Here is a 144,179-nt window from a genome sequence, read left to right on the forward strand (position 1 = left end):
GTGCTAGCAATCAGCGAGACTCCGTGGGCACAGGACCCTCCGAGCCAGGTGCGGGACACAATCTCCTAGTGTGCCGTTTTCCAGGCCCGTTGGAAAAGCACAGTATTGGGGTGGGACTGACCCGATATTCCAGGTGCCGTCTGTTTCCCCTTTCTTTGACTAGGAAAGGGAACTCCCTGACCCCTTGCGCTTCCCGAGTGAGGTATTGCCTCGCCCTGCTTCGACTCGCGCACAGTGCGCTTCACCGACTGTCCTGCACCCACTGTTAGGCACTCCCTAGTGAGATGAAACCGGTACCTCAAGCAGAAATGCAGAAATCATCCGTCTTCTGTGTCGCTGGGGCTGGGAGCTGGAGACCGGAGCTGTTCCTATTCGGCCATCTTGGCTCCACCCCCTCTTGGCCAATTTTTTAACGAGATTGTTTTCCTCTTGTAAGTTTGTTTAAGTTTCTTATAGATGCTGGATATTAGACCTTTGTCAGACACACAGTTTGCAAAATTTTTCTCCCATTCTGTAGGTTGTCCGTATACTCTGTTGATGGTTTCTTCGGCTATGCAGAAGCTCTTTAGTTTAATTTGATCACATTTTTCAATTTTTGCTTTTGTTGCAATTGCTTTCAATGTCTTCATCATGAAATCTTTACCCATTCCTATGTCCAGGATGATATGGTCTAAGTTATCTTCCAGGATATTTACAGTTTTTGGTTTTACATTTAAGTCATATGACTAGTTAGTTATCCCAGCACCATTTATTGAATAAGGAGTCTTTTCCCCATTTTTTTTATTAATTTGAACTTTATTGGCTTTATACATTTCTTATGAAATCGTCAGACTCATATAACATTGTGTTGTTTTTCTTTTTCCTCTGTGAATATTGCTTTTTTCTAAACTTTATTTTAAGTTCAAGGTTAGGTGTGCAGGATATGCAGGTTTGTTACATAGGTAAACTTGTAATGGGGGTTTATTACACAGATTATTTTATCACCTTAGGTATTAAGCCTAGTATCCATTAGTTATTTTCCCTGATCCTCCTTCTCCTGCCACCTTCTACCCTCCAATAGGCAACAATGTGTGTTTTTCTCCTCTGTGTGTCATGTGTTCTCATCATTTAGTTACACTTATAAGTGAGACCATGCCATATTTGGTTTTCTGTTCCTGCATTAGTTTGATAAGGATAATAGCCTCCAGCTCCATCCGTGTTCCCACAGAAGGCATGATCTCATTCCTTTTTATGGATGCACAGTATTCCATGGTGTATATGTACCACATTTTATTTATCCAGTCTGTCGTTGATGGTTTTTGCTATTGTGAAGGTCTTTGCTATTGTGAATAGTGCTGCAATGAACATACACATGCATGTGTCTTTATAACAGAATGATTTCTATTTCTATGGGTATATACCGAGTAATGGGATTGCTGGGTCAAATGGTATTTATATCTTTAGGTTTTTAAGGAATTGCCACCCTGTCTTCCACAATGGTTAAACTGATTTACACTCACACCAAAAGTGTAAAAGTGTTCCTTTTTCTCCATAACTTCACCAGCATCTGTTATTTTTTGACTTCTTAATAATGGCCTTTTAAATGTTGTGAGATGATATCTCACTGTGGTTTTGATTTGCATTTCTCTAATAATCAGTGATGTTGAGCTATTTTTCATATGTTTGTTGTCCACGTAAATGTCTTCTTTTGAAGTGTCTGTTCATGTCCTTTGCTCACTTTTTAATGGGTTTTCTTTCTTGTAAATTTGTTTAAGTTTCTTATAGATGCTGGATATTAGACCTTTACCAGATGCATAATTTACAAAAATTTTCTCCCATTCTGTAGGTTTTCTGTTTATTCTGTTGATAGTTTATTTTGCTATGCAGGAGATATTTAGTTTAATTAGGTCTCATTAGTCAATTTTTGTATTTGTTGCTATTGCTTTTGGTGCCTTCTTCATGAAATCTTTGCCTGTGCCTGTGCCCTGAATGTTATCGCCTAGGTTGTTTTCCAAGGTTTTTATAGATTTGGTTTTTACATTTAAGTATTTACTCTATCTTGAGTTAATTTTTTGTATATGGTGTAAAGAAGGGGCCCAGTTTTAATTTTCTTCATATGGCTAGCCAGTTATTGAATAGGGAATCCTTTCCAGATTGCTTGTTTTCATCAGGTTTGTCAAAGATCAGATAGTTGTAGGTGTGCAGTTTTATTTCTGAGTTCACTGTTCTGTTCCACTAGTCTATGTGCCTGTTCTTATACCAGTACCATGCTATTTTGGTTACTGTATCCCTGTAGTATAAAGTCAGGTAGTGTGATGCCTCCTGCTTTGTTTTTTTGTTTTATTGTTTTATTGTTTTCTTAGAATTGTCTTGGCTATTCAGGCTCGTTTTTGGTTCCATACGAATTTTAAAATAGTTTTCTCTAATTCTGTGAAGAATGTCAATTATAGTTTAATGGGAATAGTAGATTCTTCATGATATTGATTCTTCCTATCCATGAACATGGAATATTTTTCCATTTGTTCATGTCATCTCAGATTTATTTGAACAGTGGTTTGTGATTCTCCTTGTAGAAATCTTTCCCCTGCCTTATTAGCTGTATTCCTAGGTATTTTATTCTTTTTGTGGCAATTGTGAATGGAATTTCACTCATGATTTGGCTCTTGCCTTGACTGTTTTTGGTGTATAGGAATGCTAGTGATTTTTGCACATTGATTTTGGATCCTGTGACTTTGCTGAAGTTGTTTACCAGCTTAAGAAGCTTTGGGGCTGAGATAATGGAGTTTTCTAGATATAGGATCATGTCATCGACAATGAGAGATACTTTGACTTCCTCTCTTCCTATTTGAATGCCCTTTATTTCTTTCTCTTGCCTAATTGCCCTGGCCAGATATTCCAATGCTATGTTGAATAGGAGTGGTGAGAGAGGGCATCCTTGTTTTATGCCAGTTTTCAAGGGGAATGCTTCCAGCTTTTGTCAATTCAGCATGATGTTTGCTATAGATTTGTCATAGATGGCTCTCATTATTTTGAGGTATGTTCCTTCAATACCTAGTTTATTGGGGGTTTTTTACATGAAGGAATGTTGGATTTTATCAAAAGTCTTTTCTGCATCTATTGCGATAATCATGTGGTTGTTTGTCTTTAGTTCTGTTTATGTGATTAATCACACTTATTGATTTGCATATGTTGAACCAATCTAAGGCCTACTTGATTGTGGTGGATAAGCTTTTTGATGTGCTGCTGGATTTGGTTTTCAAGTATTTTGTTGAGGATTTTTGCATCAATGTATATCAAGAATATTGGCCTGAAGTTTTCTTTTTTGTTGTATCTCTGCCAGATTTTGATATCAGGATGATGCTGGCCTCATAGAATGAGTTAAAGAGGAGTCCCTTTGTTTCAATTTTTTGGAATAGTTTCAGGAGGCCCATTGCTGCTTTTTGCCAGCTTTTTCAGAGGTCAGATGGTCATAGGTGTGCTGCCTTTTTTCTGGGCTCTATATTCTGTTCCATTGGTCTATGTGACTGTTTTTATACCAGTAACATGCTGAAGGAGTTTTCTGGCTGAGACTATGGGGTTTTCTAGATTTAGAATCATGTCGTCTCCAAACAGATATTTAGACTTTCTCTCTTGCCATTTGGAGCCCTTTTCTTCTTTCTCTTGCCTGACGGGTCTGGCCAGGACTTCCAATGATATGTTGAATAGGAGTGGTAAGAGAGAGCATTCTTGTCTTGTGCCAATATTCAAAAGGAATGCTTCCAGCTTTTGACCATTCAATATGATGTTGGCTGTGGATTTGTCATAGATGGCTCTTATTATTTTGAAGTATGTTCCTTGCACACTTAGTTTATTGAGTTTTTAACATGAAGGGGTGTTGAATTTTACTGAAAGCCTCTTCTGCCTCTATTGAGATGAGCATGTGGCTTTTGTCTTTAGTTTTGTTTATGTGATTAATCACATTTATTGATTTGCATACATTGAACCAACCTTGCATCCCATGATGAAATAGCTTTTTGATGTGCCGCTGGATTTCATTTGCAAGTGTTTTTGTTTTTTATTTTTTGAGGATTTTTGCGTAGATACTCATCAAGGATATTATTGGCCTGAGGTTGTCTTTTTTTGTTGTGTCTGTGCCTGGTTTGGGTGTCAGGATGATGCTTCATAGGATGAGTTGGGGAGGAGTCCCTCCTACTTAATTTTTGGAATAGTTTCAGTAGGAATGGTACCAGTTCTTCTTTGCACATCTGGTAGAATTCAGCTGTGAATTCATCTGGTGGTGGGCTTTTTTGGTTAGTAGGCTATTTATTACTGATCCAATTTTGGACCTTATTATTGGTCTGTTCAGGAATATTGTCTATTCCTGGTTCTGTCTTGGGAGGGTGTATGTGTCCAGGAATTTATTCTTTTCTAGGTTTTCTAGTTTGTGTACATAGTGGTGTTTTTAGTAGTTTCTGATATCTATTTTTATTTCTCTGAGGTCAGTGGTAACATCCCCATCATCATTTCTGAGTGTATTTATTTGGATCTTCTCTCTTTTCTTCATCAATCTAGCTAGTGGCCAGTCTGTCATAACTTTTTCAAAAAACCAACTCCCCAACTCCTGTATTTATTGATCTTTTGAATGGTCTTTCATGTCTCTATTTCCTTCAATTCAGTTCTGATTTTGGTTATTTCTTGTTTTCTACGGAATTTGGGGTTGATTTGTTTTTCCTTCTTTGGTTCTTTCAGTTGTGATGTTTGATTATTAATTTAAGATTTTTCTGCCTTTTTGATGTGGACACCTAGTGCTATGAAATTCCCTTTTAACACTGCTTAGCTGTGTCCCAGAGACACTGGTATGTTGTATCTTTGTTCTCATTTGTTTCAAAGAACTTCTTGATTTCTGCTTTAATTTAATTATTTACCCCAAACTGATTCAGGATCATGTTGTTTAATTTCCATGTAATTGCATGGCATTGAGCAATCTGCTTAGTCTTAACTTCTATTTTCATTGCACTGTTGTCCAAGCGTGTGTTTGGGATGGTTTTGGTTCTTTTTCATTTGCAGAAGATTGTTTTATGACCAATTATGTGGTCAGTTTTAGAGTATGAATCATTTGGTGATGAAAAGAATGTATATTCTATTGTTTTGGGGTAGAAAGTTCTGTAGAGGTCATTAAGGTCCATTTGGTCCAATGTTGAGTTCAGGTCCTTAATATCTTTAATTTTCTGCCTCAATGATCTATCTAATACTCTCAGTGGAGTGGTGAAGTCTCCCACTATTATTATGTGGGAATCTACAGCTCTTTGTACATCTCTAAGAACTTCCCTTATGAATCTGGTTGCTCCTGTGTTGGGTGCATATATATTTAGGGTATTTAGGTCTTCTTGTTGAATTGAATTATTTACTATTATGTAAGGCACTTCTTTGTCTTTTTTTTTTTAGTTATTTACATTTTAATGTAATTTTACAATCCTGGATCCCAAAAAGTCTTGGCTTGAATTTGCTTTTCTTTTTGTTTAATATAATTTAAGTTTTATGGTACATGTGCACAACGTGCACGTTTTTTACATATGTATACATGTGCCATGTTGGTGTGCTGCACCCATTAACTCGTCATTTAACATTAGGTATATCTCCTAATGCTATCCCTCCCCCCTCCCACCACCCCACAACAGGCCCCAGTGTGTGATGTTCCCCTTCCTGTATCCATGTGTTCTCATTTTTCAATTCCCACCTATAAGTGAGAACATGTGGTGTTTGGTTTTTTGTCCTTGCGATAGCTTGCTGAGAATGATGGTTTCCAGCTTCACCATGTCTCTACAAATGATATGAACTCATCCTTTTATATGGCTGCATAGTATTCCATGGTGTATATGTGCCACATTTTCTTAATCCAGTCTATCATTGTTGGACATTTGGCTTGGTTCCAAGTCTTTCCTGTTGTGAGTAGTACCACAATAAACATGCGAGTGCATGTGTCTTTATAGCAGCATGTTTTGTAATCCTTTGGGTTTCTACCCAGTAATGGGATGGCTGGGTCAAATGGTATTTCTAGTTGGAGATCCCTGAGGAATCACTACACTGACTTCCACAATGGTTGAACTAGTTTAAAGTCCCACCAACAGTGTATAAGTGTTTCTATTTCGCCACATCCCTTCCAGCACCTGCTGTTTCCTGACATTTTAATGATGGCCATTCTAACTGGTGTGAGATGGTATCTGATTGTGGTTTTGATTTGCATTTCTCTGATGGCCAGTGATGATGAGCATTTTTTCATGTGTCTTTTGGCTGCATAAATGTCTTTTTTTGAGAAGTTTCTGTTCATATCCTTTGCCTACTTGTTGATGGGGTTGTTTGTTTTTTTCTTCTAGATTTGTTTGAGTTCCTTGTAGATTCTGAATATTAGCCCTTGGTCAGATGAGTAGATTGTAAAAATTTTCTCTCATTCCATAGGTTGCCTGTTCACTCTGATGGTAGTTTCTTTTGCTGTGCAGAAGCTTTTTAGTTTAATGAGCTCCCATTTGTCAATTTTGTCTTTGGTTGCCATTGCTTTTGGTGTTTGAGACATGAAGTCCTTGCACATGCCTATGTCCTGAATGATATTGCTCAGGTTTTCTTCTAGGGTTTTTATGGCTTTAGGTCTGACATTTAAGTCTTTATTCACTCTTGAATTAATTTTTGTATGAGTTGTAAGGAAGGGATCCAGTTTCAGCTTTCTACATATGGCTAGCCAGTTTTCCCAGCACCAATTATTAAATAGGGATTCCTTTCCCCATTGCTTGTTTTTGTCAGTTTTGTAAAACATCAGATAGTTATAGATGTACGGCATTATTTCTGAGGGCTCTGTTCTGTTCCATTGGTCTATATCTCTGTTTTATTACCAGTACCATGCTGTTTTGTTTACTGTAGCCTTGTGATATAGTTTGAAGTCAGGTAGTGTGATGCCTCCAGCTTTGTTCTATTGGCTTAGGATTGACTTGGCAATGCGGGCTCTTTTTTGATTCCATATGAACTTTAAAGTAGTTTTTTCGAATTCTGTGAAGAAAGTCATTGGTAGCTTGATGGGGATGGCATTGAATCTATAAATTACCTTGGGCAGTATAGGATTTTCACGATGTTGATTCTTCCTACCCATGAGCATGGAATGTTCTTCCATTTGTTTGTGTCCTCTTTTATTTCATTGAGCAGTGGTTTGTAGTTCTCCTTGAAGAGGTCCTTCACGTCTCTTGTAAGTTGGATTCCTAAGTATTTTCTTCTCTTTGAAGCAATTGTGAATGGGAGTTCACTCATGATTTGGCTCTCTGTTTGTCTGTTATTGGTGTATAAGAATGGTTGTGATTTTTGCACATTGATTTTGTATCCTGAGACTGCTGAAGTTGCCTATCAGCTTAAGGAGATTTTGAGCTGAGATGATGGGGTTTTCTAAATATACAATCATGTCATCTGCAAATAGGGACAATTTGATTTCTCCTTTTCCTAATTGAATACCCTTTATTTCCTTCTCCTGCCTAATTGCCCTGGCCAGAACTTCCAACACTACGTTGAATAGGGGTGGCGAGAGAGGGCATCCCTGTCTTGTGCCAGTTTTCTAAGGGAATGCTTCCAGTTTTTGCCCATTCAGCATGATATTGGCTGTGGGTTTGCCATAGATAGCTCTTATTATTTTCAGATATGTCCCATCAATACCTAAATTATTGAGTTTTTAGCACGAAGCGTTGTTGAATTTTGTCTGAGGCCTTTCCTGCATCTATAGAGATAATCATGTGGTTTTTGTCTTTGATTCTGTTTATATGCTGGATTATGTTTCTTGATTTGCATATGTAGAATCAGCCTTGCATCCCAGGGATGAAGCCCACTTGATCATGGTGGATAAGCTTTTTCATATGCTGCTGGATTCAGTTTGCCAGTATTTTATTGAGGATTTTTGCATCGATGTTCATCAGGGATATTGGTCTAAAATTCTCTTTTTTTGTTATGTCTCTGCCAGACTTTGGTATCAGGATGCTGCTGGCCTTATAAAATGAGTTAGGAAGGATTCCCTCTTTTTCTATCGATTGGAATAGTTTCAGAAAGAATGGTACCAGCTCCTCCTTGTACCTCTAGTAGAATTCGGCTGTGAATCCATCTGGTCCTGGACTTTTTTGGTTGCTAAGCTATTAATTATTGCCTCCATTTCAGAGCTTGTTATTGGTCTATTCAGAGATTCAACTTCTTCCTGATTTAGTCTTGGGAGGGTGTATGTGTCCAGGAATTTATGCATTTCTTCTAGATTTTCTAGTTTATTTACGTAGTGGTGTTTATAGTATTCTCTGATGGTAGTTAGTATTTCTGTGGGATGGGTGGTGATATCCCCTTTATCATTTTTATTGCATGTATTTGATTCTTCTCTCTTTTCTTCTTTGTTAGTCTTGCTAGCGGTCTACCAATTTTGTTGATCTTTTCAAAAACCAGCTCCTGGATTCGTTAATGTTTTGGAGGGATTTTGTTCCCCTATTTCCTTCAGTTCTGCTCTGATCTTAGTTATTTCTTGCCTTCTGCTAGCTTTCGAGTGTGTTTGCTCTTGCTTCTCTAGTTCTTTTAATTGTGATGTTAGGGTGTCAATTTTAGATGTTTCCTGCTTTCTCTTGTGGGCATTTAGTGCTATAAATTTCCCTCTACACACTGCTTTGAATGTGTCCCAGAGATTCTGGTATGTTGTGTCTTTGTTCTCGTTGGTTTCAAAGAACATCTTTATTTCTGCCTTCATTTCATTATGTATCCAGTAGTCGTTCAGGAGGAGGTTGTTCAGTTTCCATGTAGTTGAGCGGTTTTGAGTGAGTTTCTTAATCCTGAGTTCTAGCTTGATTGCACTGTGGTCTGAGAGACAGTTTGTTATAATTTCTGTTCTTTTACATTTGCTGAGGAGTGCTTTACTTCCAAGTATGTGGTCAATTTTGAAGTAGGTGTGGTGTGGTGCTGAAAAAAATGTATATTCTCTTGATTTGGGATGGAGAGTTCTGTAGATGTCTATTAGGTCCACTTTGTGCAGAGCTGAGTTCAATTCCTGGATATCCTTGTTAACTTTCTGTCTCGATCTGTCTAATGTTGACAGTGGGGTGTTAAAGTCTCCCATTATTATTGTGTGGGAATCTAAGTCTCTTTGTAGGTCTCTAAGGACTTGCTTTATGAATCTGGGTGCTCCTGTATTGGGTGCATATATATTTAGGATAGTTAGTTTTCTTGTTGAATTGATCCCTTTAGCATTATGTAATGGCCTTCTTTGTCTCTTTTAATCTTTGTTGGTTTAAAGTCTGTTTTATCAGAGACCAGGATTGCAACCCTGCCTTTTTTTGTTTTCCATTTGCTTGGTAGATCTTCCTCCATCTCTTTATTTTGAGCCTATGTGTGTCTCTGCATGTGAGATGAGTTTCCTGAATACAGCACACTGATGGGTGTTGACTCTTTATCCAATTTGCCAGTCTGTGTCTTTTAATTGGAGCATTTAGCCCATTTACATTTAAGTTTAATATTGTTATGTGTGTATTTGATCCTTTCATTTTGATGTTAGCTGGTTATTTTGCTCGTTAGTTGATGCAGTTTCTTCCTAGCCTTGATGGTCTTTACAATTTGGTTTTTACAGTGGCTGGTACCGGTTGTTCCTTTCCATGTTTAGTGCTTCCTTCAGGACCTCTTTTAGGGCAGGCCTGGTGGTGACAAAATCTCTCAGCATTTGCTTGTCTGTAAAGTATTTTATTTCTCTTTCACTCATGAAGCTTAGTTTGGCTGGATGTGAAATTCTAGTTTAAAATTCTTTTCTTTAAGAACGTTGAATATTGCCCCCCACTCTCTCCTGGCTTATAGAATTTCTGCTGAGAGATCAGCTGTTAGTCTGATGGGCTTCCCTTTGTGGGTAACCCGACCTTTCTCTCTGGCTGCCCTTTACATTTTTTCCTTCATTTCAACTTTGGTGAATCTGACAATTATGTGTCTTGGAGTTGCTCTTCTTGAGGAGTATCTTTGTGGTGTTCTCTGTATTTCCTGAATTTTAATATTGGCCTGCCTGGCCAGATTGGTGAAGTTCTCCTGGATAATATCCTGTAGAGTGTTTTCCAACTTGGTTCCATTCTCCTCATCACTTTCAGGTACACTAATCAGACGTAGGTTTGGTCTTTTCACATATTCCCTATTTCTTGGAGGCTTTGTTCATTTCTTTTTATCCTTTGTTCTCTAAACTTCTCTTCTCACTTCATTTCATTCGATCTTCCATCACTGATACCCTTTCTTCCCATTGATAGAATCGGCTACTGAGGCTAGTGCATTCATCACGTAGTTCTTGTGCCATGATTTTCATCTCCATCAGGTCCTTTAAGGACTTCTCTGCATTTGTTATTCTAGTTAGCCATTTGTCTAATTTTTTTTCAAGGTTTTTAACTTCTTTGCCATGGGTTCAAACTTCCTCCTTTAGCTCAGAGTAGTTTGATCTTCTGGAGACTTCTTCTCTCATCTCCTCAAAGTCATTCTCCATCCAGCTTTTTTCCATTACTGGTGAGGAGCTGCATTCCTTTGGAGGAGGAGAGGCACTCTGATTTTTAGAGTTTTGTTTTTCTGCTCTGTTTTTTCCCCATCTTTGTGGTTTTACCTTTGGTCTTTGATGATGATGACATACATATGGGGTTTTGGTGTGGATGTCCTTTCTGTTTGTTAATTTTCCTTCTAACAGACAGGACCCTCAGCTGTGGGTCTGTTGGAGTTTGCTGGAGGTCCACTCCAGACCCTGTTTTCCTGGATATCAGCAGCGGAGGCTGCAGAACAGCAGATATTGATGAGCAGTAAATGTTGCTGCCTGTCATTCCTCTGTAAGCTTTGTCTCCGTGGAGTACCCAGCCGTGTGAGGTGTCAGACTGCCCCTACTTGGGGGTGCTTCCCAGTTAGGCTACTTGGAGGTCAGGGACCCACTTGAAGAGGCAGTCTGTCCCTTCTCAGATCTCCAGCTGGATGCTGGGAGAACCACTACTCTCTTCAAAGCTATCAGACAGGGACATTTCAGTCTGCAGGAATTTCTGCTGCCTTTTGTTCAGCTATGCCCTGCCCCCAGAGGTGGAGTCTACAGAGGCAGGCAGCCCTCCTTGAGCTACGGTGGGCTCTACCCAGTTCGAGCTTCCCAGCCACTTTGTTTACATACTCAAGCCTTGGCAATGGTGGGCACCGCTCCGCCAGCCTTGCTGCCTCCTTGCAGTTTGATCTCATACTGCTGTGCTAGCAATGAGCGAGGCTCTATGGGCGTGGGACACTCTGAGGCAGGCATGGGATACAATCTCCTGGTGTACCGTTTGCTAAGACCGTTGGAAAAGCACAGTATTAGGGTGGGAGTGACCCAATTTTCCAGGTGCCATCTGTCACCCCTTTCTTTGACTAGGAAAGGGAATGACCTGACCCCTTGCACTTCCTGAGTCAGGCGATGCCTCAACCTGCTTCGGCTCATGCTCAGTGCACTGCACCCACTGTCCTGCATGCTCTGTCTGACACCCCCCAGTGAGATGAACCCAGTACCTCAGGTGGAAATGCAGAAATCACCTGTCTTCTGAGTCACTCATGCTGGGAGCTGTAGACTGGAGCTGTTCCTATTCGGCCATCTTGGCTCCACTCCCCAAATTTGCTTTTCTTTGTAACTAACAATTTTTTTTTCCACCTTAAATTCTATATTTTCTTCATCTAACTTGATACCACAATCCATTCCAGTTTGGATAATTGAAACATCATCTTTATGGTTTTCAATGAGGTTAATGATCCCTTCCAAATTACATGTCCATTATGGGTTAATTTAAATTTTTTTTCTAACTGTCCCTTTTGGACTCTGCAGCAATCCACAGGAACTTTTTTATTCCCTTCTGTTATAAAGAAGGTAGCTAGTATAGATGCTTCACCTACTGGGTGCTCTTCCACAGCACAGGGTAATCTGCTGCTCACTTCCTCTTTCAAATCTCCAACAACATGGTAAATTATTTTGTGAAGTTTAATTTTTACTCCTTTTTTGCAGTTGACTGTTGGATAACATTGCCTGTATTCACATTAAAGCCATATATAACACCATCAAATCTTTCAGCAAGGTTAATATCATTTGCACTTATATCACCCACTCCAAAATGTACTAATTCTAATTCACACTCCTGTGATGCATCATAGGTATCTATAATGTTCAAAATGGCCTAAACAGATCATCAACATCACTTTTAATAATCACTAGAAAGTACATTTGAATCTCTTTCTATTTTCTCTCTTGGCTTTAAGGATGTTTGTTCTTTTCTTTCTAAGTACTTTAGAAATGATCTGTCCTTCCACTGCACATTGCCATACTTCTCATGGGCTTTCTGATGTGCTTCTTGGTGTTCCTTTGACTTTTCTTCTACTATTTTCAGATCCTCTTGACTTTTCTCCTGTTCTTGTTCATACTTCCTCCAGTCAAAATTTCATGTGCCCTTAGCTCAGATTCTACTTCAAGAATTTCATCTCCTGCAGAAGGAAGGTCTCTCCAGCTTATAATTCCCTCTGCCATGCTGGGATAGGGCTCATCAATTGTTTTTCCATTTTCATCAAACATTAAGTGTACTTTTGCCCAACTTTTTCCAGCAAGCAGAACAGAGTCTTCTCTTAAAGTTCTTCTTTCAATTATAGCTGTAGTAACAGGACCTCTTCCTTTGTGACTCTATTACTGTTCCTTACACTGGACCAGTGGACTCTGCTTTCAATTCTAACATTTCTGCAGTTGTTCTTCTGCCAAAGCCATCAGATTATCACCCGCAAGTGAAGAGAAGGCAGTGTTTGAACATCACCTCCATGATCTTCACACACCACATCAGAAGCCAGTAGCTCTTTTTTTCACTTTCTCAGGATCAGCCTCAGCTTTGTCCCATCTATTTATGGCAAGGACAATAGGAAATTGAGCATCTTTGGCATGCTGAGTAGATTCTACACCCCATTATCTGCAGCTACAAACAAGATGACAATGTCAGTGACTTGAGCCCCTCTGCTCTCATTGCTGAGAAAGTAGCATGTCCTGGAGTATCAAGAAAAGTTATCTTTTCCCCAGAAGGCAGAGACAAAGAAAGGCACCAATGTGCTGAGTGGTGCCTCCAGCTTCCATTGTTGCCACTTGAATTTTTCTCTTTTGTTTTCTTTTCTTTTTTGTTTCTTTTTATTATACTTTTAGTTCTAGGGTACATGTATACAACGTGCAGGTTTGTTACAAATGTATACATGTGCCGTGTTGGTTTGCTGCACCCATTAACTCCTCATTTAAATTAGGTATTTCTCCTAATGCTATCCCTCCCCTATCCCTCCACCCCATGACAGGCCCTAGTGTGTGATGTTCCCTGCCCTGTGTCCAAGTGTTCTCATTGTTCAATTCCCACCTATGAGTGAGAACATGCGGTGTTTGGTTTTCTGTCCTTACAGTGGTTTGCTCAGAATTATGGTTTCCAGCCTCATCCATGTCCCTACAAAGGACATGAACTCATCCATTTTATGGCTGCATAGTATTCCATGGCGTATATGTGCCACATTTTCTCAATCAAGTCTATCATTGATGGACATTTGTGTTGGTTCCAAGTCTTAGCTATTGTGAATAGTGCTGCAATAAACATACATGTGCATGTCTTTATAGTTGCATGATTTATAACCTTTTGGGTAATAACCAGTAATGGGGTGGCTGGCTCGAATGGTATTTCTAGTTTTAGATCCTTGAGGAATTGCTACACTGTCTTCCACAATCGTTGAACTAGTTTACACTCCCACAAACAGTGTGAAAGCATTCCTATTTCTCTGCATCCTCTCCAGCACCTGTTGTTTCCTAACTTTTTAATGATTGCCATTCTAAATGGTGTGAGATGGTGTCTCATTGTGGTATTGATTTGCATTTCTCTATGACCAGTGATGATGAGCATTTTTTGAAGTGTCTGTTGGCTGCATAAATGTCTTCTTTTGAAAAGTGTCTGTTCATATCCTTTGCCCACTTTTTGATGGGCTTGTTTGATTTTTTTCTTGTAAATTTGTTTAAGTTCTTTGTAGATTCTGGATATTAGCCCTTTGTCAGATGGGTAGATTGCAAAAATTTTCTCCCACTCTGTAGGTTGCTTGTTCACTCTGATGGTAGTTTCTTTTGATGTGCAGAAGCTCTTTAGTTTAATTAGATCCCATTTGTCTATTTTGGGTTTTGTTGCCATTGCTTTTGGTGGTTTAGTCATGAAGTCCTTGCCCATGCCTATGTCCTGAATGGTATTGCCTAGGTTTTCTTCTAGGGCTTTTATGGCTTTAGGTCTAATATATAAGTCTTTAATCCATCTTGAATTAATTTTTGTATAGATGTAAGGAAGGGATCCAGTTTCAGCTTTCTACATATGGCTAGCTAGTTTTCCCAGCACCATTTACTAAATAGGGAATCCTTTCCCCATTTCTTGTTTTTGTCAAGTTTGTCAAAGATCAGATGGTTGTAGATGTGTGGTGTTATTTCTGAGGCCTCTGTTCTTTTCCCTTGGTCTATATCTCCATTTTGGTACCAGTACCATGCTGTTTTGGTTACCGTAGCCCTGTAGCATAGTTTGAAGTCAGGTAGCATGATGCCTCCAGCTTTGTTCTATTGGCTTAGGGTTGACTTCACAATGTGAGTCTTTTTTGGTTTCATATGAACTTTAAAGTTTTTTTTCCAATTCTGTGAAGAAAGTCATTGGTAGCTTGATGGGGATGGCATTGAATCTATAAATTACCTTGGGCAGTATGGCCATTTTCATGATATTGATTCGTCCTATCCATGAGCATGGAATGTTCTTGCATTTGTTTGTATCCTCTTTTATTTCATTGAGCAGTGATTTGTAGTTCTCCTTGAAGAGGTCCTTCATATCCCTTGTAAGTTGGATTCCTAGGTATTTTATTCTCTTTGTAGCAATTGTGAATGGGAGTTCACTCATGATTTGGCTCCCTGTTTGTCTGTTATTAGTGTATAAGAACGGTTGTGATTTTTGCACATTAATTTTGTATCCTGAGACTTTGCTGAAGTTGCTTATCCGCTTAAGGAGATTTTAGGCTGAGACAAATGGGTTTTCTAGATATACAATCATGTCATCTGCAAACAGGGACAATTTGACTTCCTCTTTTCCTAATTGAATACCCTTTATTTCTTTCTCTTGCCTGATTGCCCTGGCCAGAACTTCCAACACTATGTTGAATAGGAGTAGTGAGAGAGGGCATCCCTGTCTTGTGCCAGTTTTCAAAGGGAATGCTTCCAGTTTTTGCCCATTCAGTATGATACTGGCTGTGGGTTTGTCATAAATAGCTCTTTTTATTTTGACAGACACTTCCCACCAATACCTAGTTTATTGAGAGTTTTTAGTATGAAGGGCTGTTGAATTTTGTCAAAGGCCTTTTCTGCATCTATTGAGATAATCACGTGGTTTTTGTCTTTGGTTCTATGTATGTGATGGATTATGTTTATTGATTTGTGTATGTTGAACCAGCCTTTCATCTTAGGGATGAAGCCAACTTGATCTTGCTGGATAAGCTTTTTGATGTGCTGCTGGATTTGGTTTGCCAGTATTTTATTGAGGATTTTTGCATCAATGTTCATCAGGCTTATTGGTCTAAAATTCTCTTTTTTTGGGGGGTGTCTGCCAGGCTTTGGCCTCATAAAATGAATTAGGGAGGATTCCCTCTTTTTCTATTGATTGGAAGTTACTGGTTCCTTGTTTTGTTCATTTGAGAAGAACACGGTTTCCTGTTTGCTATTGTTTTTTGTGGATGTATGTCTGTGTCTTTGCATTGAAGGATTGGTTGTGTATTCCTGTGTTCCTTGTCTGACTTGTTTAGGTTTTTACTGGATATATTTGCTTAGAGGTTCTTTATTGCAAGGTCATTGCCTCCTTTTCAGTTCTAGATGGCACCTTAATCCCAGGTTCACCTCAGCTCTAATAAACAGAGTGCTGCCCTTTGCTAAAGGGAGAAGTCCAAAAGGGGATGTCCCAGCAATGTAGGAAGGCTAGTTAGGGGATCATGCCCAGGGGACATGTGGGACAAACTTCCGACAGTGTTGTGCTGCTGAATAGCCAATCTGATTTGGCATCTCCTTTGGCTGAGTGACACAGCAGAGTTTCCAGGGCTGGGCATGGTAGACATTGCTAAGCTCCTTTTGAAAAGTCTGCCCACCAATACTTCACCAGGGCTTGAATCATTTTATCAACTCTATGGTAAGTAAAAGAATGAAAAGCTCAGAAGAATGGCAACTTTAGGGATTCAGAAAGTACTAAACAGCTATCTGGGTGCCCCCAGAATCTCTCAAGGATTTCACATCCTATATTAATCCAATCTTTTTTTTTCTGTTTCTAAGACATATTTTTACCATTCTTGTAGGTTCTGAGTTTTTCTTTATGTCCTTTGGATGGATTTCACTCAAGGTGCATGGTTTATTAGTTGAGACAGTTTTGAAGCTTTTTTTTGTTTTTTGTTTGTTTGTTTTTTTGATGGCAGCTTTAGCATGAAAATAAGCCATGGAATTTCCCGATATTCAGGGTCTCTTTTATAAGTAGGAGTTTTAATTTTTATGATAGCTACTTATGATGGCAGCAATAATGCAGAGATTAGCAACCTGAGACCCATTTTTATAGGCATATCATTTGACGTTAAGGATCCCTTCTGTTTCTACAACATACTAAAATCACGGACTACTGCAAATGCATACCTGACATCAGTCTAGATATTTACAGTCTTATCTTTTGCTCTTTTACAATCTCAAGTGAGGACAAATAATTCTGCAGATTAGGCTGAATTAAATTGGGGAGATCTCCTTTTTATCGTAGTTCATGTTGGATTGTAACAGCATGCCCAGCTTAGTATTTTCCTTCAAAATTTTTGGCATAGGAGCCACCAGCATAGAGCAACAGTTCTGGATTGGTGAATAGAATTTCTTGTAAATCCAATCTCAGAGTCCAATTTTGAGAAATCAGTTTCACACAATTATAAGTCTCTCTTTCGTTGGGTAAAGGTAAGATGGTAGCAGAGTTTAAAGAAAGAATTGCAGCAAAGAATATGCAGATTTGAAGGTGATAGGAGCAGAATCACATAAAATGTTATCCTGCTGGCTGAGAATGCTGGGTACATTCAGGATTTAGCAAGCTTTCTACAGCATGTGAAAGGTGTAGGCATAAGTTACTGCTTTGAACAAGTTCTGAGAAAGATTGTATGATTTGGCACCTGCAACTACTGCCTTTAAACAATTTGGATATTCTGTAGCAACCAGACATAACTGTACACTACACTAGTCTATACCTGTAATCCCAGCTACCCAGGAGGCTGAGGCAGGAAAATCACTTGAACTCGGGAGGCGGAGGTTGCAGTGAGCCGAGATCACACCACTGCACTCCAGCCTGGGCAACAGAGTGAGACTTCATCTCAAAAAAGAAAAAAAGAAAAAGAAAAGAAAGCAAATTAAAAGGGTCAATCACAATTTTAATGGATCTGATGTGTTTGATCTTTCCCACATCTGTAGAGTAGAAGCCCATAGAGTATCAGGAATTTCAGAAAGACATATATCTATACATTTATGGAACTTAATAGTTTCCTTAGGATAGTCAATTTGGGCCTGGAAAACCCACAATGTTTTATTGTCTGATAAATCTTAGATTTCTAGGGTCATTTCTCCAGAGGATAATTTTATTGAGCCACCTATTTAGGAAAACAGATCTTCATCTAGGAGATTCAGAGGAGCAATATCACATAAAAGGAAGGCATGATTCTCAGAAAAAGGGCCAAGGGTGACCGTTGAGAATTCTGTTAAAGGAACCCTTTGAACTTGATTTGAAACTCCTGCCATTGAGATAACTTTTATTATCCTGAGAAAGTTCTTGATACATCGTGGTAGACTCTAAAGTAGAAAGAGTTGTTCTGGTGTCACAGTACAAATTTCTTCATTTAAGTTTGGTTTCTCCTCATTGATTTAAAGGAGTTATTGGAAGTAGCTTACTGGGCAATTCCTTGGAACCCTATCAACATTAACAGTTGTTAAAACGATGTGGGGGTTGTTCCAATTTCCCCTTATTTAGCAATGGGCAGTCTTTTTGCCAATGCCCCTTCTGCTTCCAGTAACCCTAAGCATCTTTATCAATGAAGGCAAAATTGGGAATAAGATTTTTTAAAGATAGGCCAAATTCCCTACAACCGTTGTAATTGTATATTGGTTTGTTTACCTGTTGGCTTCTTTTTTTTTATCTAATATCCCTTCAACATTCTCTACTAGATGTTGCAGTTCTGTGAGAATTACCTCTCATTTCAGTTTAGATTTCTTCAGTAAGTCACTTATTTCTGTGTGCAATTCAGGAACAAAATGGGCTGGTATAGCCACTTTATCATCCTGGCCTTTAAAGCCAGTATTATGTGAAAACTGTCTACATATGGGCATGATAGTCTGCAGCAGATTCATTTTTTTATAAGGTTAGATTATGGTCCAGCCTATTCTCATTGGAAGTGCTTCAGGAATAGCGTCTAACAGTTGTTGGCCCATTTTTCTGTCCTCCTGCATTTCTTATTTAAAAGCATGCTTAGCAGGATCCTCAGTATATCCAGATGGATTATCCCAATGGGGTTTTTCTAGCCATTTTCAGTTACCTCCTGTGCATACTATCACGTGGACAAATTGGCACAAATTAAAATCATGGATTATAGACCCCCTAAAAAATTTTTAAATTCTTCTATAAATTTGGTTGTTTTTTTTTAATATCACAAAATCTTTTATAATGGCTGAGTTCTCTGTAAGACCAAGGTTTAAATTCAGCTGTTACAGGTACTCCTGGCTCATTTGAGTGTCTAATTTTTTAAAGGAAGCTGGTGTGAAGAGGTTTAGGTGGAAAAGCCAAAACATTAAAGGGGTTAGTAGGTTCAGAAAAGTCAATTACTGGAAGATAAAATGAACCAGAGGGATTCACAGAAGGGTCTATAGAGTCAGGCTGAGTTTTAGCTTTTAAATTAGTATTTGCACACTGGTAGAGATTATTTTGGAGAGGTTATTGTGAGTCATTCTGTCTATTAAAAGCCTCTGCCTACCAGTCCAAGACTGCATTCCATTGTCTTTGAGAGGTTCTCGGTCATTTCTTTTCTTTTCTTTTCTTTTTTTTTTTGAGACAGAGTCTCGCTGTGTCGCCCAGGCTGGAGTGCAGTGGCGCAGTCTCAGCTCACTGCAAGCTCCGCCTCCCGGGTTCACGCCATTCTCCTGCCTCAGCCACCCGAGTAGCTGGAATTATAGGCGCCTGCCACCAGGCCCGGCTAATTTTTTTTTTGTATTTTTAGTAGAGACTGGGTTTCACCGTGTTAGCCAGGATGGTCTTGATCTCCTGACCTCGTGATCCACCCGCCTCAGCCTCCCAAAGTGCTGGGATTACAAGCGTGAGCCACCAAGCCCGGCCAAGGGTCTTTTCTTTTCAAGAATGCTTTCAGAGTGAACTATTTTATCTAAGTTGAAGGTTACCCAAAGCAGCTATTGCAGCCTCACATTGTCCTTTATAAAGTTCACCAATTTTTCACACACACACAAAAAGACACAAGATCCTGATCCATAGCTGTTATAAATATAGGAAGCAGGGGGTTCAGACAGATGTAGGGAAGGGATTATGGACCAGGTGGAAAGTATCTTTGCCTTGGATTTCCCCAAATGAATGTATATATAGGGAACCTTGTACTTGTACTGCTGTCTAGAAACCCAGTGGAATGGCAGATTGTCTCCTGTTACAGACACAGGGAATAATGGGTTTTCTCCTCTTGCAAATGTAAGGATGACTTATCAAGAAACTTTCACACAGCACAGGTATGCACAAAAAAGTTGAAGAGCTTGAAATGCAGAGAGTACATCTTGGATCTGAGAGTACCCTTGAGCTCTGTGTTCAGCAAGAAAGCAGTGAGTGCCATGGGCTCTGTGGTACTGGCATCAGGTTACTCACCTGTCTTGGAGCTTATCAACGATCTACTTTACATTTCATATTTGATACCGGAAACTGCTAAAAATAAAATCAGATCAAGTAAAACAGGAATATAGGGGTTTGTTGTGCCTACAGCATCAGGTTACTCACCTGCCTTGGAGCTTATCAAGGATCTAGTTTACATCTCATATTTGACACCAGAAACTGTTAAAAATAAAATCAGATCAAGTAAAACAGGAATATAGGAGTTTATTGTGCCTACCAAAGAACATTTCAAAAACCAGGAGATTTCAAACTGAACATGTTAAGAAGCTCATCTCACAAGTGTTACAGCACAGCTTATAAAGCGTCAGTGAGAAAGACATGGAACTTCTATTGTAATTGGCTACTATAAATTTGTATCCCTTTTAGGCGCATAGAGCTGTAGAAGCTTATTTTTCTGTAGCTGATTGACTCAACTTTATCATACTGACATGGGAGAAAGGCTTATGGTTTGTTTATGGTTAGAGCTTGCATTTCAGAGAGATCAACATAGCTTACATTTTGTTATGGCTACGGTTGGTTGTTCTGAGAGTATATCCACACTGTGGCCTTCGTTTTCAATTTTTTTTAACATCCCTTAACAATGAGATGCCATGCAGAGAGAGAAAGAGGGAGGCCAAGGAGCAATGAGGTGCCAGATTTGTGAGGGACCCTTCTTGGAGCTTTCAGGCAAGGCAAGCCTCCAGCTGAGTACCACACAGTGATCCAGTTCATGCCACTTGGAGCAGAAAAACTGCCCAGCTAAGCTCTGCCCAAACTTCTGACCCATTTAACTGTGAAGTGTAATAAAATTGCCATTGTTGTAAGCCACTAAGTTTTGGGGTAGCTTATGTCACCACAATAAATAATCCAAACATTCTCTTCTAAACTTAGATTGTCTATAGGATTAATGTGACAATTAATAACTTACAGCCTTGTGACTTGACCTCCACTGTTGGCTTAAATTTCAATTTAAATATTTTATTTTTATTCAGTTTGTCATGTGAGTATATCTTCTGTCCCAGTGAGATTACAATTCTTTTTTAGTACCTACAAATAGTCTTATATATAGTATTTTTGGTGAACTCTGCTTTTATTCTTTAGCAAATTAGTATAGGAAAAACTCACCTTTTTTTAACCGAAATTTGTGTTGTATTTGTATAATGTTATAAACATCTTTATTTGTTTTTCCTTTTAGTATATGAGCCATCATTGAATGAAAGTGAGTGACAAGGTGCTGGGAAAATGTGGAAATGAGAGTGGGAATGTGGATATAGGTTATCGCTTATTAAAAATAATATTTGATTAAAAATCGCTAGAGAAAAACATATGTCAGCCACTGAGTGGTATACAAAGTAATAAAACAAAAGTGAGAATTTACAAATGATCCACTAGTAGAAAATAAACAATAAAAAAAACAAAAATACAAACACAAGTCCTGGGATGGTATAGCCAAAATTCTGTGATGACGCCCAAGATTACTGACTTATATAATATATATCATATATTATAATATATATCATAACTTATATAATTCATTCCCCTTGAGCATGGAAAGGCCTGTGAATATATTGGGGTAGTCACTCCTTGATTAGATAAGACTGCATTTTAGCCAACTGGATGGAGAAATTCCTAGTAAGAGAGATGCAGTCATGCTTGTCTGGAAGAAGTAAATGGCCACATTGTGAAATGCCTATGAAAAGGGGTAACCTTCTAAAACTGAGCACCTTAGTCCTACAATCCCAAAGAACTGAATTCTGCCAACAACTGATGAACTTAGAAGAGGCCCCCAGAGTCTCAGATGAGATCACATCCTGAGCTAACACCTTGATTGCCCTCTGTTGAGACTCGAGCATAACACCCAGTACCTGTGCCTGAATTCTTTACTCATAAAATCTGTCAGATCATAAATTTCTGTTGTCTTTCTTTTTCTTTTTTTTTTAATTATACTTTAAGTTTTAGGGTACATGTGCACACGTGCAGGTTAATTCCATATGTATACATGTGCCTGCCATATTGGTGTGCTGCACCCATCAACTCGTCATTTAACATTAGGTGTATCTCCTAATGTTATCCCTCCCCCCTGCCCCCACCCCACAACAGGCCCCAGTGTGTGATGTTCCCCTTCCTGTGTCCACGTGTTCTCATTATTCAATTCCCACCTATGAGTGAGAACATGTGGTGTTTGGTTTTTTTCTCCTTGCGATGGTTTGCTGAAAATGATCGTTTCCAGCTTCATCCATGTCCCTACAAAGGACATAAACTCATCATTTTTTATGGCTGCGTTATGGTGTATATGTGCCACATTTTCCTAATCCAGTCTATCATTGTTGGACATTTGCCTTGGTTCCAAGTCTTTGCTATTGTGAATAGTGCCACAATAAACATAGGTGTGCATGTGTCTTTATAGCAGCATGATTTATGATCCTTTGGGTATATACCCAGTAATGGGAAGGCTGGGTCAAATGGTATTTCTAGTTCTAGATCCCTGAGGAATCACCACACTGACTTCCACCATGGTTGAACTAGTTTACAGTCCCACCGACTGTGTAAAAGTGTTCCTATTTCTCCACATCCTCTCCAGCACCTATTGTTTCCTGACTTTTTAATGATCGCCATTCCAACGGGTAAGAGATGGTATCTGATTGTGGTTTTGATTTGCATTTCTCTGATGGCCAGTGATGATGAGCATTTTCTCATGTGTCTTTTAGCTGCATAAATGTCTTCTTTTCTGAAGTGTCTGTTCATATCCTTTGCCCACTTTTTGATGGGGCTGTTTGCTTTTTTCTTCTAGATTTGTTTGAGTTCCTTGTAGATTCTGGATATTAGCCCTTTGTCAGATGAGTAGATTGCAAAAATTTTTTCCCATTCTGTAGGTTGCCTGTTCATGCTGATGGTAGTTTCTGTTGCTGTACAGAAGATCTTTAGTTTAATGAGCTCCCATTTGTCAATTTTGGCTGTTGTTGCCATTGCTTTTGGTGTTTTAGACATGAAGTTCTTGCACATGCCTATATCCTCTATGGTATTGCCTAGGTTTTCTTCTAGGATTTTTATGGTTTTAGTCTAACATTTAAGTCTTTAATCCATCTTGAATTAATTTTTGTATAAGGTATAAGGAAGGGATCCAGTTTCAGCTTTCTACATATGGCTAGCCAGTTTTACCAGCACCATTTATGAAATAGGGAATCCTTCCCCATTGCTTGTTTTTGTCAGGTTTGTCAAAGATCACGTGGTTGTAGATATGTGGCATTATTTCTGAGGACACTGTTCTGTTCCGTTGGTCTATACCTCTGTTTTTGTACCAGTACCATGCTGTTTTGGTTACTGTAGCCTTGTAGCATAGTTTGAAGTCAGGTAGCGTGATGCCTCCAGCTTTGTCCTTTTGGCTTAGGATGGCTTGGCTATGTGGGCTCTTTCTTGATTCCATATGAACTTTAAAGTAGTTCTTTCCAATTCTGTGAAGAAAGTCATTGGTAGCTTGATGGGGATGGCATTGAATCTATAAATTACCTTGGGCAGTATGGCCATTTTCACGATATTGATTCTTCCTACCCATGAGCATGGAATGTTCTTGCGTTTGTTTGTATCCTCTTTGATTTCATTGAGCAGTGATTTGTAGTTCTCCTTGAAGAGGTCCTTCACATCCCTTGTAAGTTGGATTCCTAGGTATTTTATTCTCTTTGAAGCAATTGTGAATGGGAGTTCACTCATGATTTGGCTCCCTGTTTGTCTGTTATTGGTGTATAAGAATGCTTGTGATTTTTGTACATTGATTTTGTATCCTGAGACTTTGCTGAAGTTGCTTATCAGCTTAAGGAGATTTTGGGCTGAGACAATGGGGTTTTCTAGATATACAATTATGTCATCTGCAAACAGGGACAATTTGACTTCCTCTTTTTCTGATTGAATACCCTTTATTTCCTTCTCCTGCCTGATTGCCCTGGCCAGAACTTCTAACACTATGTTGAATAGGAGTGGTGAGAGAGGGCATCCCTGTCTTTTGCCAGTTTTCAAAGGGAATGCTTCCAGTTTTTGCCCATTCAGTATAATATTGGCTGTGGGTTTGTCATAGATAGCTCTTATTATTTTGAGATACATCCCATCAATACCTAATTTATTGAGAGTTTTTAGCATGAAGTGTTGTTGAATTTTGTCAAAGGCCTTTTCTACATCTATTGAGATAATCATATGGTTTTTGTCATTGATTCTATTTATATGCTGGATTACATTTACTGATTTGCATAGGTAGAACCAGCCTTGCATCCCAGGGATGAAGCCCACTTGATCATAGTGGATAAGCTTTTTGATGTGCTGCTGGATTTGGTTGGCCAGTATTTTATTGAGGATTTTTGCATCAATGTTCATCAGGAATAGTGGTCTAAAATTCTCTTTTTTTGTTGTGTCTCTGCCAGGCTTTGGTATCAGGATGATGCTGGCCTCATGAAATGAGTTAGGGAGAATTCCCTCTTTTTCTATTGGTTGGAATAGTTTCAGAAGGAATGGTACCAGTTCCTCCTTGTACCTCTGGTAGAATTTGGCTGTGAATCTATCTGGTCCTGGACTTTTTTGGTTTGTAGGCTATTAATTATTGCCTCAATTTCAGAGCCTGTTATTGGTCTATTCAGGGATTCAACTTCTTCCTGGTTTAGTCTTGGGAGGGTGTATGTGTCCAGGAATTTATCCATTTCTTCTAGATTTTCTAGTTTATTTGCGTAGACATGTTTATACTATTCTCTGATGGTAGTTAGTATTTCTGTGGGATCAGTGGTGATATGCCCTTTGTCATTTTTTATTGCATCTATTTGATTCTTCTCTCTTTTCTTCTTTATTAGTCTTGCTAACGGTCTCTCAATTTTGTTGATCTTTTCAAAAAACCAGCTCCTAGATTCATTGATTTTTTGAAGGGTTTTTCGTGTCTTTATTTCCTTCGGTTCTGCTCTGATCTTAGTTATTTCTAGCCTTCTGCTAGCTTTTGAATGTGTTTGCTCTTGCTTCTCTAGTTCTTTTAATTGTGATGTTAGGGTGTCAATTTTAGATGTTTCCTGCTTTCTCTTGTGGGCATTTAGTGCTATAAATTTCCCTCTACACACTGCTTTGAATGTGTCCCAGAGATTCTGGTATGTTGTGTCTTTGTTCTCGTTGGTTTCAAAAAAACATCTTTATTTCTGCCTTCATTTCATTATGTACCCAGTAGTCATTCAGGAGCAGGTTGTTCAGTTTTCATGTAGTTGAGCAGTTTTGAGTGAGTTTCTTAACCCTGAGTTCTAGCTTGATTGCACTGTGGTCTGAGAGAGAGTTTGTTATAATTTCTATTCTTTTCCATTTGCTGAGGAGAGCTTTACTTCCAACTATGTGGTCAATTCTGGAAGAAGTGTGATGTGGTGCTAAGAAGAATGTATATTCTGTTGATTTGGGGTGGAGAGTTCTGTAGGTGTCTATTAGGTCCACTTTGTGCAGAGCTGAGTTCAATTCCTGGGTATCCTTGTTAACTTTCTCTCTCCTTGATCTGTCTAATGTTGACAGTGGGGTGTTAAAGTCTCCCATTATTATTGTGTGGGAGTGTAAGTCTCTTTGCAGGTCTCTGAGGACTTGCTTTATGAATCTGGGTGCTCCTGTATTGGGTGCATATATATTTAGGATAGTTAGATCTTCTTGTTGAATCCATCCCTTTTCCGTGATGTAATGGCCTTCTTTGTCTCTTTTGATCTTTGTTGGTTTAAAGTCTGTTTTATCAGAGACTAGGATTGCAACCTCTGCCTTTTTTTGTTTTCCATTTGCTTGGCAGATCTTCCTCCATGCCTTTATTTTGAGCCTATGTGTGTCTCTGCACATGAGATGGGTCTCCTGAATACAGCACACTGATGGGTCTTGGCTCTTTATCCAATTTGCTAGTCTGTGTCTTTTAATTGGAGCATTTAACCCATTACATTTAAGGCTAATATCATTATGTGTGAATTTGATCCTGTTGTTATGATGTTAGCTGGTTAATTTGCCTGTTAGTTGGTGCAGTTTCTTCCTAGCCTCGATGGTCTTTACAATTTGGCATGTTTTTGCAGTGGCTGGTACTGATTGTTCCTTTCCATGTTTAGTGCTTCCTTCAGGAGGTCTTTTAGGGCAGGCCTGGTGGTGACAAAATCTCTCAGCATTTGCTTGTCTGTAAAGGATTTTATTTCTCCTTCACTTAGGAAGCTTAGTTTGGCTGGATATGAAATCCTGGGTTGAAAATTCTTTTCTTTAAGAATGTTGAATATTGGCCCCCACTCTCTTCTGGCTTGTAGAGTTTCTGCCAAGACATCAGTTGTTAGTCTGAGAGGCTTCCCTTTGTGGGTAACCCAACCTTTCTCTTTGGCTGCCCTTAACATTTTTTACTTCATTTCAACTTTGGTGAATTTGACAATTATTTGTCTTGGAGTTGCTCTTCTTGAGGAGTATCTTTGTGGCATTCTCTGTATTTCCTGAATTTGAATGTTGGCCTGCCTTGCTAGGTTGGGGAAGTTCTCCTGGATAGTATCCTGAAGAGTGTTTTCCAACTTGATTCCATTCTCCCCATCACTTTCAGGTACACCAATCAGACAAAGATTTTTTCTTTTCACATAGTCCCATATTTCTTGGAGGTTTTGTTTGCTTCTTTTTACTCTTTTTTCTCTAAACTTCTCTTCTCACTTCATTTCATTCATTAAATCTTCAATCACTGATACCCTTTCTTCCAGTTAATCGAATCAGCTACTGAAGCTTGTGCATTCATCACATAGTTCTCGTGCCATGGTTTTCAGCTCCATCAGGTCATTTAAGGACTTCTCTACACTGGTTATTCTAGTTAGCCATTCATCTAATCTTTTTCAAGGTTTTTAGCTTCTTTGCATTGGGTTCGAACTTCTTCCTTTAACTCAGAGAAGTTTGATCATCTGAAGCCTTCTTCTCTCAACTCATCAAAATCATTCTCCGTTCAGCTTTGTTCCGTTGCTGGAGAGGAGCTGCATTCCTTTGGAGGGGGAGAGGTGCTCTGATTTTTAGAATTTTCAGCTTTTCTGCTCTGTTTTTTCCCCATCTTTGTGGTTTTATCTACCTTTGGTCTTTGATGATGGTGTCGTACAGATGGGGTTTTGTTGTGGATGCCCTTTCTGTTTGTTAATTTTCCTTCTAACAGTCAGGACTCTCAGCTGCAGGTCTGTTGGAATTTGCTGGAGGTCCACTCCAGACCCTGTTTTCCTGGGTATCAGCAGTGGAGACTGCAGAACAGCGAATATTGCTGAACAGCAAATGTTGTTGCCTGATCATTCCTCTAGAAGCTTTGTCTCAGATGGGTACCCAGCCCTGTGAGATGTCAGTCTGCCCCTACTGGGGTGCCTCCCAGTTAGGCTTCTTGGGGGTCAGGGACCCACTTGAGGAGGCAGTCTGTCCATTCTCAGATCTCAAACTCCATGCTGGGAGAACCACTACTCTCTTCAAAGCTGTCAGACAAGGACATTTAAGTCTGCAGAGGTTTCTGCTGCCTTTTGTTTGGCTATGCCCTGCCCCCAGAGGTGGAGTCTACAGATGCAGGCAGGCCTCCTTGAGCTGAGGTGGGCTCCACCCAGTTTGAGCTTCCCAGCCACTTTATTTGCTTACTCAAGCCTCAGCAATGGCGGGTGCCCCTCCCCCAGCCTCACTGCCACCTTGCAGTGTGATCTCAGACTGCTGTGCTATCAATGAGTGAGGCATCATGGGTGTGGGACCCTCCAAACTAGGCCCAGGATATAATCTCCTGGTGTGCCATTTGCTAAAACTGTTGGAAAAGTGTAGTATTGGGGTGGAAGTGACCTGATGGTGTGCCATTTGCTAAGACTGTTGGAAAAGTGTAGTATTGGGGTGGAAGTGACCTGATTTTCCAGGTGCCTTCTGTCACCCCCTCCCTTGGCTAGGAAAGGGAATTCCCTAACCCCTTGTGCTTCCTGCATGAGGCAATGCCTCACCCTACTTCAGTTCACACTCGATGGGCTGCACCCACTGTCCTGCCCCCACTGTCCAATGAGCCCCAGCGAGATGAACCCAGTACCTCAGGTGGAAATGCAGAAATCACCTGTCTTCTGCGTTGCTCATGCGGGGGCTATAAACTAGCACTGTTCCTATTTGGCCATCTTGGAACCACCTCCCATATATCCCCATTCTAATTTTCACAGCCCTACTCTCTCTCAGTAAATACATTTCCTTTCACATAAGAGAACTACAGAGTATTCAAATTCAACTCTCTATAATGCAAAAACTCCAAGGTTAAATATTTTAGTTTGATTTTTAGTTACATTAAGTTTTGAAGCTGCATATGACAAAGTATTATTTTGCATTAGATAGAAACTTTTGTTTTTCTAACACTGACTTCAGCCAAGATTTCAGAACTTTACATGATCATTCTCTTTCTTTAGGTTCTCCAGCACAGTTGGAAATAAGCAGACAATCTCACAGTCCTTGAATTCTCAAGCTTAGCAATTTCCACCCTTAGCAGCACTTGACATCTAAGGCTTTCCCATCAATGACACTTCATTCTAAATGATATTTGAATTAGTTGCCTGGTCATTCCGTGCTTTCAAATGCCATTAGCTGTATCATCCCAGCCTTTCTCTTTGATGAAGAAATTCCACTATGCCCCTGGAATAATCCCACTTTTTAATTTTTTGGATGTCCTTTTTCTTTGACTACCTACATATTACCATATCACTTGTGACTGTTAATAGCAAAGAAGAGAATCCATTCTGGCAAGTTTAGCCAGACAAGAAAACAAATCATCATATGGGCTAGAGAAAAAAACAATTTTGTGCAGCCAAGATCAACATTGTAAAACTACACTTAAAAAAACAAACAAACAAAAAACTGACCTAAAGAGTATATTGCCACTGTAGCCATTGCCTCCACCAAGTATAAGATACCAGGAATCCAAAAATATTAAAATTATCGGCCAGGTGCATTGGCTCATGCTTGTAATCCCAACACTTTGGGAGGCTGAGGTGGGAGGATCACGAGGTCAAGAGATCGATACCATCCTGGACAACATGGTGAAACCCCATCTCTACTGAAAATACAAAAATTAGCTGGGCATGGTGGCACATGCCTGTAGTCCCAGCTACTCGGGAGGCTGAGGCAGAATTGGTTGAACCTGGCAGGTGGAAGTTGTAAGTGAGCCGAGATCATGCCACTGCACTCCAGCCTGGCAACAGAGTGAGAATCCGTCTCAAAAAAAAATAAAAATAAAAATAAAAAAATTATCCTACAGCAAGCACCAATGCCTTTTTGTATCAGGAAGTGAACCTTGAAATCACTGCAAGTCACAAAAATCAGAGGCCTTTATTATCACCTATATTAGCAAAACTGGAAAATCCTCAGAGCCCATTTTCTCTTCATGTTAACTGATGAATCAAGGTGTTAAATGGGTGCTTGTGTGACTGTCAGAGGCTAGCTTACATAGTTTTGTTATATTTGGGTGGGAAGACAACATAATTCAGTTAATTTCCCAAATATAAAAATAGGACAAATGCACATAATAGCACATGTATTTCTTTTTTAATGAACTAACTGTTCAGGTCATTGATTGTCTATTTAGTGTTCCATAGTAGCATTTCCCAATTTGCCTTTTGTCTTGTGACATTGTTTATTACCAAAAATTATTTTGGTTTTCAGATTAACCAGTCTTAAAAAAAAAATCTTATGCTTTTGTTTAAAAAGTATAAAAAATAAAGATATCTTATGTTTTCTTCTAGTATTTTTTGCTTTGTCTTCTTATGTTTGAATCTTTGATGCATTTGCAAACTTAATCTAATAATTATGACTCACTTTCCTTTCAAATTTAACCATCCTTTATTTCAGAATTTCACGTTGCTTCCACATTTTTGTCAATAAAGTAATCGTCATTTAAATAAATTACTCATGTGTTGTTTTTAAATATTCTGTACTGTTTCTCTTATTTCAAACTGCCTTGAAGAAGTGAGAATGTCTAATTAAAGCTATGTGGAAGGGTGGCTAACCAAACACACAAACAGAAAAGGAAAATTAAGTAATCTGAATATTTAGCTTGATGGAAGTAAAGATTTCATAGCTGAACTGAATCTCATGAGATCCAGTTTGTGTTTGCATTTTAGAAATGAAGCAATTTATAGAAGGTGAAATCAGAGACATAAAAGTCCTTATACGTGAAATTTTATCTCAACCTTTACAAGAGGGAGTGGGGAAGGGATAAGGAAGGACATTTTTCATAATAATGATGTGAAAGTCTTAATTTTTATTCAAGTGTTTGAATTCATGCAGTTTTATCTCCAAATAGAGTCAATATATTATTTTACATGGCATTTTAACTGTTTTGTTTAAATATTTAAAGGAATAAATTGTAAAAGTAATATAAAACTTGGCCAGGTGTGGTGGCTCACACCTGTAATCCCAGCACTTTGGGAGGCTGACGCAGGCAGGTCACCTGAGGTCAGGAGTTTGAGACCAGCCTGGCCAATGTGGTGAAACCCTGTCTCTACTAAAAATACAAAAATTAGCTGGGTGTGGCAGTGCATGACTGTAGTCCCAGCTACTAGGTAGGTTGAGACATGAGAATCATTTGAACCTGGGAGGTGGAGGTTTCAGTGAGCCAAGATTGCACCACTGCACACCAGCCCAGGTGACAGATTAAGACTCTGACTCAAAAAAAAAAAAAAAGCTACATAAGAGTAACTAGTCTCTATGATATAGTTTGGCTGTGCCCCCACCCAAATCTCATCTTGAATTGTAGCTCCCATAATTCTCACGTCATGGGAGGGACCCAGTGGGAGGTAATTAAATCATGGGGGTGGGTCTTGCCCATGCTGTTCTCATGATAGTGAATAAGTCTCATGAAATCTGATGGTTTTATAAAAGGAAATTCCACAGCACACACTCTCTTGCCTACTGCCATGTAAGACATCCCTTTACTCTTTCTTCATTTTCTGCCATGATTCTGAGGCCTCTCCAGCTATGTGGAACTGTGAGTCCATTAAAATTCTTTCCTTTATAAATCACCCAGTCTTAGGGATCTTTATTAGAAGCATGAGAACAGACTAATACAATAAATTGGTACTAGTAGAGTGGAATGCTGCTGTAAAGATCCAAAAAAAAATGTGGAAGTGACTTTGGAACTGGGTAACAGGAAAAGGTTGGAACAGTTTGGAGGGCTCAGAAGAAGACAGGAAAACATGGCAAAGTTTGGAACTTCCTAGAGACTTGCAGGACACAGAAGACAGGAAAATGCAGGAAAGTTTGGAATTTCCTAGAGATTTGTTGAATGGCTTTGATCAAAATGCTAATAGTGATATGAACAATAACATCCAGGCTAAGGTGGTCTCAGATGGAGATGAGGAATTTATTAGGAACTGGAGTACAGGTGACTCTTGCTGTACTTTAGCAAAGAGACTGGCAACATTTTGCCCCTTCCCTAGATATTTGTGGACCTTTGAACTTAAAAAAGATGATTTAGGGTATCTGGCAGAAGAAATTTCTAAGCAGCCAAGCATTCAAGAGGTGACTTGGATGTTATTAAAAGCATTCAGCTTTATGTATTCACAAAGATATGGTTTGGAATTGAAACATGTTTAAAAGGGAAGCAGAACATAAAAGTTTGGAAAATTTGCAGCCTGATGATGCAGTAGAAAAACACACAAACAAACAAACAAAAAAAACATTTTCTGAGGAGAATTTCAAGCCAGCTGCAAAAACTTGCATAAGTAAAGGGAAGCCAAATGTTAATCACCAAGACAATGGAGAAAATGTCTCCAGAGCATGTCAGAGACCATTCCAGCAGCCCCTCCCATCACAGGACTGGAGGCCAAGGAAGAAAAAATGGTTTCGTGGGCTGGGCCAAGTGACCCCTGCTCTATGCAGCCTAGGAACTTGGTGTCCTGCATCCCAGCTGCTCCACCTATGTCTAAAACAGGCCAAGGTACAGCTTGGGCTATGGCTTCAGAGGGTGCAAGCCCTAAGCCTTGGTGGCTTCCAGGTGGTGTTGAGCCTGCAGGTGCACAGAGTCAAGAACTGAGGTTTGGTAACCTCTGCCTAGATTCCAGAGGATGTATGGGAACACCTGCGTTTACAGGCAGAAGTTTGTGGCAGGTAGGAGCCCTCATGGAGAACCTCTGCTAGGGCAGTGTGGAAGGAAAATGTGGGGTTGAAGCCCCCAGAGAGTCCCTGCTGGGGCATTGCGTGGTGGAGCTGTGAGAAGAAGGCCAGCATCCTCCAGAACCCAGAATGGTAGATCCACCAACAACTTGCACCATGTTTCTAGAAAATCCACAGACACTCAACACCAGCCTGTGAAAGCAGCCAGGAGTGGGGTTATACCTTGCAAAGCCACAGGGGCAGAGCTACCCAAGACCCTGGGAACCCACCTCTTGCATCAGTGTGACCTGGATGTAAGACATGGAGTCAAAGGAGATCATTTCAGAGCTTTAAGATTTGACTGCCCTGCTGGAATTTTGTCTTGCATGGGGCCTGTAGCCTCTTCATTTTGGCCAATTTCTCCCATTTGAAATGGGTGTATTTACCCAATGCCTACACCCCCATTGTATCTAGGAAGTAACTAACTCCCTTTGGATTTTACAGGCCCATAGATGGAAGGGACTTGCTTTATCTCAGACGAGACTTTGAACTGTGGACTTTCGAGTTAATGCCGAAATGAGTTAAAACTGTGGGGGACTGTTGGGAAGACATGATTTGTTTTGAAATGTGAGGGCATAAGATTTGGGAGGGGCCAAGGGTGGAATGATGTGGTTTGGCTGTGTCCCCACCCAAATCTCATTTTGAATTGTAGCTCTCATAATTTTCACGTGTCGTGGAAGGGATCCCCTGGGAGGTAACTGAATCTTGGGGGCGAGTCTTTCCCATGCAGTTCTTGTGATAGTAAATGTCTCATGAAGCCTGATGGTTTTATAAAGGGGAGTTCCCTGCACATGCTGTCTTGCCTGCCTCCATGTAAGCCTTCTCTTTGCTCTTCCTTCATATTCCAGCATGATTGTGATGCCTCCAGCCATGTGGAACTGTGAGTCCATTAAACTTCTTTCCTTTATAAATTACCCAGTCTCGGGTGTGTCTCTTAGCAGCCTGAGAACAGACTAACACACTCTAAAATTAGATATTTATCCATTGATAGTACTACTAATATCCTCATTTCCGTTTCATTAACTGTTGCAGAGAAAACATACTTTAGTTTTACCAGCGTGGTAGGTGCTCTATATGTCTTCTTGAAGATGTGGCAAAATAAAGAAATAAATAGCAACATTGTTCTAGGTTCTGATATAAAGCAGCTTTGTTTTTATTCCGGACAATTAATGGTTGCTAAACAAAGTGGTTAAGTAATAAACCTAGGCATTGTTATTTATGGAAACTGATAACCAAAAGAGAAAGGCAGATAGATTAGCTTCCCTAAATGAAGAAAACTAGCAAAAGTAAAGAGGTCATGAAAAAGAAAAACAGAAAAACTTCTGCCTGGAGATGAGACAGCTTTGCATATTCACACTGATAAGAGGATGTTTGGAGGCAGCAGTTTTGAGACTCAGCACTATCACTTACTCTTTTTGTGAAACCGAGAATAATCACTTAACCATTAACAATTTACAGGAGTTTCTTTTCCTGTAAAGTAAGTAAATAATACGGTCTGCCAGTGTTGTACAGTTTAAAACAAAAGTTTTGGCAGTGCTACAAACTATAAAATAAAATATGTGAATGTTTGCTGTAATGATTGTTGTTGGTGTTGTTACCATTGTTATATATTATATGAAAGTAATATTTTTTTCCTTGAGCAACATGTGCAAAATGAATCCATTTGGAGCTGCGTCTTTTTGTAAAATGCAGCTCAGGAAAGACATTAGCAAGTCACTCTAATGGGTTAATGAGCAGATTTTAATGGCAAAACTCACAAGGTATGTGTTCACAGAAAAGAAAAGCATGCATTTCCCAATGCCTCACTTGATTGCACAAAGAGGCATGGAAGGTCAAGGTGCTCTATTAGACACACAGTGTGGGATCAGCATTCAAAGACCCCATCCCACTGTTGATAGAGAGGAACATTTTTCACAGGAGAATCAAAGACGGCTTACCAACAGGCAGTCTGGATTTCAGCCACCAGCCACATTTTGGGGTGGTAGAGAAAACTACCCAGGTTGTGACCTTGGTATCCATGGAAAGCTAGATTTAGGCACAGCTGCCTTATTGGAAAGGGGAAGAAAGAAGAGTGAAATTCAGTGCTAGAATGAGGAAAATTGTGTGAAGTTCAAATTACAAACAGTGGAGTCCCTACCTTCATTTTATGCTGTTGGACAAATGTCCCTCTCCCACCCTCGGAGAAAACTGGAGAGGGTAAAACCAAGGGCCTTTAGTCTTAGAACTTCAGACTTGATGATATGGGTACCCAAGACTGGATACATAATTTGTGGAACCCAGTGCAAAATTAAAATGTGAGTCCATCATTCAAAAATTACTAACAATTTCAAGATGGCAGTAGCAGATAATTAAATTAAGCATGAGGCCCTTCCAAGCACAGGGCCGTGTGACATCATGGGGAGGTTGACCGTATAGGAAATGTACTGAAAATAAAAAGACTAGTGTCTACACACACAATGAATGCTGAGTACTGAAGCCTTTATTAAATGACCATTACCTTTACTCTTGAGAGAGGACGTTGAAGGAATATTTTCAAGTGCATATGAGTAGCCCAAGGGTCCTCAAAAGCATGTTACTTAAGATAACCTTCAAGTGAAGTTCAAAGTCAAAAAATCACACGCACTTGCTCAGAATGATTAAAATAGACTTTTAATCTCCTTAATCTTAAACAAAACAAACAGCTAAAGATTGCCAAACACCCCAAATAATTATTTAATATGGAAAGAGAAACCAAAACAGAAGAGACATGATTTGTTAGTAATAAATATACAGAGAGAAGAAATTTTACAAGAAAGTATTATAAAAATCCTGAGAGTAAAAGATTACATTGCAACTATGGAAAGAACTATGACGAGGACATCCAGGGGAAAAAAAGGAGATCATAGGATAAATGAAATAGACATTTCAGAAAATAAAGTTGAGGAAATCTCACCGAAATTAGAACAGAAAGGCAAAGAGGTGGCTATGAGAACAGAAAAAAAGGCAGTATCAATGAGTTAGTCCAGGAGGCCCGACATCCAAATAACAGAAATTCTAGAAAGATAAAGAAAATAGAGGGACAAAAATCAACAACGAATAACTCAAAAATTCACTAAACTGAAGGCAATTCAAAGTGAAGGCTTCTGCAAGGTTCTCAGCAAAATGGATAAAAATTGACCCATGGCAAAGCACATCACTGTGAAATTTCAGAACTCTGTGGAGAAGGAGAAGTCACACAGGTTTTGTAGAAGGGGCGAAGGAATATGGAATGGTCAGAAATTAAAATGGCTTCAACTTCCTTAATGGAAAAGAAACACCTCCAACATTCTGAAAGAAAATGTTTCCAACCTAGGCCCTATTGAAATGTCAGTTAAATATGAGGATAGAATAAAAACATATTAAAATACAACCTGTCTCAAAAAAAAATTCCCATGCATCTTTTTTCTCAGCAAGCTCCTGAGGAATGTATTCCCCAAACCTGAGAGAGCAAATCAAATTAAAGAGAAGGATATGGGAATAGGAATCATCTTATGTTGAAGAGCGATGCCAGGATGATAAATAGGCTCCAGAAAATAGAGCACATTCAGCTCACATTGGAGCCATGTGACTTGCTGAGGGCTCCCCTGTGCATGCCTCTGCCTTTGTCCCTTGGACCTGACCTCATGATTAACTAGGACAAAACAAGGCAAAACATCGGATAAGAGGATGGGGCCAGAAGCAACAGATCCAAGCCAGAAGAGAAGCAGAGGGAATTCAAAGCATAACAGAAAAGGAAAGTCCTAGAATGACAGCTCCATTTCTGGCCTAGAATGCAATCAGTCCAGACCCTCAGAAAGGGGCTTTCCAAGAGACTGTTTCCAAGAAAATAATTGAAATATCTGTTAAGCTGATGTGATTGACCTTATTGAAAAGTGTACTCAAAGGCTATTGAATGATTGGGGGTGTGCAGAGGAAATAGCAATAGAAGCACACAAAAAGAAAAAGCATGAAGATAAATAAAAAGGGGGAACAAAAATATTCATAATACACTAAAATTATCAGCTGTGAAAAATAGTTCCATAGGCCAAATACTGTAAACATTGAATATTGACTTAACAATACAGCATAAGGTCAAGTGGGATATATTTTAAAATACAAGGAAATAATTCAACATTAGGAAATATATTCATGCAATTTGCTATTTTATATTAATAGAGAAAATGTATAATTATCTCTATATATGCTGGAAATATATTTGATAAAAATTTAACATCCATTTTTTATTAAGGTTACAACAAAAACTCTTCAGTAAGCTAAAAATAAAAGGAAAGTTCTGTCATATTATTACTGTATCGACCAACAACAAAAACATATTTAAGGGTAAAATACAATAGAAATTCCAATGAAAGTAAGAAACAAAATGAATCATACCGTTACTATTCAATATATTTTAAAGGGTATGAAATATTTTTGTTAATTTTTTTTTCTCTGCTCAACATGTAAGCCTTGATCCTATGATTTGGAAAATTTCCCACAAATAGAAGAACTCTGAATTGTGGAAAAACACACTTTTCCCAATTTCCCTTGCCACTTTGGCATGTGCATATGACCTGGGCTTAGCCAGTCAGATATTCAAACACAACCTTAAATTGGAAATAGTGCAATGAAGCAAGGACAGGCGAGAAGCCACTATGGCTTCCCAAGGAACAAAAAGGCAGTATTGTGGTGCTGGGAATGCTAGCTGTTCAATAGCAATAGCAGTAATATGCTCACCAGATGGATTCATTTTGCATTTGGTTCTGACTGCTTAGTGTACTTGTTTTCCAAATGTGGTTCGATAGTTTTCCTTTGAACTACTTTTTATGTTTTGTCAAAGTTAACCAGAGTCTGACTTATCCTCTTGTTTAAAATCAAGTACTATGATCATTACATGGAAGTCCTGAAAAGTAAGAACTTAAATAAGATATTAGAGAGAAACAAAAGTCTTCATTAATTGCAACTTGTGTGATTTCCTACATAGAAAAGCCTGGAATATCAGTAGAAAAACTATTGGAATAAATGAAATAATTTAAGAAAGTGGCCAGTTATAAGATAAATTTACATCTTTTTTAATTTACAGAAATAAATGACAAATACTTATTTTAAAATTCCTCTAACAAAGACAAAATAAGGGTATACTTATGAATGTGTTTAACTAAACTTGTGAAGGAAAAGTTAAAAATTTTCTAAGAGCCAGGACATCATTAGGAGATATACCTAACGCTAAATGACGAGTTAATGGGTGCAGGAAATCAACATGGCACATGGATACATATGTAACAAACCTGCACATTGTGCACATGTACCCTAAAACCTAAAGTATAATAAAAAAAAAAGTAAAAATTAAAAAAAAAAAAAATTTTTTCTAAGAGCCAATAAAATGGAAAGATATTACAAGATGGAAAGTATTCAACACTACAAAGATGCCAGATCTCCCCAAGTAAATCTTTAAATTTAATACAATTTCTATTTAAATTCCAAAAGAATTTTATTATAAAAATTGATTTTAAAATATCTGTAAAATGTAAACCAAGACAATAACCAGGGAATTTTTAATAACATTGAAGGAGAATTTGTCCTACTAGATATCATAATATACTACATAGTTATAATAACTTCAACAGTGTGATATAAATACAGGAAAAGGCAAATAGTCTAATGAAATAGAATAGAGAGAAAAAGAAGGCATATATACACGTAAGAATTTGGCACATAGCAAATATGATATTTCAAAACAGTTAAAAAGAGATTACCCAATAAGTGGCTGTTTATTTAAAAATCTATCTAGTTTGATAAATAAATTTAGATGTTTGTCTTACACATTTATCAGACAATAAATTCTAATTCATTAAAGTTCAAAGGATAAAACCATTAACATTGTTCAAACGCTATAGAAGAATTTTTGGGATAGAAAAGCCTTCATAGGCATAAAATTTAAGAATAAAGAGGCCTGGCACAGTGGTTCACGCCTGTAATCCCAGCACTTTGGGAGGCTGAGGCAGGCGGATCACCTGAGGTCAGGAGTTCAAGAACAGTCTGGCCAACATGGTGAAACTCTGTCTCTACTAAAAATACAAAAATATCTGGGCGTGTTGGCAGGCACCTATAATCCCAGCTGCTTGGGAGGCTGAGGCAGGAGAATTGCTTGAACCCAGGAGGCAGAGGTTGCAGCGAGTGGAGATCGCACCATTGCACTCTAGCCTGGGTGACAGAGTGAGACTCCAACTCTAAATAAATAAATAAATACAGAAAAAGACTAAACTTTTTCATCACACAAAATTTAAAAGAAAGTTTATACATGATGAAAGATGCCACAAAGTAACAACAAAATGCAGATTAGGAGAAAATATGTGCAATGTATCACTTATAAGGGGTTAATCAGCACAAAATATAAAATACCCACTTGAAAAAAAAATGTGGGATGGGGTGCAGTTGGAACAATACATAAATGAATTAAGGTTAGTCTTAAAAATTTGGATAATTAAGTAGTCTATTGCAATTTCATAGCTCTCTTTGCTAGGTTCCAACCACCACAAATCTAATTTTATAACTACCATAATGAGCTCCCTTGTGAACCAGAAATAAAAGGACAAATAGACCCATCAGCAAAATCACTGGCACGAAGACACCCAAAAAGTGACCCGTAAGTTCATTTGGATGATCGGAACCATAGAAGAGCCAGGTACACAGCAAATGCTGTGGGACTCAGTATCTTCCAGATCTTTGAGGGGATGAATTATATTTTCCATCTGTTTGTGGCTCGGCAGGACTCCGTGGCCAAGAAAAAAGAGTTCTATTGTCCTGGTGATGCTTTGAAAAGCATTTTGGAAATGCTGAATCCTTTCCTGGAGAAACAAGTCAACAGCATAAGTTTGGGGTAGGCCAGGGGAACGGTAATGAGGGTGAATGAGGTGGCCTCAAAAGTTCTGAGAGAATCTGGAGAAGGTTGTCACAATGAGGGAGTCAAGAAACATAGTCAAACGAAAACACCTGCAGCAACATCTAGACCATGTCACCGAGCTCTCTGCCATTGAGGGATCCTCTCCAGGACATCAATCAACTGGGCTGAGATAGCTCCATTACTGGCAGGACCTAGTGCAAAATGTAAACAGGGCCCCTTATTCAAAAAGCACCAAGAAAGTTCCACTAAATGTACTAAGCTATCAAGCTGTTACCTTTCTCCCACGGTCTCCATGTTGTTTTGTCATGTCTCTTTTATTTGCTATTTAATGTCATTCTAAGTAAAGAAAAATATTTTGATTATTACAAAGAATTTTACCATTCATCTTTGTATTGTGTAATACCAGATTTAGATGCTAATGTAAGAGCATTTAATTTATATGTATAATTACTGAAATTATACAATTTATATTTAATAGTTCATACATGCATGTGTATTTTGCTCTTACCAAATAAGAAGAAATTTTGCACCAAAGCAGTTCAATGGTTTTTATTTTACTTCTCGATACATGCACATTCTACCAACACTCTCTACCTTTTGCTACAGGCAAGTAAGGAAAGACTGAAAGGAAAAGGAACTATGGCTGTGCTATTTTTCCCTTTCCTTCTGTGTCATCATTTTTTATGTAAGTGCTTGGCCAATATAAGAACATAACTTAAGAAAGGGTGTGATAGGCTTCTTTAGTTATTCACATGTCACGAAAGGCCACTGCTTTCTTTCTGCATTTGAAGCAAGGTTGTGTTCAAAGGAATGCACTAGCTCTAAAAGCTGTCAATGTCCTGTTTCATCACCCTCCTCTTACTCAGTCCCATGTATAAAATGCTTACCTTTCATTTACTTTAAGTCTCACTGAATTCCCAAGCCTAGTGGTCCACTGAAATTCTGTGCATATGGCACATTGCAAAGGCAATCTGCAAGTGGAGTGTCAAGGAAGCACAGTGTACATGCGCCCTGAATGTATCTCCTCTGCTCATGTGCATGTTCCATTATCCCATTAAACTCTGCTTAGAAAGCACAGTTCAAAGAAAAATTTGTTAAGAATGTTCAGATAATAACAGCAGAGTTAAACCAGACTCAGCATCTTTCTGAGCATAGGGCTCTGTGTAAGTGCACTGGTCAAATGCTCATCAGGCCCACTCTGATTTGCAGGATGAAGTCTGAAGACTGAAGTTTCTCCACACCCTGCATGTCAAAGTGCCTTGTACCACTTCACATATCAAGGCTGCAGCCCGGGTCCGAGAGAGCATGGCTTCTTTGTCACAGCAGCTTTTCCATATCTTAGAAGGCCTGGAGGAGCAGAGTGGTGACCACCTTCTTGATGTCGAAATCTCTCACCTCCACTCACCACCAGGCTGGTTCTCAAGCCACACTTGAGGATAACATTCATTCCTGCCTTAGTTCTGTCTTTAGAGGGGCTTCTTGTACCCACCTTGTTCTGTTCTCATAAATTAGTCCTTCCTTCTATTCCTAAGACTTCCCTAAACAATACAAAGTTTTTAATAAGAAAAAAACAAGAAAAGGAAAAGGAAAGGATAAAAACAGTAATCTCCTGGAAGAAAAATTAATATGGTTAATAAATAAAAAATAAATAAATGGATGGATAAATAAACGATAAGTGATGTGTATCACCTGTGATAAGGGATATATAAATTAAGCATCATTTGTCACTGATTTGTTAAGTGTTAAGAAGATTGACAATAAGCCGGCCTTTAAATTAATGCATAATTTATGATATTTTGATTCCTACACTGAAGACATGAATGTTTTTTCCTGTACTATAAAGGCATTCATTTTAGAATAACAAACTTTAAACCAAAAGTCCAAGCTTTTTAGTTAGAGTCTGGAAATATAATTCAGGGAACATTCCCGTGGTCAAATTAAAATACATCTTATTACCCCCCCCAAAAAAAGAATGCAAATTCAATCCCCTGGTATGTTTCCAAACTCTCACACAATGCCATGCTGTTGAAGCATTCACAGCTGATACTTTGCAAAATTAAAATTGTGTATTTCATGAGTGAAGCTCTTCTGTTTTTGTTGCTTTCAGTTTTGTTTTGTTTTTGCTCTTAAGCATAAGCATGACTGGAAAACACCAGTTACCATCTCAAGGAGTTTTCCAGGTACAGAAGTAGCAAAAGGGGATCAACCATTAAAGTCAAGTTGATATTTATTGGCTATAATTTTTTAAAAGACATATCTTACCACACTGAAGGCATGTTTTACTATAGTGAAAGCACTATCTAAAATATATATAACAAACTAACCAAAAATAACAAAAGTCCTAAAGTTTGCTGAGTAGAACCAAGACATCATATGAAATAATTTAAAAAATTGGGATCTTGGAGAAAATGCCAGATAATACTAATAAAATAAACTCATCTGCTACACTAAGCGTTAGTAGTAATGATTTCTTTAATGAATAAAATCCTATACATTTAGTTTTTGACAGACCCTTTACAATTTAGATTCATGTAACATGACAAGAGAACACTTTTTTCCAACTTATTAGAATACATTTTTTCTGTACTTTTTAAAGGAAACCATCCTAATATAACCTTTAAGTTTACTATCCACCAATTTTCAGAGACCTGATTTTAGGAACAAATGTATCTGACATTGGCAATAGTTTAGAGAAAGGAATGCCTTCATATTTCATATTCTTTTTTTTTTTTTTTTTGAGTCTCACCATGTTGTCCAGGAGGCTGGTTTCGAATTCCTGACCTCAAGTGATCCACCCACTTGGAAGTCCCAGAATGCTGGGATTACAGGTGTGAGCCACCACCACACCTGTCCGGGAATGCATTCATATTCTATTAGAGTAAGTTCACATTGTTTCCACTTTTGTTAGAGGGCAAAATGGAAAAAACTATCAAAATGTAAAATATGCAAAATCTCTGACCCAGCAATCCACATTTATTGTTTAAAAATTGCTACAGTATATATTCATCCATTTTCATGCTGCTGATAAAGACATATCCGAGACTGGGAAGAACAAGAAGTTTAATGGACTTAACAGTTCTACTTGAGTGGGAAGGTCTCACAATCATGGCAGAAGGCGAGAAAGAGCAAGTCAACATCTTACATGGATGGTAGCAGGCAAAGAGAGAGCTTGTTCAGAGAAACTCCTGTTTTTAAAACCGTCAGATCTCATGAGACTCATTCACAATCACGAGGACAGTTCAGGAAAGACCCACCCCCATAATTCAATCACTTACCACCAGGTTCCTCCCATGACACGTGGGAATTGTAGGAGTTATGATTCAAGATGGGATTTGGGTGGGGACACAGCCAAACCGTGTCACACTAATTTACAAAGGTTTACACAATGTTTATTGCAGTTTCACATAACAATTGACATCACAAACTCTGATGCCTGATTATCTTTGCATAATTCCAGTACCAGTTTAATAATTCTGTAATTTAGGACACATTATTTAAACTCTCTGCTTCAGCTTCCTCATTGGGAATGTATGGGAATAACAACCATTCCTAACTCATGAACGTATTGAGATTAGACTACTAGAGCTGTGCCTGACCCATAGTAAGTTCTTAGTAAATATCATCTTGCTTGTTTTTAGAGAATTAGTTACATGAATGACTGTATTATAACTACAGAATTCTAGGCAGTCTTTAAAAAGATGAGTCCATTGCTATGTATGCTATAAAAGAATATCTATTATAACTTGTGAATAAAGAAAAAATATGACATGCATATGAGTATTTTGCATATAAATTGTGTGTGTGTGTGTCTCGAAAAATTTCTAAGTAGCTAAAACCACATCTATCAGTGCCACCTCCACAGTTGCACTGGGAACAGAGCTAGAGTAGGAAAGGCTGTCAATTTTATTATAAAGTACTGTATGGTTTGAATTTTTATAAAATTTAAATAAAGCCAATAAAATAAGATAAAAAACCTTTTCCAGCATACCCTGACCAATCCTGTCTGTCTTATCCTATGTAATACTAAAGCCTATCTGATATTCATTTGAAATCTCTTTCATTACCTGTCTTTCTTGATTCATGCTATAGATGCAGGCATCGGCACTTTCAAATAATGTAAAATGGTACATTGTATTATTACAAAATTATTGTTCTTGTCCCCACTTCTTGGTCTGAAATATTTCACTTAAACGATACTATGATGTATATGTTACTCTTAGTTTCAGCTGAGTATAAATAAATAAAATGTTATACCAATTCCAGTCGAACCACCATAAACATTTCATGAAAAAACAAATAAACAAACAAAAACTAACCAAATGGTCAGCCAAGAAACACAGATTTAATTCTGGTCCTGTAAATAGAAAAAAGCAATGCTTTCCATCCTGACGTAACCAAGGCACATGACAAACAATGGAGGCCATGGTGAAGAAAAATTGCAATTACAGATTTAAGTTCATTCTCACCCTGTCATGACACTTTGCTTATGATTATTGCTACATATTGTAAAAGTGCAAGTACTGGTATAAGAAAATAACAATGACTACTTTTCAAATGTGCATACTACCTTTCGGATGATTGAAAAAATAAGGTAAAAAACAGATATCATATCTTCAGATGAAAATATTGACAGATTACATTTATTTATTCAGTTATTTATTCAGCAAGTACTTATTGGGCACCAATGATACTCCAGGTACCATTCTAGGTTCAGGGGACAAAGTAATGCACTGAAGAAAGGTCCTACCCTGATGGAAGGGAGCGAGTGACCATAAATGGAAATATAATGTCTCTCAAACTAATAAAAACCCATACACACATTTAATCTTCATAAGCTCATAAGTCTGGTGCTCTCATCATTGTCATTTTTCTGATTTTACAAGTGGAGAAAAGAAGGAATAGAAAGGTTGTCACTTACTGGAGGGCATATAAGCAGTAATATGAATAGTTTGTGATAGAAATAACATTCAAACCCCAGAATTTGATGCCAGATCCTGAGGTCTTGATATTCCTGTTCAAAATCACATCACAAGGTTGTTCAGAGGATTAAATGAGATAATTTATGTTGAACCATTTTTTAAATTGTATTTAAAAAAACATTGACATCATCATCACCATTAGCTATGCTATTTTTGTCAGGGCAAATTGCAAACTCCAAGGTTGGCATTGGAAAACAGCATCGGCTGTGCTAAATTTTTCTCAGGAATTTAGTGAAAGTCCTTTGGTATAAAACAGCCAAGAAAGCCTGTGCGTGATTCAAAGGTCCAAAAAAATTCACTACGTCATACAGAGGAGGTACAGAGAGGCGTAAGTGTTCAGGGGCTGCAATGAGGCCCAAAAACTTAGCATGAAGATTATTTAAGAGCACAGCAAGAATAATTCCACCTAATGCCATACCTTCCAGAAAGCTGCTTTTTAAACTGTTAATATAATAACAGTAAAACTAAATATCTTCATACTTCTGTAAAGATATGACCAAGAGAAATCTCTCTAAAAGAAAGAACTAGAAACTGAACTATAATCTAGCTATAAAATCACACCTCCCACATACAAATTATTTATTTCTCAGATACTGCAGCTTCTCTCACCATTGAGTCAAAGTGTAAATATCAATGAAGAATGGCCTTAACATTCAACATACATGTATTGTGAATCCTGAAGGAGAATTATTATGAAAGATGGTAATTATCAAATTGAGAATGGAAGATGGAAAGATGCTAAACTGGGCCAACTGAGTTAATAATTAAAAGGTTATTTTTATACAGCAATGATATATTTACCACAGGAAAAACAAACAGTGGATGATAATTGTCTTAGTGAGGGTTTTATCAGAGAAGCAGATCCACTATAAGTGATATAGAGTAAGGGATTTATTTCCAATTTAGAATTTATGCAACTGTGGCAGTGGTCAGACTGTCTACATAAGGCCTTACTTGGCCTGAAATTGGCAGTTAGTGGTTGAAAACAACATTTCCTCCAGGAATCTCTTTCTGAGGTCCAGAATATATTAGGTCTCTATAAAATTAAGACTTGCGTTTGTCTGCTGGTAAGAGAAAATGGAAATAATAATGGCTTTAAAAATTCAGGTTACTACTCTTACATAAAGAGGTTCAGAGGTAGGAAGACCAACTTCCCATTGTCAATAGGATCAAAAACCCTCTTTCTACACCATCCTGGCACATGATTTTCATAGTCACATTTACCTCAGGTCACTATGTGGCTGCTAGAGATCTTGGCATCATGGTCATGCTAGAGGTCACAAAAAAATAGGATAGTTAGAGGAGAAAAATGGTGGTGTGGTAGTGGGCTGTGGTCTCTAATTTGTGTCAGGTCTCATTAATCAGTTTTCATGGATGTCCCACACATCACATCTTCTTGCATCTCATAGATCAGAATATCATCATCTAGCGACAAGGGAAGAAGGTAAATTTAGTCCTTATTCCAGGTAGCAATGTGCCCCACAATAATAATAATAATGATTTAAGAATCATTATTATGGATTCAAGTAATAAAGATGAAAATGTGAACATATTAAATATTGAATTAACTATTAAAGACTTACTTTGTGGTTTTTAGATAAAAATATATCCAAATGCAAATTCTATTTTTTTCTTGCACTCTAAACAACATTCCAAAACATCCCCTGAAATACATACAAATCACTTTGGAAGCCACTGATTTAGTGAATGGAAAAATGTTATTTGAAAGTGACAGATGATGACTAATAGTTCACATGTGTTGATTCCCAAGAGACGCATTCTTTCATCCAGCATTTATTAATATAGATTATTTGGAACATTAATATTTAAAAGATTATAATGCATATATAATAAACATGCATTGAATTTATATATTTATTGGATATGATTCAAAAGATTTCAAAGAAAGATATTAAAGTTACTCATGTATAGAGTTAAATATGTCGCTGAACGATTCATGTCATATATTTGAGAGTGAGCACTAAGACACACAGACATTTTGGGTATACACACTGGCACACATACACAAACATATGCACACATACATCCATTTACTTATTCAACTTTTTCTTTAAAACTGAAAATGAATGCATTTTGAAGGGCTAATTTAAATTTCTCTCAGGTTGGCAGAACTAAAATTTATCTTTTGCTTATGATTACTATATATGCTATCTATAAGTTTTTTACAGAATCTTTATTTTTAGTAAATAAAACATTTCTTTAAAGAACGTTTTATTTTCAGTAGGAATTAAACAATAAAGCTTTAGAAACTGTAAAAAATGTGATATTAAAAGTTAAACATTTTTACTTTAAAATATTACCAGAAACAGCTCCATAAATATATAGCAAAAAATTCATAATTAGCCCTTATCTCATCTTAGAAGCTAAAGTATTTTGCAGCTTCTAGAGTAATTTCAAATAACTGATTTTACCCATTGATGGCCTTACACTGCTTATGTTTCCTATTTCGACAGTCATTTCTCTTTGAAGTGTATTACTCCTTGAGGAAATTCTAGACTTCTGCCTTTCAGTTTCACTTCTCTAAACAACTCAAGTTTATAGATGGGAAGACAGGCAGCATCTTTTACATATAAAGGAAGAGAAAGAGAAAGGCAGAAGAGAAGATGGACTCTTGATACTCTGTTACTAAATAAGCTCTTTAGTTGAATTTGCTTTATTCCATAATTTACACTATTCTGTTCACTTTCTACACAATTTCATGAGCATTAGTACCTGACTGAATTAGCCTCTCTGCACTCGCAATTATTGTTTATTTGACAGAAACAGCCACATTTTTCTCTGAAGTTTAAATTTCCCAGGGTTGCAAATACAACCTGGTTCATACACTATGGAGGTGTGTGTGTGTGTGTGTGTGTGTGCGTGCTCAAGCATGTGTGTGTCATATATGCAATTACTGAAGATCCCCTATTAGGTAGGCTCTGCAATTTATATATCTACTACTAAATTTAAGGGAAGTAAATGCAAAACTATTTTATCAAAATTATAATATTTAACTTTCAATATTACATATATCCATCAAACAGCTATACTGCTACATTCTGCATTGTATATAAATGTATTTGGAATATAAAATGGTATTTTCCCTATATTCTCATCTAATGGGGAATTTCATCAACATTATATTAAAATAATCGCATACTATTGCACATCAGGTTTTAGGATTATTTGTAGTTATCTATTTTCTACCTTTTACTGGACTAAATTATAATTAGTCTCTAAAATGCTTTATTGTACTTTGTTTAGAGTATTTTCCTCAATCCCATTTTGCCTGCAGAAAAGAATATTCAGAAAATTTCGAAGAACAGAACAGTAATGCCCTCACGGCATGGAAAGCACATGAGATTGCCCTAAAATATACAAATTCATTTCAAGTCATACACAAATGCATATACATATGTGTGTATGTATGTGTTCATATATATATAATTTCAAATTCATGTATATGACAAAATTTTCAATTTAATATGTATACACAATTTATGAAATTAGAAGTAATAGAAATATTTGACTAAAAGTCCAGATTCCTCACAAAATAACACAATTCAGTGTGTATCACTCTTTAAAACATGAAACTATGTATACAGCTTCAAAATTATCAGAACCTTTCTGCATATGACTCCAGTTGTGGTACTAAAATAGCAACATAATCCTTTCAAATAACAGTGGCTGTTCCATCTGAACTCTAACCTTCTCAGGCTAAGATCAAAACCTGAGCTTAATTCAACTCCTTTCTTAAATCAAACTATGTGCCCAAACAAGGCAAAGCAAAAATACACAGTAGTTTGAAAACTACATATTAGTGAAGCACTCATATTGGTTGATTTTTAAAGATATTTTACTAGAAAATAATGTTAAACCACTGAATTTGGGCATGTTCATTTGACCATCAATTCATTACCATGTCCTCTAGTTGACAGTTCTCCACCTTGTTGCTCGTCAAAATCAATTTTTGAAATGTCTTACAAGCACAGTTGTAACTACAGTCTAATTCAGATCTACTTAATCAGAATCTTTGGGAAGAAAATGTAAAATTTTTCCCTCCTTCCTTCCCTTCATCCCTTTTTCCCCCATCTCCTTTCCTCCCTTTTTCTCCCTCCCTCCAGGCATGTTATAGGACAAAAAAAATTAATACAAGATGAAAGAGAGAAATAAAGAAATAATGAAAATAAATAAATCAGTATTAAAAATCTTCACTTAATAGAACAAAATTAAATATTCAAATACTTTTTTGAATGAAAAATATGACTTATCCAGCTCATATAAAAGTTGTACCAAACTGTTCAAAACCAGATATAATACCAAAGAAGATAACTCCATGTTTTTGTTTCTGCTTTTCTGAGACAAGGTCTTACTCTGTTGCCCATGCTGGAGTACAGTGGTGTGATCACAACTCATTGCAGCCTCGACCTCCGGGGCTCGAGTGATCCTCCTGCCTCAGCCTCCTAAGTAGCTGGCACTACAGGCACACACTACCACGCCTGCCTATTTTTTTTTTTTATTTTTTGTAGAGACAGAGGTTTTCCGTGTTGCCCAGGTTGGTCTCAAACTCCTGGACTCAAGCGATCCTGCCTCACCCTCCCAAATTGCTGGGATTACAGGTGTGAGCCCCCACAACTGCCAACAACAGCATTTTAGGCCTTTTAAAATAAGTATTTATTTCAAGGGTGAGAGGTTCCCACTATCATGTTTCTATGGCATTTTACTGAAACTTCTGAGGGTCCAATATGATTGGTTTAGTTGCCTACCTATATACATCTATAATATGAATTTCTTAGAGGAAATTTAATAGTACTGAGTTTGTCTCTAATTTGGCACAATTTATCCTGCTCCTTCCTTGCTTCCACTGCCTAACACACCTTTTCCCATCTGTATTTGTCAGGGTTCTCCAGAGGAACAGAACCAATAAGATATATGTATATATAAAAGGGAGTTTATTAGGAAGAATTGGCTCACATGATTACAAAGTCAAATCCCACGATAGGCATTCTGCAAGCTGAAGAAGAGAGAAGTTGGTAGTGGCTCAGTCCAAGTCCAAAAGCCTCAAAACCAGGAATCCAACAGTGCAGCCTTCAGTCTGTGGCAGAAGGCATGAGAGCCCTGGGGAAGCTTCTGGTACAAGTTTCAGAGTCCAAAGACCAAATAAACTGGAGTATGATGTCCAAGGGCAGGAAGAGCAGAAGCAAGCAACCAGCATGGAAAGAAGAAAGAGAGCTGCCTGCCTTGTCCTAGCTGGCCGGCAGCCAATTAGATGGTGCCCACCCACATTTAGTGGGAGTCTTCCTCTCCCAGTCCACTGACTGAAATGTCAATCTCTTCTGGAAACACACTCAGACACACAGAGAAACAATACTTTACCAACCATCTGGGCATCCCTCAATCCAATCAAGTTGGCACCTAATATTAACCATCATGCGATCTTATTCATCTCTAATTCCTTTATTTCCTTCTAAATTAAGCTTGTACATTCAGTACATAATTACTGAATGCCTATTTAGTGCCAAGAGTTGTGATTCCATAGAAAATACAAAATGGAATTAAGCTTTGTCTCTTCATCAAGGATATTACTGTCCTGCTGTTGGGAGTGATAGGTAAATAAATAATTACAGAAAGGTATAACGAAGATGTGCCTGGAACCAATCCTCAATGAATATCAAGAGACAACTGTATATCATTACTATTTAGGCTTTAATGTGTCTACTTGGCTGTGCTGAACTACATTTTCCAGCATTCTCTTATTTTTATGTTAGCGTGGACCACAAGGGAGACATTTGGCAGATCTGAAGAGCAGATAGGAAGCAACAACTTTTGTTGCTAACACCTGTTGTTGCTGATCTTTGAAATGCAGCTAAAGCAGTATTGGGAGGAAAGTTTACAGTGCTAAATTCCTACATCAAGAAGTTAGAAAGATCTCAAATTAACAATTTAACAGTGTACTTAGAGGAACTAGAAAGAAAAGAATATGCCAACCCCAAAGCTGGCAAAAGAAAAAAAATTAACTAAAGTCAGAGCACTGAATGAAATTGAGATGCAAAAACTTATACAAAAGATTAATGAAACCAAAAGTCTGTTCTTCGATAGATGAAACAAGATTGATAGACCACTAGCTAGATTAACAAGAAAGAAGATCCAAATAAGCACAATCAGAAATGACAAAGATGTCATTACAGCTGATCCCACAGAAATCCAAAAGATCCTCAGAGACTATTATGAACACCTCTGAGCACACAAATTAGAAAACCTAGAGGAAATGGATAAATTCCTGGACATGCATAACCACCCAAGATTGAACCAGGAAGAAAGTGAAAACTTGAACAGACCAGTAACAAGTTCCAAAATTGAATCAGTAATTTAAAAAAACCTACCAAACAAAAAAAAAGGCCTGGACCAGATAGACTCACAGATGAACTCTGCCAGACATACAAAGAACTGGTACCAATTCTACTGAAACTATTCCAAAAAATCAAGGAGGAGGTAGTCCTCCCTAACTTTTTCTATGAAGCCAGCATCATTCTGATACCAGAATCTGGCAGACACACAACAACAACAAAAAAGAAAACTTCAAGCCAATATCACTGATGAACATAGATGCAAAAATCCTCAACAAAGTACTAGCAAACCATGTTCAGCAGCACATCAAAAAGTTAACTTACCACAATCAAGTAGGCTTTATCCCTGGGATGCAGGATCGGTTTAACATATGCAAATCAATAAATGTGATTCACTTCATAAACGGGATTAAAATAAAAAACCATATGATCATCTCAACAGATGCAAAAAAAGCTTTTGATAAATTCCAACATCTTTTTATGATTAAAAACCCTCAACAAATTAGGCATCAATGGAACATACCTCAAAATAATAAGAGCCATCTATGACGAACCCACAGTCAACATCCGACTGAATGGGCAAAAGCTGAACCATTCTCTTTGAGAAACAGAACAAGACAAAGAAGTCCACTCTCACCACTCCAATTCAATATAGTACTGGAAGCCCTAGCCAGAGCAATCAGAAAACAGAAATGAAAGAAATATCCTTCTTGATATCAGCGATGGCAAATAATTTATGTCTAAGTCCTCAAAAGCAATTGCAACTAAAACAAAAATTGATTAGTGGGACCTAATTAAAGTAAAACACTTCTGCACAGCAAGAGAAACTGTAAGGAAGTAAACAGACAACCTGCAGAATGAAAGAATATACTTGCAATCTATGCATCCAACAAAAGCCTAATATCCAGGATATATAATAAACTTAAAGAAATCAACAAGTTAAAGGCGAATAACCCCATTAAAAATTGGACAAAGGACATAAACAGATATTTCTCAAAAGACAACATACAAGCAGCCAACAAACATATGAAAAAATGCTAATCAAAACTCATTATCAGAGAAATACAAGTCAAAACCATAATGAGACACCATCTCACACCTGTCCAAAAGGCTTTTGTTGAAAAGTCAAAAAATAACTGCTGTTGGTGAGGTTGCAGAGAAAAGGGGACACTCAGACACTGTTGGTGAGGATGTAAATTAGTCCAGCCACTATGCATTACAGAGAGTAGTTTGAATACTTCTCAAAGACCTAAGAGTTTAACTATCATTTGGTGCAGCAATTTCATTACTGGTATATACCCAAAGGAAAATAAATTATTCTATCAAAGGACCCATTCACCTGTATGTTCTTTGCAGCACTATTTACAATAGCAAAAACATGGAATCAACCCAGGTGCCTATCAACAGCGGTTTGGTAAAAAAATGTGTACATATACACCATGGAATACTATGCAGCCATAAAAAACGAAATCATGTCATTTGCTGCAACATGGTTGCAGCTGGAGGCCATCATTTTAAGCAAACCAATGCAGAAACAGAAAACTAAATACTGCATGTTCTAACTTATAAGCAGGGCTAGACATTGAGTAAATGCTGACATAAAGATGGGAAAAATGGACACTGAGGACTACTAGAATGGGGAGAGGGGGAGGGAGTAAGAGCTAAAAAACTACCCATTGGATACTATGTCCATTACCTAGGTGAAGGGTTCAGTCATACCCCAAAACTCAGTGTCATGTAATATACATTTTTAATAAACTTGCGCATGTATTCCCTGATTCTACTATAAAATTTGAAAAAGAAAAAAGCATAAAAAAAGAACAACGTAATATTTGCCTATAACCTACACATGTTCTCCTATATACTTTAAATCATCTCTAGATTACTTATAATATCTAATGCATTGCAAATGCTACATAAGTAGTTCACTATACTGTTGTATTATTTAGGAAATCATGACAAAGGAAAGAAGTCTGTATATGTTCAATACTGATGCAACCACTCATTTTTTGAAAAATACTTTTGCTCAATGGTTGATGAAATCCATGGCTACAGAACCCATGGGTACAAGGACTGGCTGTGTTGTTCACCTACCAGGCTACTTTAGAAGAAAGTATACTACCTGTTTTCTCACATTTAATAATTTCACCGTATTTGACAGACAATATCTACATTCAATGCAGGGTCTTGCTTTTTAAGAAGGCCTTGGAGGAAATGAAATGTGATCTGAGGGTGCATTCATAATAGTCATATGAGGAAGATTCTGGTGACCCTTGAGATTTTTGAAAAGTTCACATTCGGAAGATGTAATAGGCTTATTTGGCTTACTGCAGAGGATCAACAGTTAAAATGTCATGGAAAGGTAATTTTTTTTTCTTTCACTTAAATTCTGAAAACTCGCCTTAAATGCAAGCTCTACACAAACAGGGAATAGTGTATTTGTGTGTGTGTGTGGTGTGGTGTGTATTTTTAAAATTTCCAATGCTCAGTACATATCCACATAGTTAAAGTGATCAAAAATGTTTGTTGGATTAATCAATTAATTGATGGACAACTGAGACAATTTTCTTGAAAAAAAATAAAATTGAACTAGTTAACTGTGAAATGGGCTATCCATATATTCCATAACTCCATTGTTTTACAGCGTAAGTGTGCCATCTCTTTATAAGCATATATTCTTGTAAAAAACAGATGACAAGAAAATTTTAAAACATAAGCAATCTCCATAAAAGATTCAGAATATCTCAGATCTTTGAGAATTTACATTTTAATGAAATCATGAAAATAGCACAATAGCTAAAAATATTTTATTATTCCTCGGGCAACCTGAATTTGTCGAATTGTAAAACTAGATGAAGGGTAAAAAATTATTTTAATTTATTTTGTAGTAATGTTTATTATTCCCGAATGATATAATTGACCAAAACATGATTTCATTTCTCATTTACTTTTATTGGCTTAGTAGTAACTAATTCTACATCAAAGACAAAAACATTGAGGATACAAAATAGCGGCTACTTAGGAATGTTTTTGGTTTCACATGTTTTTGGTTTCACATTTAGGTACCTAGCATCTTTTGAGCAACCCACTTGTATACATATATACAACCAATGTTTGCATCACAGGTCGCCTGCAACCCCAGCAGCAACATACGAATGCAGTTGGAATACCAATAAATTCTCCTAAAACAAAACATCCTGCCTTTTACTCATAATCCAAGGTCCCTTCTGCCCAATACCCCAAATATGAAGTATTTTTATTATAGTACATGAGATAATTTTCTATCAAAATACTTCCTCAACAGTAATAGATTTTCAAAATAAATTAGTAGCATTCCATGTATTTGTAAGCATAACAATGTGAATTTAATGTTGTATATAAAAACAAAATTATCCTTCTAGAACTTTCCGTATCCCTCATTTCAAACTGTTGTATTTTTCTTAGTTTTTTGAAATTTGGTTGCAGAAAATTGAGTTAGTTATACTCTGAAGAGTATCATCAGCCCATTCAAGACCCTTTGCTGGTTGATATTGACTTTTCCCTTTCATCCCTGATCCCTGTCCCCATCACTTTTCTCACCTCTTAGATTCATTCATAGCAAGTCCTTGAATAACATCTTTTAATTCAATGTCACTTTGTAACAACCGTAATGAGAAAACAAATGGATTCCCACATGAGACCACTCTCAGTGTAGAATTTGCATGTTCTCTCCATGTTTGCATGGATTTTCTCCAGATATTCCAGTTTCCTCCCACGTCCCAAAGAAGTGCATGTTCAGTTAATTGGTATGTCGAAATTGTTCCAGGATGAGCTGATGTGGGTGTGTATGTGAGTGTGTCCTGCGATAGAATAGCATCCTGTCCAGGGTTGGATCCTGCCAGGATACACTGTGGCCACCCATGTCCTCAGAATTGGAATATGCAAGTTAGAAAATAAATGAATGAATGAATACAAATTATTTTAAAATAAAAATTAGTAAACTATACAATAATCTTACAAATGCTCCACAATAAACAATGAGGTAAAAAAGCCCTCATGGAGTCATATTTTGTGATTGTTTTTGAGCTGCATAGTGGTAGGACGTCCTGATTAAAACTTTCACTTTGCAACATTTATTCTTTGATTTAACTCATGACCGCTATGACTGCTGTAACTCACTGATTCACCAAAAATTAAGTAAATAATTACTTTCCTTGTTTCTATTCATCTTTCTTATATGTATGTATAGCTCATGTTTATTTCAATGTTTAATATAAGAAGTGTTTGGGGCCTTTATTTAGAAATTTGGTGATGTTTTTGTGTCCAGAAATATGCCAGAAATAGCAACTTAACTCCTGTTTATATCAATTAGCTTATGGTAAAATTGGTTCCAGTGTTCGTCATTTTGCCTAAAGTCACAGTTTCCAAGAACTTACCAACAACAGTAAGTGAGGACTTACTGGATATCCCTGCAAATTATATTGAATTTTGGGAATGTCAGTGTTTTAAACTTTTTCCTTTGCCCTTTTCTTCCCCCTGGATTTTCTGTCTTTTCTATGTTGATTTTCATGAATTCCTTCCCTAATCTAGATGTCAATCTAGAATATTTATTTATTTTATACATTGTAAATATCTTTTCTGAATTAGTCAACAACTGTTTGTCTCTATTTCTTCATTAAAATAAACCTTTAATTGTAATGTAATCAAATCTGTAATTTCTTTTTTCTCTCCCTCCTTCCTTCCTTCCTCCCTTCCTCCCTCCCTTCCTTCCTTCCTTCCTTCCTTCCTTCCTTCCTTCCTTCCTTCCTTCCTTCCTCTTTCCTTTATAGTTCATCCTCCTAGGGTCATAATCAACATGATTTTCCAGTACCTCCAGGTAACACTTATATTTTCATGATTTTTTTTCCTTATTAATGATTCTACTTTTCACTAATTTAATGTGTGGCATATGGCCTTAACTTAATTTTTTTCAATATTCCAATGCTATCTACCAATCTGTTTCCCCAAATCATTTATAGTTCAACTTTATTATAAATCAAATTAACACACATGTTTATAACTGCATGTTTGTGTCTATTTCTGAGCTCTCTGTTATGTCATCTTTCTTTCTATCTGTGATGAATACCACACTGGTTTCATTATTATTATTATTATCATGACCTTGTACTTTATGTCTAGCAAGGTGTGTCCCCATTCCTCTTTCTTTTTTCTTTTTTCTTTTTTTGACAGAGTCTCACTCTGTCACCCAGGGTGGAGTGCAATGGTGCGATCTCGATGCACTGCAACCTCCCCCTCCTAGGTTCAAGCAATTCTCCTGCCTCAGCCTCCCAAGTAGCTGGGATTATAGGTGTGTGCCACAATGCCCAGCTAATTTTTGTATTTTTAGTAGGATGGGGTTTCACTATGTTAGTCAGGCTGGTCTCGAACTCCTGACCTCAGGTGATCTGCCCACCTCAGCCTCCCAAAGTGCTGGGATTACAGGCTTGAGCCACCACACCTGGCTGCTTTTCTTTGAATAAAAGTAACTAAACTATTCATAGATCTTTATTCTTCCATATATATTTTTGAATACAGTGGCTAATTTCTTAAGAAAAGAAAGTCTGAATTTTGTTTGAAAATAAGATGGCGTCTTCTTGAAAATTGTGGCCATGCGTATTTTAGATCCTTATCTGTGTGGCCCATTAACTCTGCTGACTAGGTTTTAGTTTATTGCCTTTCTTTCACAACACTGGAACAATCTGTAGTCTCCTCAGGGGCGGAGGGTGAAATCCAGGCCCTAGCTTGTACACAGCTGATGAGGTTACAAATGGAGCGGGATACAGAGGGCCTCTGGTTTAACAATCAAGACTTAACCATTCTGGTTTAATTTTCTCCCTCTTCCCAACACTGCCATGTGGCTGGCTGGCAGGCTGGGGTCTCTGCTCTCCCTACACCAGTGTCTTCCAGTGCCTACCAGAAGTGTTCCTTTCTGATATTAATGCTTCAGTGTTTGGCTAATGCAGCTACTCTGTCATTCTGAGTTCAGCCTCTTCCTAACATTGTTAATAATGATACCATCACAGGTCCTGTTTATTAGTTCAGATTGTCCATAAAACATAATAGTGCTGGTAGTTTGCGGCATCAACAAAATACATTTTCAGACTTCTGTTTCCCAAAGTGTGTATATGAGACTGCTCGCAAAATTCCTGGCTTGCCAGGCAATGCAGTAAAAGCAAGCTAGGAAATTTATCATGCTGGAATAGAAACTTCTTGCTTCCTCTCACAGGTTAGAGGATGATTGTACACACTTTGTAATAAAATATGACACACAAAAAAGAGATTGTCATCCATGGGAAGAAGTAAGAACTAAGTGTGCAGACTGGGTATTTACTTACTTCATACCCTTGCACTAATTATTTAACCTCAGTTCCCTTATCTACAAAATAGAGATACTGATAGTACCTATCTGTAGGATTATTGTGAAATTAAATGTGAGTGTGTGTGTGTGTATTCATCAATTTAATTAATATTATATATTATACAATTTCTACAACTGCGCTTAGCACATAGTAGGCACCTCATAAATGTTAACTATTATTATTACAGTTGTCTTCAGAGGTTCCAGGGGCTTGAAAATTCAGATTTCTGAAATCCACTATTATTATGTATTCTTTTCTCCCTGTTTTCTGCCCTCTAGTGGTAATTTCAAATATGATTTCTGTGCTTGATTTTATTTGTAATTCTTGTTAAATAAAGACCCACTTTTTTCCTTTTTTCCTATTAAGTGCAAGTTATTTTAAGTTCAGTCTTGTATATGCAGGACTCCAAACAATTTGTAACCATTTCTCATGGAGTTGGTAAGGTATAGTTTGAATCTTGTAAAAGAAACTTTCTCTTTAATGCCTATTTGTATTCATTCCTCTAAGACACCTCCATCCTAAAACAATCCCTTTCTCTAGAAACAAGAGCTCTTCTTTCACCTGACCTTACCTATGAAATTCCACCCCATTTTAAGTCCCATAAAAGTAATCAGGTATTTTTACACTAAAGATATTACTTTCTGAAAAGTAAACATTTATCTCCAAAAATAACAATGTTCCAAAGATGGAATGTTAGCATCCATAGCTATTGAAAACTTTAATCAAATAATAAGAACAATCCTTACTTAAGCTATTCATTGCCTCAGAAAATATGCTACGTCCTTCCATTTCTTTTAACACAGCCTCTTTCCCAATATACTTATACTTACTCTGAATTTAGAGATGAGGAATATTCTTACCTGCTTTATAGTGAAGACAGACATTGTCAATTAGTGTAAACAACAACTGCCAAACCCCCTCCCCATTCCCTTTTTCTCCCAGTCTCAGAATATAAATAATCGCAAAGACTTAACTGGCATTCTTAAGAGCAGATTTGTGGTGCTTTTCAACATATATTTTTATACAGAATTTTAAAATATCATCTTGGGCCATATAGCTTTATCAAATAGATATATAATGAAGTCAGCTTTACTAAACTGTAAGAAATTAACTGAGCTATCAGGACTTGAAGTTGACATTTATAAATCAGGAAATTGAGTCAGAAAGAACTGAAGGAGGACTACACTGAGTAATAAACTATAAGATTTAGTGAGTGGATCAAGTATTCAAATAGGACCTTGAACTACTTAATGTATCTATACATTATTTTGTCCTTGATCAGGATAGGATCATAAATAGGAGAGGAGGAAAGAACCCCCAGGCTGTGTAAGTCTGTACGGTTTGACTGATAACATTCATTTCATGCTCCCTAAACCTTTCTCTAAGTAGTCTTTCCTTGAGCTTGGTGTAGAAAGATGCTTACTATAAATAAAATTTTGTTACCTTCCCCTTCTGAGTTAGTGAAATAATGAAGACATGTTCTCCCAATGTCAGAAATGTAAGATGTAAGATTGCAATCACTACCTTAGAATGAGAAAGCTAAGAGTGGAATAAAGGGAAAACCTACCTACTCTCTTCAGAAAGGAGATGCTGGAGGCACCCTGGGCATAGACGACAATGACTTTTCAGGAATATACCTAAACCTGACGCATAAGCAGCTACTATTGAGCAACAGCACTGGTATTAGACATTAATATCTTGGTACCAATTCATATTAACTGTTTTAAATCCCAAATGCTTTATGCATAATAAATATAAGCTAATATAACTGTGCTAAATTTCTATTACTTATTAAGATTTATTTGATACACTTAATTTCCTTTAATTCCATTGAATGGAAGAGCTAGCAAAGGCAAAAAAAAGAGGAAGAGATTTTGAGATTTTACAAGAATTCAAAGAAGGAAGTGGAAGAAACAGAAAAAAAAAGGGGGAAAGGCAAGTGGCCTAATCTTCTCAAAATAATAAAGCTAAAAGAAAATGTAAAAATTAAAGCATTCGAACACATTTTATTAGTACTTTTTATAAGTAAGGTAATGTGCTAAGTTCCAGAGATAAAGTAAGCAAAAAGATACTATTGGTAAGAAAAGGCAGCATGGTAGAGCACCCAATTATAAATTAAATAGTGTGTAAGTACTGCATTGGGGTCATAAATAGGATTCTTCAAATAACTTGCCTTGTGGAGTCAGTTAAAATTTACCAGTGGTAATAACATCTGAGGTGAGTGCTGAAGAATACATGAGAGACAGATAAAGAGTAGTGAAAAGAGTGTTTTCGGTAGAGGGAAATATGTGCAAATGCTGGGAAGTAGGAAAAAGAATGCACAAACACAAGTGAATGAGCAGGTTCAAGCAGCTAAAAGTAATTCAGTGTAGTTGGAGATTAGAGTTGTGGGGGCAGGGAAGAAAGTGATGGAGAAATTCGAGAATAAGGATGAAATCTGGGGCCAGATATTAAAAGATCCTCTAAGGTCTATTGAAGAGTTTCTACCTTATCACAGAGAGATGGGATGGGGTAATACACAGGGGGTTTAAATATTAGTTAACATGTCCGTGTGTGTGCATGTGCATGTGTGTGTAAAATGGATTGGAATAAACAAGACAGGAGAGAAAAAGAAATGAATGTATTCAAGTTATTTAGGAGAAGGAATATAAACAAATTGGGAATTACTTAACATAAAGTAAAAGGGAAGGAAAGAGAGAAGCTATTCATTTGGGGCATGGGCAGATGAGTGAGTGGTGCATCCTTGCCCCTAAAATACAACACACAAAGAGAAGGACAGCTGGTTCGTTGGGAAAATGGGACAGTTGTGTTTGGTAATTAAACATCCACTCCACCTTAACTTACGGATGAGGAAACTGTGGGCTTTGTTTTAAATTGAAAAAATTTTAAAAGTACCACACTAAGATGCTAATACTTATAAGGCTTTGGCCTATTAATTTATAGGAAGTCAGGAGATAAAGTATAAATCCTGTCTTGTAATGCAAATCTGCCTGACAGACCTTGCTAAATTCTTTTTACACACTACTTTGCTATTTATTCATCCACAAACGTGTTGATCTTTTCCTATAGGCTGGCAGCATTTTAAGTGCTGTAGATATAGGGGAAGCAAAACCAAAGACAGTCTTGTTTTATGAAGCCCATGTCCAGTCCAATGTCCTAAAGCGAAACTGTAGAATGAAAGTACAAAGGACATGGGGGAGCTGTATAAATCAAAGATTCAGTGCCATAGATCCATGAAGCAAAATAATAGTAATAATGATACTGCAATCTATTTTTTCCCTCAAAAAGTGAGCCTTTGCTTCAGATTTTATTATAACCAGAAGACAAAAATAATGCCCCTGGGAAGGCAACACCTGAGCTCACCACTGAATGTATATTAAACTGCACAAGGTAGTGGGATGGAAATGTTATATTTTAACATTTCTAGTGAATGATATTGCTTTTTAAAAAATATCTCAATTTAAATGTATACACTGTGCATACATTTCCAAAATTATCTTCTGGGAGAGTTGAAGGATATACAGTACATACTCATACCTTGATACACTCACCATGACTAAATGTTTGTTTTTTGGGCTTTGTGAAGTTGTGTGACGAGTGCCCTAACATATTTTTTCCTCTCGTCTTTAAATAACATACAATATTGTGATTCATGCATATATCCAATTTTCTGGTAAGTGTTTTAGGGTCTCATATATGTCCTCCTTGGAGTGTAGCTCACTTGTAAGGCTTAAAATCATGAGATTTTTATGTCTTTTTTTTTTGCTTTGTTTTTGTTTTTGTCTTTTTTTGTGGGAGATTTAAAAGTGGGTTACATATTTTAAAGACCCCCTGACAAGAAGCATCCTAAGGGGCCCCACTGTATCAAGTATTAGAGTTCTCCAGAGAAACAGAACACATAGAATGTGCATAGTGTGTGTGTGCATACAGACACATATATATTATAATATTGTATATAATTATCATATATTCTATTTTATATATTCTTATTGTACATATATTTTATAAATACACATTTATTATAAGGAATTGATTCACACAATTATGGAGACTCACCAGTTCCAAGATCTGCAGGGTGAGCCAGCAAACTGGACACCCCAGAGAGCCAATGGTGTAGCTCCAGTGTGACTCCAAAGGCAAACTAGAGACTAAGGAGAGTTGGTGTTATAGATCAGTCTAAAGTGTGGTAAGGTTGAGACTCAACAAGGGTCAATATTGGCCAGGCGCAGTGGCTCATGCCTATAATCCCAGCACTTTGGGAGGCTGAGGAGGGTGGATCATGAGGTCAAGAGATCGAGACCATGGTGAAACCCCGTCTCTACTCAAAAGAAAATACAAAAAAAAATTAACTGGGTGCAGTGGCGGGCGCCTATAGTCCCAGCTACTTGGGAGGCTGAGGCAGGAGAATGGCATGAACCCGGGAGGCGGAGCTTGCAGTGAGCAGATATCACGCCACTGCACTCCAGCCTGGGTGACAGAGTGAGACTCCGTCTCAAAAAAAAAAAAAAAAAAAGAAGGGTTAATATTTCAGTTCAAGTTGAAGTAAACAAAAAATGCCAATGTCACAGTTCAAAGAGTTAGACAGGAGGAATCTTCTCTGATCAGGGGAGAGTCAGTCTTTTTATTCTATTCAAGCCTTCAGCTGATTGGAGGAGGCTCAGACACAGTAAGGAGGACAATCTGCTTTACTCAGTCTACCATTTCAAAAGTTAATCTAATCCCCAAAACACATTCACAGAAACACGTAGAATAATGTTTCACCAAATATCTGGGGACCTGGTGGCCCAGTCAAGTTGACACATAAAATCAACCATCACGGTCACTTCATTTCCTTTGTCTTCTCAAGCTAATAAAAATGCCATAAATATTAAAAGAAAAGAGAAAGAGTTGACACAAAAACCAACCCACTGACAAATATTTACTAAATATTTTCTGTGTGATCAGTGGGACTGCCTTCCAGGGTCTGGTGAGCTGCTATAAATCTAATCCATGCAATAGGACATTAAGGTAGGAGGAGATGTTTCACTGGACAGTTGGGTAGGATTTAAAGAGGAAGAAGTAAGCAGATAAAATAAACAAGAATAAAAGTAAGGATAAACATGACATCCTAGGGAATTTATTTTACCAGGACAGAGAATGCCCACAGAACAGTGATGAGAAGTAAAGATAGATAGATGTGTGGTAGTCAATTTATGAAAAGGCTTGAAATAGGTAGTGTACAACTTTATTTGTATAATGCTTTGCACTTTTAAAATCGCTTTGACATACATCGCCTTTTTTATCCTTTTAAAAATTTTGTGAGGTAAATAGTATCATTATTAATTTTATTTAAAAAAATATACTATCGATTGTAGAGACAGGATCTCACTATGCTGCCCAGGCTGCTCTCAAACTCCTAGGCTCAAGTGATGCTCCCACTTTGGCTCCCAAAGTGCTAGGATTACAGGCATGAGCTACCATTCCCAGGCCATTATTAATTTCGTAGTGGAGAAGGCTTAACATTGTGCAGGTGTTAAAACTATCATCTGATTCCTACTTCAGGCCCTTTTCCCATTGAAGTTGCAATGGGGAACTATTACAGCTCTTGAGCAAGGGGTGTCAGTATAAAAATAGTGTTATAGAAGGTTTGAACATGGTTTATAAGTTGCACTGAACAATGAGACCTAGGAAGCCAAGAGGGCAGCAGTAATGCCTTGTACTTTTCTGGGCATTAAGCATTACCAAGGAATAAAGGAACAAAAGAAAATTGGCATACGTGGAGTCATGTTTAAAGGAAGAAATAATAAGCTTTAAAGTGTGAGATCTATTAAAATGCATGTATTAAGATACAGAATACAGGCACGGAGACAAGAGGAGATAGATACCCACTTCAAAAACTTTAAAAGATGTCACCATCATCAAAGACCAAAAGTAGATAAAACCACAAAGAAGGGAAAAAAACAGAGCAGAAAAACTGGAAACTCTAAAAAGCAGAGCGCCTCTCCCCCTCCAAAGGAATGCAGCTCCTCACCAGCAATGGAACAAAGCTAGATGGAGAATGACTTTGACGAGTTGAGAGAAGAAGGCTTCAGACAATCAAACTACTCTGAGCTACAGGAGGAAATTCAAACTAATGGCAAAGAAGTTAAAAACTGTGAAAAAAAAATTAGACAAATAGATAACTAGAATAAACAATGCACAGAAGTCCTTAAAGGAGCTGATGGAGCTGAAAGCCAAGGCTCGAGAACTACATGAAGAATGCAGAAGCCTCAGGAGCTGATGTGATCAACTGGAAGAAAGGGTATCAGTGATGGAAGACAAAATGAATGAAATGAAGCGAGAAGGGAAATTTAGAGAAAAAAGAATAAAAAGAAACAAACAAAGCCTCCAAGAAATATGGGACTATGTGAAAAGACCAAATCTACATCTGATTGGTGCACCTGAAAGTGACGGAGAGAATGGAACTAAGTTGGAAAACACTCTGCAGGATATTATCCAAGAGAACTTCCCCAATTTAGCAAGGCAATCACATTCAGGAAATACAGAGAACGCCACAAAGATACTCCTCGAGAAGAGCAACTCCAAGAAACATAATTGTCAGATTCACCAAAGTTGAAATGAAGGAAAAAATGTTAAGAGCAGCCACAGAGAAAGGTCGGGTTACCCACAAAGGGAAGCCCATCAAACTAACAGAGGACCTCTAGGCAGAAACTCTACAAGCCAGAAGAGAGTGGAGGCCAATATTCAACATTCTTAAAGAAAAGAATTTTCAACCCAGAATTTCATACCAGCAAAACTAAGCGTCATAAGTGAAGGAGAAATAAAATACTTTACAGACAAGCAAATGCTGAGAGATGTTGTCACCACCAGGCCTGCCCCAAAAGAGCTCCTGAAGGAAGCACTAAACATGGAAAGGAACAACTGGTACCAGCTGCTGCAAAACTATGCCAAAATGTAAAGACTATCAAGGTACGAAGAAACTGCATCAACTAACAAGCAAAATAACCAGCTAACATCATAATGACAGGACCAAATTCACACATAACAGTATTAACTTTAAATGTAAATGGGCTAAATGCTCCAATTAAAAGACACAGACTGGCAAATTGGATAAAGAGTCAAGACACATGAGTGTACTGTATTCAGGAAACCCATTTCATGTGCAAAGACACACATAGGCTCAAAATGAAGGGATGGAGGAAGATCTACCAAGTAAATGGAAAACAAAAAAAAGGCAGGGGTTGCAATCCTAGTCTCTGATAAAACAGACTTTAAACCAAAAAAGATCAAAAGAGACAAAGAAGGCCATTACATAATGGTAAAGGGATCAATTCAACAAGAAGAGCTGACTATCCTAAATATATATGCACCCAACACAGGAGCACTCAGATTCACAAAGCAACTCTTTAGTGACCTACAAAGAGACTTAGATTCCCACACAATAATGGGAGACTTCAACACCCCACTGACAATGTTAGAAAGATCAATGAGACAGAAAGTTAACAAGGATATCCAGGAATTGAACTCAGCTCTGCATCACGCGGACCTAATAGATATCTAAGGAACTCTCCACCCCAAATCAACAGAATATATATTTTTTTCCACACCACACCACACCTATTCCAAAATTGACCACATAGTTGGAAGTAAAGCACTCCTCAGCAAATTCAAAAGAACAGAAATTATAACAAACTGTCTCTTAGACCACAGTGCAATCAAACTGGAACTCAGGATTAAGAAACTCACTCAAAACCACTCAACTACATGGAAACTGAACAACCTGCTCCTGAATGACTACTGGGTACATAATGAAATGAAGGCAGAAATAAAGATGTTCTTTGAAACCAACGAGAAGAAAGACACAACATACCAGAATCTCTGGGACACATTCAAAGCAGTGTGTAGAGGGAAATTTATAGCACTAAATGCCCACAAGAGAAAGTAGGAAGCATCTAAAATTGACACGCTAACATCACCATTAAAAGAACTAGAGAAGCAAGAGCAAACACATTCAAAAGCTGGCAGAAGGCAAGAAATAACTAAGATCAGAGCAGAACTGAAGGAAATAGAGACACAAAAAACCCTTCAAAAAATCAATGAATCCAGGAGCTGGTTTTTTGAAAAGATCAACAAAATTGATAGACCATTAGCAAGACTAAGAAAGAAGAAAAGAGAGAAGAATCAAATAGATGCAATAAATAATGACAAAGGGGATATGATCACCGATCCCACAGAAATACAAACTACCATCAGAGAATACCACAAACACGTCTATGCAAATGAACTAGAAAATCTAGAAGAAATGGATAAATTCCTCGACAGATACACCCTCCCAAGACTGAACCAGAAAGAAGTTGAATCTCTGAATAGACCAGTAACGGGCTCTGAAATTGTGGCAATACTCAATAGCTTACCAACCAAAAAAAGTCCAGGAACAGATGGATTCACAGCGGAATTCCACCAGAGGTACAAGGAGGAGCTGCTACCATTCCTTCTGAAACTATTCCAATCAATAGAAAAAGAGAGAATCCTCCCTAACTCATTTTATGAGGCCAGGATCATCCTGATACCAAAGCCTGGCAGAGATACAACAAAAAAAGAGAATTTTAGACCAATATCCTTGATGAACATTGATGCAAAAATCCTCAATAAAATACTGGCAAACCGAATCCAGCAACACATGAAAAATCTTATCCACCATGATCAAGTGGGCTTCGTCTCTGGGATGCAAGGCTGGTTCAACACACACAAATCAGTAAATATAATCCAGTACATAAACACAACCACAGACAAAAACCAGGTGATTATCTCAATACATGCAGAAAAGGCCTTTGACAAAATTCAACAACCCTTCATGCTAAAAACTCTCAATAAATTCGGTATTGATGGGACGTATCTCAAAATAATAAGAGCTATCTATGGCAAACCCACAGCCAATATCATACTGAATAGGCAAAAACTGGAAGCATTCCTTTTGAAAACTGTCACAAGACAGGGATGCCTCTCTCACCACTCCTAATCAACATAGTGTTGGAAGTTCTGGCCAGGGCAATTAGGCAGGGGAAGAAAATAAAGGGTATTCAATTAGGAAAAGAGGAGGTCAAATTGTTCCTCTTTGCAGATGACATGATTGTATATCTAGAAAACCCCATTGTCTCAGCCTAAAATCTCCTGAACCTGATAAGCAACTTCAGCAAAGTCTCAGGATACAAAATCAATGTACAAAAATCACAAGCATTCTTATACACTAATAACAGACAAACAGAGAGGCAAATCATGAGTGAACTCCCATTCACAATTGCTTCAAAGAGAATAAAATACCTAGGAATCCAACTTACAAGGGATGTGAAGGACCTCTTCAAGGAGAACTACAAACCACTGATCAATGAAATAAAAGAGGATACAAACAAATAGAAGAACATTCCATGCTCATGGGTAGGAAGAAACGATATCATGAAAATGGCCATACTGCCCAAGGTAATTTATAGATTCAATGCCATCCCCATCAAGCTACCAATGACTTTCTTTACAGAATTGGAAAAAACTACTTTAAAGTTCATATGGAACCAAAAAAGAGCCCGTATCATGAAGTCAATCCTAAGCCAAAAGAACACACCTGGAGGCATCATGCTACCTGACTTCAAACTACACTACAAGGCTACAGTAACCAAAACAGCATGGTACTGGTACCAAAACAGAGATATAGATCAATGGAACAGAACAGAGCCCTCAGAAATAATGTTGCATATCTACAACCATCTGATCTTTGACAAACCTGACAAAAACAAGCAATGGAAAAAGGATTCCCTATTTAATAAATGGTGCTGGGAAAACTGGCTAGCCATATGTAGAAAGCTGAAACTGGATCCCTTCCTTACACCTTATGCAAAAATTAATTCAAGATGGATTAAAGACTTATATGTTAGACCTAAAACCATAAAAACCCTAGGAGAAAACCTAGGCAATACCATTCAGGACATAGGCATGGGCAAGGACTTCATGTCTAAAACACCAAAAGCAATGGCAACAAAAGTTAAAATTGACAAATGGGATCTAATTAAACTAAAGAGCTTCTGCACAGCAAAAGTAACTTCCATCAGAGTGAACAGGCAACCTACAAAATGGGAGAAAATTTCCGCAACCTACTCATCTGACAAAGGGCTATTATCCAGAATCTACAATGAACTCAAACAAATTTACAAGAAAAAAAGATAAACAACCCTATCAAAAAGTGGGCAAAGGATATGAACAGACACTTCTCAACAGAAGACATTTATGCAGCCAAAAAACAAATGAAAAAGTGCTCATGATCACTGGCCATCAGAGAAATGCAAATCAAAACCACAATGAGATACCATCTCACACCAGTTAGAATGGCAATCATTAAAAAGTCAGGAAACAACAGGTGCTGGAGAGGATGTGGAGAAATAGGAACACTTTTACACTGGTGGTGGGACTGTAAACTAGTTCAACCATTGTGGAAGTCAGTGTGGTGATTCCTCAGGGATCTAGAACTAGAAATACAATTTGACCCAGCCATCCCATTACTGGGTATATACCCAAAGGATTATAAATCATGCTGCTATAAAGACACACGGACACATATGTTAATTGCAGCACTATTCACAATAGCAAAGACTTGGAACCCACCCAAATGTCCAACAATGATAGACTGGATTAAGAAAATGTGGCCCCTATACACCATGGAATACTATGCAGCCATAAAAAATGATGAGTTCATGTTCTTTGTAGGGACATAGATGAAACTGGAAATCATCATTCTCAGCAAACTATCGCAAGGACAAAAAACCAAACACTGCATGTTCTCATCATAGGTGGGAATTGAACACATGGACACAGGAGGGGGAACATCACACTCTGGAGACTGTTGTGGGGTGGGGGAAGGGGAGAGGGATAGCATTAGGAGATATACCTAATGCTAAATGACGAGTTAATGGGTGCAGCACACCAACATGGCACATGGATACATATGTAACAAACGTGCACATGGTGCACATGTACCCTAAAACTTAAAGGATAATAATAATAAAATTTTAAAAAAACTAAAAAATATATTTTATCTATATTTAAGTTTAAATTCAGCTTGGTTTTAAAGCTAACCAAAATGTTCAATTTCATTTTCCTCTTACATAGTCTTACATAGTCTTGTGGAATCCCCCACAGTTCCGGGGAAACAGCTCTCAGAAGAGTTTATTCTCATATATTTATGTCATTTCATGGAACAAGCAACATATTCAATTTCAGTAAAAGGAAGGGTATTTGTTTCTATCTTAGTTTGTGCTGCTATAACAAAATGCCTGAAACTGGACAATTTGCAAAAACAGAAATTTGCTTCTCACAGTTCTTAGGTTGGGAAGTTCAAGATCAAGGGTCCAGTAGGATCTGTGTCTGGTGAGGGCTGCTCTCTACTCCCCAGATGACACTTTCAACACTGTATCCTCTGGAGGGGATGAATATTGTATCCTCACATGGAGTAAGGGATGGAAAAGCAGAGGCATCTCTCTGAAGGTGTTTGTAGAAGAGTACTAATCTCATTTATGAAGGCAAAGCTCTCAGAGCCTACTCACCTCCCAAGGGTCTCACCTCTTCATACCATCACCCTGGGGGTTAAGTTCCAACATATGAATTTTGGAGGGAAACATACATTGAAACCATAGCAATTCCTACGTCCAAAGCACTCCTCTTTTTCTTCTATGCCTCCCTTTTCTTCTTTTATTTTTAATTTTTGTGGGAACATAGGAAGTGTATATATTTTGATACAGGTATGAAAATGTAAAATAAGCACATTATGGAGAAGGGAGTACCCATCCCCTCAAGCATGTATCCTTTGGGTTACAAACAATCCAATTACACCCTTTAAGTTATTTTAAAATGTACAATTAAGTTATTATTGACTATATTCACCCTGTTGTGCTATCAAATAGTAGGTCTTATTCATTCTTTCTATTTTTTTGCACCCAATAATCATCCCCCTACCCCTGAGCCCTCCACTACCATTCCCAGCCTCTGATAACCAGCCTTCTGATCTGTGTGTCCATGCAATCAATTGTTTAGTTTTTAAATACCACAAATAAGTGATAACATGTGATGTTTGTCTTTCTGTGCCTGGCTTATTTCACTTAACATAATGATCTCCAGTTCTATCATGTTTTCACAAATGACGGAATCTCATTTTTTATGGCTGAATAGTACTCCACTGTGTATATGTACCACACTTTCTTTATCCATTGATCTACTGATGGACACTTAGGTTGGCTCCCCATTTTGGCTATTGTAAATAGTGCTGCAACAAACAGGAGTGCAGATAGCTCTTCGATATAGTGATGGTCTTTCTTTTGGATATATACCCAGCAGAGGAATTGCTGGATTGTATGGTAGCTCTATTTTTAGTTTTCTGAGAAACTTCCAAAATCTTCTCCATAGTGGTTTAGTAATTTACTTTCCCACCAATTGTGTACGACTGTTCACTTTTTTCCACATCCTTGTCAGCATTTGTTATTGCCTATCTTTTCTAAGCCATTTTAAGTGAGGTGAAATGATACTTCATTGTAGTTATTATTTGAATTTCTCTGATGATTAATGATGTTCAGCACCTCATCATACGCCTATTTTCATATAATCGTTTGCTATTTGTATGTCTTCTTTTGAAAAATGTCTAATCAAATCTGTTGCTTTTTTTTTTTCTTTTGAGACAGAGTTTTGCTCTTCTTGCCCAGGCTGGAGTGCAATGGCACAATCTTGGCTTGGTGCAACTTCCACCTCCCAGGTTCAAGCAATTCTCCTGCCTCAGCCTCCTGAGTAGCTGGTATTACTGGCATGTGCCACCATGCCCGGCTAATTTTGTATTTTTAGTAGAGATGGGGTTTCTCTATGTTGGTCAGGCTGGTCTCAAACTCCCAACATCAGGTGATCTGCCCACCTAGGCCTCCCAAAGTGCTGGGATTACAGGCATGAGCCACCATGCCCAGCCATCTGTTGCTTATTTTTTAAACAGATTATTAAGTCTTTTCTTATAGAATTGTTAGAGATCTTACATATTCTGCTTATTAATCTCTTATCAGATGGATAGTTTACAAATATTTTTTCCCATTCTGTGGGTTGCTCTTCACTTTGCTGATTGTATCCTTTGCTGGGCAGAAGGTTTTTAACTTGATGTGATCTCATTTGTCCATTTTGACTTTGATTGCCTGTGCTGTGGGGTATTACTCAAGAAATTTTGTCCAAACGAATGTCCTAGAGAGTTTCCCCAAAGTTTTCTCACAGTAGTTTCATAGCTTTAGGTCTTAGATTTAAGTCTTTAATCCATTTTTATTTGATTTTTATATGTGGCAAGAGATAGAGATCTAGCTTCATTCCTCAGCATATGGATATCTAGTGTTCCCAGTACCATTTATTGAAGAGACTATCTTTTCCTCAATTTATATTCTTGGCACCTTTGTCATAAATGAGTTCACTATAGGTGTGTGGATTTGTTTCTGGGTTCTCTATTCTGTTCCATTGGTGTATGTGTCTGTTTTTACGCAAATACCATGCTGTTTTGGTTACTATAGCTCTGTAGTATAATTTGAAGTCAGGTAATGTAATTCTTCCCATTTTATTCTTTTTGCTTAGGATAGCTTTAACTATTCCGGGTCATTTGTGATTCCATATAAATTTTAGAATAGTTTTTTCTATTTCTGTGAAGAATGTAATTGGTATTTTGACATGGATTGCATTGAATCTGTAGATTGCTTTGGGTAGTATGGCCATTTTAGCAATATTAATTCTTCCAATTCATGAATATAAAATACCTTTCCATTTTTTGATGCCCCTTTTAATTTCTTTCATTAGTGTGTTATAGTTTTCATTGCAGAGATTTTACTTCTTTGGTTAGTTCCTTGCTATTTAATTTTATGTGTGGCTATTATAAATGGGATAACTTTTTAATTTCTTTTTCAGATTGTTCACTGATGGCATATAGAAATGCCACTGATTTTTGTATGTTGACTTTGCACCCTGCAACTTTACTAAATTTATTCATAAGATTTAACAGTTTATTAGTGGAGTCTTTGGGTTTTTCCAGCTATAAGATCACATCATCTGCAAACAAGAATAATTTGACTTCTTCCATTCCAATTTGGATGCCCTTTATTTCTTTCTCTTGTCTGATTGCTCTAGCTAGGACTTCCAGTACTATATTGAATAAGAGTGGTGAGAGTGGGCATCCTTAATGTATTCCAGATCTTAGAGGAAAGGCTTTCAGTTTTTCTATATTAAATATGATACTAGCTGTGGGTCTGTCACATATGGTTTTTATTTATTTTGTGTACGTTCCTCTTATGTCCAATTTTTTGAGGGTTGCTTTTTTATCATGAAGGAATGTTGAACTTTATCCGACACTTTTTCAGCATCAATTGAAATGATCATATGGATTTTATTCTGTATTCTGTTGATATGATGTATCACGTTGATTGACTTGCATATTTTGTATCTTCATCACATCTCAAGGATAAATCCCACTTGATCATGATGAATGATCTTTTTAATGTATTGTTAAATTTGGTTTGCTAGCATTTTGTTGAGGATTTTTACATGAATATTCATCAGAGATATTGGCCTGTACTTTTCTTTTTTTGATGTATCTTTGTCTCATTTTGGTATTAGGGTAAAAATAACCTCATAGAATAAGTTTGGAAGTATTCCTTCCTCCTCTTTTTTTTTGGAAAAATTTGACTAGGATTGGTGTTAGTTTTTCTTTAAATGTTTGGTAGAATTCAGCAGTGAAGTCATTGGGTCCTGGGATTTTCTTTACTGGGAGATATTTTATTACAGCTTTGATCTTGTTATTTGTTATTGGTCTGTTCAGGTTTTAGATTTCTTCTTGGTTCAATTTTGGTAGGTTGTATGTATCTAGGAATTTGTCTATCTCTTCTAGATTTTACAATTTATTGGCATATAATTGTTCATAATAGCCACTAATGATCCTTTGAATTTCTGCAGATTCAGTTGTAATGTCTCTTTTTTCAATTTCCGGTTTTATTTATTTGAATGCTGTCCCTTTTTTTCTTATTCTAGCTAAAAGTTTGCCAATTTTGTTTAACTTCATAAAAAAACAAATTTTGTTATGTTGATCTTTTGTGTTGTTTTCAGTTTAATTTTTTTCTGCTCGGATCTTTATCATTTCTTTTCTTCACTGATTTTGGACTTGGTTTTCTCTTGCTTTTCTAGTTCTTTACGATACAGCATTAGATTGTTTATTTGAAGTTTTTCTTCATTTTTGACTTAGGCATTTATAGCTGTAAACTTCCCTCTTAGCACTGCTTTTGCTATATCCCATAGATATCGGTATGTTGTGTTTCCATTATCATTTGTTTCAAGAAATTTTTCAATTTCCTTCTTAATTTCTTCAGTGCCCCATTGGTCACTCGGGGCAAATGTTAAATTTCTATGTTTGTATAGTTTCAGAAATTCCTCTTGTTATTGATTTCTAGTTTTATTTCATTGTGACCAGAGAAGATGCTTGATATTATTTCAATTATTAGCATGTTTTAAGGCTTGTTTTGTGACTTAACATATGGTCTCTCCTTGAAAATAATTCATGTGCTGAGAAGAATAATGTGTATTCTGCAGCTCATGGATGAAATGTTCTGTAACTATATACTAGATCTATTTGATCTATAATATAGATTAACTCTGATATTTCTTTGTTGATTATCTGTCTGGGAGATCTATCTAATGCTGAAAGTGGGGTGTTGAAGTCTCCAGCTTTTATTATATTGGGACCTATCTTTCTCTCTCTCTCTTTGGGTTTAATAATATTTCCTTTATATATCTGGGTGCTCCAGTGTTGGTTGCATATATATTTACAATTGTTATATCATCTTGTTGAATTGATCCATTTTTCATGATATAGTGACCTTCTTTGTCTCTTCTTATAGTTTTTGTCTACAGTTGTTGATGTAAGTACAGCTACTCCTGTTCTTTTATGGTTTTCATTGGCATGGAATATCTTTTTCCATTCTTTAATTTTGAGTTTATGTGTATCTTTAAAGGTAAAGTATGTTTCTTGTAGACAACAGATCATTGGCTATTGTCTATTGGTTGGATAATTTAGTCCATTTACATTCAATGTTATTAATGATAAGGACTTACTCCTTCCATTTTGTTATTTATTTTCTGTTTTTATTTCTGTGTCTTTTTGTGTGTGTGTGGTCTTCTATTCCTTCTTCCTTTCTTTTCTCTCTTCCTTTAGTAAGGGTGATTTTCTCTGGTGATATGATTTAGTTTATTGCTTTTTATTTTCTGGTATCCATTGTATGTTGTTTGGTTTGAGGTTACCATGAGGCTAGCAAATACTATCTTATAAACCATTATTTTAACCTGATAACAATTTAACACTGCTTGGATAAACAAACAAGCAAAAAGAAAACTAACAAAAACTCTACACTTTATTTTGTTGTTTTATTTATATAGTACTTCCTATGTCTTTTTTTTTTTTTTTTTTTGAGACAGAGTTTCACTTTTGTTGCCCAGGCTGGAGTACAATGGTGCCATCTCAGCTCACTGCAACCTCTACCTCCTGGGTTCAAGTGATTCTCCTGCCTCAGCCTCCTGAGTAGCTGGGATTACAGGCATACACCACAACATCCGGCTAGTACTGTATTTTTACTAGAGACAGGGTTTCCCCATGTTGGTCAGGCTGGTCTTGAACTCCTGACCTCAGGTGATCCACCCGCCTCAGCCTCCCAAACTGCTCCTGGCATGAGCCACCGCACCCAGCCTGTACTGCTTATGTCTTGAAAAGTTGTCGTAGTTATTATTTTTATTGGTTCATCATTTAGTCTTTCTACTTAGGATAAGAGTAGCTTACACATCACAGTTACCGTGTTATGGTATTCTGTGTACTTACTATTACCAGTGAGTTTTATACATTCAGGTGATTACTTATTGGTCATTAATGTCCTTTTATTTCTTATTGAAATACTCCCTTTATCATTTCTTGCATCACAGGTCTGGTGTTGATGAAATCCCCCAGAAATCCCTCAGCTTTTGTTTATCTGGGAAAGTCTTTATTTCTTCTTCAGGTTTGAAGGAAATTTTCTCCAGACAAGCTATTCTAGGGTAAAAGTTCTTTCCTTCAGCACTTTCAATATGTCATGCCACTCTCTCCTAGACTGAAAGGTTTCCTTGGAAAAGTCTGCTGCCAGACATACTGGAGCTCCATTGTATGTTATTTGTTTATTTTCTGTTACTGCTTTTAGGATCCTTTCTTCATCCTTGATCTTTGGGAGTCTGATGCCTTGAAGCAATGCTCTTTGGGTTAAATCTGCTTGGTGTTCCATAACCTTCCTGTACTTGGATATTTATATCTTTCTCAAGGTTTGGAAAGTTATCTGATATTATCCCTCTGAATAAGCTTTCTACCCCTATCTCTTTCTCTACTTCCTCTTTAAGGCCAGTAACTCTTAGATATGCCCTTTTGAGGATATTTTCTAGATCCTGTAGGTGTGCTTCATAGTTTCTTATGCTTTTAACTTTGTCTCTTCTGTGTATTTTCAAATAGCTTTTCTTCAAGCCCACCGATTCTTTCTTCTGCTTTATCAGTTCTGCTGTTAAAGAACGCTGACACATTCTTCAATATACCACTTGTACTTTTCACCTCCAGAATTTCTGCTTTATTATTTTCAATTATTTCAATCTCTTGGTTAAATTTATCTGATAGAATTGTGAATTCTATCTCTGTGTTAACTTGAATTTCTTTGAGTTTCCTCAACACAGATATTTTGAATTCTCTGCTTGAAAGGTCACATATCTCTGTTTTTACAGCATCAATCCCTGGTGACTTATTTAGTTCATTTGGTGAGGTCATGTTTTCCTGAATGGTGTTGATGCTAGTAGTTGTTCTTTGGTGTCTGAGCATTGAAGAGTTAGGTATTTATCATAGTCTTCATTGTCTGGCCTTATTTGTAGTTGTCCTTCTTGGGAAGCCATTCCAGATATTTGAAAGAACATGGGTGTTGTGATCTAAGCTGAGGTCTAAGCTTTATGGGGCACCCCAAGCCCAGTAATGCTGTGGTTCTTGCAGAATGATAGAAGTACTGCCTTGACAGTCTTGGACAAGATTTGGAAGAATTCTCTGAATTACTAGGAAAAGTCTCTTGTTTTCCTTCCTTACTTTCTCTCACACAGAGTCTTTCTCTCTGTTCTGAGCCACCTAAAGCTGGGCTGGCAATACACCCCTGTGGCTACCACCACTACAACTCCACTGGGTCAGACCTGAAGCCAGCACAGCACTGTCTCCCTAAAGCCTCCTGTAGCCATTCTCTGGTGACTGCCTATGTTTGTTCAAGGCCCTGGAGCTCTACAAACTGCCAGTGTCAAAGCCAGCCAGGCTTGTGTCCTTCCCTTCAGGGTGGCAAGGTCCCCCAGATCCCAGATGGGTCTAGAGGTGCCATCTGGGAGTCAGGGACTAGATTCAAAAACCTTAGAAGTCTACCTGGTATTCTTTTCTACTGTGGCTGAGCTGGCATTTAAACCCACAAGATGCAGTCCTTCCTACTCTTCTCTCCCCTTTCCAAAGGCAGAGGAGCATCAGCCCCTAGTCACCACCACCCCCAGGCCAAGAGGAGTTCTGCCAGACTACCACCAATGTTCCCTGAAGGCCCAAGGGCTCTTAAGTCAGCTTCTGATAAATGCTGCCTGGCCTGGGACTCACTCATCAGGGCAGTGTCCAGGAATGTCATCCAAGAGCCAAGTTCTGGAATTGGGGATCCCAAGATCCCACTTGGTGCTCTACTCCTCTGTGGCTGTGCTGATACCTAAGGTGCAATACAAAGTCCCCTTTACTTTTCCCTCTGCTTTTCTCAAGCAGCAGTTTTGCCCCATATGCACCACAGCTGGTAATGTACTGAGTCTCACCTGAAGCCAGCAAATTTCAGAGGCTCACCCAAGGCCCTTGACGTAGTGCCTGGGTATTGCTGCTGATTATTCAGGGCCCAAGGACTCCTCTATTAGCAGGAGACAAATATTTCCAGGGCTGGGTCCTTTCAAGGCAGTGAGTTCCCTTCTGGCCTAAGGTGTGTCTAAAAATGTCAGATGGGAGCTAGGGCCTTGAATGGGGGCCTCACTACTCTGACTGGTGCCTTATCCTGCTGTGGCTGAGCTGGTATCCAAGATGCAAAACAAAGTCCTCCCCATTTATTCCTCTCCTCTCCTCAAGCAGAAGGAAGGGTTTCTTTTGAAGCCATGAGCTGTGCAGCGTGGGGTTAGGGAAGGGGTAATGCCAGCACTCCCTTGGCTGCTCCAGCTGATGCCTCAGTATGTCACATGCCCCCTAAGTGCACTGTCTCTGGACCTAGTTCAGCATTAGGTCTTGCCTAAGAGTTGCAGTCCTTATGGTCTAGACTGCCTCTCAAGTTTACTCAGAGACATGGAGTTCTGTAACCCTCAGTGGCAAGGTTTGGAGGAACTCAAATTTGGATCACTAAGCTCAGGAATTCCCCTCTGGCTAGGGCTGGTTTAAATGCTCCCCCCACTGGTGGGTGTCAGGTGAGTTTGGTCTGGTTGTTCTTTTTACTCTAATAGGATAGAACTGAGTTCAATGCCTCACAATTACTGTGTTCTCCCTCCCACGGCACACAGAGATGCTCTCGACAACACGCAGCTGCTGGGGTGAAGGGGCAGTGAAGGATGGGAGTGGAGGAGGGGCGGCATTGGTGATTCAAGGCTGTTTTTGCTATCTTTTCAGTGCCTTTTTCAGCAATATGAAGTTAAAACCAGGTACTGTGAGTGCTCACTTGATTTTTGGTTATTATGAAGGTGTTTTTTTCTGTGTAGATAATTGCTAAGTTGCTGTTCTTGTAGGGGTAGGGGGACGATGGGTGGAGCCTTCTATATCACCATCTTGACTATGTCTCTCTTTTCTCACAATAATAACCTTCCTTATTGTACTGCTAAATGTATCTCACAAACACCTTTGGACAATGTTTAGATATAGACTTTTTGTTTGTTTGTTTGTTTTTTTGCTGGAGACAGAGAAAGTTGGAAAATAGACCCTTAGCTAGAAAGGACTAAGAGAGAAGACTATTCAGAGAATTTAAAGATAAAAACAAAATAAATCATTAAATGTCTGCCTATTTTTAAGTTACACGATGAAAACAAACTCATTTGACTCTTTCTGTCTCCTTTCTGGTTTGATACACAAGCACATGCTGTCTTAGAAAAAGGAATTGCCTAAATGAATAAAATAAACTTTATTCTTATGGACTCTTGGAGCAAATCCAGTCAACTAAGAGACTATCATCATTATTAGAGCAAGAGTCAAAGGGACATTGACTTTTACAGGTAGAGTTTATACTGACCAATTCTCTGCTTTATTTTGTTTGACAGCTAATGTGGTGCTGTAAGAATTTAGAGAAGAAATAAAATACTCATTCTTTATTTCTTATGTAAAGATCCAGGGAATGAAAAAGAAAGCACAAAATAAATATGACAGTTTCTACTCTTCAAGAGTTTAAAATATCTTTACTTATAAAGTGAGTATAAGAAAAGTTTTGCTTTTTTTTTAAGCTAAATCTACTGCATATGAACAAGTAAGTACAAATTAACAGTTTATCTAAATTTATGGTATAAGTGCTGGGATGACATAGAGAAGTCATAACCAATATCAAGTGGGATTGAGGAGAAAATGTACTTAATGCAGTTTAATATAGAGCTGTCTCATAGAAGTGAATAGATCTGAAATTGCAATGGGGAAGGACAAAACAAGCTAGTTAAGTGTAAGAAATAGTTAGAATATTGAGAGGTGTGGGTGGGATTAAGGACTGCCACATGATTAATAAAGATTCTCAAACTCAGTGGAAGCAAAAGAAAAAGAAAAGAAAAAGAAAGAAAGAAAGAAAAAAAAAGAAATGCCTTTGGGGACTATATCACAAGACTTCTGCAGAATCAATATACTTCAAAATGAAACTGAAAAAAAATGCCAAAACTTACATATTTTTCACCAACATAGAGAAATCGAAATTCTTTCCAAAAGTATGACATTTTGGTTTTTTAAAGAAAGAAAGAAAGAGAGAAAAGGAAAGAAGGAGGAAGGAAAGAGGGAAGGAAGGAAGGAGGGAAGGAAAGAAGAAAGGAAGGAAAGAACATTTAACCCAATTAGGTTAAATATTTTGTTACAGAAATTTAGTTCAACTTCAGAGGATCTTTCTTGTTTCCTACTCACAGGAAAAATAAGTAATACAACCACCAGCAAATCTTAACATAGGATGTACTTTCTTCCTCATTGCCTTATTCCTAATTTAATCATGTGCAGATCATCTATTTCACCTACAGAGCTGTGTACAAATTTGTTTTGGCCTTTTTTTCAATATATTTCAGAAATAATACACTATTTGGGATTTGTATTTGATTGGCTGTATTTACATTTTTTTGAAAAACTACTTATTAAATGTGAAAAATATTCCCTCCTCCCATTGTAAGCTAAATTTAAAATTGTTCAGGTGGTGCTATCATCAGCACTTTACCTATCTTTATGCATATATGAAAATCATCACTTTGTGATTTTTACAAGCCTTATAATTTTTCCTAAAATACTGACTTCCTGCTGAGATGCTTCAAATGTAGATATACCACATTTCTGTTTTCCTTTACCCATCTGCTAATTATAAAGATCAAACTATAAGTTATATCTAACTAATTAGAAGCAAAGTCTGTGCATTAAGAATGTAGAACCTGAAGAAGGAAGAAATGAGTAAGTGAATAAATGATGAATTGTTTTGTGTCTATGTGGATTTTGTGTCTACGTGGATTTTTTTGTGTCTATGTGGACTTTTTTCTAAGTGAACTCTGAACAGCTGTTTTATAACAGGGATGAGGGAGAAAACTAGGGCAGACTATCCATGTAGCAATAGTTGAAATAGCTAATATTTACTACATTCCATCTCTTTTCTAAATATTTTACACACATTCACATGCTTAATCCTCACAAGGACCAGAGGTAGATGCTATCGTTATTCCCATTGTGCAGATGAGTAAACTGAGGCATTTAGAGGTTAGGTAATTTATCCTAAGGTCATGGAACTTATAAGCGGTGGAGCTGGGATTCGAGCCTAAGGCACATGACTCCAGAGGCCAAAATTGAAACCACCACTCCAAAAATGAAATATACAGAGAAAGAAGCCTGTTATTGAGTACTGATCATACAACCATCCGACGACATGCTACATTCATCTGCATTGGTGCAAAGCAGGTGTCTACCTCAGTTAACTCACATTTCTTCTTAACTTTCTGTCAGCAACTAACAAACCCTAGCATTTAAATTTTACATTTTCTAATTCATTGTTCTTCTCTTATATGGGAGACCTGCTTCAGTTTTTGAATTTGTTTCTTCTCGATGAATAGGTAAATCAAACTAACCAGCAAGGACTCATCTTTCAAGATTCTCTGGCTGTGACTCTGAATCCATATTAACATAACTCTTCAGTATAGATCATCTCAACTAAGTATCATTTCCAGGAAGCTGTACATCATGTTGGGTGCTTTCACTGTGTCTGAAACTTACTAGTTGACATGTTAAAACCTTAATTATCTTTAAAACTCTTGCTAGGATGGAATCTCCTCAGTGAGATCTTCCTTCCCTATATTGCATCCATCCATTCTACATGCTATTAGTACTGCATCGTCACTATGGATTTGCATTTTTTATATGCTGTTCTCACACTGGGTTCTCCAGTAAGTAAGATCATTAAGAACAATCATGGTATTTTGGAATGCCCTGGTCTGAGAAAAGTGCCTAGAATATATTAGAAGCATTGCAAATGTTTATGAAACTACATTGAAAGGTGACTACTATGTCAGCATCGTTGCAGGCTGGCAGCACTTTATCCAACTACCTGTACAACTCGCTTTTTAGCTAGAGTAGGATTTAAGTCATACACATTGAGAAAAAAATCCTGTCATATTTTTCCCAAATTGTCCACAAAGCTATATTCTTCTAGTATATCTTGTCTCCATATACTCTTGTGACATTTTTAGTTTTACTTTACATTAAGTCACATTTTTAATTAATTTATTAAATTTAGGAAGAAGGCTACAAATTAAAAGCCATCACATATATACAGTGGCACATTTTATGTGGTGCACATTTTTTAAATATTGTAGTTTAGCAGTATAGAAAACAGCATCTAATTTTATCAAAATAAGCTTGCTAGTCATTGTTATTCCTATTAAAAGGATAAATTATCTTTTCAAATAATTCTTAAAGATATATAAAATGCAACTTCAATTTTTAGCTGGATGGCTGATTAAGATAACTAGAAACTCTAAAAGTGTAAATAACTAAATATAACATATAATATGGTTAACATATAACAAAATGGGTTGGTAACATATAACAAAACGTTTTAAACGCATAGCTATGTTTTCAACAAAGAAAAGGAAACCTGTAGGTACCAGAAATAAGATGGAAACCAAAGGGTAAGCATGCAAGCGGAACTTGAGGCAATATATTTTCCTCCCAGTATTTTCGAAACTCAAGTTGTATTTACAAGATGAGACAGAGGACATGCATGGCCTATGCAACCTACGCATGGCAAAGAATGGGAACTGAGAGAATGGAGCAGAGCAGGGACCCTCAAAAGTCTACACATTTGATAGATGATTACATTTTTAAATTGCCCAACATCACAGGAAGATAGCAAAGAAGTTTTTCTGTCTCTGTCTAGGCTCTATATTTTAGACGTATATATCTCCAAAGAGAAATTTTAGTCCTACGGCTATCCCAGGTTTGAGGTTAAAATGAATATACTGTTAATTGTAACAATATACATCATATTATTCCTAAAGCAGGGATTACCATTAAGCCACCTGGTAAATCTACTTCAAAGCTGTTTCTTAAAGACAGGCCACAAGTATTCTCTCAGATAAAATGTAGGGAAAAGCCTCAGTAAAATAAAGTAGCAATTAAAAAAGAAAACATGGAAATCGCAGAAATAAATGACCATGAATTAGGTTAAGCAAACACTATAGAAAGATTAGAGTCTTGGCCGGGCACGGTGGCTCACACCTGTAATCCTAGCACTTAGGAGGGCTGAGGTGGGCGGATCACAAGATCAAGAGATTGAGACCATCCCGGCGAACATGGTGAAACCCCGTCTCTACTAAAAATACAAAAATTAGCTGGGCATGATGTGCACCTGTAGTCCCAGCTACTCAGGAGGCTGAGGTAGGAGAATCGCTTGAATCCAGGGGGCAGCGGTTGTGGTGAACCAAGATCGTGCCATTGCACTCCAGCTGGCGACAGAGAAAGACTCTGTCTAAAAAAAAAAAAGATTAGAGCCTCAAGAACGTGAGATATAGAAAAATAATTTAAAAGAGAATATAGAAAAATACATACCAGTGTACAACTTTTTTTAATGCACAGAGGCATAAACATGGCTGCACTGACAGGTAATTTTCCTAAAGGGGTACGGGGAGGAAGAGATCAGAATAGACAGGAAAAGGAGAATCAAAGGTAAATAGGTAAATGAGATCATGATCTGTGTAAAGGAAACAGTTTGAAGAATAAGAATATTGTAAAAATACCCTAATTTTGGTGCATATTATAGAATCCTGAGAAATCAGGTTGAGTGGATAGAATGAGTCAATTTCAGTAGGGTAAGTCAGGCTGAAGTAAACATCTTGGTTGGTTTCCAACATCCATCCCATTACTTCTCTACTAAGTAGCTGTATGATTTGGGAATGCAATTCTGTTCAAGGTGGGCTTGACTGGTCCACCCATCTCCTCCCCAAATCATGTCTGACCTACAAGACTTTAAACCCACCCACAACTTATTGGCACCTTGTGCCAATGTAGGCTCTCTTGCTCTATTTCTCCCCACATTGTTTTCTGGAATTTATAGTATCGAGTTGAACAACAAAAAAAGACAAGCACAAGTGAAGGGCTGAAAAATATTCCTGCTGCCTTAAAAGCAGTACATGTGTAGTAGCATAACAGACATTTAGAATTCTGATTGGTGTAATGCAGAGAAAGGAAGCAAAGATAGGATGAGTAATGTGTTCATAAATGTTTAACAAAAGGGGAGAGTCCTGATTTGTAGCCTGTGATGATCCCATCGAAATGGGAGTAAACACTCTCACCCTAGCTGATTTCAAGATTTAAGTAGTTTAACAAGCAACTTTCAAAATTCCTGATAATGTAGCTCTTGACTTGACAAACCATTATGAGCAATCTGGCTCTTGCGCACCACAGCTCTTAACCCACCTTTAGAAAATATCAAAGTACCACTTCAGATGTTCTCTCACCAATGGATTATCCATCACATTTTTCCAACTGGTTGTATCAGCCTATGGATGACAAATATTCTTCTCAGATTCTAGCAGTAGAGTTACTGTCATCCTAGGCGTTAATGGTAGTGTGAGCATTGTCTTTTTCTTATTTTAATAGAAAGTTGGGAAACAACAACAACAAAAAAAAAATACAGAAGCTATGTTAAGTTAGACTCTCAAACTATAAAATACTAATAATATATATAAATTTATTCATTAATTCAACAAAAATGTATTAAGCACTTTCTAGGTACAGTTTTAGGTTGCAAAGGTAGAGCAGTGGGGGAAAAGTAAAATAACTAAAATCAACTAACCAAACAATTTCTTCTGTTTTGCGCCCCTCTGAGTTCTTCCCTAATTTGGTTTATAAAATATCTCATTTCTTTCCTTTATGTAAATGAAATATATGGCAGTATATATACATATAATTCTGAATTTGAATTCATAAATGATGGAAGGAAATAAATCTGCTTGAAAAAAATATGACAGACCATAGATAAGCATCCACAAATAGAATTAAAAAAAAAAAAAGCTTGCCTAATTTTTTGTAAGTCACAGGAACAGCAACCCATCTAGTAAATAAAATAATTGCAGCACTTTTTATAATAGAAAAATATCTGAAAGATCCATCAACTGGAAAATTGATAAATAATTGTGCTGGATCCATATAATAAAATGTTGCATAACAGAGAAGATGAATAAATCCAAGCTATAGATACCAATATCGGTGAACCTTACAAATTTAAAGTTGAACAAAAACAAATGCCAAAAATATATAAAGCACCTTTTAAATATGTAATAGTATAAACGTTTAATCTGTATATAAGTACACATGTGTGTGGATAATCAATCTTACATTCATGGCAATACTAAAAAATTTCATAAAAGTGGTAGCCTCAGCAGTTGAAGAAAGCAAGATGCTATGAAAGAGTTATAATCGGCTTCAGTTGTTTTCAGATTGATTTCTTTTTGAGTTGGATAATTAGCATACAGATTTTTATTATTTTACTTTTTCTTTTGGAACACATGAAGTGTTTTATACATCTTTTATTTATTTTTTAAATTAATTTTTCAAATTTTTTTTTAGACAGGGTCTTGCAGAGCCCCGGGTGGAGCACAATGATGCAATCATAGCTCCTTGCAGCATGGAACTCCTGAGCTCAAGCGATTCTCCCACCTCAGCCTCCCAACTAACTGGGACTACAGGGATGCTCCACAATGCCTGTCTAATTGTTTTTTGTTTTTTTTTTTTTGTTAGAGACTGGGTCTCACTCTGTTGACCAGGCTGGTGTCAAAAGTCCACTCCTGGTCTAAAGTGATCTTCCCACCTCGGCCTCCCAGAGTGCTTGGATTACAAGTGTGAGGCACTTAGCTAGGCTGATAACATATTTTAATAATAGATTTTAAATCTATTGACTAAATTTTTGGAGCTTCACAAGTATTTGTGTGGTTCGAACATTAGTAAACAGTGTATTATCTTATGTATAAAAACCCTCATTAGTATTTCTTCAAGTTTGGGAATTACTTGAATTAAATATGGAAGCTCCAGATTTAATTACCCATGAGTCAGTAATGTTATTAAGGATTTTCTATCCAATTTCAAATTGCAACTTTCAGAGTAATTCATGTGCAAAAAATCAGAATTAATAATTGAGAATTGGAGATAGGAGTAATCTCACCTAGGATATAAAGAATGGTGACACATACAGTCTATCTTTGTTATCCATTATCTGCCTTTTGTCCTAGGAAGACCTACCCAGTTTTTCATGACCAAGATTTGTGATGTCATCTGAATGTATATGCTGGTGTGTGCAAATGTATGTGTATCCAGTGAAAAGTGCCTGGTATAATTTTTAATTATAGAAATGAATCCAAGCACAGAACATAAATTGTAATCAAATAGGATAGTTTCTCTGAAACTAACTTTTATATTGATTAAAGACTCAAAGATATTGAGCTTTTGATCTAGAAATCCCTGCTTTGCCAACCTTAGAATGAAACGTAAACACTGCTGGATGGAGGTGAACACTGCTGAGATAACTCTAAATTAGCCTACAGAGAATATTTTTTTCTCTCTTCATTGAAGTTTAAGGTCAGATCTAAGCAAAAATTCCCTTGCAATAAAATGGGCTTGGGGAGAACAAAAATGTAGTCAGCCATAGATTTTCCAAATTCTAGACCTCCTTTGGTCACTGACCAGTTTTGTAACCTTATTTCTCTAGTCTTACTTTCTCATGTCTCATCTTTTCCCACTTGTACAAAATATCTGGCATTTTATGCATAATTATGCAATTCATGCTGATTATATTTACTTGTGGTAAATAGACCTGGAATGTTTAACAGAATTTGTTTCCCAAGGCAACCCATGACTTTACATGTGCCCCAGAATTTTCCTCTGAAATAATGAAAGTTTCCTAGCATTACAAAAACTGAAACAAGGTGTTTTTTTCTGGTTTATTCTTGATGGAAAAAAAATAAAATAAAATTAGAATACATGGGAACTGAAAGAACCAGGAAAGTACGTGCAGATGTGCCTGCCCTAAAACGAAAACAAATTTTGAGGAGAAATGGAGAAGCAGCATATAAGGTTTTACTGATTCTCGAACTTTTCTTCTTTGCTAAGACTATGCAGTTTTTTCTTAGAACCGTATAACTAAAGGGGTTTTATCAAACACTAGCACAAGTGTACTTTAAGGAAACGAAACAATTATAAAACTCTACGTGGAAAAGTGTTGATATGTCAAAAATTATAAGTTAAGTAAGACTAGTTTACTTACAAATGCTGTAGCATTTAACACATTGTTTAAGGCCAAGCCTGGTGGCTCATGCCTGTAATCCCAGCACTTCGGGAGGCTAAGGCGAAAGGACTGCTTGAGCTCAGGAGTTGGAGACCAGCCTGGGCCACACAGGGAAACCTTGTTCTCTACTAAAAATAATAATAATAACCATAATTTAAAAAGCAGCTGGGTGTCGTGGTACTTGCCTGCAGCTCCAGCTACTCAGGAGTCTGAGGCAGGATGATTGCTTGAGCCCAGGACTTTGAGGCTGCAGTGAGCTATGATGACACCACTGCACTCTAGCCTGGGTAACAGAGTGAGACCCTGTCTCTAAAATGTAAATAAATAAAAATAAAATGTAGTTCACTTATGAGAATTATATCTCTATTTAAACTTTATTAAATATGTATTGGTTAAAGTGTTGTATAGCTTTGATTTAAAACTTATGTTAGCACAACATCTTGCATACATAAAAATGATGTTAGATGTTACAGTGGTTCTTTCTGTTTTTTCATTTTTAATTGAGGACTGTGTTGCAAATGTGAACAAACCAGACCTCAATATTGGTGCTTGCAGATTAATACTCTGAAATGTACAATTCTGTCATTTGATGAAGTAGTGTAAGTGGACTCAGGGTGGATACAGAGTATAATAATGACATTAAAAGTAATTTAATTTGAACCTTCATGAGAAAGGCCTGTAGATTGTTTTCTTTAGGATAAATCCACAATTAGTTTCCAAATATCATTATTAGCTTGAAGCAGTAAACACCTTTCCCAAAGTAGTCCAGAAGGAAAAATTTTCCTTTATTTTCTTACCACCACTATCAAATTTCCAAAAACAAATTGAAAGGACAAGTTACGTTACAGTTTCAAATGCTCAATTGCCTTCTAGACTGTTCTAATTCACAGCATAGAATCCACTGTGTGCACCTGTCCAGATCCTCACATTCAAGTCTGTTTGATAGCCTGCTCATTGGAACACTTCCACACACTGTCCCTCTGGGGCCTCATCTGCTTACACTGCTGGCTGTCTCAGCCTTCCCAGGTGTCAGCTGGGCTCCAGCACAGCCCTCACTTCCTAGTCACAAGGGGACCTGCAGCAGCCCAGGTGTCCAGACCTACACTGAAGGGATGCATAGGGGCTGTGGTTCTTCCCGTCATGTCCGTAATCAGATGAAGTTCTGTAGAATGCCTGAGACAGAACTTCCCAAGCAGCTAATGACACAACTCAAAAGTGTGGGGTGTGATGCGTCATTATTTAGCAGTGAGAGACAGAAGAAAGAGGTTGACAAATCCAGTTACTCAGAAAGAAACGTTTAATAGTGTAAACTAAAAATAAAATTCTACACCCCACAACGACTGAATGGACCATTTCTTGGCCGAGGTGGATCCCAGAGAAACCTTGAAAACTGAGTTCTCAGCCACGACGGGATAGGAGGTTGGACACAACTCATTAGACCCCCTCCCTTACTAATGGCTAACCACCATTAGGCTTTGTTTCCTAGGGGCTAAAAAGAAACCAGCCCTCTCAAAGGACTCCACCACAGATATCAAGCAACCCCCTGAAAAAAGACTACCGACCCTGGAGTAGTCCTGACCAGTCTACGGAGAATGAGCAGTAAGGATTTTCATGTCCTCTGCTTCATCTTTGGGCATCACAGGGCCAAAAACTCTACCCTCGGATCATGCCAATGTTGCTGTTTTTTTGTACGTGGGACCCATAAGGGCCGAGACGCTCAATTGCACATGAGCATAGTTCTCCTTTCACAAATATACATGGCTCCTCCCATACCTTATGGAATGTGTACGCCTGCCACTCTGCCCAACATAGATTCCCGTTCCAGTTTTCCCTCCCTGGAAGTGTCTGTTGCTGGTTTCTGGCTATAGGCTACAGTTCCCAGCCTGTCAGAATGGCACCCCAAAGACTGCAGCCCTTTATGAGAAATAAAGCTCTCCTCTCCAGATTTACGAACCTTGTCGTTCTTCAGTTGACTTAGGAATATCAGCCATATCTGTGGTGGTGGTGAGAGGATCTGGCGGATCCCTGCACCATTCTCCCTCAGACCCAGGGTTTTTTTTTTTTTTTTTTTTACCATAGGGAAAGGGTACCGTGCTTCAGAAGGAATTTGTAAGACAATTGAAGTAATTTGCTCAAGGACAGAATTTGTGCTAAGTCAGTCAACACCTCTGAGTAGCATTCAAGATGGAGTTGCTTTACCTCCACACAAACTTAGAGTAATGAGAAAAATTAAAAAGCCAGCAGATAAATTCCTGTCCTGTCTTTCTATCTCACACTTTCCTGAGTAGCAGGGGTTACCTTACGACCTGGTTGGAATACGTCCTTAGTGAGGAAGCAAAAGGTGCTTTGTTCTAAAGCTGTGGATTCCTGGACGAGGTACTACATTTTCTCCTTCCCTGAATCGCTTCTTTTTCTCTCACTGTTGCTACCCTAGCATTGCTTTTTCAAGAAAGTATTAGGACTTAAGCTTTGACCAGGCTATATGTTTTTATGGAACTTTAAAACATTCACTTTAGGCGTATGTAATCTTAAACATATAAGAAATCTAAAATATGAGAATAATTAAAAGTCTTTCAGTATAATTTTCCCTGAATATCCATAGTTTTCACTCCTTAACAACAACAATACCCCAAATTAAAAATACATATATAAGGCAAAAGTGTCCTTAATGCCAGTCAATTAATCTAGTTCAGAAGAAAGCTTTATTTTTCTCATAGCTCTGTACCATATAATATAAAATGCTAATAATTTTAAAAAAAGAAAACCTTAGTGAGGGCTGAAGAAAAATAAAATAATCAAGTCAATATTTTAAAAGAAATACAGGAAACATTTTATTTAGTTTACTATGGAGAAAAGATCCTATAAACAGTAATGATAAACGTTAACAGAAACAAATCCACTGACTGTTTTTTAAAACAAATTTTATTGAGGTGTAATATTCATATAAGAAAATGTACCCATTTTTAAAAATGTACCCACTTTACAGTTTAATGAGTCCTGACAAATACTATATCCACGTAACCACCATCACAATCAAGATTTAGAATATTTGCATCACCCCAAATAGTTCCCTTGTGACCTTTTGCAGTAATGTTTTCCTACTCTTACACCCAGGCAACTGCTGGCCTCATCAGCTTTCACTTCCTGCCACTATACAGTTTTGTCCATTCTAGAATTTCATGTAACTACAATCATCACACACACGTTATGTATGTATGACATGTTATGCATATGTGTACATGTTGTGTATATATCTGCTCTTTCAGCACGTTTCTGAGACTCATCCATATAGTTGTGCATATGAGTTTGTCCTTCCTATTGCTAATATACTATTGTATTCATGTACAACATGTTGATGCACATTTGCATTACTTCTCATTTTTGGCTCTTACCAATGAAGCTGCTATGAACATCAGTGTGCAAGCTTTTCTGTAGATATATATTTTTACTTATTTTGGGCAAATATGTAGCAGTGGAATTGCTGTATCATAAGGTAAGTGTACGTTTACTGTTATAAGAAACTGCCACATTATTTTATAAAGTAGTTGTACCCACAAGCAATGTGCAAGAGTTCCAGTTGTTCCACGTCTTTCCCAACATGACATTGTTAGTTTTTATAGCTATATCTATTTATATGGGTAGTGTTATCTCCTGGTAGTCTTATTTTGTATTTTCTTTCTGAATAATGATGTTGAGCATCTTTTCATATGCTATTGGCCATCTTGTATCTTTCTTGTGAAGTGTCTGTTCAAATCTTTTATCCTTTTTTTTTATTGGTGTGTTTGTCTTTTTATTCACTTTTAAACAATGGAAAGCTGGCAGAATCTACTGGGCGTCTTGTAGTCTGTAAACATGCCAGGAATTTTTAGTTAAATTTATGAAATAAACTGTTGGCAATAATTTATTACCTCATTTTCTGCTGTTATCCTCCTTTTTCAGGAAACTTCATCTATTTTAGCTCTCTATCCATTCTTGTAACAGGCCCAGACTTTCTCCCCACTTCTTACAATTAGCTGTGCTTAGACTTCTTCCTCCCTATCCCCTGGCTCCCTCTCATCTTTCTAGTCTCAGCTCTAAGGTCATATCCTCAAAGGTACCTTCCCTGACCAGCAAAACTAAAATAAAGCCTTTTGTACAATTTCTTATCACGGCACTCTGTTCCATCACTTCTCACAATCTGCAGTAATATATTTTTATTTGCTTACTTGTGTAATGTTTTGTTCCCCCACCAACCTGTGCTGCATGAGAGCAGAGATTATACTCAACCTGTTTTCCAAAGAATCTCCAGCACATTGCACAGTGCAAGGTTCACAATGACTGTTGAATAAATATTTGTCATTGAATGAATTAATATCTCAATTCTCTATGAGTTATTAAATTGGAGGATGAGTAGGTTTAGAACAATCATTCCCTGTAGTTCTTTTGTAGTTTTTCATAACTATGAGTAATTCACAAATGCAGATAACCTTTTAATTCCTTCTTATTTCTTATTTATCAGGAGATTCTTGCAGTAGAAGAGGCTTCATAAGCCTTCCTAGATAACTGTATGCAAAAATGGACATTCCAAGGAGCCACACAGATTTGTCCTTGGCTTTTTTGGAATTCCATATCAATGTTGAAACTTTTTAGAAGTTTACAACTTTGGGAACTGTCCTAGAAGCATTTTTGGAATAAACAAGTTTAGCCTAGGTCTACTGGGCTATTACTGGGCTCATTGGGAGACTAGGCAGATTCCATAATGAAGAAAGCATGCCCTGGAGAAGATAATGAGGAGTGGTGGGTAGCTTGGTGAGCACCAACGCAAGTGTTGTCATGCAGAAATTCAGGATCAATTTTTCCTAATCTTTGAGTTTGTGAATGAATAAATGAATAAAGATCTTGGTTTACACTTAGTAATCATATAAATACTGACAAGTTGTTTAATCTGTATGTATCTTAGTTCCTTTTTCTTTAACGTGTCATTAGTAATATTTAATTTATAAGCTGTTTTCTGGATAAAGAAAATGCTGGTAGAATGCCTGATATATATTAGAAGCTTTATTTTTTTTGTTTGTTACATTTCAAAATTCTCCAACTCATATGTGTTAGAAAACAAGCATTTTCTACACATGTACTGTATTCTATTCTCTATTCAAAGTACATACTTAACAAATACTCACTGATAGCAATAAAAGCTTAATGTGCTGGGAAAAAAATAAGGAGCAATTAGGATAACCTAGAGGCTGCAGCAACAAATAAAACAAAAATCTAGGAGAAAGAAAGAAGGAAACAAAGAAACAAAGGAAGAGAAAAGGAAGGGAGGGAAGAGAAAGAAAGAAAGAGAAAAAAGAAAGAAAGAAAGGAAGGAAAGAAAAGAAAAGAAAAAAGAAAAGGAAAGGAAAGGGAGAGGAAGGAAGGGAGGGAGGGAGGGAAGGAAGAAAGGAAGAAAGGAAAGAGGAGGAAAATGAGACATATAATAATTCAAAGAAAAAATTACTTTTGTGACACAGTCAATAGGGCAGATATTCACACACACTTAAAAAATAATTATTTTAAGATATTAAACATTCTCCAAAGAATAAGAAGGTTATATAATTTGTGCTTGATAAAAAACAAAGACTGTGTATCATTTATTTGTCAATATTATGGAATTAGATATCTACATATATTGTCCAGACATTCAAATGTTACATTGTGAAATTTTTTTAAAAACTAACTTTGTCTAACTATAAAATTATAAATGTGATGCAGGTGGTATTATGTAGCAACTGGGTCTCAAAAATTAATCAAACAATCTAAAGTTAAATAGCTATAAAATTTCTGTTCAATCTTAAGTCTTTCAGGATAGAGAAGAGAAATTGACTACATAAAATAATTTTTTAAATTATATCCAAAAGCAATGGATATATGACTAAAATCGGCACCTCTAAGCAGATTAATTTCAAGTCTTCCTGGCCATATGTTCCATCTTAATGTGGAGCATACATACATGTATATCCTGTTGTCACCTCAAATTCAGTGACGAGTTTGTCTTTCAGAGGCGATGTCTTTACTTCAGCAAAAGGAGTTTAATTTTCTCAATCAAAATCAGTTTTGTTTTCTCAGTCACTAAGGCTTAAAAATATACATTTGTCAGGGGTGGAGACAAGATGGCCAAATAGGAACAGCTCCAGTCTACAGCTCCCAGTGTGAGCGACTCAGAAGACAGGTGATTTCTGCATTTCCAACTGAGGTACCGGGTTCATCTCACTGGGCAGTGTCAGAAAGTGGGTGCAGGACAGTGGGTGCAGTGCACCGTGCATGAGCCAAAGCAGGGTGAGGCATCGCGTCACCCCGGAAGTGCAAGGGGTCAGGAAACTCCCTTTCCTAGTCAAAGAAAGGGGTGACAGACAGCACCTGGAAAATCGGGTCACTCCCACCCTAATACTGTGCTTTTCCAAAGGCTTAACAAACAGCACACCAGGAGATTATATCCCGCACCTGGCTCAGAGGGTCCTATGCCCACGGAGCCTCAAACATTGCTAGCACAGCAGTCTGAGATCAAACTGCAAGGCAGCAGCCAGGCTGGGGGAGGGGTGCCCACCATTGCCCAGGCATGAGTAGGTAAACAAAGTTGCCTGGAAGCTCGAACTGGGTGGAGCCCACCAAAGCTCAAGGAGGCCTGCCTGCCTCTGTAGGCTCCACCTCTGGGGGCAGGGCACAGACAAACAAAAGACAACAATAACCTCTGCAGACTTAAATGTCCCTGTCGGACAGATTTGAAGACAGTAGTGGTTCTCCCAGCAAGCAGTTTGAGATCTGAGAATGTGCAGACTGCCTCCTCAGGTGGGTCCCTGACCCCTGAGTAGCCTAATTGGGAGACACCCTCCAGTAGGGGTGGACTGAGACCTCACACGGCTGGGTACTCCTCTGAGACAAAACTTCCAGAGGAACAATCAGGCAGCAGCATTTGTGGTTCACCAATATCCGCTGTTCTGCAGCCACCACTGCTGATACCCAGGCAAGCAGGGTCTGGAGTGGACCTCCAGCAAACTCCAACAGACCTGCAGCTGAGGGTCCTGACTGTTAGAAGGAAAACTAACAAAAATAAAGGACATCCACACCAAAAACCTACCTGTATGTCACCATCATCAAAGACCAAAGGTAGATAAAACCACAAAGATGGGGAAAAAATAGAGCAGAAAAACCAGGAACTCTAAAAATCAGAGCACCTCTCCTCCTCCAAAGGAATGCAGCTCCTCACCAGCAATGGAACAAAGCTGGATAGATAATGACTTTGATGAGTTGAAAGAAGAAGGCTTCAGAAGATCAAACTACTCTGAGCTAAAGGAGGAAGTTCAAACCAATGTCAAAGAAGTTAAAAACTTTGAAAAAAAATTAGACGAAAGGGTAACTAGAATAACCAACGCAGAGAGTCCTTAAAGGACCTAAGGGAGCTGAAAACCACGGCACAAGAACTACGTGATGAATGCACAAGCCTCAGTAACCGATGTGATCAACTGGAAGAAAGGTTATCAGCGGTGGAAGACAAAATGAATGAAATGAAGCATGAAGAGAACTTTAGAGAGAAAAGAATAAAAGGAAATGAACAAAGCCTCCAAAAAATTTGGGACTATGTGAAAAGACCAAATCTACGTCTGATTGGTGTACCTGAAAGTGACGGGGAGAATGGAACCAAGTTGGAAAACATTCTGCAAGATATTATCCAGGAGAACTTCCCCAATCTAGCCAGGCAGGCCAACATTCAAATACAGGAAATACAGAGAACACCACAAAAATACTCCTGGAGAAGAGCAACTCCAAGACACATAATTGTCAGATTCACCAAAGTTGAAATGAAGGAAAAAATGTTAAGGGCAGCCAGAGAGAAAGGTCGAGTTACCCACAAAGGGAAGCCCATCAGACTGACAGCAGATCTCTCAGCAGAAACTCTACAAGCCAGAAGAGAGTGAGGAGCCAATATTCAACATTCTTAAAGGAAAGAATTTTCAACCCAGAATTTCATATCCAGCCAAACTAAACTTCATAAGTGAAGGAGAAATAAAATACTTTACACATAAGCAAATGCTGAGAGATGTTGTCACCACCAGGCCTGCCCTAAAAGAGCTCCTGAAGGAAGCACTAAACATGGAAAGGAACAACCTGTACCAGCCACTGCAAAAGCATGCCAAATTGTGAAGATCATCAAGGCTAGGAAGAAACTGCATCAACTAATGAGCAAAATAAACAGCTAATATCATAATGACAGGATCAAATTCACACATAACAATACTAACCTTAAATGTAAATGGGCTAAATGCTCCAATTAAAAGGCACAGACTGGCAAATTGGATAAAGAGTCAAGACCCATCAGTGTGCTGTATTCAGGAAACCCATCTCACATGCAGAGACACACATAGGCTCAAAATGACGGCATGGAGGAAGATCTACCAAGCAAATAGAAAACAAAAAAAGGCAGAGGTTGCAATCCTAGTCTCTGATAAAACAGACTTTAAACCAACAAAGATCAAAAGAGACAAAGAAGGCCATTACATAATGCTAAAGGGATCAATTCAACAAGAAGAACTAACTGTCCTAAATATATATGCACCCAATACAGGAGCACCCAGATTCATAAAGCAAGTCCTGGGTGACCTACAAAGAGACTTAGACTCCCACACAATAATAATGGGAGACTTTAACACCCCACTGTCAACATTAGACAGACCAATGAGACAGAAAGTTAACAAGGATATCCAGGAATTGAACTCAGCTCTGCACCAAGCGGACCTAATAGACATCTACAGCACTCTCCACCCCAAATCAACAGAATATACATTTTTTTCAGCACCACACCACACCTATTCCAAAATTGACCACACAGTTGGAAGTAAAGCACTCCTCAGCAAATTCAAAAGAACAGAAATTATAACAAACTGTCTCTCAGACCACAGTGCAATCAAACTAGAATTCAGTATTAAGAAACTCACTCAAAACAGCTCAACTACATGGAAACTGAACAACCTGCTCCTGAATGACTACTGAGTACATAACGAAATGAAGGCAGAAATAAAGATGTTCTTTGAAACCAATGAGAACAAAGACACAAAATACCAGAATCTCTGGGACACATTCAAAGCAGTGTGTAGAGGGAAATTTATAGTACTAAATGCCCACAAGAGAAAGCAGGAAATATCTAAAATTGACATGCTAACATCACAATTAAAAGAACTAGAGAGACAAGAGCAAACACATTCAAAAGCTAGCAGAAGGCAAGAAATAACTAAGATCAGAGCAAAACTCAAGGAAATAGAGACACAAAAAACCCTTCAAAAAATTAATGAATCCAGGAGCTGGTTTTTTGAAAAGATCAAGAAAATTGATAGACTGCTAGCAAGACTAATAAAGAAGAAAAGAGAGAAGAATCAAGTAGACGCAATATAAAATGATAAAGGGGATATCACCACCAATCCCACAGAAATACAAAATACCATCAGAGAATACTATAAACACCTCTACACAAATAAACTAGAAAATCTAGAAGAAATGGATAAATTCCTCTACAGGTACACCCTCCCAAGACTAAACCAGGAAGAAGTTGAATCTCTGAATAGACCAATAACAGGCTCTGAAATTGAGGCAATCATTAACAGCATACCAACCAAAAAAAGTCCAGGAACAGATGGATTCACAGCCGAATTCTACCAGAGGTACAAGGAGGAGCTGCTACCATTCCTTCTGAAACTATTCCAATCAATAGAAAAAGAGGGAATCCTCCCTAACTCATTTTATGAGGCCAGCATCATCCTGATACCAAAGCCTGGCAGAGACACAACAAAAAAAAGAGAATTTTAGACCAATATCCATGATGAACATCGATGCAAAAATCCTGAATAAAATACTGGCAATCCAAATCCAGCAACACATCAAAAAGCTTATCCACCGTGATCAAGTGGGCTTCATCCCTGGGATGCAAGGCTGGTTCAACATATGCAAATCAATAAATGTAATCCAGCATATAAACAGAACCAAAGACAAAAACCACATGATTATCTCAATAGATGCAGAAAAGGCCTTTGACAAAATTCAACAACCCTTCATGCTAAAAACTCTCAGTAAATTAGGTATTGATGGGATGTATCTCAAAATAATAAGAGGTGTCTATGACAAACCCACAGCCAATATCATACTGAATGGACAAAAACTGGAAGCATTCCCTTAGAAAACTGGCATAAGACAGGGATGACCTCTCTCACCACTCCTATTCAACATAGTGTTGGAAGTTCTGGCCAGGGCAATCAGGCAGGAGAAGGAAATAAAGGGTATTCAATTAGGAAAAGAGGAAGTCAAATTGTCCCTGTTTGCAGATGACATGATTGTATATCTAGAAAACCCCTTCATCTCAGCCCAAAATCTCCTTAAGCTGATAAGCAACTTCAGCAAAGACTCAGGATACAAAATCAATGTGCAAAAATCACAAGCATTCTTATACACTAATAACAGACAAAGAGAGAGCCAAATCATAAGTGAACACCCATTCATAATTGCTTCAAAGAGAATAAAATACCTAGGAATGTAACTTACAAGGGATGTGAAGGACCTCTTCAAGGAGAACTGCAAACCACTGCTCAATGAAATAAAAGAGGATACAAACAAATGGAAGAACATTCCATGCTCATGGGTAGGAAGAATCGATATCATGAAAATGGCCGTACTGCCCAAGGTAATTTATAGATTCAATGCCATCCCCATTAAGCTACCAAGACTTTCTCCACAGAATTGGAAAAACTACTTGGAAGTTCATATGGAACCAAAAAAGAGCCCGCATTGCCAAGTCAATCCTAAGCCAAAAGAACAAAGCTGGAGGCATCATGCTACCTGACTTCAAACGATACTACAAGGCTACAGTAACCAAAACAGCATGGTACTGGTACCAAAACAGAGATATAGATCGATGGAACAGAACAGAGCCCTCAGAAATAATGCTGCTTATCTACAACTATCTGATCTTTGACAAACCTGAGAAAAACAAGAAATGGGGAAATAATTCCCTATTTAATAAATGCTGCTGGGAAAACTGGCCATATGTAGACACCTGAAACTGGATCCCTTCCTTACACCTTATACAAAAATTAATTCAAGATGGATTAAAGACCTCAGTGTTAGACCTAAATCCATAAAAACCCTAGAAGAAAACCTAGGCAATACCATTCAGGACATACGCATGGTCAAGGACTTCATGTCTGAAACACCAAAAGCATTGGCAACAAAAGCCAAAATTGACAAATGAGATCTAATTAAACTAAAGAGCTTCTGCACAGCAAAAGAAACTACCCTCAGAGTGAACAGGCAACCTACAGAACGGGAGAAAATTTTTGCAACCTACTCATCTGACAACGAGCTAATATCCAGAATCTACAATGAACTCAAACAAATTTACAAGAAAAAAACAAACAACCCCATCAAAAAGTGGGCAAAGGATATGAACAGACACTTCTCAAAAGAAGACATTTATGCAGCCAAAAAGCACATGAAAAAATGCTCATCATCACTGGCCATCAGAGAAATGCAAATCAAAACCACAGTGAGATACCATCTCACACCAGTTAGAATGGCCATCATTAAAAAGTCAGGAAACAACAGGTGCTGGAGAGGATGTGGAGAAATAGGAACACTTTTACACTGTTGGTGGGACTGTAAACTAGTTCAACCATTGTGGAAGTCAGTGTGGTGATTCCTCAGGGATCTAGAACTAGAAATACCATTTGACCCAGCCATCCCATTACTGGGTATATACCCAAAGGATTATAAATCATGCTGTTATAAAGACACATGCACAAGTATGTTTATTGCAACACTATTCACAATAGCAAAGACTTGGATCCAACCCAAATGCCCAACAGTGATAGACTGGATGAAGAAAATGTGCACGTATACACCATGGAATACTATGCAGCCATAAAAAATGATGAGTTCATGTCCTTTGTAGGGACATGGATGAAGCTGGAAACCATCATTCTCAGCAAACTATCGCAAAGACAAGAAACCAAACACCACATGTTCTCACTCATAGGTGGGAATTAAACAATGAGAACACATGGACACAGGAAGTGGAACATCACACTGGGGCCTGTTGTCGGGTGGGGGGAGCGGGGAGGGATAGCATTAGGAGATAATCCTAATGCTAAATGACAAGTTAATGGATACAGCACACCAACATGGTGCATGTATACATATGTAACAAACCTGCACATTGTGCACATGTACCCTAATACTTAAAGTATAATAATAATAAAATAAAATAAAGAAGCTGAGATATGTCAAGAAAAAAAGCATATATATACATTTGTCTTTCAGTTTTTATTTGATTCCAAATCTCATGTCCATCCAGTTACCAAGCTTAAAAAACTTCTTCATATGAGACGAGAAGAAAGATTGGCAGTTATTTCTTATTTCCTTTCTTAAGCCTCAAACCAGAAAGGGGAAGAGAAATCCTAAATGTGACAACTGCTGTTCAATCTTTGGTTTATTATTGGAAGAAGGAGCCTCTGGATTTAAAAATAGCCTTGCCTAAAGTCAAGTTTTCAAAATCTGTTCTTGTCACAGCTACTAACTAGACCTGTGACCAAAGATAAGACGCTTCCCCTTTCTGATCTTCATAATGGTAGGGGAAGTGGCATGCTAAAACACCTTTCACTTCTAAAATTCCATGTGGTTCTCTTCTATTTGTTTCTTTCTTTCCCTTCCCCACTATAGCTCACCCAAATAGAGGCATTTGTCACTTTCCTTGTAGATTATTTACATTAGTTCATAAATATCAAATCTTCGCCCTAATATCCACCTTTGGACTTCACTGAAAGATTTATCTTTCCTTAAAGCCACTTTCTTTGTTTTTTCCTTATCTGAAGAGGCTAACAATGTTAAAGGAAAGGTAAAGTTATACTGCAGATCTTTCCCATCGCCATCCACTGAAATTTCTTGCCATACACACCACCTACGTAATCAAGCTTTCTACTCCAATCTGTAACACTCAGTATAAAAGTATATGCCGAGCCTTCTCATTTTTGCCCTTTTGCCATCTTATGTACATATTTCTTCTCTACCTGGGATGTCCTCTGCATTTATTGGTATGCACTCGAATTTTGCCTTGCTCATAGTTCACATTTCAAAAAAAAAAAAAAATCTATGCTCATTACTTTAAGCCAAAGTCATCTGTCCTACTTCTTAGCTCTAATATCAAATGACAAGACTTGAGTGCTAATAGGATGAGGGGCAGGGAGGACTCTCAGGCCCTCAGGGACAGAGGCTTTCCAGGTTGAGCACCTTGAGGTGAGGAGTCCCAATTGTCACTTTCCCTTAGGTACTCTGCTGAGACAGTTTTTAAAAACATAGACAGCTGTGCCGCACCCATAACTCACCTACACTGTGCATACCAACAACAACTTACTGCAAGCACGTGGATTTCTCTGGCTGAGAACTCTCTGGCTCCTGGGCAGACCAGGCCAAAAAGTTCTGGGGAACTAACACACCTAGAAGAAAACCTTAACGAATGAGAGATGAGCACTTGTGAATAAGTACCTCAGTTTCCTTGCTCCCGAGGAGTGTTCCACACAGTCTTCCACAGGTCTCCAGTGGGACAGAGCCCCAGATGCCCCCAGTGATCATCGAAAGACTGATGTACTTACCAGCCAGGCTTCTCCACTCCCCTGTCAGTACTTCCAGAGATCAGCTCTTACATAAGCCACTTGCACTCAGATACTTGAGTACTTGAGTTGGAGTCTCCTTCTGAGGGAAATAGATTGATTTTTTATACATTTTGTTTGTTTTTCAGAGATGAGGTCTCACCATGTTACCCAGGCTGGATTCAAACTTCTGGGCAATGCTTCCACCTCAGCCTCCTGAGTAGCTGGAACTACAGACACACATTTGTTTGTTTTGGTTTTTTTCCTTTTGCCTTGATTTACATAATTTAATCTTTTTAAAAATTATAATTTCATTTGTACTTTCCAATTGATCGATACACATTTATGCATTATAGTCTCTCATAATTTTTAAAAAGTCTAATGTAGGTTCAGGTTATGTCTTTATTTTCAACCCTAAGGCTGTTTTTTGGTCTTTTTTCTCTTGTGTAATTTAACATGCTTAAAAGAATGTTTTTTACTTATTTTTGCATTGAATTATCTCTTAGTGTGATTGATCCTCATTTCTGATTTTTGATTATGGTTGCTTCTGTTACTTTTGTTATTTTTTATTTTATTATCTTCTTTTTTAAAACTGGTATTTCTTCCCCTACTTTCTTTCAGTTCATATTTCTAGCTTTTTGAACACCGAATTTATTTATTCTCAATTTGTCTTATCTTTTAATGAATAAATATGAAATTATACATACTTATCCAAATTTTGACTTAGGACCACTAGTTAGAACATAAAATGCTTCTATTATTTACATTTTTAAATATTAAAAAATTTCCATTGTGATTTTATCAGCAACATGTATTATTTAAACATATTTTATTTTGAAAATTATGTTTTGTTAGATATCTTTGGTTGCTGATTCCTAATTCTATTTATTTTGATTAAAGAGTTGTAGACTGCTAAATTTGTTTGAATTTCTTAAAACTTTGGAAAAAGTAATGATTAATTTTTACAAAGATGCAAAGTATGTACTTAAAAATCACTCATTCTCTATTAGTTGGGGGAACAGTTCTCTAAAATGTTCATTGGCTTCAAAGTATTAATCAAGCTTGGATATTTTAATACCTATTTGTTGTCTGCTTAATCTATCAACTTCTTAGTTATTGAGTCAAAATATCCCACTGGAATTGCAGATTTGGGACTTTCCTTCTGCAATTCTGTCAATCTTGGCTTTACATATTATGAAGTTCTGGTTTGGTATATACAAGATTTTGACTGTTCATTCTATCATTATGAAGTATTTCCCTTTGTCACTTTTAATGTATTCCATCTCTGACTTCACCAATGATTCCAAGTTCTGTATACAGGGTTTGGAGTCTTGGCTGCTCTTTCTGTGCAGGTGCTGAGGCCTTAGCCACCATGAATTTGCTAGGTAATAATCACTACATGGGCCTAATAGCACCTGGCTCACTGCTATATGTTCCTTGTCTGTTTCTGGCAACCAGACATCTAGGACACTTTACCTTCTTGTTTTAACCTTGGAAATATCTATCTATCAGATAGATAGATCTATCATGTATACACAGAAGGAAGAGATGTATACATGTATGTACATATACAGAAAGAGAAAGAGAGTGCACACAGGAAGGGGTATTTTCACATGTGTTCTTTTTGCCATCTTGACCTTGAAGTCTAATCTCTTCTTAGACAGAAATTTTGATTAATTGGCACTTTCATTCAATTTCCTGAGTTGCAAATATGTTTTTTTCATTTGAAAGTAATTTTCCCAAGCAACTTACTGAAGATTCTCATTGTTTTCCTGTAAAAGTAGTAAGAAGACCTCCATAAAACATGCTAATGACTGCTTAGTCCTTTCACTGGAATGCATAGTTCCCCTGGAGCAATACTACTGATGTATTTCCATAGGATGCCTAGTTAAGTGCTTACTCCTTTTAGAAAAGGTACCTGAGCTAATGCCCAAGATTACATTAAGAGTGGAAAGGTGTTAATGCCCCTTAAAAACATTTTTTACAGCCTAGCAGGAAGAAAAATCACTTTACTCCCATATTATGCTGTATGTATTGCTATTATCATTGCTAATTACGGTATCCCAATAAAACACTTATTTATGAACTCCCTTCAGTTTAGTTTCATCTGTTAGTAAAATTTATTTTCCTCTTGCAGTAAAATTTCTTTCTTCACATTAAAATTTTATACAATTTGATTAGATAAAGGATATGGATGGATAATCAAAATAAATAATGGCAGAAAGACTGGTCAAGTTAATGCCTTATTTGCTTTATTTTATTCTGTTTTGACATAAAAAATCAAGCTCTTTTTTCTTTCTAAAATTAAGAAAACTTAAGAGGTCTAAATCCCCTTTGCCAGACACATCCACTTATATCTTTAACAATTTTGAAAGTGTTTTGACAGATTTTTCTTCTTTCTTCACCATGTAGATTGTAATTTACAGTTTCGTTTCACAGCAGTTAAATGTTATAGTCATTTTCAAGGAGTGAAAAAATTATCATAAACTAGCTACCTTTACACGGTCATACATGAATCATTTAGAAAATTTAAGGAATTTATCCAACTGCATTTCTCATAAAACACACCTAGAAAATTGATTTAGCTAAGTAAAACAAAAGAAAAATAAATAAAGCATGCTGTGAAATACCATTGTGACTAGGCAACTTGAGGAAAACTTATTAAATCAAATTTTGTTTAAATACAACTTCTTATTTATGTATTTATTTATTTATAGACAGGGTCTCACTGTGTCCCCCACATGGGAGTATAGTGACGCAATCATGGCTCACTGCAGCCTCATCCTCCTGGGCTCAAACAATCCTCCCACCTTAGCCTCCAGAATAGCTGAGACTACAGGAAGGCACCATCACGCCTGGCTACAAATGCATCTTCTTACATAACATTTTCCAGCATTCTACATATATAATCTGAAATAAAGACAAAGTAGATTATTCACATAGAAGCAAAAAAAGAATGCTGTAGTCTGTAAACAGTTAATTAACAGTGATTGCAAATCATTAAAAAGCTGTATTTTATTTTCTCATTAAGATTTAGAATTATTGTCCGAAATATGGCTGAAGTTAGGATTTTTAAAAGGTAAAATCAAATAATGACTTTAATGTTACTCTGTAGAGTTATTGAAATAGCATAGCTTGTGTTTTTTTATATTATCAAATGTATTTTGTCATATTTTCAAAGGCAGAGGAGGAAGGAGGGGTGTGAAGGGTGAGGTGGAAAAAGGAAGAAGGGGGAGAGGAAGAACAGAAAATAGAGAGGTGATTGGTGATTTCATATAAATTTTTAAGTTGTATTATAGAACTTTTTAAATTGCTCAGCCTTCTGTCTTACAATGAATATAATCATAACTGTAGCAGAATGATAGCTCTGTAATTCATAAACAAGACAGGGATGCCATGCTTCACCTAATCCAAATTGTTTTGAAAGACCAGATCTTGCAGTGATTTGCAAATGTGGAAAATACAATTTTGCTGTTGGCCTTTCCCTTTGCTATATTCTTCGATAGCTAAGCTTCTGGTTGGCACTCAAAAAGAAAAAAATACATATATACTGAATGCAAATAAGAGTGCCTTTGAATCTGAAACAAAGAAATAATCCTAACATGACTGACTACTCAATTTAGGCCTTTATATCTATTCTCAAGTAAGCATTTGAGACACTTTGCAATCTCAACATATTAATAAATAGGTTGAAGCAACATATTTTAAAATAGTTTGACATTTCTAACTATCTGAGTTGTAGCTTTAGGCTTTAGCACAAATTACTTAAACATTGAAGTGATCTCTGCTTGTTTTCTAATACACTGTCCGGAGTGATTGTTTAAAACTATACATCTTATTTTACCTCTCAATTTAAATTATCTAATAATTTCTCAAGGCAGGATCTCAGCTCACTGAAGCGTCTGCCTCCTGGGCTCAAGCAATCCTCCTGCCTCACCCTCCAATCAGCAGGAACCACAGGCACGCACCACCACACCCAGCTAATTATTGTATTTTTTGTGGAGACGGAGTTTTGCCATATTGGCCAGGCTGGTCTCGAACCCCTGAGCTCAAGCAATCTCCCCATACTGGCCTCCCAAAGTACTAGGATTATAGGTGTGAGCCACAGTGCACAGCACAAATTTCTTATCGTTATCTTAACAGAGCCTGCAAGAAAGCTCCAGGTACATTGTTCTCTCTTGTCCCCTTATGCCAGCCACAGTGACCATCTTCCAGTTCTTCTAAAGTTCCAGGATAACTCAGGCTTCAGGGCCTTGGAATTCTCTGCTCTTTGCAGGTGTGTCTCCACCCCCTTTCTAGCTAACTCCTTATTCACCTGTTAGCCCAAACTTCACTCCCTTAGGGAAGGATACTCTGGGCACCCAGATTAAATCAATTCCTTCTGTCACATACTCAATGAGGTCCCCAAATTTTCTGTCATACCATTTACCATAGCTTAACTTGAGTGAGAACAGATTAATTACCAGTTACACATCACACTATAAGATTCATGAGTATAGGCATGATATCAGTATTATTCACCATTTTACCCTCACAACCTAGCTCTGTACTTAGGATCTAGTAAGTGCTCAAGAAATATTTTTGACTGAATGAATAGATACATTGTATGGTAGAGATTTTTCTTTTTATATACTGGTGAAAATGAACTATAATCACCAATAAAAATAACTGTCATTGTTCCATAATTTACATATGTGATTTCAGATATTTCCAAGAATTGTATCTGGTCACGATGGACATGAGATTAATTTTTCTCAAAATGCTGGCATCATGTACCCTTTCTGTGCTCCTTCTTCTCCACCATACTTAGAATTTTAAAGTAATATTAGAAGTTACAGATGAGAAAATGTGGTAAGTGACTTACTTTGAATTCCCTGACAAGTAAATCCTGAAAAAGGGATTCAAGTCAAAATAGTTCCATGGGAGATGACTCCAGGAAATACTAATAGCAGAGTGAGAAAGTGAAACAGGGAATGGAGGCAACTTTAATAACACAATAGCAATAACTTAACCCAATGACAAGAGTGTATCATTAAGCAAGTTACCACTTGGGGTTTTGGGAGCCAAGTAGAAAATGTACCTCAGCCTTGTCCTGACTGCAGGGCAAGGGAGCTGGGTATTTAAATCCTGTTGAGTGCTGCTCCTGAAGGGTGAAAATTTCCTCCTACTTCCAGCCTGCTACTGGCAATAGCAGAGTGGCCTCAGGCTGCCAGAGAAAACACTCAGACAAAGACACGTAAATGCTGTCCTTGGAAGTCTACTGGTGTGGACTACAACACTAAGAGCTTAGGTGACAGGCGGAGTGCAGAGTCGGCTACAATAGGCTTCATAAATGGTTCTCAGTACACTGCTCTAATTCTGATCATCCCAAAGACTGAAGTACTCTATAATCTTGTTTTAATTATGAAATTTCTGAATAAAGTGTTTAATTGTTGGTAGTGCCTTTTGAAATAATAATATAAATAATAAAATTATAATAGGAGCAGGCTGCTATAATTAGAGCAATGAGCAACATTGCTAAATTTATACAGAAACAGGTAGTTCCTAAAAATATTTTGGGGAAGGAATTACAACACTATTTAAAGGGTGGCTCTAAAACATGAATTATAAAAATCTTCCAGGTACATATGAATACAATGTTTAAAATAATTTGGCCAAGAGTGAGCCACTTCTTTTGTTCTATTTTCTTTTTCATCTCACATGTTAGAATTGACCAAACTTGGTCTCCAAGAGAAGTCAAACAAAACAAAACAAAACAAAATGAACATATTTGTCCTAAGGAGATAAAATGATCTGAAGTGGAAGAACATCAGAATAAAGACCCTGGTCACCTTGTGGTGTTTTCATGTAAATGTGATGGATATTTTATAGAACTTGGAATTATAGTACTGGAGTTACTCTTAAGCACTTTACATGACACCGTTAACTTTCCACACAAAAATAAACCGCCATAAGGGATTGATTTAATGCCTATGAATGAGGATTGCAATCCCCTCATAAAAGTAAAATAATATATAAAATTTATATTGTAATTTTCAACAAAATAGAATATTTTACATATACATATTTTTCTCACAATATCTTTAGATAACATTGCTTCCATCTCTAAAGGATTTGGAAACAAGACTATAATGTCAAAAAAAAGTCTGTTAAAAAGAATTTAAGAATCTCTAAATTTGAGGGGTGGAACCAAGATGGCCAATTAGGAACAGCTCCGGTGTACAGCTCCCAGTGCATGCAACGCAGAAGATGGGGGATTTCTGCATTTCCATCTGAGGTACTGGGTTCATCTCACTGGTGAGTGTCAGAAAGTGGGTGCAGGACAGAGGATGCAGCACAACAAGTGTGAGCCAAAGAAGGGCGAGGCATCGCCTCATCTGGGAAGCGAAAGGGGTCGGGGAATTTCCTTTCCTAGTCAAAGAAAGGGGTGGCAGACAGCACCTGGAAAATCGGGTTACTCCCAACCTAATACTGCACTTTTCCAATGGTCTTAGCAAACCACACACCAGGACATTATATCCCGCACCTGGCTCAGAGGGTCCTATGCCCACGGAGTCTCGCTGATTGCTAGCACAGCAGTCTGAGATCAAACTGCAAGGCCACAGTGAGGCTGGGGGAGGGGCACCTGCCATTGCCCAGGCTTGATTAGGTAAACAAAGCAGCCCGGAAGATCAAACTGGGTGGAGCTCACAACAGCTCAAGGAGGCCTGCCTGCCTCTGTAGGCTCCACCTCTGGGGGCAGGGCATAGACAAACGAAAAGACAGCAGTAACCTCTGCAGACTTAAATGTTCCTGTCTGACAGCTTTGAAGAGAGTAGTGGTTCTTCCAGCACGCAGCTTGAGATCTGAGAACAGGCAGACTGCCTCCTCAAGTGGATCCCTGACCCCCGAGCAGCCTAACTGGGAGGCACTTCCCAGCAGGGGCAGACTGACAACTCACATGGCCAGGTACTCCTCTGAGACAAAACTTCCAGAGGAATGATCAGACAGCAGCATTTGTGGTTCACCAAGATCCGCTGTTCTACAGACACCGCTGTTCTGCAGCCACCGCTGCTGATACACAGGCAAACAGGATCTGGAGTGGACCTCTAGCAAACTCCAACAGACATGCAGCTGAGGGTCCTGTCTGTTAGAAGGAAAACTAACAAACAGAAAGGACATCCACACCAAAAAACCTTCTGTACGACACCATCATCAAAGACCAAAAGTAGATAAAACCACAAAGATGGGGAAAAAACAGAGCAGAAAAATTGGAAACTCTAAAAAGCAGAGCGCCTCTCCTCCTCCAAAGGAATGCAGCCCCTCACCAGAAATGAAACAAGGCTGGATGGAGAATGACTTTAATGAGTTGAGAGAACAAAGCTTCAGATGATCAAACTACTCCAAGCTATAGGAGGATATTCAAACTAACGGCAAAGAAGATAAAAACTGTGAAAAAAAAAATTAGACAAATGGATAACTAGAAATACCAATGCAGAGATGTCCGTAAGAGAGCTGATTGAGCTGAAAGCCAAGGCTCGAGAACTACGTGAAGAATGCGGAAGTCTCAGGAGCCGATGTGAACAACTGGAAGAAAGGGTATCAGCGATGGAAGATGAAATGAATGCAATGAAGTGAGAAGGGAAGTTTAGAGAAAAAACAATAAAAAGAAATGAACAAACCCTCCAAGAAATATGGGACTATGTGAAAGGACAAAATCTACATCTGATTGGTGTACCTGAAAGTGACAAGGAGAAGGGAACCAAGTTGGAAAACACTCTGCAGGATACTATCCAGGAGAACTTCTCCAATCTAGCAAGGCAGGCCAACATTCACATTCAGGAAATACAGAGAACACCACAAAGATACTCCTCGACAAGAGCAACTCCAAGACACATAATTATCAGATTCAACAAAGTTGAAATGAAGGAAAAAATGTTAAGCGCAGACAGAGAGAAAGGTCAGGTTACCCACAAAGGGAAGCCCATCAAGTTGACAGCAGATCTCTCAGCAGAAACTCTACAAGCCAGAAGAGAGTGGGGGCCAATATTCAACATTCTTAAAGAAAAGCATTTTCAACCCAGAATTGCATATCTAGCCAAACTACACTTCATAAGTGAAGGGGAAATAAAATACTTTACAGACAAGCAAATGCTGAGAGATTTTTGACACCACCAGGACTGCCCTAAAAGAGCTCCTGAAGGAAGCACTAAACATGGAAAGGAACAACCGGTACCAGCCACTGCAAACATGCCAAACTGTAAAGACCATCAAGGCTAGGAAGAAACTGCATCAACTAACGAGCAAAATAACCAGCTAACATCATAATGACAGGATCACATTCACACATAATAATATTAACTTTAAATGTAAATGGGCTAACTTCTCCAATTAAAAGACACAGACTGGCAAATTGGATAAAGAGTCAAGACCCATCAGTGTGCTGTGTTCAGGAGACCCATCTCAAGTGCAGAGAAACATATAGACTCAAAATAAAGAGAGGGAGGAAGATCTACCAAGCAAATGGAAAACAAAAAAAGGCAGGGGTTGCAATCCTAGTCTCTGATAAAACAGACTTTAAACCAACAAAGATCAAAAGAGACAAAGAAGGCCATTACATAATGGTAAAGGGATCAATTCAACAAGAAGAGCTAACGATCCTAAATACATATGCACCCAATACAGGAGCACCCAGATTCATAAAGCAAGTCCTGAGTGACCTACAAAGAGACTTAGACTCCCACACAATAATAATGGGAGACTTTAACACCCCACTGTCAACATTAGACAAATCAACCAGACAGAAAGTTAACAAGGATACCCAGGAATTGAACTCAGCTATGCACCAAGCAGACCTAATAGACATCTACAGAACTCCCCACCCCAAATCAGCAGAATATACATTTTTTTCAGCACCACACCACACCTACACCAAAATTGACCACATAGTTGGAAGTAAAGCACTCCTCAGCAAATGTAAAAGAACAGAAATTATAACAAACTGTCTCTCACACCACAGTGCAATCAAACTAGAACTCAGGATTAAAAAACTCACTCAAAACCACTCAACTGCATGGAAACTGAACAACCTGCTCCTGAATGACTACTGAGTACATAACGAAATGGAGGCAGAAATAAAGATGTTCTTTGAAACCAACGAGAAGAAAGACACAACATACCAGAATCTCTGGGACACATTCAAAGCAGTGTGTAGAGGGAAATTTATAGCACTAAATGCCCACAAGAGAAAGCAGGAAAGATCCAAAATTGACACCCTAACATCACAATTAAAAGAACCAGAGAAGCAAGAGGAAACACATTCAAAAGCGAGCAGAAGGCAAGAAATAACTAAGATCAGAGCAGAACTGAAGGAAATAGAGATACAAAACTCCTTCAAAATATTAATGAATCCAGGAGCTCATTTTTTGAAAAGATCAACAAAATCGATAGACCACTAGCAAGACAAATAAAGAAGAAAAGAGAGAAGAATCAAATAGACACGATAAAAAATGATAAAGGGGATATCACCACCGATCCCACAGAAATACAAAATACCATCAGAGAATACTACAAACACCCCTATGCTAATAAATTAGAAAATCTAGAAAAATGGATAAATTCCTCAACAGATACACCCTCCCAAGACTTAAACAGGAAGAAGTTCAATCTCTGAATAGACCAATAACAGGCTCTGAAATTGTGGCAATAATTAGTAGCTTACCAACCAAAAAAAGTCCAGGACCAGATGGATTCACAGCCGAATTCTACCAGAGGTACAAGGAGGAAATGGTATCATTCCTTCTGAAACTATTCCAATCGATAGAAAAAGAGGGAATCCTCCCTAACACATTTTATGAAGCCAGCATCGTCCTGATACCAAAGTCTGGCAGAGACACAACCAAAAAAGAGAATTTTAGACCAATATCCTTGATGAATATTGATGCAAAAATCCTGAATAAAATACTGGCAAACTGAATCCAGCAACACATGAAAAAGCTTATCCACCACGATCAAGTGGGCTTCATCCCTGGGATGCAATGCTAGTTCAACATATGCAAATCAATAAATGTAATCCAACATATAAACAGAACCAAAGACAAAAACCACATGATTATCTCAATAGATGCAGAAAAGGCCTTTGACAAAATTCAACAACCCTTCATGCTAAAAACTCTCAATAAATTAGGTATCGATGGGATGTATCTCAAAATAATAAGAGCTATCTATGACAAACCCACAGCCAATATCATACTGAATGGGCAAAAACTGGAAGCATTTCCTTTGAAAACTGGCACAAGACAGGGATGCCCTCTCTCACCACTCCAATTCAACATAGTGTTGTAAGTCCTGGCCAGGGCAATGAGGCAGGAGAAGGAAATAAAGAGTATTCAATTAGGAAAAGAGGGAGTCAAATTGTCCCTGTTTGCAGATGACATCATTGTATATCTAGAAAACCCCATTGTCTCAGCCCAAAATCTCCTTAAGCTGATAAGCAACTTCAGCAAAGTCTCAGGATACAAAATCAATGTACAAAAATCACAAGCATTTTTATACACCAATAACAGACAAACAGGGAGCCAAATCATGAGTGAACTCCCATTCACAATTGCTTCAAAGAGAATAAAATACCTAGGAATCCAACTTACAAGGGATGTGAAGGACCTCTTCAAGGAGAACTACAAACCACTGCTCAATGAAATCAAAGAGGATACAAACAAATGGGAGAACATTCCATGCTCATGGGTTGGAAGAATCAATATCGTGAAAATGGCCATACTGCCCAAGGTAATTCATAGATTCAATGCCATCCCCATCAAGCTACCAATGACTTTCTTCACAGAATTGGAAAAAACTACTTTAAAGTTCATATGGAACCAAAAAAGAGCCCGCATGGCCAAGTCAATCCTAAGCCTGAGGCATCATGCTACCTGACTTCAAACTATACTACAAGGCTACAGTAACCAAAACAGCATGGTACTGGTACCAAAACAGAGATATAGATCAATGGAACAGAACAAAGCCCTCAGAAATAATGCCGCACATCTACAACCACCTGATCTTTGACAAACCTGACAAAAACAAGCAATGGGGAAAGGATTCCCTATTTAATAAATGGTGCTAGGAAATCTTGTTAGGCATATGTAGAAAGCTGAAACTGGATCCCTTCCTTACACCTTATAGAAAAATTAATTCAAGATGGATTAAAGACTTACATGTTAGACCTAGAACCATAAAAACCCTAGAAGAAAACCCAGGGAATACCATTCAGGACATAGGCATGGGCAAGGACTTCATGTCTAAAGCACCAAAAGCAATGGCAACAAAAGCCAAAATTGATAAATGGGATCTAATTAAACTAAAGAGCTTCTGCACAGCAAAAGAAAATATTATCAGAATGGGCCGGGCACGGTGACTCATGCTTGTAATCCTAGCCCTTTGGGAGGCCGAGGCAGGCAGATCACGAGGACAGGAGATTGAGACCATGGTGGAACCTCTTCTCTACTAAAAATACAAAAAAATTAGCCAGGCGTGGTGGCGGGCATCTGTAGTCCCAGCTACTTGGAGAGCCTGAGGCAGGAGAATGGCGTGAACTCGGGAGGCGGAGCTTGCAGTGAGCCAAGATTGTGCCACTGCACTCCAGCCTAGGCGACAGAGCGAGACTCCGTCTCAAAAAAAAAAAAAAAGAAAAAGAAAATACCATCAGAGTGAACAGGCAACCTACAGAATGGGAGAAAATTTTCGCAACCTACTCATCTGACAAAGAGCTAATATCCAGAATCTACAAAGAACTCAAACAAATTACAAGAAAAAACAAACAACCCCATCAAAAAGTGGGCAAAAGATATGAACAGACACTTCTCAAAAAGAAGACATTTATGCAGCCAAAAGATACATGAAAAAATGCTCATCATCACTGGCCATCAGAGAAATGCAAATCAAAACCACAATGAGATACCATCTCACACCAGTTAGAATGGCAATCATTAAAATGCCAGGAAACAATAAGTGCTGGAGAGGATGCGGAGAAATAGGAACACTTTTACACTGTTGGTGGGACTGTAAACTAGTTCAACCATTGTGGAAGTCAGTGTGGAGATTCCTCAGGGATCTAGAACTAGAAATACCATTTGACCCAGCCATCCCATTACTGGGTATATACCCAAAGGATTATAAATCATGCTGCTATAAAGACACATGCACACGTATGTTTATTGCGGCACTGTTCACAATAGCAAAGACTTGGAACCAACCCCAATGTCCAAAAACGATAGACTGGATTAAGAAAATGTGGCACTTATACACCATGGAATACTATGCAGCCATAAAAAATGATGAGTTCATGTCCTTTGTAGGGACATGGATGAAAATGGAAACCATCATTCTCAGCAAACTATCACAAGGACAAAAAACCAAACACCGCATGTTCTCACTCATAGGTGGGAACTGATCAATGAGAACACATGGACACAGGAAGGGGAACATCACACTCCGGAGACTGTTGTGGGGTGGAGAGATGGAGGAGGGATAGCATTAGGAGATATACCTAATGCTAAATGACGAGTTGATGGGTGCAGCACACCAATATGGCACATGTATACATATGCAACAAACCTGCACATTGTGCACATGTACCCTAAAACTTAAAGTATAATAATAAAAAAATAGGAATCTCTAAATTTAAAGATGCACTTCCACAACAGAAATAAGTGCTGTAAACAACAACTGTCATTGCAGTGCTTTCACATTCATTGCTGCAACTAATTTTCAAAATATTCCAGTTTAAAAGTAAGAAACTATGTCTAACATCAGACATCTAGTTATGGCCTCTCCCTCATTCAAAAGAAAGAAAAAGCCACTAGATAGGAGTTACCTCAATTTCCCACAAATAAATCCAGCAATCTTGTCTCCTTCTACAGTCGTCTTCTCCCTCTTCGAAGTAAAATAAATAAACTAAGCCTTTTCCTGTGGAAGGCCAATGTCTTCACTGTTACTTCAAATCAACTTCTCTTTTGTCTTCTCAGAAGCCCGACATTATCAATTACCCTTATTCCTTGCCCTAACCACATCAGCTTTTAAATATCTCCATGGCTTCTCAATATTTCAATTCAAGCAGAATAAAACAAACACAAACAAAAACTACAAAAAATAAAACCCAAAACAGAAAACCTCACCCCTTAAATTCTTCTACCCCTACCTCTTCGCAGCCAAATTTCTTGAACCAGTGGCCAATATTGAGTCTGCATTTCATCCCCACCGATTTCCTTCTCTATCCCCATTCTCTCCCCTGTTAAGTTTGTAACCCATCAAAATTTTCAACCTCATTTTAATTTATCTCTTTATAACTTTTTTTTTTTTGGAGACAGTTTTGCCCAGTCTGGAATGCAATGGCGTGGACTTGGCTCACTGCAACCTCCACCTCCCATGTTCAAGCTATGCTCCTGCCTCAGATTCCCAAGTAGCTGGGATTACAGGCACATAACACCATGTCCAGCTAATTTTTGTATTTTTATTAGAGACGGGGTTTCACCATGTTGGACAGGCTGGTCTCAAACTCCTGACCTCATGATCCACCCCCCTCAGCCACCCAAAGTGCTGGGATTACAGGCGTGAGCCACCATGCCCAGCTCTTTGTAACTTTTGTACCTGTGGACCGCTCCTTTCTTCCCCTGGCTTCATTGTTTTCTGTTCATTCCTTGTCTTCTTCTTGTATTCTGGCTGTAACTACTCAATTTCTTTCTCAAATGTATCTTCTTATACCTACATATTAAATACTTCAAGAGCAGTGTTTCTTTCTCCTCTATATGCTTTCTCTGAGCAATTTATTAAGGCCAAATACTTCAATTACTATCTCTATGTATTGACTCCCAAATTTACACCTTCAGGATAGATATCTTTTTGCTTTAAATTAACATACCCTTTTTTTTCACTTAACCTGCCTCAAAGTCATCCTTTAACTCTAAATAAATAAACAACAAAAAGCAAAAGCTAAACTTACCATCTTGTCTTCTTTCAGGATTCACTAGCTTAGTAATTGGCACCACCATCCTTCCAATTTCACAAGCCAGGAACCTGAGAGTCACTTTTCACCCACCCCTTGTACTTTCTTTCAGCTCTCATACCCAATCCTTTCCCCAACTCTATTAACTATGCCTCCTAAATGTATTCCAAATCCATTTATCTCTCTCCATTTCTAATGCCATCACCCTAGTCAAAGTAATATAGTGATGTAAAAGTAACTGCAGTTTTTGCCATTAATAGTATGGCAAAAACAGCAATCACTTTTGCACCAACTTAATACTATTTTCCACCCTGACAATTGACAACCCCTCTGATGCCTCTAGTCTGACACACTGACAGCTGACAACTCCTCTATTCCGATACAAAAATCTTTTCAGACCATGCTCTTCTCCTGCTTAAAACCCTTTAATATTTCCCCACACGTTTTAGGATAAAATCCCTTGATGTGGGCCACCAGACCCTGCAAGCTCTTCTCCCTGCTTGGTTAATCATCAGGTTTCACTCAACCCTTCACACCGAGCTCCAGCCTCTCTGGACTTTCGGTTTCTTGAATACTTTATGTTCTGTTGCCCCAGGTCCTGGGCACTGGCATTTATCTCACCTTAGGACACCTCTCCTTGCCTAGGTCTTCCTACTCATTCTTCAAACCTCAGTTCATACTATTAGTTCTTCAGAAAACTCATACCTGCTCATTCACATCTACTCTCACATTCTTAAAATGCTCACTCTTCCATTATCTCAAGATTGTTAATTACATGCTTATTTTTATAATTATTTTGTTAACATTTGTCTTCTCCCATTAGACTATGAGTTCAATGAAAGTAGGAAACATGACTGATTTTATTCTCCATGGCCCTTGTGGTATACTAACAATTCCAGCAGCTACTCACTATTTGCTAAACATATAAATAGTCCTGCCTGGGTCTTGACTTTAATGTGAAACTCTGACTGTTACGTTGTCTGTAGAGACTTCTGCATTGCAGAAAAACCCATCATGATTAATAGATCCATTTGCATTTCTGTAAACCACATACAATGTATTAGTCATATTTAACAACAAAAATAGGCTTACTTTGAAAGCTTAATCCTAAAACCTCAGCTCCTTATGAAATTCTGCCATGTCAAAGAAAAGTATTTACTTTACTATATGTATGTTATTATTGATCACTTTCTTTCACTTGCCAATTGAAAATACTCATGGAAAACACTTATTTTCCCAAAGCAAAACAGAAGATTGTACCTGGGAATCTTGTATCTAAGAATAGATGTTCGAGTAATTCAGTTAATAGTGATTCTTCAGTTGTGGAGATATTTGTTATGTGGGACACTGTCAGAACTTCTAGCCTATGGCCACACCACCCTAAACACACCCAATCTCATCTGCCATGACTTATAGTGAGAGTGAGTTTTGTAGACAATGCATTGGAAGGAATAAAAAACCGTCAGTTGTCTGTTTTTTTAAACTGTAAACGTTCTAGATGGCTTTCTAAATGGCTACATTGAGAAAGGAACCTTAGATTTGAGAAAGCTCTAGTTTGAGCAAAAAAAAAAATATTACCTTTCTCTCTCTCTCATTATGGTAGTGGCTATCTGAGATTTGATCTGACATCTAATACAGAACTTTACCAAATGACTTTACCTTTACTTATTAAATGTTGCTGCAGTGACACAATTCAGCTGCACCCTTCACCATGCATAAAAAAATCATCCTGAGCCTCACTTTTCTTGATCGCTGACCACTCTGGAGACTTCACACAATAGCTCAAATGTCAGTTATTCCTTATCTTGTGCCCTTGAATGCCAAAATGTAAATCAAACTCACATATATTATTCTGTCTCACTTATGGCTGCTTTACAAGCACAGCATGGAGTTATTTTTCAGCATGGTTTACAGGTACAAACACAACTGAAATCAGTACTGGTTAATTTTCTGAGGGTAATAAGAATATTGAACACGTGAATTGCTACTGAGTATTTTTGCATTCTAAAATATCACTGCTGTTTTTCATAATATTTTCTTCCATACCAAATATGAATGAAATGCAAGTCTATCTTTTATAGTTTTATACAAAGAAGCAGAGGTCTTATGATAATAAGTTAATGGTTTTTAGCAGCCTGACATGTATTTTCTGTATTTTTCTCTTAAATGTTTTGGGGGTTTTGGAATTTTCTATCTAGAAATAGTCTATAAGTGAGAAATGAATTTGTTCCAAGTTATAGGATTCTGTTTTGTTCTCACTAATGTTTAATTGTAATATTAGAACTTGGTCAGAAATGGTAATATATTAAGATATTTCTTCACAAGTATTGGCTGTTGCTAAACTTGGAAATAAACATAAACTAATATATTAATAAAATATACAGTCTGAAAAGCTTGTTAAATTTTAATAATACTATCATTTATACAGAAAACACAAATATATAAACATGCTGTTTGATTTACTTAGTAATATAATAAACTAGAAAAATATTTAACAAATATTAATATTTAAAATAAGGCTAGAAATGAGAATTTTTAACAGGCCAAATTTCCACAAAGCTTTTATTACTCTTACTGAAAAAGAATGACAATTAACTTTTACAAATGTAATCACTTAAGCCAAACGTGCTTGATCTATTCTACTACCTTAGTTTTGCCAACATTATAATTTCTAGTTATTATTGTTATTTTGGTTATACATTATCAGTAAGTAGAGAATCAACTAAAACTCATGACTGACTTTTTCCCATGGTTGTAGAGCTTAAATTTATTAGTCCCATTAATCTCAATGTCAGAAATCAATAAAATTCTAGTTTTTAGTCTAGTTAAATGTTTATGTTGATATCCTAAACATTTGCCATATTACTACATGGTGTTAATAATTAATAATTCAACTTACCTGAATAATGTTATTGAACACTAACATATCATAATTTGGCTATGCCATTGCCCAGCTGCTAGTATTTATATAGCTTGTTCCAGTTTCTTTATTGCGTTGTTTTTCTGTATTAAGGGACACAGAAATTAATAGTTTTCAGCAAATTACTGTTTAGAAGACTTATTTGAATTTGTAAGTAACTTTTTAAAAGTTAATTTTATTGAGATTAATTTATATATAATAAAGTATACCAATTTTAATTGTATGAGTCAATAAGTCTTGACAAATGCACACTTCCATATAGCCACCAATACAGAGATAGAAAAGTTTCATCACCTTAGAAAATTCTCTTGAGCACCTTTGCAGTGAACCCCACTCTCTTCCCCACTCCCCTCCCCACTCCCCTCCCCACTCCCCTCACCACTCCCCTCCCCACTCTCCTCCCCACTCCCCTCCCCACTCTCCTCCCCACTCTCCATCCCAAGGCAACCACTTGTCAATGTTCCATCACCACATATTGGTTTGTCCTGTTCTTAAATAAAATGTAAATGAATCATACAGTGTAAGTTTTCATGTCTGTCTTCTTTGGCTCAACATAATATTTTTTGAGATTTGTCCGTGTTGTTATATGTATCAGTAGTTTTTCTTTATTGCTGAACAGTATTCCACTGATGAATTTATTTACCTCTTCATGTGTTAAAAGACATTTGGGTTCTTTTCACTTTGGGGACACTGGAGAAGAATAAAGCTGCCTTCTTCCACAAGTCTTTTTGCAGACATAGATTTTCATTTCTTTTGGGCAAATAAGAGTGGAGTTGCTGGGTTCTAGAGCAGGTGTATGTTTAATTTTATAACAAACTGCTAAGCCATTTTCCAAAGCACTTGTAGCATTTTACGTTCCAAAAGCAATATATGACAGTTTCAATTGTCCCGTGTACTGTCACTCTTTTACAGGACTGCAGCACAGTGAGACCATGCAACTTTGTGTCTTGAAGACCAACTCCAAGATTTCTGAGTTCAGAAAACAACGAAAATAAATGACTTTTAAATATGAAATCACAAGGTAATATAAAATTCTTCCCTTTACAGGCCTGACCCCAGTATTTGATTACTCAGTAAAACACTCATGTAAGAGGATTATTTGGGGAAGTGCATTTTCTTTGCATCGAAGCTTCCCATACCAGCTCAGAGGTTCAAAGCAGGTTTCTCTTCCTCAAAGCAAAGATTATCTTTGGTTTGGAAACTTGCTTTTTTACCTGTGCTGACCTAGCCTCAGCAACTGCACCAGGTGAAATGTTCTCCATCTATTGTTCACCTACAAAGATTTTGTCTCTCTGAAGTAATTTAGTTCTTTTAGGTTTATTTGTACCTGCCCAACAGAATTTTTACAAAATGGTGGTTTTAAACAAAAGTATGAGATGTTTGGTTTGTTGGGTAACATTGTTTCAGTGGGAGTGAAGGAAGATCTTTCACATCTTTTTATGTCCTAATCATAAGCCTAACTCTTGCAAAAATCTTTTTGCAAATTTTAAGTATCTCTTAAGGATGTACTGCCAGAAGACCATTACTAAGTCAAGAATTATGAATGTTTTTGTGACAATTGCCAAAAAGAATAATAGATAATATGATAATAGTATTATTTGTCAAAAGAAATACTATGTTCCCTTTCCATAGAATTTGTTACTCTATGATTTGAGACAGAACTCAATGAATTTTATTGTATCCGTTTTGTTAAAATATTTGTGTATTGATCTCAAACTTATTTGCATTATATACTTACCTCCTATCACCACCCATTCATTCAACATTTATTTATTCCAAGAGCAGTCTAAGTAAGAGAATGACACTTTTCTCACTTTTACAGGCAAAATGAAATAAAGGAGTGTAACAGCTAATGGGCATGGGTTTTTTTTCTTTTTAAAAATGTTCTAAAATTGATTGTGGTGATGGTTGTACAACTTTGTGAATACAATAAAAAATCACTGAATTGAAATTTTAAATGAGTGAATCATTTAATATACGGATGTTATCTCAATGAAACTGCTACTTCAAAAAATAAAATAAAAGGAACATTAATGTAAATGAAAATTCCATGGTATGACTCTAACGACCAAATTCTTACCCAACTGAAAACCAAAATATATTTCTTGGGGCAACTTCTAAGCACATTGAAAAAAGAGAAAATTACCTGGCCTCCAAGAACATTATCATAATAAATATAACAAGAATATACTAAAGTGTTATTTGATGTCAGGCACTGAGCTAAATGTTTTAAATGATAATCTCATTTAATCTTTATATCAACTCTTTAAAGTTACTATTATTTATTAAATTTTGCAAAGAAGAAAACCAAGATTTAGCTCAAAGTGGTAACTGGTAGAGACAAGGTTCCAATCACAGCTTTTTCTGATACAGTTTTTTTTTTTTAATCTACTGCTTCCCAACATTAGAGGATAACATCCAAGAAGACACCATTGCTCCTGACTGTGGTAAAGAAAAAAAAAGTCTACACATGCAGATGCATATACTTAGAGTCACACAAAGTATAACAAACTTCTGGGGATCCAAAAAGTAAGATGTACACATCAAATCACCTGACTTTGGTGAAAGCCTAGATGTAGAAATCCTGGAAGCATAAATTTAGAATCCTAAATTTTGGAGGTGAAGTGGAAACCAGGGAGTGTGATACACTCTCCAGCTTTGAGTTGGCTGTGTTTGTAGTTGTGTGTATGTTCAACATCACTTTAAAACCTTGTAGGGCCGGGCACAGTGGCTCATGTCTGTAATCCTGGTGTTTTAGAAGGCCAAAGCAAGACAATCACTTGAGATTAGGAGTTCATGAAATCCTGGGTAATATTGTGAGACACACTGTCTATAAAAAATTAAAAAACAAAATCCAGACACAATGTTTTATGCCTATAGTCCTAGCTACTCAGAAGACTGAGGCAGAAAAATAGCTTAGCCTAGGAGTTTGAGGCTTCAATCAGCTATGATTGCACCACTGAATTCCAGACTGGGTGACAGAGTAAGACCCTGTCTCTAAACAAACAAACAAAAAACAAAACAAAAGCCTCATTGATCCTGTGTCCAAACAAAATAGTAATACTTTAGATTCTATGACACTTGATAGTCAATGAAGAAGTGTTGTAATTGTTAAGACAACTTATGTCCAGCCTTTTTGGAAATTATAGAATATTAGTCTTGCAAGACATCTTTGAATATTTATTTTATAGGTAAGATAATATCTCCTAGAGAAACTAAGGCAATTTCTCAAGATAAAGTAGGTCTTCAGAAAGGGGAACTCTCAGGTGTCTTGAGTCAAGGTCCAGGAATCCTTATAACACATTATATTGATTATTACTGATGAATAAATATTAGTTCTCCTTCTTCTGTCCAGCCCTTAGCAATGCCCAGCTCTGGCCCAATGCTCTTGGAAGAAGCTGCCTCCTTGATTTTTGGTACAGCCTGCTCTCTGATTGCAAACTCTGGGAATAAACTTGGCATTAATCCAGACTATGCTCCTGCCAAGTCCAATTTCATCAAGGAGTAATAAAGTACAGCAATTCACATTTTTACTTTAATGTTCAAAGAATACTTCTGGATCATTGACTTTTGGACAGCCTTTCATCTGTGGGATGCAAATTATTCTAATTACGAGTTTACATCATAAAAAAGAAAAGCTGCTTTTTTTTTTTAGAGCAACATCCACTAAACAATAATAAATGAAATAAAGTCAAATTTTGCTTGTATTTACTAGTAGTTAGGAATGGATCAAAAATACCAAGGAATTGTGTTTGCCCCTAAGGAAAGCAGTGGGTGGTTAGGAAACTTTATGGAAGGAACACTAGAATTTTATACTGTGTGTATTTGTACTGTGTGTACTCAGTAAATGAAAGATATTACAAGAAATAATAGCATATGAACCTTAGTAAAACAACTTTTCACTGTTGATATTCCACAAATAAACTACTTCTTACAGAAATACAAGGAAACAGTCAAGAACTGAGATTTGCATCATATATAAGTAAATTTTCCAGATAACTAATGCTTGCAGTCTCAAGATGCAGCACTGTTTATTTTATCATTCATTCTGTAAATATAAATTCTAGCCACTTGTGTTTGCCCAGGCACTGAGCTATCCCTGTGCTACAACACAGAACACAGTCTCTTCCCTTATAGAGTTTTAGTAATGTTAGATGGGATCATTATTATTAAAGTTATCTCATTTTTGCGTTTTTAAACCAAGAGTAATCAATACATTTATATTGTCTTGATGATTTTTTCTGAATACCCACTATTAAAGTTTATCTTTGTAAACTATATTTTAAATGTCTATTGCATTTAAATTTATATTATTATATATTTATTTTATAAATATTATATTTATATTTATGAGATATAAATTTTATAAATATTATATTTATATTTTATATTTATAAAATATAAATTTTATATCTATATTAATTTTTATATTTATAATTTATAAATATAAACTTATAACATATTTTATATAAAATATACTAGATTATTTATATTTTAAATTTATATTTAAAATATAGTTATTAAACTATATTTTAGATTTTATGTTTCTTCCTCCTATAGAAATCCACCGACTTCTATGGCACTGAGGTGCACAGATTGAGTTCTACCGCAGGTTGAGACTTCTAATCCAGGTTGAATATTCTTTATCCAAAATGCTTGAGACCAGAAGTGTTTCAAATTTCCTTTTTTTTTTTTTTTCAGATTTTGAAGTATTTGCATATACATAATGAGATATCTTGGGGTTGGGACCCAAGTCTAAACACAAAATTTATTTATGTTTTATATGCACTGTATATATATAGCCTAAATGTAACTTTATACAATGTTTTTAGTAATACACGTAACTCATAGTATGAGATCCACTGTGGAATTTTCCACTTGTGGCAGCATGTCAGTGCTCAAAAAGTTACAGATCTTGGAGCATTTTGGATTCCAGATTTTTGGGATTAGTGATGCTCAAACTACACTTTTCATTATTTTAGTTTTTAATCTTTTGCAAGAGGTGAAACCAGGTAAGTTTAGAAGTTGTATGCTCAATAAGTGAGACTTCAAAGTATGTCTCTTTAAAGAACTCGTATACTTGTGGGGACTCTGGGAAACTTCTTCAGTGATTTGAAGAAAACCTTGGTTCACATATTTGCAAAGAGTCAAAGTTCTGCCAAATGAAACTACCTACAGTTAAGTTCATTCTTTTTACGATGTTAGCAGAAGGAAGAATTGATAACTGATAGTGTAATAATCTGCTCAGGCTGCCATGACAAAATTTCATAGACAGGGTGGCTTAAACAACAGATATTTATTTTCTCACAGTCCTAGAGGCTGGAAAGTCGAGATCAAGATAAGGCAGGTCAGTTTCTGGTGAAGACTCTCTTCCTGGATTGCAGAAAGCTGCCTTTTCACCATGTCTTCACAGGCCAGAAAGAGAGAGCAAGCTTTCTGGTATTTTTTCTTACAAAAATGCTAATTTTATCAGATCAGGACCCCACCTCTGTGACTTCATTTAACCTTAATTATATTCAACCCCACCTCCAAATACAGTCATAATGAGGTTTAGGGCTTCAAATTATAAATCTGGAGAGATACAAACATTCATTCAAAAATACGTGGTTAAAGCAAATTATTATAATAATAATTAGTAGTAATTGCTATGGTTTGAATGTTGGTCCCCTTCTAAACTCAAGTTGAAATTTAATTGCCATTCTAACAATATTAAGAGGTGGGACCTTTAGAAAGTGATTAGGTCATGAGGGTTTCACCCTCATGGGTGGGATTGGTGTTGCTATAAAAGGGCAAGTTTACTCTCTTCTTTCTCTCTTGCCGCTGTACCTTTAACTTTCTGCTGTGGGAGGATACAGCAAGAAGGTCTTCACAAGATGCCAGTTCCTGGATCTTGGACTTTGCAGCATCCAGGATTTTAAGCCAGTAAACTTCTTTTTATTATAAATTACCAAGTCTCAGATATTCTGTCATAGCAGCAAAAATGGACTATGGCAGTAGTATTAGATAGTGATGTGTATAGAAATTCTTTTGCAATATTTATTTAGCATTAGTTAGTCTGTAACTATTTGTAGTCAAACTCAGTAATGGCATTTATTCTTTGGCTATCTTAAAAGAAGATATCATAGTACTATAGCCTATAGTTAATTTTTAGAATCAGGTGGTAAGATTGTTAAGAAGCTTTCACCTCGTTTTCTTTAAAAGGTTATAATGATAGTTTTTAATGAGTGCCTGTAATACAGGAGTCATGAAACCAATCAAGTTTAGTGATCCTTCATCTGGAAATTCCTTAGATTTCATCTAATGGATCTTTGAAGTTGTATAGTCCAAAAATAAATGAATCAAGTTAGTGTTTTGTTGTTGTTGTTGTTGCTTATGGGAAGATACGATAAACAGAAAATGCCTAATGTTTTTCTTCATAGAAAGTAAATATACATTATGAATATTTTTATTTATATACTACAGTCACCAGTAGTCCCTTCTTTCTAGCATAATACTACTCGGCTTCAATCAACAGATAGCTGAGAGCCTTATGTGCAGTGTATGCTAAACCAACAAAGCACTTACATTTGCAGAACTTCTTAAACTGTCATGTGCAAATGAATCACCTAAGAATGTTGTTAAATTACCTTTTTGAGTTTCAGATCCAGTAGGTCTAGAGTGGAACCTGAAATTCTGCAATTCTAAGGGTGATGCTTATGCTGTTAGTCCAGACCACACATTGAAGAACAAGATTTCAAAAGGCCCAACGCACAGTTGTTTCTTTATAAAACTGACAAAACACTAATTGATAAAGTAACTTTACCATTCTGTTTTCTAGGGTTGTTGTGAGGATTTATGAGATAGTAAACATAAAGCAACAAGCACAAGATATTTCAAAGATGATAAAACCTATTAATTGAATAAACAAGAGATGTTGTGTATTATGGTTAATTTTATGTAGCTGAATTTACCTAAGGCAGAGAATTTGAAGGACTCATTAGGATAGAGTAGGCATGTTGGCATGAATTTCTTAAAAATATTAAACTTTGAGTTGTGGGACTTTAAAAGTGGGAGTAAATTCATCAGTGGCTTTTAGTCGTGGTGATGACAACAGAAAAGCAATAATTTTATCTGGCCAAGTTAAAGCCTGAGAAACTAGTGAGGATGTTTTGCATCAATATATATTTGACATGATGCGGGCATGAGGGTAATGGTGGAAGTAATGAAAAGGAAGAAAGTGAAAGGCCAACATTTATTGGGTTCCCACTCTCAGTCAGATGCTGTGTCTTACATTAGGATGGCTGCATGTCAAAACTACGTGGGAGACTTTCAAAGTATATGCACTCATGTGTCTCACTCTGTATTACACCAGACTCTCAGCAGAAGGGTCCAAGTAAATATTTTAAAGCTCTTCACAGGGCACGTGCACCACTGTTTGTCTATAAGATTTCCTCTCCCCAGACCTCTTACAAGGAGACTACCATTCTTTTCCTTCCCTGCTTCTCCTACTGTAGCCTACTGACCTTCATGGAATATCACCATGGAAGAGAAAAATGGTTGTACCAGACACCCTTTGCTCTACACCCCAGACAGCCTGCTCTTCTTATGCTCAAAGGTCCAGATTGAAAGTGAAAACTACTGAAAATTAGCTGTTATTCGTCTTTATCTTCCTGTCCTACTGAATTTTAAGGCAACAAAGACGTTTTTGCTTACTGAGCAAATGGTCTGAAGCTGCAGATAAGAAGTTGAATATTTCAAGGTCCTTTTTCACTCTAGTAAATGGCTTGAGTCAGGCTATGATTTCCGGTCTGACTGAGTCCCAAGTATATATTATTTCTACTACATCCTTCTGCCAAATATTGCAAGCTGTCTAGGAAAAAGCAATTAAATTAATAACGACCTTTATTTTTCCTTTTCTAAGACAGAAAAGCCATTATTTACTCTTGTAAGAACTGGATTCTGAAATATTAAGAAATAGGTGGAGTAATCATAGAAACATCTTCACATAGAGTTACAAGGCCCTCCCCACAGGTCCCATTTACATCACACATCTTCACCTCCTCCTTTGTTCATATTTCTGGTCCAACTCATATTTCAAAAATCTGAATATCACTATTTCTTGTAGATCTTCTCCCACTTTTATTTTATCAGTGTTCTTTTATGTCTCCAATCTGTTGTGACTAGGTCAAACTTTCTCCCTTCTGCCAAAGCAAAATTTGTAAAATCTAAATTATTGACCTTAAAAAGGAGTAGAGAAAGAGATAGTGTTAGAAAGTTTATTCAAAGGGATAATTCCCTTGAACTTCCCAAATGTAGAGAAGTATATCAACATTCAAATACAAGAAGGTAACAGAACACCAAGCAGATTTAATGCAAAGAAGATTATCTCAAGGCATTTAATAACCAAAATCTCAAAGGTCAAGGATAAAGAAAAGATCCTAAAGGCAGCAAGAGAAAAGAAACAAATAACATACAATGGAGCTCCAGTACATCTGGCAGCATAGTTTTCAGTGGAAACCTTACAGACCAGGAGACAGTGGCATGGCATATTTAAAATGCCAAAGGGAAAACCTTTTACCCTAAAATAATATATCTGGTGAAAATATCCTCAAACATAAAGGAGAAATAGAGACTTTCCTAGACAATCAAAAACTGAGAGACTTTATCAACATCAGACCTGTTCCACAAGAAATACTAAAGGGAATTCTACAATATGAAAGAAGATAATGTTAATGAGCAAGAAGGAATCATATGAAGGTATAAAACTCACTGATAATAGTAAGCAAACAGAAAAATACAGAATAGTGTAACATTGTGATGGTGGTGTGAAAACTACTCCTGTCTTAAGTGGAAAGACTAAATGATAAACCAATCAAAAATAATAACCACAAAAACTTTTCAAGACATAGATAGTACAAAAAGACATAAAGAGAAATAACAGAAATCAGGGGGCCAAAGTTAAAGTGTAGAGTTTTTATTAATTTTCTTCTTGTGTGTTTGTTTGTTTGCACATGCAATCAGGGTTACGTTGTCATCAGTTGAAAATAATGGGTTATGAGATAGTACTTGAAAGCCTTATGGTAACCTCAAATTAAAAAACATACAATGGATACACAAAAAATAAAAAGCAAGAAATTATAGCATATCACTAGAGAAAATCACCTCCACTAAATGGAAAACAAGAAGGAAGGAAAGAAGAATGAGAAGGCGGCAAACAACAAGAAAATAAATTTTAAAACAGCAAGAGTAAGTCCCTACTTAACAATAATAACCTTCAATGTAAGTGAACTAAACTCTCCAACAAAAGACATAGATTGGCTGAATGGATGACTTTAATACCTCACTGTCAACATTAGACGATCAACGAGACAGAAAGTAAACAAGGATATCCAGGAATTGAACTCAGCTCTGCACCAAGCGGACCTAATAGACATCTACAGAACTCTCCACCCCAAATCAACAGAATATACATTCTTTTCAGCACCACACCACACCTACTCCAAAATTGACAACATAGTTGGAAGTAAAGCACTCCTCAGCAAATGGAAAAGAACAGAAATTATAACAAACTGTATCTCAGACCACAGTGCAATCAAACTAGAATTCAGGATTAAGAAACGCACTTAAAACAGCTCAACTACATGGAAACTGAACAACCTGCTCCTGAATGACTACTGGGTAAATAACGAAATGAAGGCAAAAATAAAGATGTTCTTTGAAACCAATGAGAACAAAGACACAACATACCAGAATCTCTGGGGCATATTCTAAGCAGTGTGGAGAGGGAAATTTATATCACTAAACGCCAACAAGAGAAAGCAGAAAACATCTAAAATTGACACCCTAAAATCACAATTAAAAGAACCAGAAAAGCAAGAGCAAACACATTCAAAAGCTAGCAGAAGGCAAGAAATAACTAAGATCAGAGCAGAACTGAAGGAAATAGAGACACAAAAAACACTTCAAAAAATTAATGAATCCAGGAGCTGGTTTTCTGAAAAGATCAACAAAATTGATAGACTGCTAGCAAGACTAATAAAGAAGAAAAGAGAGAAGAATCAAATAGATGCAATAAAAAATGATAAAGGGGTTATCACCACCGATCCCACAGAAATACAAACTACCATCAGAGAATACTATAAACACCTCTATGCAAATAAACTAGAAAATCTAGAAGAAATGGATAAATTCCTCAACACATACATCCTCCCAAGACTAAACCAGGAAGAAGTTGAATCTCTGAATAGACCAATAACAGGCTCTGAAATTGAGGCAATAATCAATAGCTTACCAAATAAAAAAAGTCCAGGACCAGATGGATTCACAGCCAAATTCTACCATAGGTAGAAAGAGGAGCTGGTACCATTCCTTCTGAAACTATTCCAATCAATAGAAAAAGAGGGAATCCTCCCTAACTCATTTTATGAGGCCAGCCTCATCCTGATACCAAAGCCTGGCAGAGACACAATAAAAAAAGAGAATTTTAGACCAATATCCTTGATGAACACTGATGCAAAAATCCTCAATAAAATACTGGCAAACCGAATCCAGCAGCACATCAAAAAGCTTATCAACCATGATCAAGTGGGCTTCATCCCTGGGATGCAAGGCTGGTTCAACATACAAAAATCAATAAATGTAATCCAGCATATAAACAGAACCAAAGACAAAACCACATGATTATCTCAATAGACGCAGAAAAGGCCTTTGACAAAATTCAACAGCCCTTCATGCTAAAAACTCTCAATAAATTAGGTATTGATGGGACGTATCTCAAAATAATAAGAGCTATCTATGACAAACCCACAGCCAATATCATACTGAATGGGCAAAAACTGGAAGCATTCCCTTTGAAAACTGACACAAGAAAGGGATACCCTCTCTCACCACTGCTATTGAGCATAGTGTTGGAAGTTCTGGCCAGGGCAATCAAGCAGGAGAAGGAAATAAAGGGTATTCAATTAGGAAAAGAGGAAGTCAAATTGTCCCTACTTGTAGATGACATGATTGTATATCTAGAAAACCCCATTGTCTCGGCCCAAAATCTCCTCTGATAAGCAACTTCAGCAAAGTCTCAGGATACAAAATTAATGTACAGATATCACAAGCATTCTTATACACCAGTAACAGACAGAGAGCCAAATCATGAGTGAACTCCCATTCACAATTGCTTCAAAGAGAATAAAATACCTAGGAATCCAACTTACAAGGGATATGAAGGACCTCTTCAAGGAGAACTACAAACCACTGCTCAATGACATAAAAGAGGATACAAACAAATGGAAGAACATTCCATGCTCATGGGTAGGAAGACTCAATATTGTGAAAATGGTCATACTGCCCAAGGTAATTTATAGATTCAATGCCATCCCCATCAAGCTACCAATGCCTTCCTTCACAGAACTGGAAAAAACTACTTTAAAGTTCATATGGAACCAAAAAAGAGCCTGCATCGCCAAGTCAATCCTAAGCCCAAAGAACAAAGCTGGAGGCATCATGCTACCTGACTTCAAACTATACTACAAGGCTACAGTAACCAAAACAGCATAGTACTGGTACCAAAACAGTGATACAGATCTGTGGAACAGAACAGAGCCCTCAGAAATAATGCCGCATACCTACAACTATATGATCTTTGACAAACCTGACAAAAACAAGCAATGGGGAAAGGATTCCCTGTTTAATAAATGGTGCTGGGAAAACTGGCTAGCCATAAGTAGAAAGCTGAAACTGGATCCCTTCCTTACACCTTATACAAAAATTAATTCAACATGGATTAAAGACTTATATGTTAGACCTAAAAACCCTAGAAGAAAACCTAGGCAATACCATTCAGGACATAGGCATGGGCAAGGACTACATGTCTAAAACACCAAAAGCAATGGTAACAGAAGCCAAAATTGACGAGTGGGATCTAATTAAACTAAAGAGCTTCTGCACAGCAAAAGAAAATACCATCAGAGTGAACAGGCAACCTACAGAATGGGAGAAAATTTTCACAACCTACTCATCTGACAAAGGGCTAATATCCAGAATCTACAATGAACTCAAACAAATTTACAAGAAAAAAACAAACAACCCCATCAAAAAGTGGGCAAAGGATATGAACAGACACTTCTCAAAAGAAGACATTTATGCAGCCAAAAAACACATGAAAAAATGCTCATCATCACTGGCCATCAGAGAAATGCAAATCAAAACCACAATGAGATACCATCTCACACCAGTTAGAATGACGATCATTAAAACGTCAGGAAACAACAGGTGCTGGAGAGGACGTGGAGAAATAGGAACACTTTTACACTGTTGGTGGGACTGTAAACTAGTTCAACCATTGTGGAAGTCAGTGTGGCGATTCCTCAGGGATCTAGAACTAGAAATGCCATTTGACCCAGCCATCCCATTACTGGGTATATACCCAAAGGATTATAAATCATGATGCTATAAAGACACATGCACACGTATGTTTATTGCGGCACTATTCACAATAGCAAAGACTTGGAACCAACCCAAATGTCCAACAACGATAGACTGGATTAAGAAAATGTGGCACATATACACCATGGAATACTATGCAGCCATAAAAAAGAATGAGTTCATGTCCTTTGTATGGACATGGATGAAGCTGGAAACCATCATTCTCAGCAAACTGTTGCAAGGACAAAAAACCAGACACCGCATGTTCTCACTCACAGGTGGGAATTGAACAATGAGAACACATGGACACAGGAAGGGGAACATCACACTGGGGCCTGTTGTGGGGTGGGGGGAGGGGTGAGGGATAGCATTAGGAAATATACCTAATGCTAAATGACTAGTTAATGGGTGCAGCACACCAACATGACACATGGATACATATGTAACATTCCTGCACATTGTGCACATGTACCCTAAAACTTAAAGCATAATAAAAAAAAGTAATCCTGCTTACAGTAGCCACAAACAAAATTAAATATTTAAGAATTAAACAAAGAAATAAAAGATCTGTACAATGAAATTATAAAACACTAATGAAAAAATTGAGGAGGACACACAAAAATGGAAAGATATTCCATGTTTATGGATTAGAAGAATCAATATTTTTTAAATGTCCGTACTATCCAAAGCAATCTACAGATTCAATGAAACCCCTGTCACAATACCAATGACATTCTTTACAGAAATAGAAAAAACAGTCCTAAAATTTATATGGAATCACAGATGACCCAGAATAGTCAAAGCTATCCTAAGCAAAAAGAACAAAACTGGAGGAATCACATTACCTGACTTCAAATTATACTACAGAGGTATGTTAACCAAAACAGCATGGTACTGGCATAAAAATAGACACATAGGCCAATGGAACAGGATAGAAAACCCAGAAACAAATCCACACACTTACAGTGAATTTATTTTTGACAAAGGTGCTGAGAACACACACTGGGGAAAAGACAGTCTCTTCAGTAAATGGTGTTGGGAAACTGGATACTCATGCAGAAGAATGAAACTAGACCTCTATCTCTTGCCATATACAAAAATCAAATCAAAATGGATTAAAGACTTAAATCTAAGACCTAAAACTATTAAACTACTACAAGAAAGCTTTGTGGAAACTCTTTAGGACATTGGTCTGGACAAAATTTTCTTGAGTAATACCCCACAAGCACAGGCAACCAAAGCAAAAATGAACAAATGGGATCACATCAAGTTAAAAAGCTTCTGCACACCAAAGTATACAATCAACAAAGTGAAAAGACAACCCACAGAAGGGGAGAAAATATTTGCAAACTTCCCATTTGACAAGGGATTAATAACCATAATATATAAGGATACTAAACAACTGTATAAGAAAAAACCTAATAATTCAATTAAAATATGGGCAAAAGATTTGAATAGACATTTCTCAAAAGAATGTCTGAAATATCTGAATACAGGCATATATTGAGATGTTCAACATCACTAATAATCAGATATGTTCAATCAAAACTGCAATGAGACATCATCTCACTCCAGTTAAAATGGCTTTTATTCAAATGTCAGGCAATCACAAATGCTGGCGAGGATATGGAGAAAAGGGAACCCTCGTACACTTTTTGTGGGAATGTAAATTAGTGCAACCACTATGAAGAACAGTGTGGGGATTTCTCAAAAAACCAAAAATAGAGCCACCATATGATCCAGCAATCTCACTTCTGGGTATGTACCCAAAAGAAAGGAAATCAGTATATTGAAGAGCTATCTGCACTCCTATGTTTGTTACAGCACTGTTTACAATAACCGAGATGTGAAAGCAACCTAAATGTTTACCAACAGATGAATGGATACTGAAAATGTGGTACATATACACAATGGAGTACTGTTCAGTCATAACAAAGAATGAGATTCTGTCATTTGCAACAACATGGTTGGAACTGTAGGTCGTTATGTTAAGTGAAATAAGCCAGGCACAGAAAGACTAACATCACATGTTCTTGCTTATTTGTGGGATCTAAAAATCAAACAATTGAACTCATGGAGATAGAGAATAGAAGGATGGTTACCAGAGGCTGGTAAAGGTAGTTGGGGAATTGTGGGGAAGTTGAAGGTGAAGTGAGGATGTTTAATGTGTACAAAGAAAACAGAATGAGCTAGTATTTGACAGCACAATAGGGGAACTATAGTCAATGATAAAATCAACTGTATATTTTAAAATAACTGAAAGAGTATAATTGGATTGTTTGTAACACAAAGGATAAATGCTTGAGAAGATGAATACCTAATTTATGATTTGATTGTTTTGTATTGGATGCCTGTACCAAAATATCTCATGTAGCCCATAAATATACACACCTACTACGTACCCACATAAAAACTAAAAGACACAATTTGTAGTCTTCTTCTTTTTAGTTTGAGACAATGAGAACAGTGGAGGCCACTCAATTAAAAACCCATTGCATTAATAATCCCATTACAACCCTGAATCCCTTTTCAAAATTGGCATTTTCTCAGTATTTATGTCTTCTTCATCTGTGTTCTTTTAAAGTTTTAAATGCATGTAGTGTTGCATTACCCTCTGATCTTTTCTTTGGAGCCCCTCTAAAATATAGCTATTATATTATGATTTACTGGGAATAGATAGGAAACTACATACTAAAATCATTTGAGGGCTTTGAAAAATATTGTTGATTGGGCCCAATTAAATCAGAATCTCCAGAATAGAACCCAGATGTGAGTATATTTTTAAATGTCAGGATTGAGAGCTGCTACTTTAGATCATACACTGCTTCAAGATAGGAAATTTTCCTTCTCTTTTCCCTGGGAAAACAAAACAAACTAAAAAAAAAAAAAAAAAAAAAAAAAAGGAAATTAGGGCATTGGTCTATCCACAAGGTGCCGTAGCAAGATTTGGAGGCCTGGAAACCAGAAATCTCCCAAGAGGCGAATCTGGAAGTCATAGAATTGGAGGACATAATTCAACTGAGGATATCCACTCAGCTATTATACTAGGTGCTGTATTTGTAGTCCTCATTTCAGCTGAGAGTTCTAAGCCCATGAAAAGTAACTCTTGCTCAAAATCAATTATTTAGTTAAGATCAATTAGTTGTATTTCTCTAGTCTACTCAGAAGGCAGTGGGAAAAGGGCAGAGTCAGGCATACCTTAATTGTAGCTACATCTCACTCAGTCTCCCACGTGGCACCTGGATTTTTCAGGTCTCGACATAATTTTATTTCAGATTTAGTAGATATAAACATGTTCTTTTCAGATTCATTTAATAAAAGTCCCAGAATTTCTAGCTAAACACCTTCCACAGGAGGCCACAGGCACAGAAGGAGTATCATAGGAGAGCCTGTGGCTCAGAACTGTGGTTCACAACTCGAGACTAGGAACCAGAGGCTTAACTCATCCTAATGAGTAAAAATCATCTTGATTTTTAACTCGTCACCAACCAGTCCGTGCCTTGATCTCCTCATAGGTCAAAAGGATATTGGATCAAGTGCCATACATACCTCAAAGGATTTTGTGAAATGAGACAAGACAGAGCTAAGTACTTCAAAAACTGTAAAGATCTATTCAAACAAAAATTATTTTTATCACTGTGATTATTTATAAATGATGGATTCAGCCCAGTTCTATTTGTTGCCAACTTTTGTGATAGAATGGAGCATGGAAAGTAAAAATGAAAAAAAATCTCAGTATATTTAATGATATAAACCAAAAAAACAAAGAAAAAAGATTTTCTTAAAAAGAAAAAACATACTAAATATTTGTGATGATAATGAAAATTTGGTGGTGGGAGAGAAAAAATGTGGTTGTTTTATTTTGCTATATTTCTGATGTCTCAGTATTCTTTCTACTTGTTCTCCCTTTAGCAATCCAAGCATTGTTTAGGGAAGAAATGGCTGACTTTAAATTCAAGTTGAATTCTCTAAACTCCAGAAGGAAGTATTGTCACTTCCGAAGCCAAAATAAAAATTTTGTCTTCATTCTTATTATATTCTCCAGGGAAATTTCAGCTCCTCAGTGCAGCCCCCAGGGACATGCTGCTGAAAGGCTCTTTAGCTGCTCCGAAGTAAAAGATCTCAAACTTCCCCGAGATGCCACTATAATTGCTGGTTTTAGATATTTATACATAGAAAGTCTTTCTTCTCAAAATAATTTTTCAGAGAAGTATTTTCCAAAACTATCATTAATATTAAAATTCCATGATAAAAGAGTTCACCTCATATCAAACCAGGAAGGTTGTAAAAACGTTTTATGAATACCTAAGGAATCCACTGCAAATAAGAAAATGAAAGTACACAAAGGAAAGTGTTTTAAGCCATCAGGAAGAATTGTGTTCCATTTAGTTCTTGCCATGGTTACTCTTCTATTTTGTTTTCCTTCAATGTTTATAAAATTAGTCAATGCTATTTTATTTCATTTTTACAATTATCTTTGGATGTATCATTACAAATCACCAATACATTTTTTCCTTCTTAAAGGTAAACTTACACATTATTGTGTATGCAGTTAGCATTGAATGAATACTTATCTACTAATTTGAGTGATATGAAATTTCCATTTTCATGAATTGAATGTAATTTTATCAACAATCTCACATGCCAAAGCTCATATCTAATTCTTGGCAGTCACCTTTTCTAAATCAACTAGCTTATATTTAATTTGTGAATATCTTTTAAAAATTCAGGTTTGTCTGTTCATGTCACAAAAGTTTAGCTAAATTTTTTCTCTTCTTGGTGTAAACATTTGCTCTTTATGAGAAGTAAATCATATTTCTTCATAGTATAATTATTTCAAGTATTTAAAAAATATTTTCCTTTATAAGTTGCGTGTGTGTGTGTATGTGTGTGTGTGTGTGTGTGTGTGTGTGAGACAGACTCTCACTCTGTCACCCAGGCTGGAGTGCAGTGGCACGATCTCTGCTCACTGTAACCTCCACCTCCCAGGTTCAAGTGATTCTCCTGCCTCAGTCTCTTGAGTATCTGGAATTACACGTGTCTGCCACCATGCCCAGCGAATTTTTGTATTTTTAGTAGAGACGAAGTTTCACCATGTTGGCCAGGCTGGTCTCAAACTCCTGACCTCAAGTTATCCACCCACCTCAGCCTCCCAGAGTGCTGGGATCATAGGCGTGCACCACAACATCCAGCCTCTTATAAGTCTTAATACACTTTTCTGTAAGTCACTGATTTTAATTATATTCATTTAATGTTAAAGAAAAAGACTGTGAGTAGGTGAATTAAACCAGAATATTTCAGCTTTATGCTTTCTTAGACTCGATATGCTATCTATATGCATATAAATCACAAATTAGATAACAATGTTATTTTTAAACACTATTTTAAAATTGAGTTTATCCAAACATAAAAAGGCAAATTCCTTATGTTACCATTGCACCAGGGGCTTAGTTAGGTTTTTTAACTATTTCAATAACAGTCAATCCTAGAACATTTTTCTTTATCCTACTCTTTTTCTTTCCCTCCTACAATAGAATATTTCACAATGAGAAATACAAATTTCCCTGTATGCTACTAATAGAAATCACAAATGTTGATAATGTCTAATAAAAGCATACATAAGATGACTGTACGTGTTTCATCACTGATTAAACTGTTATTTTTTTCTCTCCCACAAACCAACAGGACATCCACAAATAATACATAATATTATAAAGATGACACACTCAAATTGTCACTGTGTTCTCTTTACTGTCTTTTCTATTCCCTTTTCTATAATGTAGTTCACTTTGCAAGATCATTTGTCTACTAAACTGTGGACATAGCTATGCTCTCAAAATGCTGGTATCCCAGAGCACCTGCATTTCCCAGAAGGTAATTCTAGTTCTTTCCCTTAATGTTTAATAAGATTCTTTGTCTATATAATGAATTAACTCATCCACATCTCAGTTTTCTACCCTTTAATTTTAGTTTATGTTCATTTAGAGATTATTTTGATTATTCTCTATGCTCTTTTCTTGGGCAGATGATTTTTTGCTTACCTAGGAATTTTATGTTGACTTTATAAATAGTTAGGTAAACACTTTCATGTGCCAATTCTGCATTGTCCTATTTCCAGTTTCAGCAGCCCCTCAGAGAAGTTCATCCACAATCTTACCATTTGTTTCTTACACAGCAGAATATGCAAGATATTACATATTCTGGTATGAATATGTAATATACATACACATATTCATATACTTCATGTACCTATTGAATGTTTATATTTCTTGATATTTCTTTGTGTTTTTATTTTGCAATCAGTCTTTCTCTATGGGGGAGTGGGAGGTGGGAAAGTAGCTTGGAGCAGGGAGTGGGGAGGGATGGAAGATTAGGAGGAGATGGCTGGGGTGAAAGAACGGCAGGAAGGAGATCAATACAATGCTGGAGAGTCAACTGCTTCCTCTTAGCCTGTTACTAGAAGTGCCCCCTCTCCATGGCCAGGTGAATCATGCTTGTAATCCCAGCACTTTGAGAGGCCAAGATGGGAGAATAGCTTGAAGCCAGGAGTCAAGACCAGACTGGGCAACATAGCAAAATCCTGCCTCTACAAAAAAATTAAAAATTAGCCTGGCATGGTGGCCCACACCTGTAGTCCTAGATACTTGGAAGGCTGAGGCGGGAGGATTGCTTGAGCTCAGAAGTTTGGGTTATGGTGAGCTTTGATCTCCAGCCTGGGCAACAGAGGAAGACCCCATCTCTTAAAAAAAAAAAAACAAAAAAAAAAAAATCAGGGAATGGAATGAAAGACGTTGGAGGAAGCATTGTGAAATTGATGACTGAGACTTCAATCTGATTAGATGAAGAGCTGCGAAGAAAAAGTTATCAAGAAATGACACAATATGGGCCAAGAGCAGTGGCTCACGCCTGTAATCTCAGCACTTTGGGAGGTGGAGGCGGAAGGATCACGAGGTCAGGAGAAAGAGACCATCCTGGCTAACACAGTGAAACTCAGTCTCTACAAAAAATACAAAAAATTAGCCAGGTGTGGTGGCGGGTGCCTGTAGTCCCAGCTACTTGGGAGGCTGAGGCAGGAGAGCAGAGTTGGAGAACCAAATCGGCCAATGCTCCCACCTTGGCAGCAGAGACGTCTCAAAAAAAAAAAAAATATACAATATGATGTTTTCATCCTTTTTAGAATTTTCTCCACCCAGCCCAGGTCCAATATACCCACATACTGATCCATGTTTAATTTCTCTCTCTCCTTTATATTGAAACTAGAAACCAAACTCTAAACAGTCTTACAGTGAATTTTCCTACTCATTAATCTATGTCTTCATAGCTTAATTTTGAATAACAAGTGCAAAAAGTCACACTATTTTTTCTGTTGGATTGTCAAAATAAGATTGGTTACCAAATAACATGGCTGTCTTCTGAAGCTCTAACAAAGAGGAGAATCATAAAGTCAAGTTGGTTCTATTAAAGTGAACGAGTAAAATCCTCTCTGAGACTGAAGGACTGAAAAGAAAAAGGCAGCCCTGCTGTTAATCAGGCAGGGAGGACAGATGGATAAAGGCAGCTGCAAAGTTAACAGCAAATGTTTTTTCCAAGCTCTTGTAGCAGCTATGAAATGCCATCATGATTCTCTCCTTGAGTGACCACTGCTTTGTTACCCATGACACCCCCAGACCTGCTTTGCCACATCTATTATTGGGGATCCAGTTGCTAAACTGCCTTCATCTCAAGACAGTACTTAGTTCCTAGCTAATTCTCACTTCTAATCTTTCCACAGAAAGAGTATCCAACCCAGAGATGCTCTCCATTCCCTTAGAGCTTGCTCAGAACCCTTCAGCAGGAGCCCAAATCTTGTAGAGTGTACATTTTAGGTCCTATAGAATGTGCTCCCTTTCCTGCAAATCAATAAATCTGATTTTGTCAAACTATAGGTTTGAGCTGGGTAGTCTTTGGCTGGTTAAGCTTTGGCAGATATCAAATAGAAAATATAGAAGAAAAAGAAACTGGAGAGTTTGAATAATCTTGTCAGATATTTGGAGTTTTAAAATAAGATTTTCCAAATGTCAGAAGTTTTTTCCAGGGCCTATACATTACAAGAAAAAAATGTCTTTTAAAAAATCAAATTTTTTCAAGAAACACAAAGTATTTCAGGCTTCATGATTTCAACCAGAGTTGACAACTTCCAAAACTAAAAATTTCTTCCTTTAAAATTGCTTTAAGTATTCTCACCACACACATACACACACAAATAGGTATATGAGGAGAATTTTTTAAATTAGTGAAAAAATGAATTAAAAATAAAATATAAACTTTATTTCTCAACATAAGCTCCATCAAGTTCAAGGCACTTCTTTAAGAGTTGATACCGTGCATTTAGTTTATCCCTAAAGAACGGAGAGTCCTGGGAATTTAAGCATGTTAATGCAGTCTTTTTTACATTATTAACTGAAGAAAAATGGGGGCCTTTTAAAAGTTTTTTTAAAATTAAAAAAAAAAGTCAGAAGGAGCCAATCAGGACAGTAATTTTATATTGAAACTGTCAAAAAATTGCACTTGTTTGGTGAGAGGAATGAGCAGCAGCATTGTTGTTGTGGAGAAAGACTCTATAACGAAGCTTTCCTGGGTATTTTTCTGCTAAAGCTTTGGCTAACTTTTCAAAACACTCTCATCATAAACAAATGTTATTGTAACGGTGGAGGGAGACTTAGCATGACTGAATCCATTTTGCCTCTCACCATCCCCTGTGATAATATCCTTTAAGTTAGAAGCCACTGTTTAGCTTTGCATGTAGACCAGCTAATTATAGGAATAATTTAGTTTATAGTTCAACTTTAGAGAAAATGTTGACAGTGCCTTTCCCCAAATTAACTCCTGAAGAGATAAGGAGAGTATATGCACAAGTAAAAGTGTTTGTTAAAGACTTATGGGAACACTGTGACCTGACCAAGTACAGAGAAATTTCCCAACCTCCTTGGACCCTCACTGGTGCCTGAATTTCTGTAGTCATCATCTGTCTCTTCACCTCAACCCCTTCTTCTTCCCCTTCCCTTAACATAAACAGAGCCTGAAAGGTGTACTAACTTACGATGGTTCTTTAGGATGCCAGTCTGCCATCTTCTTGGTTTTCTGGCTCTTCTAATAAAGTGGCTTTCCTTGCCCCAAAACCTTGTCTCTTGACTTACTGGCTGTCGTGCAGCAAGTGGTACAAAATTGGACTTGGTTACATTATTGTTCTTTGGACCTCCAGAAAGTCAACAAGCAAAATGCTTTGAGCATCCCAAAAAACGGCTACCATGACCTTTGCTCTTGACCGGTCTACTTTTATCTTGATCAGACCACTTCTGCCTCTTGGTAGTCATTGCTTTGATTGTGCTTTGTCTTCAGGATCATATTAATAAAGGCATCGTTCATCTCTTGTTGCAATTCTTTGAAGAAATGCTTCAGAATCTTGGTCCCACTTGTTTAAAATTTCCATTGAAAGCTCTGCTCTTGTCCTCAGCTGATCTGGGTGCAATGGTTGTAGCACCTTTCAAGTGGAAACTAATTTTTCAGTCAGAATTGTGTAAGCCGAACAAATTGAGACCAAACAAAATGAATTTTTTTCCTCGCAAATTGATGTGGATGATCTGCCGCTGTGGACTTTATCTTCAATATCATCTAATTCCTTCTTAAAACAAGTTATCTATTTGTAAATTGCTGATTTGGGGAAAGAGGATATTGTCCTCCTAAGTTTTTCATAAAACATCAGTGATTTCACCATTCTTCCACTCAAGCTTCACCGTAAACTGGATGTTTGTTCTTGCTTCAATTTTACCAGAATTCATGTTTTTCTAATAGGGCCTCATTTCTTTTCTTTCCTTCCTTTTTTCTTAAAAGTATCTTAGATACCTTCTTTCTGTTACTTTTAATTTTTAGTTTATAGTAGGAGGAGTAATTTCCTTTTTTCATGGTTGTTGTAGTTTGTCTTTGCCTTACCTAGGTCCTCTGTTAATTTTGACTCAAATGTGATAAAGTTTCGCTGGTAATCATGCAGCTTGTTTCAATTTTTTTTTTTTTTTTTTTTTTTTTTTTTGAGATGTGTCTCGCTCTGTCACCCAGGCTGGAGTGCAGTGGCGTGATCTCGGCTCACTGCAAGCTCCGCCTCCCGGGCTCACGCCGTTCTCCTGCCTCAGCCTCCGGAGCAGCTGGGACTACAGGCGCCCGCCACCACGCCCGGCTGATTTTTTTGTATTTTTAGTAGAGATGGGGTCTCACCGTGTTAGCCAGGATGGTCTCGATCTCCTGACCTTGTGATCCGCCCACCTCAGCCTCCCAAAGTGCTGGGATTACAGGCGTGAGCCACCGCGCCCAGCTTGTTTCAAATTTTTGATAAATTTTGTTTACCAGATTGAGGAGTTTCTCTAGTTCTAATTTAATAAAGGCAACATAAGCAAGTGTGAAATTTTATCAAATACTTTTTCCACAACTTTTGATGTGTTTATTTTTTCTGTTATAATTTGTCATTGCAGTGAATTACATTGATTTCTTTTTAATATTTAAATAGCTTTTGGAGAACAGGTGGTTTTTGGTTGCATAGATAGTTCTTTAGTGGTAATTTCTGATATTTTGATGCACCCGTCACCCGAGCAGTATACACTGTACCCAATGTCTAGCCTTTTATCCCTTGCCCCCCTCCCACATTTCCCCTGAGTCCTCAAAGTCCATTACATCATTCTTATTCCTTTGCGACCTCATAGCTTAACTCCCACTTATAATTAAGAACATATGATATTTAGTTTTCTATTTCTGAATTATTTTACTTAGAATAATGGTCACCAAATCCATCGAGGTTGCTGTGAATAATATTATTTCATGCTTTTTATGGCTGAGTAGTATTCCATGGTGTATATATACCACATTTTCTTTATCCACTCATGAGTTGATGGGCATTTAGGCTGGTTCCATATTTCTGCAATTGCAAATTTTGCAGCTATAAACATGCATGTGCAAGGGTCTTTTCCATATAATGATTTCTTTTTCTCTGGGTACTCAGTAGTGGGATTGCTGGATCAAATGGTAGATCTACTTTTAATTATTTAAGGAATCTCCAAACTGTTTTCCATAGTGGTTATACTAGTTCACATTCCCACCAGCAGTGTAAAAATGTTCCCTTTTCACCACATACACACCAACATCTACTTTTTTTTATTGTTTAATTATGACCATTCTTGAAGGAGTAAGGTGGCATCTCATTGTGGCTTTCATTTGCATTTCCCTGATCATTAGTGATGTTGAGCATTTTTTCATATGTTTGCTGGTCATTTATATATCTTCTTTTGAGAATTGTCTATTCATGTTCTTGGCCCACTTTTTGATGGGATTGTTTGTTTTTTTCTTGATGATTTGTTTGAGTTCCTTGTAGATTCTGGATATAGTCAAATAGGGACTGTTTTTAATCTGATATTTTATTCTTAGTGCCTCAAACCAGCTGCTGTTTAAACATGTTGTAACAAGTTAGTATGAATTTATTTTGGTGCAAAAGATTGAAATTCATGCATAGTTTTTTCTCATATGCATTTTTGACGAACTTTGTGAAGATTCCTATAAAGTAATAGACATGTTATTTAGCTTGATTTAGCCATTCCACAATGTACACTTATTTCAAAACGTCATTCTGTACAGAATAAATATTTATGCCAGTCATAGTGGTTCACACGTGTAATCCCAGCACTGGCCAGATGGCTATTGGCTCATGCCTGTAATCCTAGCACTTTGGGAGGCTCACGCAGGAGAATCACTTGAGATTAGGAGGTCAAGGCTACAGTGAGCCATGATCACATCACTGAACTCCAGCCCAGGTGACAGAATAGACCCTGTCTCTCTCTCTCTCTATCTATCTATCATCTATCTATAATTTTTCTTTTGTCAATAAAAAATAATTAATTTTAAAAATGTATCTCAATTATGGAGACAACTTTTCTTAAAAAAAAAAAAAAAACCTCAACACTTTGGCTAAGAAGAAATAAATCTCCATCTAGTGTTTAGTTTTTTAACAAGTTGAATTAACTCTGGAATTTCTCTTCTCTTTCAAGCCCTGTATTTCTTTAGCAAATACCCAGTAGGCACATTTTCTTCCCTTCAGGCTTCAAACAGGACTTACGTTGTGTCTCTACCAGTATTATTTGTTTCAGATGGGTGTTGTAGGGATGGCCTATTTCTATCATCTCTATTCTGTTCCATTGCTTGTTTCTATATATTTCTACCTCATTTTTATGCATTGCAGCTTCAAAATATGTTTTATATCTGAGAGTAAAATCCTCATCATATTCTTCATTTTTCAAAATAATCTATGCACATATACAACCATCTGATCTTTGACAAAGCTGACAAAAACAAGCAAAGGGGAAAGGATTCTCTATTTAGTAAATGGTGCTGGGAGAACTGGCTAGCCATATGCAGGAAATTGAAACTGGATCCTTTCCTTACAACTTATACAAAAATTAACTCAAGATGGATTAAAGACTTAAATGTAAAACCCAAATATAAAAAAGCCTAGAAGAAAATTTAGGCAATACCATTCAGGACACAGGTAAAGATTTCATGACAAAATCACCAAAGGCAATTGCAACAAAAGCCAAAACTGACAAATGGAATCTAATTAAACTAAAGAGCTTCTGCACAGCAAAAGAAACTATCAACAGAGTGAACAGGCAAACTACAGAGTGGGAGAAAATTTTTGCAATCTACCCATCTGACAAATGGCTAATATCCAGAATCTACAAGGAACTTAAACAAATTTACAAGAACAAAACAAACAGTCACATTAAAAACTGGGCAAAGAACATGAACTGACTCTTCTCAAAAGAAGACATTCATGCAGCCAACAAGCATATAAAAAATAGCTCAACATCACTGATCATTAAAGAAATGCAAATCAAAACCACAATGAGATACCATCTCACAGCAGTCAGAATGGCAATTTTTAAAAAGTCAGGAAACAACAGATGCTGGCATGGTTGCAAATAGGAATGCTTTTACACTGTTGGTGAGAATGTAAATTATTTCAACCATTGTGGAAGATGGTGTGGTGATTCCTCAAAGATCCAGAACTGGAAATATCATTTGACCCAGCAAGCCCATACTGGGTATATACCTAAAGGAATATAAATCATTCTGTTACAAAAATACATGCACGCATATGTTCATTGCAGCACTATTTGCAACAGCAAAGGCATGGAATCAACCCATGTGCACATCAATGACAGGCTGGATAAAGAAAATATGGTACATATACACCATGGAATACTATGCAGCCATAAAAAGGAATGAGATCATGTCCTTTACAGGGACGTGGATGGAGCTGGAAGCCATTATCCTCAGCAAACTATCACAAGAACAGAAAACCAAACACCACATATTCTCACTTATAAATGGGAACTAAACAATGAGAACACATGGACACTGGGAGGGGAACAACACACACTGAAGCCTGTTGGCAGGTGGGGTGAGGGGAGGCAGAGCATTAGGAAAAAAAGCTAATGCATGCTGGGCTCAGTATCTAGGTGATGTATTGATAGGTGCAGCAAACCACCATGGCACATGTTTACCTTGTAACAAACCTGCACATCCCGCACATGTACCCCAGAACTTAAAATGAAAGTAAAAATTAATAATAATAATTTAAATCATTTGGCCTATTTTTTCTATGAAATATATTTTATTAAAACTTAGCTTAATGTCTTTAATTAAATTAAAAATATTCCTCACTGTAACTTTTTTGAAGTGACATTAAACGTCTAAATTAACTCTGATTCATATGTCTCAGGACTTAGTATGCTTCTTCACTTTTTTGAATATTATCTTATTTTGCAATAAATTTTACTACTTTTCTTTAATAAAAATAATATTAATGATAGTAAAGTTTAGAAAGTACAAAAATAAATACAACATCATACTCTTAATAGGCCATAATATCAGTTATTTCCTATTTTTAAATTTACATAAATTTTTTATATTTGTAGTAAGTTTTAAATCACTTTATGTAATTACAGCAGGTCCTCTGTATATGCAGATCAAAAATATTCCCCCAAATCAATAAAAATAACAATACAATAATAAAAAATAATACAAATGAAAAAACAATATGGTATAATAACTACATAGCATTTACATTATACAGCTTTAGGTATTGTAAGCAATCTAGAGGTGATTTAAAGTATATGGGAGGATGTGTATATTCAAATACTATGTCACTTTATATAAGAGACTTGAGAATTCATGGATTTTGATATCCTCAGGGAACAGGGACTTCCTATAACCAATCTCCCCCAGATACCAAGCAACCACTGTGTTGCTAATTTCATTAGTGTTTGCAAATTCCCTTAAGTTTTCTAGGTGTCCAATCTTATTATCTAAAAATATTGATAATTATAATCCCAGGTTTACCTCCACTTTTGTTCCATGTTGTGGTAGATAAAATAATGGCATCCCAAAGATGTAAATTGTGAATATATTGCTACATGGCAAAACAGAATTAAGGCTGCTAATCAGTTTACCTTGAAATAAGGAGATCACCCTGATTGCTCCAATCTGATCACATTAGTCCCTAAAAGCAGAACCCTTCTCAGCTTCAAAGAGATAGATGATCAGAGATGAGACATTGGAAGGACTCGATGAGCCATTTTTAGCTTTGGAGAAGAAAGAAACCATGAACCAAGAAATGTGGGTGGCCTCCGAAAGCTGAAAAAAACTTCCCTAGGGCCTCCAGAAGGAAATGCAGCCCTGCTGCCACCTTGATTTGAATCCACCAAGATCCCTGTTAGACTTCTGATCTACAGAACTGTGAGATAAATTTATGTTGTTTTAGGCCACTAGTTTCATGATAATTTATTACAGCAGCAAGAGAAAAGTGCATGTCTTCTTATATTGACCTGAACAATGTTAAATAATAATGCAAATTTTGGGTGGAGAAAGAGATATTTAGGTTGAAAAGACAAATGAGGCTGCCTTGTCTCAACAACAAATGATTTAGAAATTTTCTTCTACTTCATTAGATTAAATTAATGTTCTAATTTATTATGGTATTACTAATCTGGTTTCTAATGATACATTTCAATGCTTCATATTTCACTTTTCTGATTTTCTTTATCTGTATTTATTAATTTTTTGAAGTATCATTTTCAAAGGATTGGTATTTTCTCTAATGGTTTCTTATTTGAAATGCAAAGTCTCCTTAAAGTATTGGCACCCTCTGCTACTTTTGCTAGCGTTTCTCCCATATATGCTGTGACAAAATTCAAGCCTTATGTGTATATTTTTATTGTCATCTTTGAACATTTCTCACATCTCAACTGTATTGCTAAAAATAGAATCTATCAGCTGAATCAATAGACAATGATCTTGCCCCATTCTCCTTAATTTCTTTCCCTAAAGGCCCACTAGTCATGGATATATTGAGTATCAGCTGTTGTCTTTCCAGCAGCCCTTCCCCCTTTTTTTACTAGCAGCACACTGCAATTAGATTGTAAATCATAGTACCCTGCCCCTTCCAAACGAATAGATGGCAAATGATCAAGATTCTCCCTCTCCTGGTAATCTGAAACCTGAATAGAATGTTTAGATGGTCTTGAAATCATCAATAGCACTCAAAAGAAACTGTCTCTAAGTTTCTGATTGAGATGCCCCAAGCTGCTATAGTTTATTAATTTCTGAGACCTTGTTATCTGGTTTTTCCTTCAATTGTGTAATCTAAGCAGTATCTTCCTTTAAATGTCTTTATTTTTTTATTTTTTTTTTTTATTTTTTTGAGACTGGGTCTTGCTCTGTCACCCTAGCTGGAGTGACAGAGCAGCAGCCTCAATCTCCAGGGTTCAAGCGATCTTTCCACTTCCACTGAGTAGCCAGGACTACAGGCATGTGCTATCATCCCTGAAAATTGTGTGTGTCGGGGTGGGGGTTGGGGGGAGGAGATGGGGTCTCACCATGTTTTCCAGGCTCGTCTTGAACTCCTGGGCTCAAGCAATCCCTCTACCTCAGCCTCCCAAAGTTCTGGGATTATGACCAGTGTCAGTTTCTAATGTTTTCAACCAAAGACTTTGAACTGATTGATTCACAGGGGATGGTGGTCAAGATGGCGTGTATCATCATCTATTTCTGTGGATTCGATGCAAAACTGTTTCTTTGTGTGCTATCTTAGTTAAGAATCATTTGGTTGTAGTGTAAGAATGGGGATAACAAGAGGAAAGAGAAAAAGAACAATTTTCAGAAGAATCTCCCCAGTGACTCTAATGCTGCCAATGTTCCTTCCAATTAACTCCTGTTCTCTCTCAGCTAAGAGGCAGCAAAATGGAGGCTGGAAAGAGATAGTGTACCTTTTGCTCCCTACTTGGCAGTAGACTGTCAACAAACCTCTTTACCGAGTCAATCCTATGTAACTTTTTAATGAAATTAAAGGCTCTAGCAACCATGTGTCTGTGTCAGCTCTCTCCAGACCTCGACTTCTGGGTGGTGACATGTAAACG

The 144,179-nt window shown here is 37.2% G+C and overlaps 1 pseudogene; it reads right to left on the reverse strand.

Annotated features, from left to right (window-relative positions):
- Positions 1-11,602: 11,602 nt before the first annotated feature.
- LOC116462696 (translation initiation factor IF-2, mitochondrial-like) lies at positions 11,603-85,894 on the reverse strand (annotated as a pseudogene).
- Between the last annotated feature and the right edge of the window lie 58,285 nt (positions 85,895-144,179).

The sequence above is a fragment of the Hylobates moloch genome, unplaced genomic scaffold (genome assembly GCF_009828535.3).
Source record: "Hylobates moloch isolate HMO894 unplaced genomic scaffold, HMol_V3 SCAFFOLD_23, whole genome shotgun sequence".
Classification (NCBI taxonomy): domain Eukaryota; kingdom Metazoa; phylum Chordata; class Mammalia; order Primates; family Hylobatidae; genus Hylobates; species Hylobates moloch.